We start from the raw sequence: 111,370 nt of genomic DNA on the forward strand, positions 1-111,370 counted from the left end.
AAAAGACCTTAAAGACTGGAATAGTTTCTGCCAGGCAAAATAAGTGAAAAAATTCATGATAAATTTAAAAATTTCTGGTAAAGTGGTTGCTCAATAATTTTAAAAATATTTAGAAGTCAATAATAAATATAAATTTTCCATTCTTCTTTTTAGTTGTTACAGATTAACTTTGTTTCACATATGTTTTTTAGACATGTAGCCATTTAACAGGCAGAATACATTTCATTCAGGTTCATAATAATAATAAACTTCAACATAAATAATAAAAGGTAAACAAGAGGGCCATGATGGCCCTGGTTCGCATCACTCTACAAACCGCATCCCAAGCAATGTTTAAAAAGCATCTGACAAAGTTTCGATGGCGACTGAGTCAAACATGTGACCTATAGTGTGTTGTAAGATTTTTCCATATTTGTGGGATTGGCAATGTGACCTAATTTTTGACTGGACACAACCCCCATATTCAAAACCACCTGAACCTAAAATCATCAAAAACAACCTTCCTGACCAATTTTCCAGGAAATCTTGGATCAAAACTGGGCAGCACTAGAGTGTTAAAATTTTTTTCATTTTTAGCTCTGTGACCTAGTTTTTGACCAGCACATGACCAGTCTTCTTAGGTAATTGACCCAGAAAATCAAAACAACATTCTTTGAAAATTTCAGAATATTTGAATCAAAAAAGCAGCCACTAAGAGGTGTAAAAAGCTTTTTCTATTTTTTTAACTCCTGTACCTATTTTTGACCTGAGATACCCATCTTCAAAACTTGACCTAGAAAATCATCAAAACTAACTTCCTGGAAAATTTAAGAATATTTTGAATCAATACTTGCAGCCACTAGAGTGTTAAGCTTTTCTATGTTTAGCTCCTGTACTAGTTTTTCACCCCGGAGATAACCATGATCTCGAACTTGAACCTAGAAATTCATCAAAACAAACCTTCCTTGACAAATTTCAAGAATATTTGGATGAAAACTGCAGCCAGGCTAAGGTGTTTTAACAAACTTTTTCTATTTTTAGGCTCTGTGACTAGTTTTTGCCTGAGATGACCATCTTCGAACTTGACCTAGATATATCTTTAAGCAACCTTCCTGAACAAATTTTCCAGATATTTTAGATGAAACTGCAGCCCTAGAGTGTTAACAAGCTATGTTTTCTATTTTTAGCTCCTGTGACCTAGTTTTTTTTGACTGGAGATGGACCCATCTTCGAAAAATTGAACTAGATATCATCAAACACACCTTCCTTAAAACAACCCTGACAAATTTCCAAAAACATTTGGATCAAAACTGCCACTAGAGTGTTAACAAGTTTTTCTATTTTTAGCTCCTGTGACTAGTTTTTGGCCCCGACATGATCTATTTAAAACTTGACTTGACTAGATATCATCTAAACAACCTTCCTGACAATTTTCAGAATATTTGGATGAAACTGCAGCCTATAAGAGTGTTAACAAGCTTTTTCTCAATTTTAGCTCCTGTGACCTATTTTTGACCGGAGTGACCCATCTTTGAACTTGACTTAGAAACCATCAAAAACAACTTTCCTGACAAATTTCAGAATATTTGGATGAAAACTGCAGTCCCTATAGAGTGTTAACAAGCTTTTTTCTATTTTTAGCTCCTGTGACCTTGTTTTTGACCGGAGATGGGACCCGTCTTCGAACTTGACCTAGATATCATCAAAACAACCTTCCTGAAAATTTCCGAATATTTTGGATGAAAACGCAGGCCTCTAGAGTGTTAACAATCTTTTTCTATTTTTAGCTCCTGTGACCTAGTTTTTGACCCAAGATACCCATCTTCGAACTGATCTGTTTTTATTAAAGACAAACTTTTGACAAAGTTTGATGATGATCCCAATCAAAACTGTGGACTGCTAGACTTGTTAACAACCCCAATTATTTAGATGTTAACAAGCTTTTTCTATTTTTAGCTCCTGTGACTAGTTTTTGACCCGGAGATGACCATCTTCGAACTTGACTTAGAAAAACCATCAAACAATTTCCTGACAAATTTCCAGAATATTTGGATGAAAACTGCAGACCTATAGAGTGTTAACAAAGCTTTTTTCTATTTTTAGCTCCTGTGACCTAGTTTTTGACCTGGAGATGACCCATCTTCAACTTGACTAGATATCATCAAACAACCTTCCTGACAAAATTTCCAAAATATTTGGATCAAAACTGCAGCCACTAGAGTGTTAACAAGCTTTTTTCTATTTTTAGCTCCTGTGACTATGTTTTTGAGAGAATGACCCATCTTCGAACCTTACCTAGATACATCAAAACAAACTTTCCTTGAAAAATTTTCCCAAAATTTTGGATTGAAAAAATGCAGCCTTAGATGTTTAAAAGGGTTTTTCTATTTTTTTGCTCCTGTTTACCCGTTTTTGACCCCAGATAACCCCTCTTCACCCGAAACCCGTATTTCATTGATTAAATTTCTGACAAAATTTGATGATTCCAAAAAAATGTGACTGTAGACTGTTAACACCCCAAATTTTTGCCGACGCCGAGCACGAAGAGGACGCCGGGGCATACCCCCCACATAAACCCCACCCTTGAACTTCCTGGTCAGGTTGGGTAAAAAATATTCTTTTATTAACATACACAAAGTAATTGTGAACAATAATCCTTTGAAACAAAACAAATGGATAGTGCAGATCAAATTAGAACATTTTTTATCATGTAATTTTTTACATAATTAAAGTAATTGTAACGGTCACAGCAAATTTTAATTTTATTTGCTTTATATAGGTTTAATTGCAGGCTCCATCATACTTGAAATGGCATGATTACCAGAACAACAAATCACCCTCCATTAATCTTATTTCTCGAAAAAATGTACAACAAGACCTGTCTGTAGGACAGCAACGCTCAACTTGTCTTAGTGCTTGATAGTAAAAGAGCCTTGATAATGTAAAATTTTCTAAGTTAACAAAAGGGCAATTTTTTTCTTTAAATCCATGTTACAGTTATAGGCCTTGGAGAGAATCCTATTATGCTCTCAAAGAAGAGTATAAAATTTCCACTTGTTTCAAAGCCAGATGTCAATAGAATATGAAAATATTTGAGGTGGTATGCAAAATTAAATGTAAATTCTAAGTTGAAAAAGGGGCATCATTCTGCCAAATGCTTCATAGAGTTACCTCCTCCTGTCTACAGGTTGGGGTCATGATGGTGAACAAGTGTGCAAAGTTTCAAAGCCATATGTCAATGGACTTTGAAAATATTTGAGGTATTACAAAAACTTTAACATAACTGGTGATGCTGACACCGACGGTTGGGTGACTACTCTACTTATTCTTATCAATAGTCGAGCTAAAAATGTATATTTCATGTGAGTGCAATAAGAAATTTACATGTGAGTGCAATAAGAAATTTACAATCAATTTACTTTTTCTACAGAAATTGTGGGCACATGAAGAATATCAATCTAATTTCTAAAAATTCCTTAAAGGTAACTAAAGCTAAAAAGTAAATTTACCTTTTGTAAAATAGCATTGCAGACAAGCTGTAGCTTATCAACTGTTATATCAACTGGTAAATCGAATGCGCTGCCAGTAATTTCACCAGTCTCACTCTTGAACTGAGCCAAGATTCGGCGCCCAACCGGGTCTGTAACACTCTCCTTTATGTCACTGCAGTATAAAATATGTTGTAAGTCTTTAGCAAATCACTATTAGTATAAAATATGTTGTAAGTCTTTAGCAAATCACTATTAGTATAAAATATGTTGTAAGTCTTTAGCAAATCACTATTAGTATAAAACATTAACTGCTAAATACATGTATAGCAGTATAAATTTAAAGCTGGATATGTGCATATTAATAAATGTAATAGTGATTAGACCAACATGAACAAGAGCTGTCGGTAGGACAGCAACGCTCAACTATTCTTAGTGCTTGATAGTAAAAGAGCCTTGATAATGTAGAATTTTCTGAGTTAACAAAAGGGCAAAATTTTTCTTTAAATCCATGTTACAGTTATAGGACTTGGAGAGAGTCCTATAATGCTCTCAAAGAAGAGTATAAAATTTCAACTTGTTTCAAAGCCAGATGTCAATAAAATATGAAAATATCTGATGTGGTATGCAAACTTTAATGTAAATTCTAAGTTAAAAAAGGGGCATTATTCTGCCAAATGCTTCATAGAGTTACCTCCTCCTGTCTACAATTTGGGGTCATGATGGTGAACAAATGTGCAAAGTTTCAAAGCCATATGTCAATGGACTTTGAAAATATTTGAGGTGTTACAAAAACTTTAACGTAAATTTTAAGTCGAAAAAGGGGCATAATTCTGTCAAAATGCTTGAGAGTTACCTCCACCTGTCTACAAGTTGTGGTTATGATGGTGAACAAGTGTGCAATGTTTCAAAGACAGATGTCAATGGACATTGAAAATATTTGAGGTATTACAAAAACTTTAACATAAGAGGTTACACCGAAGCTGACACTCGGGTGACTAAAATAGCTCTACTTATTCGTATCGAATAGTCAATCTAAAAAGTGGAGAAGTTTGTCAACAGAAGAGGAGCATAAACATGGCTTAGTGCCCAGGATCATCCTACAGGTAATATGTGGCAAAATATAATTGTCATTTACCATTAAATCATAATAATTCTAATCACGCATTAATTATTTCTAGGCCAGATTGATTATCTAACCCTGTGCAAAACTTTCCATGACATGATCTAAAACACTTTTTGCTAAACTTTAAAAGTATCTATCTATGTATACTGCACCACACCTTTTTGAATATTTGGTTTATGTGCAAAAAATTTCAAGAAGAAATTTACAGAAGAAATACACTTGCAATACAATATGTATTTATGAGAAAGACAATAGAAAGAAAGTTGATAATTGTTGAAAAAGAAAGATTAATATACAATTAAAAGATAAGCATACGATATTTAGTGCAATGCTGTGTGACAAAGTCAATAGTGATAAATGTTAATTTGTCTAAAAATCTATAATGTTTATTAGCTTTCAAGTCTTTTGTCTACTGAACACCCTGTGTCCGAAATAAATAATATCCGAATATGCATAACTTTTACGTAAACAACCCTGTAAGCAAGAGACATATAAAGTGGTCATTGCAAAAAATATGTTTATTTTACAAAATACTTCTCCAATTTGAGAAAATGACTGATAAATATCATTGTTATTGTCTATTTTGTTATAAAAATATGAAATTTTATTTTGACATTTCTATGTTTACCCCATTTTCACGTGTTTCCGGTTTTCTGATGGGAGCAAATATTAAAAATAAAACCTCTTTGTAAGGTCCTCTACGCGCAACCTATTTGTCTTTATTTAAATTTTAATCGTTTTGATATATATAAGTGTATTTATATGTCGTAACGCATATGTTATACATGTTTAACGGTTCTTAAAACTTGCAAATACTGTGCCGAAATTAACTTCTCCCCAGAATAAAAAGGAGATTTGGGAAAGTCACAAAATGAATAAAATCTTGTCATTACGTCTTATATCACCTGCACTTTTAGACACAACTGCATTTTCATGCAAAACTCTGTCGAATACAGGTATAGTGTAAAGAAAAGACGTAATCAGTATTCTATGATTTTTAAATTGGTCTAGAAATATTGCACATGTTGTTGTAAAAAAGTGGGTGGGGTTCACTATACTTGAATATCATGTGTGCATAATTTATAACATATCATCACTTTAGACAGTTTAGTGTAGTAAAAGGTTAACTCCTATCAAATCATATAAAGAGGTAATCTGTGAATACACTAAGGTGATGATAACATGTTTTAAATTATGTTCATAATTTCCAACTTTTTAAAAATGTCTTTAGTCTTTTCTAAAGTAAAATTTGCAAATGTGAATAATGAATAATTTGATGATTAATATGAAAGTAGGCAAAGCCTATGAATGTGCCAAAAAGTTGTGATTTTTCTTTTATCGGAATACCCCGCCGATTATCATTGAGTGACATAAAAAATGAATACCCGCCGATTATCATTGAGTGACATAAAAAATGCCGGGGGGGGGGGTCAACTAAATATTTTTCTGAAAATTAGGTTTAGACATCTATATTATGTAATTGTTTTTTATTTGATTTCTTTTTAAATATACACATTAAGTTTATACCAAGCCTTTGACTTCCCCATGTTATTTGCTTAATTTTCATTAGTTTTCTTTCTACAATAAATTTGTTTCTTTTTATACAGGCTGGTCAAAATGTCTGATCGGACTTTTTTTTTGAAAATTTCAAAAGATATTTCTTTCAAACTTGGTTAGTTCATTTGGCATTACATGTGATACAAATTGGAAGAAAAGATGCTTGGTTGCTTTATCTTTTGTAAGGATGTAATATTTCCCTTTTCAACCAGGGCCTTTTCAAGCTATTTTGGGAAAAAGCCTAGTTTAGATAGGAAAATTTTATTAATTAGGTTTTCCAAAGGAAAAAACTGGTTATTAGATTGAGGTATGTCGGCGGGCGGATGGGCGGACGGGCGGGCGTAAACAATTTCTTCTGTGCGCAACTCCTCCTACATTTCTCAACGGATTTTGACCAAACTTTCACAGAAGCTTTGTTATCAAGTGCCCTGGCGCATATTGTCGGGGTTTTGTGATTGGATAATATTTGACCTAATTAGGGATTAAACGATGATCCAGTATAATCGAAAATTGATCGGTTATAGAACCGATCGGCGATGATCGATTACAAAGTTTAATAATCGATCATCGGCAAATTTATTTTTTTGCTGTTACTTAAGTGACTAACTGTATTATAACAAACACTCTAAATTAAAGCCAGTTTTGTTTGAAAACAATAATTTTCATTCAATTGATATATGAAAGCATACTGGTGACCATTGAGTTAATAGTTGACAATCAGGCATGCTATTTTAAAGTTATACTATGCTCAAATTTGACATTAGAAAATATTTAAAATTGCTATACCTTCTATTTGTAAATATAAAATAAACATGTTTTGACTTCACACAAAAAGATATGTTATGTATAAAATTATTCTACTCACTATATATAGGTGGTTGCAATATCAATATATAGTGTCATTAAAAAAAACTGGCAGTTTTGTTAAGAACAGATCAACCAACTTAACTTATTCCCATACATAGTTTATTCATTCCTTTTTAGAAAGTGAGACATAATAATTTCATAGATTTTAATGAATTTATTTTATTAAAATATTTTATCAAGGATGAGCATAGTATATCTTAAAATTAATTTATTTCAGTTGATAAAGTGGTGGTCACATGGAAATGGAATTCTTATAAATATTAAAGCATGATATGTATATTATACTTTTTTACTTTGTTATCATAAATGTTTCGATTATATAATCGATGATTGATCGAAAAGGGTTGTTCGATTATTTTCGATGATCGATTATGATTTTTGTCCGATTAAGAAACCCTAGACCTAATTATGCCCCTTTGTTTTTTTTTCCTTATACAGAATTATCAATATATAGTGAACAAATTCTTCTGTGCTGAACTAGTCCTACATTTCTCAACAGATTTTGTTCAAACTTTCACAGAAGCTTTGTCATCAAGTGCCCTGACGCATATTGTAGAGGTTTTGTGATTGGATAATTTTTGACCTAATTATGGCCCTTTGTTTTTTTTCCTTATACAGAATATATAGTGAACACTTCTTCTGTGGCAATTCCTCTTACATTATTCATGTTTTACATTGCACATAGTTACATTGTTTATTGCTTGTATTTGTATTTCAAATACAACATATTTATCTACAATGGAGATAATTGAAAACCTGGTTTCTTGGCATTGCCATGTTTCTTGTATATATATTGCATTTTTGGAAATTTTAGAAATATTGGAAAATTTTATATATGTTAGTGATTTTTCTCAGTTAATTGGGAAGGGGCCTTAGCCTCTTGATTTTGGGAAAAGTATATCTAAAATTACTAATTTGAGAAGTATAAAAGCAGGTTTAAGTTCAGATTTTTGGGAAAACTGCATGATTTTAAAGAAACTTTCAATTGGGAGGAGGCCTTTAATCAGAGTCTGTTATATAAAACAGGAAAATCACTGTATGTCATTTAAGTTTTTTTCATATGTATATCATAGAATATATGAAGTCTTTTATGTGTCACAACTTTCAATTTTTTTTCAGAATTTGAATTTTTCTTTTGAACCTGTGGGGAAAACAATTATTTTGCATTGGGGAATAAGGCCTTACATTAGCACATGGTGATAGGCCAGGGAGAAAAATGCCCTGACAACGTCTTGATAAAATACTGTACCCAACACTATTCTTTATCTTTGATTACAGCCCATATGCTAAGTCTTATACTTGCAGGATGCAGATATTTCAGAAACTGATGAATACTTTTTAAATCAATCATGTAGGGAACAAAAATGAGTTTTGTTTCATAAGTCTATTTTTAGCTCACCCGTCACAAAGTGACATTGTGTGCTTTTGTGATAGCTTTTCCTCCTGCATTCATCCGTTGCCCATCCGTCCATAAAATTTTACTTTAAACGACATCTCCTCATAAACCACTAAGCCAATTTCATCCAAACTTTATAGGAATGTTCCTTTGGTAGTCAACTTTAAAAATTGTTCAAAGAATTTAATTCCATGCAGAACGAAATAAAAAACTTAAAATCTTCTTTTCAAAAACCTAAAGAGCTAGAGCTTAAATATTTGGCATGAAACATCGTCTAGTCAGTGTCTACCAAGTTTGTTCAAATAAAAGCCCTGGGGTCATTGATTTTCCTTATTTGTATATAGTAAAAACTTAAGAAATCTTCTTTTAAAAACCCAAATAGTTAGAGCTTAGATATTAAGCATGACACATCTTCTAGTGGGTGTCTACCAAGTTTGTTCAAATAAAAGCCCTGGGGGTCTAAATTGGCACCGCCCCAGGTTGGTACATGTAATTGTTTTTCCCCCTTATGTATATAGTGAAAAATTTAAAAGATCTTCTTTTAGAAAACCCAAAGAGCTGGAGCTAAGATACTTAGCATGAAACATCTTTTAATGGGTGTCTACCAAGTTTGTTCAAATAAAGGCCCTTGGGTTAAAATTGGCCCAGCCCCAGTGGTCATTGATTTTCCTCAAATGTGTATAGTAAAAACTTAAAAAATCTTCTATTAAAAAACCCAAATGGCTAGAGCTTAGATATTAAGCATGAAATATCATTTAATGAGTGTCTACCAAGTTTGTTCAAATAAAAGCCCTGGGGTTAAAATTGGCCCGCCGGGGGGAGGTGGCATTGTTTTTCCCTATATGTGATAGTAAAAACTTAAAAAAATTTCTTTTAAAAACCCCAAAGAGCTAGAGCTTCAGTATTTGTCATGAAACATCTCGGGGTGGCCTATAGACAGGTGAGAGATTCAGGGCCATCATGGCCCTCTGGTATTATCAATGACAACAAACTGCTTGTTGATAATTCCAAATACATGTACTTATTTTGTGTTCCATATTTTTCAGTTGCCAATGGTAGCAGGTGTCTAAGCACAAAAGATCCTAAAAAGAACAAGAACATTGAAGTAAATCCATTGTTTACAAATAGGAATCCCAGGTATGTATGTTTTTTTTCACAATTTGTAATTAATAATATTCAAAGTATAGGATAAGCTATTGTACTAACCCCGTCATCTGCATCAAACTTGGGTTAAGTTTTTACATGCAAGTTGATATCTTCAAAACTACTGAACGTAAGGGGTTGAAACTTTACACACTTGTTCTCTGAGATTATCTTACATACTGCATTACCTTTTTACAGAGTTATGCCCCTTTTCTTACTGTTGTCAAGCTTACAGACAGCTCTTGTTAAACACACATTAGATTCTGCTTTAGTTGGTGCGAGTTGGCTTGTATGTTAGATTGCATTTTAATACCACTTCCATCCATTCAAATGGTCAGTCAAATTCAGCTTATAAATTTTTTTTATTTGACTATGTTGTGTGACCTTCAAGGCATCTACATTTAACTTTTGTAATCCCCCGCCGACGGAATCGGGAGGGGGATATAGTTTTGGCGTTGTCCGTCCGTCCTTCCGTCCGTCCGTCCGTCCTTCCGTCCATCCGTCCGTCCGAATTTCGTTTCCGGAGTAGTTCTCTGCAACTAATGGCTGGAATTCAACGAAACTTTATGGGAATGTTGATCAGCATGTGAAGTTGTGCACCTGGGTATTTTCGTCAGGATATTTTTAGTATTTTTAGAGTTATTGCCCCTGACACAGTAAAATTTTGTCCGAATTTCGTTTCCGGAGTAGTTCTCTGCAACTAATGGCTGGAATTCAACGAAACTTTATGGGAATGTTGATTAGCATGTGGAGTTGTGCACCTGGGTATTTTCGTCTGGATATTTTTAGTATTTTTAGAGTTAATGCCCTTGACTTAGTAAAATTTTGTAATTTTCAACTTGTGTCGCATGTAACTCAAAAAGTATTTGACCTAGAGTCATGAAACTTTACAGAAATGTTGATCAGTATGTGTAGTTGTGCACCTGGGTATTTTCGTCTGGATATTTTTAATATTTTTAGAGTTATTGCCCTGGACTTAGTAAAATTTTGTAATTTTCAACTTGTGTCGCATGTAACTCAAAAAGTATTTGACCTAGAGTCATGAAACTTTACAGGAATGTTGATAAGTATGTGTAGTTGTGCACCTGGGTATTTTCGTCAGGATATTTTTAGTATTTTTAGAGTTATTGCCCTTGACTCAGTAAAATTTTGTCCGAATTTCGTTTCCGGAGTAGTTCTCTGCAACTAATGGCTGGAATTCAACGAAACTTTATGGGAATGTTGATCAGCATGTGCAGTTGTGCACCTGGGTATTTTCGTCTGGATATATTTTAGTATTTTTAGAGTTATTGCCCTTGACTTAGTAAAATTTTGTAATTTTCAATCACAATCATCAGTCACACGGTGCCAGAAAAGGAGTTTCAAAAATGCAAAATTAATAAATCTTGTCTGACAGTACAAGGACTAGAGCTTTGATATTTGGTATATGATATAACATATAGGTCCTCTGCCAAAATTGTTCAAATTTTAGCCCTGGGGTCAAAATTGGCCCCACTCCAGGAGGTCATAGATTTTCCTTATATGTATATAGTGAAAACTTAAAAACTCTTCTTGTTTGAAGGTACAAGGCTTCAAGTTCAAAGAATTTTACAGTTTATGCCATGATTAATATATAAATAAAGCCTTATGTCTTCAGTTGTTGTGTTAATAATAACCAGTACTCGGCGGGGGATATAAATTCAACGAATTTGCTTGTTCTGAAATTAGTTTTTTATTGCTTATGACCTTAATCATAAATTTTGAGGGTGCTATTCCTTGCAGACATACCTTGCAGGTCAGATCTATGCTAACATTCCAATATGTCAAAGTATCAATTTGCGAATACCTTTCCTATTGATTCATATATACAATGTACATGTAACTATGAAAATACCGGCATGCGCTGTAGGTTACAGATGAAGTATATGAAACAGAACAAAATGCAAAATAACTACCTTGCAATTTCTTATAAAATAAACTGCATATTATTGAAATGTTCTTATGCAGACAAAAATTGATTATGTACTAAAGTCTTAAATCCTTATCAAGTCTTAAATCCTTAATGAAGATATTTTTCTATTTATTTCAGGGCTTTGGAACAGATGGGATTAGAACCAAAGAGAAAAGGTTGGAAGTTTCAGGCACCAAGAAAAGATTTTTACCACAGGTACATATATGGGTGTTTTTGTTGTTCTTAATTAACCTATTTTGTTAGCTTGATTGTTAAGAATACCTAATACTTTTAAGCATATTATGATTGCCTTTAGGGAGCATAAAGTCACAGCTTTATACTTCTGTTCTGTCAGGTTTGTCCTACAGTCTCTCTTAGAACTTCATTTACTGACTGATATCTTAAGGTCATATCATATTTAGTAGGTGGTATCCTTCATATTTAGTAGGAGAACTGGTTGAGGTACCCGCTAGCTGATTTCAAAGCATTTTTCTCTCAACTCTATTGATTCAAATCCAGACATGTTATGTTGAAAGACCATATTAAATTTTGGCTTAAGAGCTCAGTGTTAGTTTCAGTGTATGACAGAGGTTTGACATGAAGAGGTCTTTGGAGATATTATTGATATCGAAATTTTTATTTTGTAGGCTAGTGTACGACTCCAAAAAAACCAAGGCATATATTGAACATTGGAAAGGGAAGATAGTACTAGAAGCATCATCCTCGGAACCAAATGTTTTAAAATACTTATATAAGTAAGTAAATAACTGTTCTAACCAAATGTGGCAAAATACTTTGACAGACCTTTGTCGAAAAGCTTCATGCCTCCAGATTAGCCAAAATATTTGAAGAAAATCAAACTTGAGAAAAATGTACAAGATTCAAGTAATAATTTTCATGTTATATGTGATCTTCACTGTTGAATTGATTCTAAAAAAGAACATTAATTCTTACTTGTGCAAAAGCTTTGCCTTCAGATTGAAGTAGGTCTATGTGAAGTAGATACGTTGTACTTGTCACTACTACCATAGTATGTAGTGTGGTCAGACTGATGTGATGGCGAACTTGCCGAAGGTTTTTGCGACGGTTACCCCTTTGTGTACAAATGTGCAAAACTTATTGACAACAAGGGTTTAAAAAATTGTTTCCCTGAATATTTAATTTAAGAACTATGGTATTTTGATACATTTCAGTGCCCAGGATGTAAGTGCTAATCGTAATATAGGACATCTTTTAGCACGAAGAATGTTAGAGGCGGGAATCACGAGGGTGTTTTACGAGGCTGAAGCTGATGATGCTACCTCTTTGAAGGTATGTGTTGATTTTTGTCGCTACTTTCGATTTGTTAACTCTTAACCAGCTGAATTTGTGTAATGGATTTGCCCTGCTTTGAATTTAAAGGGACTCCACTGGACAGGACTGGCAATAAATTTTCTAGACTAATGACTTGTGTGCAAAATTTCAGATCATTCACTCACTCTGTTTTTCCAGAATAATAATAAATCTTGTGAAAAATGACCCAAAATTGAAACACGTTGCTTTCCACCCAAATATGGATAAGAGTAGCATAAATAAAATTTTCAATTAATTTCTAGGAATATAATTATTTCTTAATTATCTTTATCATATCTTTATCATATCTTTTGTTTTAAGTGCCCAAGCACTTCTTAGTTAAAAAAATTCAAATTTTATGTTTCTATTTATTCCCTTAACTTACTTATATATGTCATATTCCCTAAGCTTACATGTGTAATATTCTCTAAGCTTACTTGTGTAATATTCTCTAAGCTTTCTTGTGTAATATTCTCTAAGCTTTCTTGTGTAATATTCTCTATGCTTACTTCTATTATATTTATAATTATATTATATTCCCTAAGCTTACTTGTGTAATATTCTCTAAGCTTACTTGTGTAATATTCTTAAAGCTAACTTGTGTAATATTCTGTGATAAGTCTCTAAGCTTACTCATGTAATATTCTCTAAGTTTACTTGTGTAATATTGGCTGTTTATTTATGCATTACAGAGGGCTGCTTTTCTTCAAGCTCTCAAAGAAAACGAGATTGAATTAAGTGAACCGGATGAGGTCGTGCATGAAGTAATTCCTGGCATAGATTATGAGGGTTATAACAGGCTGAATGAGCAGAAGGTTTACAAGACCAGTTACCAGTATTTACATAAGAAGTCGGGCAGGAAACTTCATCGTAGTCATCCTTTGAGTAAGATAAAAGTTAGACCACCAAAATTTGAGATGTAGAAAGTGAAAAACAGGACATGTGTAGAATCTTCCGAGTGATTGAAAGCAGTTTAGAATTTCTTGCATGGCGTACATATATATTTAATACACTTGGAAAAATTAAAAATCAATGATCATAACAATACATTCCTAAACAGAAAAAGTTAAAATTTATTATATTTAACTTAAGCATGCACTAGTTTATTGTGAAATATTTATATTTGATGTTGAGAGTGATTGTGCGATATAAAATACCCAATATCGTTTTTAAGAAGAAAAAAAATGATAGAATATACTTTCAAAGTCAAGATTCTGGAGTTAAAAAAATGTTTATATTTCGTTTTAAATTGCAATTTGAGAAATAAACATTGTGATATTTCAGGGCTGGCTTGTGTTGTTATACAGTCAACTATCGTTATCTCGACATCGCTTTTCTCGATACTTTGTGACATCGCTTTTCTCGATACTTTGTTATCTCGATGAAATTTTGAAAGTCCCGATTTTCTTCCTTCTTTATCTTTATTGGATATATTTATTTATCTCGATATTTTTATTTCGATATTTTCAGTATCTCGATGTAAAATTTCAGCCCCAACAGTTATTTTCACACTATTGTCCTTTGTTTATATCGACTAATAGTTTTCGTCTTGTGAAAAACACAAACTAGACAATAATTGCTAAAAAGCGCATGTCATAATGATGATTATGTTTGTAACAAGTTGAGCTGTTATTATAAAAATTAATCTAATTAGCGTGTTGATTGACTTATGTCCAAAATGACTGAATTTTATGTTCTTTATAAATATTCGAACACTGTATTAATTCATTATGACTTAAACTGTAAATGAAATAGTGAAAGTATAGCACAACATCAAAAAATCAAACAGCCGTCTAACAATCTCGAGAAGGGCCCAATAACTAACCTGGGAGGATATCCGGATCAACCACCCTGAAAACAATGTTTTCACTATTTTGGTGTATTACTGAGTAAACCTCACTATGTGTTTTTATCACAGACACCCATTTTCCACTGGTAAACATCGCTAATGTAACTTTGTTAAATATTGACTTTGCGATACTAGGCTTATAAAAAGAAGACATGGAGATATCATAGTTTATTTGACATAAGGTATCCACATGTCTTTTGTAAAAATCAGCTTCTGCCTTGTTCAAACCCAAATATGTTTATCTCGACATTTCGTTATCTCGATATTTTTTTGACGGTCACGATGATTTTCGAGATAAACAAGAGTCAAACTTTTTTTTAGTTTAATTTTTGGGGTTAAAAAATTTCCCAAGGGGTTAAAAGACCCAAAAAGTTTTAAGGTTTATTGACCATTTGGGGTTTTAAAACCCCCTTTTGGGTGCAAGCCATTTTTTCCCTTTGGGCCCCAAAAAAACTATTTTAATTGCTTACCCTTAGTACTTTTTTTGGCCCCGGGAAACAGTTTCCCGAAATGTTTTTAATAAGCTTATAGCTGCAATAGACAAAAAGCTTCTGTCATGTGCAAGATCTAGGTCTCAAGGTCAGTCACATTTGGACTTTACAGGAAATCTTTAATAAAAATATACCTTTAAGGTCACGTTATTGAAATTTTCTTAAATTGTCATTACTTTGTTATTTATGTACAGATTTGCTTAATACTTGGCCAAAAGAACACTTATGACAAAACTGCCAATGATGATTAATTCAAATGTGACCTTGACCTTTGAATGACCTTTACCATCAAGGTCATAATATGAAATATGAATTAAAATTTTTCAAGACCATTGCATTTTCTTTCTTCAATGCATTTGACTTTAGAAGTAAAAAAAAAATTGAGTGTGGTCCCCACCTGGGTGTGGCTCTTTTCAAACAAATATATCTATGATTAAGAAAAACAAGGCTATGATGGTTTTCGATCACTCGCCTAACATGCATGCTAGAAAAAGGGTAAATACAAGTAAATGTTTTTTCTAGGTTGCATAATTTTTTAAATATTTGTAGATGACTGCTATGAAATGCTTCTAGAATAGTAATTTCACACAAGAAGACTTAATCAGTTGTTTTATAATGTAAAATTATATAAACTAAGTGACCCCTGGATGGCCTTATTTTGATCCCTGGAGCATGATTTATGTACTTTAGTAAAGGACCACAAGATGATGCTTCATGCAAAATGCAAAAATTGGGCCTTGTAATTTCAAAGATTTTTTTAGATGTCTACTTGGTAATACTTTATGCCAAATACCTAAGCTCTAGGCATAGTATTTCATAAAGAGAAGACTTAAATGTATTGTCCTATAAGTCTTTATAAACTAAAAATACCTCTTCTGCTTGACCTTTTTATTACCCCAGGGGACTGATTTATATTCATTTTGAAGAGAACTACAAGCTAATACTACATGCCATATATCTTGGCTCTGGGCATTGTATTTTCTGAGAAGAAGATTTTTAAAGATCTCATTTTTAAAGCCTATATTTAGCTCCTGTGACCCACTTTTGCATCAGACTAGAACCATTTATATAACTGTTGTAAAGGACAACCTAAGTATCATGCCAAAATTCATCAAGAAGTTTAGGAGGAGATGATGATTAAAGAAATTGTGGACAACAACCTAAAAAGCTCACCCCTGAGCACTTTTAGCTCACATAAGCTTAAAACAATGAAAAACACACAAAAACAGGAAATAAACTTTATTGCTTTGATTAAGTAAATAAATACAATACTGTAAGCATGGTATTATTTCTGTATAAATATAACCTGAATATAAACAAAACTCACAGAAATACAACATTAAAGCAGCATCCCTACAGTGTATAATGTTGCCCAAGTAAAAATGTTGATATGGGTACAAATTAAGTGCTTTGATCTAGCATCTTTATTTACAATCCACATAAATTACCTATTTTTCTATTACTCTATTTACATGTATAACAGGGTAGACATTTGGTGATAAAAGTACAAAATTCTTTCATATTTTGTATAATTAATTCATAATTGTATATATTCAAAGTCATATAAACTGTATAATTATATAAAATATTTCATAAGTTTGATTTTTTAAAGATTGTTTTATACTAATCTATGGCATGCCACTTGAAAATCATATGTTAACATATTTGCATAATATTCATCAGAGCTACATAAATTATTCTACTCAATGGCACGAAATGCAAATTTTCCTTCATTTGCTTTATAAACATTAAGCTCTTCCAGTTAAACAATAAAACAATTTACTTTGCTTAAGCATATGGTAATTTTCACAATTTGCATACCTACAAATAAATGCTTAAAAAGTCACGTGATACTGTCCCCATGTTTTTCATTCTTCAAAATAAAACAAACTTTAAATTTTTTAGATAAGACAATTCGAACAATGTTGACCTGCACTTTCTATATAGATAGAAATAATGTCCACCACAATAAATAAACTAACCTGCTTCAATAACCAATACTCCCAAAAAACAGCAGATGTTCATTCAAAAAACAGCAGATGTTCATTCAAAAAACAGCAGATGTTCATTTCAAAAAACAGCAGATGTTCATTTCAAAAAACAGCAGATGTTCATTTCAAAAAACAGCAGATGTTCATTTAAAAAAACAGCAGATGTTCATTTCAAAAAACAGCAGATGTTCATTTCAAAAAACAGCAGATGTTCATTTCAAAAAACAGCAGATGCTCATTTCAAAAAACAGCAGATGTTCATTTAAAAAAACAGCAGATGTTCATTTCAAAAAACAGCAGATGTTCATTTCAAATGTTTTTTATTTTATTTTTTTTTAAATCTACAGTCGAGATACCCAAGACTTTGGATCTGTCCTGAAAAATAAACAAAATAAATAAATTAACTTCATTTTATCTTTAGAAAACATTAAACATTGAGATTGAGGATTATATATATATTTAGAAAACTCTAACAGCATATAAGTTACTATTTTATTGCCATCAGCTCCACACTACAGTGATGACTTACAACAGCAAGATTAGAAAAGATATGTGACAGTATCACCACTGCAGCGCCCTCTGTAAGGCAATTACCTCTTTACAACGAAAGTCTTTATTTCTTACGAAAGAAAACATTTACAATAAATTCAATCTCTCTAGAACAACACTTCACAGCAGAAAACAAAATCACTGTCTTCTTAATGGTGTTGCTTAATAGAAGTTGAACTGTAAAAGCTTTCCAGTAGATAACTGAAACTGTTTGTAATTGGTCAGAATCTCAAAGTGGGTGACAAACTGGCTTGTGACTTTTGAACAAAGTGCATGACATTCTGACATTTAGAAACAGTTTTAAAGAAACATATTTCTTAACAAGAGCTGTCCGTAAGACAGCGCGCTCGACTTTTTTAGTGCTTGCCTATAATACAAAACATTGACAGTTAAGGGCCATAATTCAAATAAAATCTTTGACAGAATTACCTTCTCCTGGACATGTTTGGGAATCATGATTGTAAACAAGTATTCCAACTTTCAAATTAATATCTCAAACAGTTCAGTCAAAAAGTGGACTGGTACTAAAAACTTAACCAAGATTCTAAGTCGATAAAAGGCCTTAATTTTTAAAACAAATCCTTGACAGAGTTACCTTCTCTTGCGTACAGATGGGGGTAATGATGTGAAATAGCATTAAAAGTTTCAAAGCAATATCTCAAAGGGTTAAGGCAATAAGTGGATTTTACCCATATTCAATGTATTTTCTAAGTCAAAAAGGGGGCATAATTCTGTCAAAAACCTTGACAGAGTTATGTCCTCTTGTCTGTTGATGAAGGTCGTGATGGTAAACAAGTATGGTCAGTTTCAAAGCAATACCTCCAATGGTTTTGAAATAAAGTGAGGTGGTACAAAAAAACTTAACCAAGATTCTAAGTCGATAAAAGGCCTTAATTTTTAAAACAAATCCTTGACAGAGTTACCTTCTCTTGCGTACAGATGGGGGTAATGATGTGTGAAATAGCATTAAAAGTTTCAAAGCAATATCTCAAAGGGTTAAGGCAATAAGTGGATTTTTACCCATATTCAATGTATTTTCTAAGTCAAAAAGGGGCATAATTCTGTCAAAAACCTTGACAGAGTTATGTCCTCTTGTCTGTTGATGAAGGTCGTGATGGTAAACAAGTTATGGTCAGTTTCAAAGCAATACCTCCAATGGTTTTTGAAATAAAGTGAGGTTGGTACAAAAAACTTAACCAAGCTCAATACACTTTCTAAGTCAAAAAAGGGCCATAATTCTGTCAAAAACCTTGACAGAGTTATGTACTCTTGTCTGTAGATGGAGGTTATGATGGTGAACAAGTATGGTAAGTTTCAAAGCCATACTTGTAATACTTCTGAAATAAAGTGGGGTGGTACGAAAAACTTAACCAAGGTGTGACGCCAACGCCGACGCCGACGCCGGGGCGAGTAGGATAGCTCCCCTTTTCATAGAAAAGTCGAGCTAAAAAATGAAAATAGCTAAGTAGATACATGTACAGTTAAGAAAAAAAGCATACTTGATTTCAGATTTGGATATTTTCTTTCCTGCCTGGAACATTTCAGCTGCCTGTGATACAATGGGGTCAAAGTTCAAGCTGGCAACTGCAACAACATCTTCTCCCCTGTAACATATAAAAACTTACACATTACTCCGAGACTCATGTATATAATGTATGTGTTATTTTATGAGTAGTGTATAGCACAAATAATGAAACCTTAAAAAATGACTGATTGTAGTTTAAAGGTATTTATGAGGATTTAAATGTGTTGGATATGTATGCCAAAGGTTTTAACAAGACATTTATAAAGCAATGTTTCAGCTTGATAAGTGCTGCCATTTTATACGATATTTCAATAAACCCTTCAATTTTCAATAAAACAACCTAGAGATAACTTGCCATCCTGATAGAATTTTTTGTGTGTGAAGATATCTTATCCAAAAGTAATGCACCACAGTTACAAGTGATTTCAATTAAGCAATAACAACCCTTTTCTTATCTGAATACAAGAATATTTTCACTCTATTTCCTATGAAAAATATTAACTATTTCAGTGAGATATAACTACTCAAAACAAACATTTTCTACAAAACAAACATTTTCTATCTTAAACATATTTTATACACTGTAAAATCAAACATTAATATTTCTACTATATATATATAATATGCAACATTACTCACTTTGTATAAAATGCTACAAATTTCATGTCATCAAGATCACCATGAACAACAACATCATCATAACCTGGACCATAACCTATGAAAATATGAGAGAAGTTCTAAATGGACCATAACCCGTAATATATGCAAGATGTTCTTTTTGGCCCATAACCTTAAGATGTAAGATAATTTCCACTAGTGAACCATAACATAACAAGAGGGCCTCTCATTTGCTAGAAAAAAAATCACAAAAGTTCTTCAATGTAGAAATAAGTCATTGGGCCACAATGTGGCAGGGTCACATTGCCATGATTCCCATAACATAGGCTATCAGTCCGTAAAACAATGCAAAATGTCAAGGCAGAAGGTCATTTAGTTCACACAAAACGGTTTTAATATGTTTTCTCATAAAATAATTTACTTAAAATAAGTGAACCCAATTTTTTATTTGAAAAAGATATTCACATGAACTAACCTGATTCAAAGAAAATTCATTTGAGTGAGTTATACAAAAGTCATGTGGGTGCCTCATCCAAATATCTAAGCACTAGGACATGTACATTTGTAGTTTCCAACAAAAACATTTGTCTTCTTATATAAGTTCATGCTAACAAAGAGCCTATTTTACCCATGGAATTTAATCTACTTAACTTTTGTAGAGGACCATACAGTATTGCGCTTTGTTCAACACCCAAGCTCTGCGCATTGCAGTTGGTAAGGAAATTTTTAATGTCTGTTTCATGTAAAAGTCATTGTCACAAAAATGACCTGTAGTACATGTTCATTATTGTTGTTTAAAAGAAGAGGATTTGAATGTGTTTTCATATACAAGTCTTTTAAATTAGTGAACTGAATGACCCACAAGAACCCTCAGGGGACAAGGATAGCTCTCCTTATTCTTCAAAGAGTCGAGCAAAAAATAAGTAAAAATTAAAATCACAAAAAAGTGAAAAGGTTACCTGTGTATCTCACACTCTTGCCATATTGGACAGTCCAGAAATAGGGAACACTTCTGATTGGTTGTTTTTTACCCATAATGCTGTAAGCTGCTGTCCTTCCTATAACAAAACACAAAATTACTGTAAAATTTTTCTCACTGATTTTAGACAATAAATTTGGTCTACTTTGATTTTTTTTTAACAACAGTGTACTCTATTGACAATATCAGGGATGTTAAAAATGGAGCACATCATTCAATCTATACATACATTCTAACACATCATGAAATCTATAAATACATTTTTACATATCAGACTAGACTTTCTAGCGTTTGCACTGGTGTAAGACTGAATGTCATCTTATAAAGTCACATGCTTTTAACTGAGGTTATTCTACTGTCTTTATGAACCAGTTGTTACTTGTATAATAATACGAATCCACTGTTAAGAATGAAGTTTTACATTTGTAATCTTCCATAAGAAAACAGTGAATAAATATACAACATGTATTTAGTAAACAGTGAAAAATTTACTACATTCTTGTATTTAGAAAACTGTGAATAAATACACTATTTTTTGTAATTTACAATTTTTATATATTGGTATACGTAATTTGCAAGAAACAAATCAAATCATAGATATTGCCAAATACAAGAACATCTGGAGCACAAAGAAATGATTTTATATTTTATGATACATTGCAGTTCTCACTAAAAAAATTATAAGCAGACAAATATACAAACCATGAGCATGGGCCATCTGCCAATGTTGAATGTTAACATTTGTTCCACCAACTGTAAAGAGCGGGAATTCAACAATGTCTCCTGCTGCATAAACATCGGCCTGATCTGTTGCCATGTTCTAGAATAAATTAGCAGTACTTCATTTTGAAAAAAATTGTGTTCAGTTTTGAACCGAACTAATATTTTCAAAATAATAGACTCTGAGGATTTTTACTGTAAATTTTGATAAAGGAAAACCGTAACTGCTCATTTTTCGTAAGCGTCTTTTACATCTTGGTGCTCATATCAGAGCTAGATGGCATCAACAGACTGTAATTGTTTGAATATAAAGATGTTATAAGTCATTGTTAAAGTACAATACTTAATTAGGTTTTGCATATGTTTATGAGTCATTATTGTAAAGAAAAGCATTGGTAGCGATCCCTAGTATATAAGATTAACACTGAGGTAACTGTCTGCTGGGATATGCCTGATATACTGCTTAAGGGCGGTGGTGGCATAATTGTTAAGGGTCTGCCACTCAGTGCATAGATGGTGGGTTTGAGACCTAGTCATATCACAACTGTTTCCTATTATGAAACCAGTACTGGATACTTTTAGGACTCAACCATGAAGCAGAGATGAAAGTGAAAGATAAGTTTCAGCAACTTATTTCAAGACTTGAAGCAAATACAACAAGACAAAATATCCATTATAGGCTGTAATGACTTAACCAAAATAATATTTCAATCCTGTTGCAATGCATTGTACAATTTCTTATTGTGTTATCTTTGTATGAAAGTAACAAAGGACATAAACTTTTCCTTGGAAAATATTTTTGCTGATTCCAACAAAATTTAAAGTAACTTAATCCTAACCAGGAATATTAACTTACTCAGCTTTCAAGCTTGATAAAACCGTTCATCCTGTTTTGGCAAAATTTCAAGATAAATATTGACTGAACAGTGCAGACAATGATCAGATGGCGAGGATGTGCCTGTTTGTTTTGGTCCACTGGTCATATGGTAATAATTGCTTGCAGACCGAACGCTAAATCAAGGTTTATCAAATTGTAACAAAATAGTTTTACCTCATTAACCGGCACAAATCCCCGATCCGTCATTTTAATACCAGAATCCTTGAGGAAAGCAGTAGCTGGTACAACACCTAGATATATATTAATTTAAATACATAAAATTTAGTGTTGTATTACCTTACAGAATTTTACAATCTCTTCAAATACACAACTGAATGACCGCATAAGTACTGTTTTATCATTTAAATACTAAAACCATGTTGTGTTGTCACATATCCAGTCAATCTATTTGTTTATTTATATGAAGTTTTAAGCAACATCAACACTATTAGAGTCATATGACAACTTTCATACTTTAATGGATGGAGGAAGAAATTCAGGGGCCCCTCTACCATTATTTAAGGTATGAGCAGGCACCCGAGTAGAGCCACTGCCCTTCACATAGCAGGAAAGTTTCTTCACATCCACATACCCTATGCATATGTATAAGATAATCCACTAGATAAAGATTTAAGATAGAAGAAAACCTGCCACTTAATGCAAAAGTCTGACAGCCAATATCATAAATATTTCAAACCAATGTATCTTACAAAAACAACAACAAAACAATCAACACACCAAAATGACCCTACCTACACCCAGTATGGCAACATCAGCTGGTATTTTGGTCCCATTTGACAGCACTGCTTCTGATAATTTGCCATTTTGTCCTATAAATTCCTTAATACCTGCTTCAAAGTGGAACTTAACTCCTTTCTCCTCATGCATCTAAAATTCAAAGTTAAACAATTCTTTTAAAACAATGACCTCAAAACGTTAATATTAAATATGAGAGGGATTATTCATCTTGATATTGAATATTTGAGATAAAGATTTACATGTAACTTGTTTGGATATTCTTGAACAAAGAAAGATCATTATTAAATATACTGGAAAGTAAAAAATAGTAAAAAGCATAAGTATTTCATGCATAGGACAAATTGGTTCGATATTTTGAAAAACATTAAAATAATGTCACACTGATTTAATTTACTACAGAGACAAAATGTGTTTATCTTTAACCTTGAAAAATGGTAGTGAATACCCATTAATCTAATAGATGATAAACAAAGTTTTAAATTTGTTCCAACATTTCCATGTTTTCCTCTAAAATTAGTTTATGTTAAGGATTAAATTCTTGTTTAAACATTGATTTTTTATGAATAATGTATGTAAAAAAAAATTTGCTTAAATATTCACAAACTTAAATGTTTAGTGAGATATTGCTTTTTGAAAAAAATATATTCATAAATATTTAATTAAAAATTGTTTCTGTGCTATCATTTACAAGAGTTTTTTATGCCCTGCTCATACCTTTCTTTAAAATAAAAAGTTAAAAACATGTTTCTTCTAGACCTGTTTACATTTGGGGGAGGTTGCAAGGTAAAAGGAGAGTAAGCTACACATTCAGGGAACATTGATCTAATCTTTTTTCCCAAATATAATTTGCATTGAGAAGGCTTATTTCATTGAAACGCTCACTTATGTAAAAGAACTCTACACTATAAAGTGTAAAATAACTTGTACAACAAAACCCGAGATAGAGACAACCCTTGTAAACGAAAACTTTTACAGCAGATTTTTTTTTCAATCAAATACATCTATATATACATGTAATTAAAATTACAGTATAAACAATAAAGAGTGAATTAACACTGAATTTATAAATACTTCTTGTAAAATATAATGCAAAATTTCTTGCTTTTTCTCCCTTACACAAGGGTTGTTTCTAAATTGAGGTTTGGGTACAGATATCTTACTATTACATCTATGCCTTCCAATTTAAACTAACATGCAATGTTACTTGGAATAAGAACACTTAAAATCTGGCTAGTCTAGCATGAGTGGTTTTATATAAATGCTATTTGTCAAACAATGTAAACACTTCAGAATCATGCAAAGCTCAACTGTAAAATTCTGGCCTCATGAAGGATTACGTTTGCAAGTAATTAACATGCAGCATGAACATGTAAATGAGTACACTTAATCCTTTAAACAGTTTTAAACCCAAAAATTGTTATCCAGAACTAAGCAAATGTGGCTTTTTCCAAGCCAATCCCCTGGAACAAACAAACTTTTATGGCTATAGTTTCACATTTACGGCTATGGCTCCACTATGCACTACACTGCTGCACTCATTTTTGAAGTTGTAACTATTAAAATTTGTTTGTCCCCGTTAACTAGCTGAAGCAACTGAAAATATGCTTAGTTCCTGAGTAAGTCTATTGCAAGGTTTGGATTTAAAAGTTTTTAAACCCTAAGTCTATATGCATAGTCACACAGGCTTCTTAAGAAGTGGGTTTTTTTTCGGCAGAAAGATATAATTATACACTGTACTGACTGTAAATAATAATCTCATATGCCAGAAAAACAAAGGGTGCAAAGAAAATATAACTGTACTAATAAATCTTCTATATGCTACCATAAATAAAACTCTAATATATCAATCCAAAACAATACCTTTTTAAATACTTGCCCAACTTTTTTTCCGAATATATTCTCTAACGGGCAATCAGTGCGACACAAAACATGAACATTGCTCGCTTTTGCAGACATATACGAAGCCACTTCTAGCCCTACAGATATATCAAATTAACATTTACTCCACATAGTTCTTGTCTAACTTTTTAAATGCTAGCCTTTTACAGTATAGAGCCTGGTCAGTACTGTACAGAAGCGCAGGCTTGCCTGGCTCTAAACTGGTGGCCAGAGCTCGATCCTCACTTAGAAGTCCAAGCAGGTTAAGAGTTAAATGCTAGCTCCAATCAGGACCACTGCCAAAGGCACTAGTAAAGATCCAGGCCTGAAGGGTGCACATCCATGTAGCATGGTGTAGCACGACAGAACTCTTTGCTGCTGGCTGCTTTTTTTTAGCATTTTGATATTCCCTACAATTAACAATGGACTGTCCCAGATTCAATGCAAGACAAGTCCATTAGATAGATATAGCAGGGTTAGGAATAGGATCATATGTGTGGTGTCCATGGATGAGTGAATATATAGACACACACTGGAACTGTTCCTGGAACCAACCAGTACGAGACACCAACCTAAAATCAACCAGAAACTCTATCCAGCGATAAAATTCCATGAAATGTAAAACAGCCCTTAAATAATTGTGCTTTAAGAAACTGTATGAAAGGTGAAGTCCTGATCAAATCAGAAACTATAATTATGCTCATATGAGAATTTTACGTGAACATAAAAAAGCAAACCTACAAACTCTGTAGAAACAGAATCAGACATGTTACATTATTATATAACTGTGTATTGTGTGTTAGCAACTAAAGCTGTGATGCTGAAAGCAAATAACTAATAAGCAGTCTAAAGCGATGGAGTACTGGCATCCATATACCAAAATCCAAGGTTATAAAATCCAACTTGAGATGTGACAACCAGTCTCCATATGTTACACAGTCTGTCATTGGTCAATTTCTAATATTGAAAATTTAAATCAATCACTAAAATCCTGCTCCAAATATAATAAGCACTGCCATTGGGCCATTTAAAACTTCAAATTTCAAAATCAACCAATGAAAGCCTTCACCAAATGTTATATACTCCGTCATTGGTTAATTTTGGATTGTTTATTAGAATTGACCAATGAAAACCAGTTTTTTTCCATTCAGTACACAGTCACCCTTTGAGCAGTCTATAAAAAGGAAAAATTATTAATGTAATTTTCTATTATATTTCATATGAAAATGAGCAGACTGCATGCTCTAATTAGTTTCAGACTGGTCGTCAGATCTTTTTTTTGAAAACCTTGGACTCAGAAATAAGGGGACATAACTGTAGATTGGTACCTTTTGTAACACTCCGCCCACTTTTTCTCCAAGAGCAAGTTGGAATGGGACTTTAATTATATCAACAACAGACAGGGTTTTAGCCTTGTCGGCCAGATAAGCTGCCACTTCCATACCTAGAATAGTGCCGATAATATTGTGACTGAAGCTGATAAAATCTAAGTGTACATTATGAATCATTTACATATATTGTGAAATTCATTACCCAGAAGTCACTCCTGAAATGCTTATATTAAGTGTATTATATAGCTTGGTTATAAAGCTTCTATTAAGCTTAAGTAAGCTTATGTTAAGCTAAACAAAAACAATACAAAAGAATATACAATAAAGCTGATGGCAATTATTTGTTTTGGTTAGGATGATAAGGTGCGTGGAATTTCTTTCAAGTCAATTTCTATCTGCAGTGAAATCATTAACCTTGAATAAATGCAGAAGCCCCTTCAATAATTGAGGTAGACAGCAGAGGTCCCTTCATTATTGATTAAGACTGCAGATGCCTCTTCAATAATTGAGGTAGACAGCCGATGTCCCTTCAATAATTGAGGAAGACTGCAATAATTGAGGAAAACTGCAGATGCCTCTTCAATAATTGAGATAGACAGCACATGTCCCTTCAATAATTGAGGAAGACTGCAGATGCCTCTTCAATAATTGACTGCAGAGGTCCCTTTATTAATTGAGAAAGTCTGCAGATGCCTCTTCAATAATTGAGGTAGACAACAGATGTCCCTTCAATAATTGAGGAAGACTGCAGATGCCTCTTCAATAATTGAGGTAGACAGCAGATGTCCCTTCAATAATTGAGGTAGATTGCAGATGCCTCTTCAATAATTGAGGTAGACAGCAGATGTCCTTCAATAATTGAGAAAGATTGCAGAAGCCCCTTCAATAATTGAGGTAGACAGCAGATGTCCCTTCAATAATTGAGGAAGACTGCAGAAGCCCCTTCAATAATTGAGGTAGACAGCAGATGTCCCTTCAATAATTGAGAAAGGACTGCAGATGTCTCTTCAATAATTGAGGAAGACTGCAGAGGTCCTTCAAAAAATTGAGGAAGGCTGCAGATGCCTCTTCAATAATTGACTGCAGAGGTCCCTTCATAATTGAGGAAGATTGCAAAGGTCCGGAAGACTGTAGATGCCCCTTCATTAATTGAGGTAGACAGCAGATGTCCCTTCAATAATTGAGGTAGATTGCAGATGTCCAAGACTGCAGATGCCTCCTTAATAATTGAGGAAGACTGCAGAGGTCCCTTCATTATTGAGGAAGACTGCAGATGCCTCTTCAATAATTGACTGCAGAGGTCCCTTTATTAATTGAGAAAGTCTGCAGATGCCTCTTCAATAATTGAAGTAGACAACAGATGTCCCTTCAATAATTGAGGAAGACTGCAGATGCCTCTTCAATAATTGAGATAGACAGCAGATGTCCCTTCAATAATTGAGGTAGATTGCAGATGCCTCTTCAATAATTGAGGTAGACAGCAGATGTCCCTTCAATAATTGAGAAAGATTGCAGAAGCCCCTTCAATAATTGAGGTAGACAGCAGATGTCCCTTCAATAATTGAGGAAGACTGCAGAAGCCCCTTCAATAATTGAGGTAGACAGCAGATGTCCCTTCAATAATTAAGAAAGACTGCAGATGCCTCTTCAATAATTGAGGAAAACTGCAGAGGTCCCTTCAATAATTGAGGAAGGCTGCAGATGCCTCTTCAATAATTGACTGCAGAGGTCCCTTTATTAATTGAGGAAGATTGCAAAGGTCCGGAAGACTGTAGATGCCCCTTCAATAATTGAAGTAGACAACAGATGTCCCATCAATAATTGAGGTAGACAGCAGATGTCCCTTCAATAATTAAGAAAGACTGCAGATGTCTCTTCAATAATTGAGGAAGACTGCAGAGGTCCCTTCAAAAATTGAGGAAGGCTGCAGATGCCTCTTCAATAATTGACTGCAGAGGTCCCTTCATTAATTGAGGAAGATTGCAAAGGTCCGGAAGACTGTAGATGCCCCTTCATTAATTGAGGTAGACAGCAGATGTCCCTTCAATAATTGAGGTAGATTGCAGATGTCCAAGACTGCAGATGCCTCCTTAATAATTGAGGAAGACTGCAGAGGTCCCTTCATTAATTGAGGAAGACTGCAAAGGTCCAGAAGACTTTAGATGCCCCTTCATTAATTGAGGTAGACAGCAGATGTCCCTTCAATAATTGAGGAAGACTGCAGATGTCCCTTCAATAATTGAGGAAGACTGTAGATGCCCCTTCATTAATTTAGGTAGACAGCAGATGTCCCTTTAATAAATGAGGAAGACTGTAGATGCCCCTTCATTGAGGAAGACTGCAGAGGTCTTTTCAATAATTGGGGAAGACTGCACATGCCTCTTCAATAATTGAGGAAGACTGCAAAGGTCCCTTCAATAATTGAAGAAGACTGCAGATGCCTCTTCAATAATTCAGAAAGACTGCAGAGGTCCCTTCATTAATTGAGGAAGACTGCAGAGGTCTGGAAGACTGTAGAGGCCCCTTCAATAATTAAAGAAGACTGCACATGCCTCTTCAATAATTAAGGAAGACTGTAGAGGTCCCTTCAATAATTAAGGAAGACTGCAGATGCCTCTTCAATAATTGAGGAAGACTGCAGAGGTCCCTTCAATAATTGAGAAAACTGCAGAGGTCCCTTCATTAATTGAGGAACACTGCTGAGGTCCCTTCAATAATTGAGAAAACTGCAGAGGTCCCTTCATTAATTGAGGAAGACTGCAGATGCCAGAAGACTGTAGATGCCCCTTCATTAATTGAGGAAGACAGCACATGCCTCTTCAATAATTGAGGAAGAGGGTGGAAGACTGTAGATGCCCCTTCAATAAATGAGGTAGACTGCAGAAGTCCCTTCAATAATTGAGGAAGATTGCAGAGGTCCGTTCAATAATTGAGAAAGATTGTAGATGCCCCTTCAATAATTGACTGCAGAGGTCCCTTCATTAATTGATGAAGACTGCAGAGGTCCCTTCAATAACTGAGAAAGATTGTAGATGTCCCTTCAATAATTGACTGCAGAGGTCCCTTCATTAATTGAGAAAGACTGTAGATGCCCCTTCAATAAATGAGGTAGACTGCAGAGGTCCCTTCAATAATTGAGGAAGATTGCAGAGGTCCGTTCAATAATTGAGAAAGATTGTAGATGCCCCTTCAATAATTGACTGCAGAGGTCCCTTCATTAATTGATGAAGATTGTAGATGCCCCTTCAATAATTGACTGCAGAGGTCCGTTCAATAATTGAGAAAGATTGTAGATGCCCCTTCAATAATTGACTGCAGAGGTCCCTTCATTAATTGAGAAAGATTGTAGATGCCCCTTCAATTATTGACTGCAGAGGTCCCTTCAATAATTGAGAAAGATTGTAGATGCCCCTTCAATAATTGACAGCAGAGGTCCCTTCATTAATTGAGAAAGATTGTAGATGCCCCTTCAATAATTGACTGCAGAGGTCCCTTCATTGATTGAGAAAGACTGCAGATGCCCCTTCATTAATTGAGGAAGACTGCAGAGGACCCTTCAATAATTGAGGAAGACTGCAGATGCCCCTTCAATAATTGAGGAAGATTGCAGATGCCCTTTCAATAATCGAGGTAGACTGCAGATGACCCTTCAATTATTGAGGAAGACTGTAGATGCCACTTCAATAATTGAGGAAGATTGCAGATGCCCCTTCAATAACTGAGGAAGACTGCAGATGCCCCTTCAATAATTGAGGAAGACAACAGATGACCCTTCAATAATTGAGAAAGACTGCAGATGACCCTTCAATAATTGAGGTAGATTGCAGATGACCCTTCAGTTATTGAGGAAGACTGCAGATTTCCCTTCAATAACTGAGGAAGACGCAGATGCTCCTTCAATAATTGAGTAAGACTGCAGATGACCCTTCAATAATTGAGGTAGACTGCAGATGACCCTTCAATAATTGAGGAAGACTGCAGATGACCCTTCAATAATTGAGGTAGACTGCAGATGTCCCTTCAATAATTGAGGTTAGACTGCAGATGCCCCTTCAATAATTGCCTGAAGGTTGCAGATGCCCCTTCAATAATTGCTGAAGGTTGCAGATGCCCCTTCAATAATTGAGGAAGACTGCAGAATACCCTTCAATAATTGAGGTAGATTGCAGATGCCCCTTCAATAATTGAGGAAGACTGCAGGTGCCTTATAAATAATTGAGGAAGACTGCAGATGCCCCTTCAATAATTAAGGAAGACTGCAGATGCCCCTTCTATATTTGAGGAAGACTGCAGATGCCTCTTCAATAATTGGGGAAGACTGCAGGTGCCTCTTCAATAACTGAGGAAGACTGCAGGTGCCTTATAAATAATTGAGGAAGACTGCAGATGCCCCTTCAATAATTAAGGAAGACTGCAGATGCCCCTTCTATATTGAGGAAGACTGCAGATGCCCCTTCTATATTTGAGGAAGACTGCAGATGCCCCTTCTATATTTGAGGAAGACTGCAGATGCCCCTTCAATAATTGAGGAAGACTGCACATACCTCTTCATACCATTCTTCTAAAAGCTGGCTGGACTGCTTCCTCAACTGTATGAAGTCCATGACTTAAATTCACAGCAATCATCCCCCAATGTTAGACAAGTGATATGAAGTCATTAATATTATCAATTTAGCCAAAGAAGCCCCAAATATAATGAGGTTTAAATTTTAAATATAAAGTGCAAACTCTTGGGGTGATACAAAAATAAGCTATGAGTTTGAGCAAAAACAAAAATTAATAGCCTATGATTGTGTTAGTGAGAAATGATAGATAACATTTGTTCCCTAATCTGTAGGAAGAACAATAACTTCCATCCTCCTCCTTCAGCCCCCCCCCCCCCCCCCACACTCTCAATACCCATACAAATATTAACCCATTTCAGAAAACATGTGTAAATCTGCTAGCTAGACACCTAAAGTTGTGCCTTTGTAAGACTAAGTAATCTAAGCAGAGGAGCAGAACCCACACGTTTACTTTATGCTGGATAGCTTACTCAAATAAAAGAATCCAAACCCCCTTGAAAAATTCAAACCCACATTGGTAAGGGGCAAGTGATTCAAAGTCATGAAACTTAGTTACTTTATTTATGTGTTAAAAAATGAGCTCTTGCCCTAAAACAAAGTTTTTTTCATACAGCAAATATGAATAGTAATGATTATTATTTAACAGTAAAATATAAAATTAGACATGCTAACAGCAAAATGTCAAGTTATTTTTATTTTCATCTGTTCACTGACCATTTATGCTTTAAGGCAATAAAAGCACATCCCTGCCCATCTTTACATCCTATAATAACAATTTTCTATAACCCTACAGACAATGTAACTCAAAAATAAAATACTGACCAATAAAAGAGGACCCAATTATCACTACATTTTTTCCGTTGGCAGCCTCCGCAATTTTGTTAGCATCATCTGGTGTTCGTAAACTGAACACATTTTGTAAATCCACACCTGGGATAGGTAAAACACGAGGTCTGAAATAAAGTAAAGTGAGTGTATATGATTTAATTACAACACATCACTAAGAATAAAATTATATTGTGTTAGCCTTTGGCAAGCATGATGTGGTTTTATTCAAAAATTTTAAACCATCACAAACACAACATTCTATTTATAGTGTATACATGAAATAAGAACTTATTATAGTAAAATAAAATCATTTTTCAATGGCACGCTTATAGTGTGAAGCAAGCTTTTAGTGTGTCCTTAAACTATGTTTGTTTAACTTAAATGATGTTACCTTAAAATATATAAATGGCCAAGCAATACATTCCATTTTTACACAGTCGCAACAACAGCATGTGTAACAGTGTATGTTATAAATCTTGTAGCTTTCTTTTCAATAAATTACATCGTTTTGACTCAAAAGTTTGCAACATTTTATATCTCTAAACAGAATATCTAATCTGCATGCAAGGGACACAACTTTGAATTCCAGCCAGTAGTTGCAGAAAATAGCATTTAAACGATTATTGCTCTATATCCATACTGCATAACTAATCAAGGGCTAATACTCTTATGAAGGGTCTGACCAGAACAAGGCGAAGATATATGCACTTCTCTTCGAATTGTTGGTTCCCATAAAGTTTGGTTGAATTACAATCAGTAGTTGCAGAGAAATAGTGCGAAAACAAAATTCGGACGGATGGATGGACGGACTGGAGGAAGGACAGACAATACCAAAACAATATCCCCCTGCCGATGGAATAAAAAACTGAGCTACCAACAGTACAGAGCCGTTCCAGACCTCACAAAAGAGCAGGCAAGCTGGCTCTATACTGGTCGTATTGCCTTATCACATTTAGTTCAAGCAGGTTAAAGGTTAAAGTCTAAAGAGTAAAATATTTTATCATTACATATATTTCAGAAAAAAAACAAGAGCCGGTTGAACCGGGTGATGCTCCCCGAATAGGTTTTGGACACAGAAAGGTATACCTCTTGTTGTGTCAGAGTTATGCCACAGACAAAGTTCAAAGTGTTAAAACAACCCAAATATTGTGCACAACACATTGTCTCAATATGGTGATCATTTTTGTGAAATAGTTGTAAAATCCGACTTCAAATATCGAAGTAATGCGCCGGACATGGTTTTGCTGCAAGGTCATGCTGTGACCTTGACCTTCAAGGTAGGGACCCAAATGTTGCATGCGGCACGTCAATTCAATATGGTGATCATCTCTGTGAAATAGTTGTTATATCCGACTTCCAGTAACAAAGTTATGGGCCGGACACGATTTTGCTGCAAGGTCATGCCTTGACCTTGACCTTCAAGGTAGCGACCCAAATGTTGTGCGGGACACAATGTCTCATTGTGGTGATCATTTCTGTGAAATAGTTGTAAAATCCGACTTCAAATAATGAAGTTATGTGCCGGACACGATTTTGCTGCAAGGTCATGCTGTGTCCTTGGCCTTCAAGGTAGCGAACCAAATGTTGCGCTCGACATGCCATTTTAATATGGCTATCATTTCTGTGAAATAGTTTAAAAATCTGACTTCAAATAAGGAAGTTATGGGCCGTACACGATTTTGCTGCAAGGTCATGCTGTGACCTTGACCTTCAAGGAAGTGACCCAGATGTTGCGTGCGACACATCGTCTCAATATGGTGATCATTTCTGTGAAATATTTTTAAAATCCGACTTCAAATAACAAAGTTATGGACCGGACACGATTTTGCTGCAAGGTCATGCTGTGACCTTGACCTTCAAGGTAGCGACCCAAATCTTGTGCGCGACACGTCGTCTCAATATGGTGATCATTTCTGTGATCCGACTTCAAATAATGATGTTATGGACCGGACACGATTTTGCTGCAAGGTCATGCTGTGACCTTGACCTTCATGGAAGCCACCCAGATGTTGCGCGCGACAAGTCGTCTCAATATGGTGATCATTTCTGTGAAAAAGTTTTAAAATCCGACTTCAAATAACTAGGTAATGGGCTGGACACGATTTTGCTGCAAGGTCATGCTGTGACCTTGACCTTCAAGGTAGTGACCAAAATGTTGCACGCGACACGTCGTCTCAATATGGTGATCATTTCTGTGAAATAGTTTTAAAATCCGACTTCAAATAACAAAGTTATGGGCCGGACACGAATTTGGGATGTACATACGTACGGACGGACGGACAACCCGACGACTATATGCTCCCCCGAAATTTTTCGGGGAGCATAAAAACATATACTTACTGTCCCCCAGTTGCAATCATTAATGTGTCGTATTTAGAAGAACTGCCATCAACAAAACTAACACTTTTATTGGACGTATCAACTGACTTCACCTTAAATACAAGAAATTATGTACATTGTATGTTTATTTATTATGTTGGGGTCAACAGATTTTTTACAGTATTTAAATCGCATACATTGAATTTTTCTATTTGAGTTACCGTATGTTTCAAACAGACAAACATTTTTTATGTCAATTAGTTTCTGTTAGACATTCCTGAATAAGAACTTTTGTCTAAAGTGTCCTTCCATACATTCAATTAGGCAAAAGCAGGCATCTGCCAAAAATCACTATCTTTCTTTATGCCTATTAGACAGAATTTTTCTAAAATAAGATTCACACCCCTGATGGAATTCAAACCCAGATATTTTTTTTTTTTGATTGGGTTTTACTTCACACCGACACAGTATAGGTCATTTGGCGCCGTTCCAGCTTTACTGGTGGAGGAGGACCTCAGGTGCCCCAAACCCAGATATAATGGGCAACAGATTAAAAATAAGCAACCATTACCACCGAGGTCACCAAGGTGCTCCTTAATTTCCTTGATACAGAAAACCAAATGCCTTGAATCAATATTGGTAACTTACTGAACATCAATTCTGCATTGTAATATGTTCACTTATTTTAATATAATGTATTCAAACAATAGACAGTAGAAATACACAACTACCAAATGTTATTACCTCACAATCAGTTTTTACTGTGATGTCATTTGATTTGTAGAAGTCAGCATTTCTTAATGCGATTGCATCTGGTTTAATGTCCATTGCCTGTAATAAATTAAAAACATGACAATAAGAAGTGGTTTACACGTCTGCATCCAAATCCATAAATCATAGGTCTGATGCGTTTGTTTCATTTTTTTCCTATATATATAGCCAGCAATTAAAGCAGCACACCTCCAGATTCATGTTGATTTTCATGAAAAATTTGAACATTAATTATAAAGTATAAAAATGTGAAGTAACCAAAAGTAAGCAATTTGCACATTATCAATGTCACTTGTATTCCATGTTTATTACCAAAAAGAAGTCTAAATATGTAAAAATAGCCCTTACTGCATTAGTAACACAGTAGAAATATTTATGTAATTACTGAAAAATCAGCCATTATTTGGACATAACATGGCAATTATTACTTAAAGCTTGAATTTTTTTACTTTTTCTAAAATCTTAGTACATTTTTCTCATGCTTGATTTTATTGAAATATTTTGGGTCATCTGGAGGCGTGCAGCTTTAATGTCTATATATTGGTTTTAAAATATGTTAGAGTAAGTAGCTGCCTTCTTCAAGACAAATAAATTTCTAAATAAATACCTTTCAAAATTAATAAGAACTTACTGTTTAAAAAAAAAGTTAAATTGACTGTTTTAAAACAGAGCATAGATGTATTTTTGTTGTTTACTTTTAAAAACATATCCAAAATATAAACTCATGAGTGTCACTTGGCACTCACATAGTGCTTATTATACATGTATGATAAATTTCTGAGAGAAAACAATGAAAACAATATTTTTTTGCACAGAACTTTATAAAAACAAGAAATTTAAATGTAAAAGACAAAAGAATTACAAAACAAATGATACCCACCTTACTCAATTTGATTCTATCATATGGAATGTATTTATCCTTGGTACAGATTGTGATATCTCCCTGGAATCCCTCTTGTCGGAGGGTCTCGACACATGCCACGGAGGCTGGTCCCCCTCCGATTATCACAACATTCTTGTTTCCCGGCGCTGCTTTACACATCGACTTCTGATATTTCGTGTTGGCGAGCGCTGCTTTGTCTGCATGGATCTTAACTTTACCATCGGAAACTTCAACCTACGAGAACACAGAAATCAAAGGAATTAACCCTTGACCTGCTATATTTCTAAAAATAGACTTACCTAGTTTCAAATTTTAAAGCTGTCCATGATCAACTTTGGGGACATCAAGATGAAAATGTGAAGTGTATCAACCCGCAATATAAAGCCTAAGTAGACTACACAGATATGCAGGCTGGCCTGGCTCTATATTGATGACAAAGGCAAATCACTTTCTGTTCCAACATGTTAAAGTCCCATTAAGCCCAAGTATGTTTTTATTTTTGTTTTTAAAATGTTTTTATTTTGTGCATCCTGTTATTGTTTCCAAACAGTTACTCACTGTCCAATAATCTGAACCATCTATTGCTTCTGTATTTCTGACATTTAATACAGATATAGGATCTAGTATTTTGTATGGAAGTCAAAATACTACAATGTCTACATTTTGCCACCTCAATCACAAATAATGTCACATTTAGCACTAAAATCTTCAGGTTATAAACATTTAACATGCTCTTAACATAATATTTTAATGTTTCAAAACTTATGTTGTCATTTATAAAGAAGGAAAAATTCATAAGTATTTTTTAAGGCATAATGTGCCTTTAAGGGTGAGAAAAATTCTTAAAAAGTTTCACCTTAAATGAAGGGACACTATCCAGTCCTGGAAATTCCTCTATATCCCCTGTCTTAACATTAAAACAAGCTCCATGCCAGGGGCAGCGAACTCTTCCATTACATAATACACCTGAAATCACACAAAAAATGTTATTTACTATCATAACACATTGTTAAATAAAGTTAAATTTATATATTTCATTAACCAATAGAATAAAATTATCAAAAATAAAGTGTTGGTAATCCAATCATCAAAAATAAAGTGTTGTTAATTTAATCATAAAATGTGTTGTTGTTTTTTTATACAAAATAAATATATATTGTATCCTCAAATTTGTTTATTTTACTGAAACAAGTGATTAATACAACTAGAACAAAATTTAGTGCACCTGCTCTTCTGCATTTGATATTCAAAGGAAACTGAATCAAAAATAATTTTTCATATTTTCTAAAAAGGCCCAGAATTCTGTCAAAATGCCAGTCAGAGTTAACAAACTTTGTTAGAAATTATTTCTCTCAGAAGTTAAGCTAAATTCTGATACCATAATATTCTATCACTGTGAGCAGTTTAATTTAACATAGTTAAAACTAACTGTGAAATTCAAATATAAACAGAACATTACCTTTCGACAGTGGAGCACCATAATGTGAACATTTGGGACCAATGGCGTAGTAATCTGCCCCGTCTCTAACTAGTAACGCAGTTCCAGCCCCGCCCACATCTACCTCCTTCATCCTACATAAAAAGTAGTCCATCAATAAATAGCACATAAAGACATGAAAATTGTACTCCGCTGATTTGGTTCAGTGTAGGCATGTACAGTTTTTCAGTGATATGATTATACAGGCAGTTTTAAGTCCTCAGGCAAGTAAGGGTTGTGAACATATTACCCCCTTCTGTGAAGCAAACCTCCAACAAATAGAATGTCATGCAGATATTTGTTAAAAAAACTATCTATTTGGTAAATATTGGAGTTACAGTGGAACCACTGCAGAGTGGCCCTCTGTAGTGAAATTACAATTCATACAGTCTGAACCTATACTGTTGGTTAACAAACTTTAAAGTTTTGATCTTGATATCCCCAAAATTGAAAATGATTCAGTTCTAAATAGAAGCAGGACAAGTCCATTATAAAATTTAAGCAGGATAAGGGTTTAACAGAACAGTTAAAAAATCAAAGCAAGGCAAGATTCTCATTTAAATATAGGGGCGCTTCAAAACCTAATAATGCAAATTTATACGTACTCTCCTGACTTGAGCTCGTCAGCATCACAGACAACTGCCTCAATCTTGTCTGTTGCCATGGTAACAGGTGTTGTAGAGACTGGTTTACTCTGTTGTTGACTTCCTGACATCTGACCGTCTGCTGAAAACAACAATAATAATACCGTAATAATCAGTATTTATACCATAGTCTTAAATCTTAGCAATGTGAGTTACAAAACCATTCATTCATTATCAACTGCTTGTCTTAATATTAATTTTAAAAGAATACGACGTTTTTCATACAGGCGTATAAAATTGTTTGAAGAAAAAATAAAATAAAATGAAATAACTTAACTTGAAGGAAAAAGTAAAGTTTAAAACCTATTTCACACTCAGTCAAATCTGCACTGAAATATACCCGTGAATAAAAAACCAACACTAGATTTATCCAACTGCTAAATCTCCATGTATAAAAAAAGAACCTCTGGACTTAACAGATAAAACTGAAACATGTAAATCATGAATTGTTTGACAAAAAAAATCAAGACAGATCATGGCACAGTCTACAACATGCATAACAATGCAGATAACATATTTCTAAAACAAAAAACGTACCCTTATCAGTTTGTCTGTACATTCGTCGATACATGATGAAAATATATTAGAAAAAGTAAAGTTTAAAACCTATTTCACACTCAGTCAAATCTGCACTGAAATATACCCGTGAATAAAAAACCAACACTAGATTTATCCAACTGCTAAATCTCCCTGTATAAAAAAAGAACCTCTGGACTTAACAGATAAAACTGAAACATGTAAATCATGAATTGTTTGACAAAAAAAATCAAGACAAATCAATGGCACAGTCTACAACATGCATAACAATGCAGATAACATATTTCTAAAACAAAAAAAAACGTACCCTTATCAGTTTGTCTGTACATTCGTCGATACATGATGAAAATATATTAGCAGCCTTAAATTTTGTTCTCAATAAATTAACATGTCTAATAAACAATCCACTATAAATTTAAGAATAAAATTTACGAAGGCTAAAATCTCTTTAGATATTGGACCATCGCTATTATAAATAACTATTCCACACTGTAAAACACTCTCTTAAACAAATATGACAAAAAAAGTAGAGCAAATTTCTGATCCTATTTCATTTCAATAAATTTTCGTGACTTATTGATTTATTAGAAAATTAGCTCGAGCTATAAATAGTGTGGGTATTTTTGGACTTCTATCGTCTATACACACTTGAGTGAATAGTAATGTCAATACTAACTAAAGTGTACCAAGATGATCCTTGGACAGTTTTATATGGCGTGATAGATTACTAATAAATCTAAATTTAAATTAATCAATTTTGAATATTTCAGATCTCTTCTAAAAGTTCTAAAGAACTTGTTGGAGCAGCAAGAAAAATCAGTACACTAAATGACCTTTATGAAAAAATAAAATCTAAATTTAGACACTCATTGTTAAGCAGCATGCCTAAGACTAAGTATAATAAACAATTATATAAATTTCAAAATATACACACAAAAAACCAGATCAAATGATCAAGTGAATAATAACATATCATATACAGTATGATTTTCAGCTTTTAAGTCATTCATGTGTAAATTAAATAACTAAATTTAATTTGATAAATCAAATATTTTACATCAAATTTCAATTGCATGACTGCAGGTGTTATTTCATTTTGATTGTATATTTTGTAGTTATGATTCAAATAATGTTTCAAAAAATTTCAAATTTCAAAATTTTGATTTAAGCATCCACGGAGGTGCCTCACGGCACATCTGGTGCTGTCAGATCCTGATCTGCACAGTTTTCTCTCAGTTCTTATTCTAAAAGAAATAAATAGTTTCAACCAGATTGAAAGATGGACTAGTCAATTAAAGATATTTGAAATATCTTAAGAAATTGAGTGCAGCAAAGATTTTAACAATCATTGTGTCGATCTGACTGGATTGTAAAATGTTAAACATAAACAGTTACACTATGCTAAATATCCTTGAGTTAGATATTTTAATCACAGAAATTCAATAAAATCTATGAAATTCTTAATGAATTTGTCTTATTTGAATTAAAGAATGAATAAACTATGTATGGTAAGCTACATTCCCTATTACAGGTCAAGTAAAGTTGGTCTTTTCTTAAAAAACTGCCAGTTTTTTTAATGATACTATATATTGTATTGTCACCACCTGAAGTGTGAAGAATTTGAAATAATATAACATACATGTTATTGTATACACTCTGTGTGAAGTTAAAAACATGATTATTTAATATTACAAAGAAAACTGTAATGCAATTTAATAATAAATATTAATTTTTCTCATATAAAATTTGCACATAATGTATCTTTAAGATTACCCGGGTGTAAAAAGTCCATGCTTTTCCAGGGATTTCCATGGAAAATAAGAGGCTGGAGTATTGGAACAAAATTTTCCAGCCTTTTCCAGCCTGAAGCTGAGAAAAAATGTGCTGGAAAAACAGGGAAAAAACATGGAACATTTTCCATGCTGCATGGAACATTTTCCATGTTTTCCATGGAAAAGCATGGACTTTATTCCATGCTTTTCCATGTACATGGAGTATTGGAACAAAAGTATGGATTTTTTTCCAGGGTATTCCATGTGTCTGCCAACCATAGAGGCTGGACTTTTTACCATGGTAAATAGTCCAGCCTTGATGGAATAACATGGAAAAAAATCCAGCCTAATTCCAGCATCCCTGAATGTTCTTAAAATTTAAAATTCTCTGAAGAAATTCAGCACAGGAATGTTTGGGGTGGAATTTTTATTAGTTTAACATGATCACATATTTCTTTCACAAAATTTAATACATATCCTTTAGTCCAAATACAGAATAGAACATCCTACATTCATTATAGCACAAACAGTTATTTTTCTAGCTGCAGGTTTGATAGCTAGGTTCTGGTTGTCTTATAAATTTTAGCAATTATTTTGCTCTTAATCTGTCAATGATAAACTGTTTTAATCTTAGATTTGTTTCAAGTGTTTCTGATTATTTAAATTACTATTTCTTATATTGATGTCCATTTTCAGTCCTCTACCTATGTTTCCTAGAACTTCTTGTGGTTGTGCTCACCTTTAAAGATAAAATTCATAATAAATTTAACACAGATGTGGTAATGACTTATGTTTTATTGCATATAAATATTTTGCAGTTATATTTGGTATCTTTTAATAACATCAAATCTAATGTTTCAAATGTATTAACTATTAAATATTAACTATGCTTATGCATATTCAAAAATACTAAAGCATGCAGTATATCTTATTTCAAAGTGCACAAGTGTTTAAGAATTTCTCTGTACATGTATAAGAATTAAGTAAATTTGTGACAATATTTATCACCCAGTATTTATTTTTTCAAGAAAAGACATGGAATAAAAAAGTACAGTCGTATTGAGATTTAAAAATATACCTTTTCAGGATTAATACTGCACATCATTATTAAACACTGTTGGTAATTCTCACAGTCAGCACTTATGTCCCAGCCTGCAAGTTATGTAATTGTATAATGTAAAATGTAATTTTAGATTGTTCCATTGAAAACACAACACATACATGGAAATAACAAATGATTATGATGACCCTGTTCAGCTGTTCAAAACTACTGATTGTACCATTTAGTCCTATTTAATCAAATTGATTTAATTTGTTTTATTTGTAGGAAATGAAAAAGATCTACTAACAATTGCCATTTTAACAATTATACATTATAAAGAAATCATTGAATAATTTATATTTTAAAGATTATACATGTATAGATTAAAAACAATTATCAGAAAAAACAAATGCATGAAGTTGAAAATATAAAAACAACCTTGATCTCTTGTTACAAATGTTGATAGTTTGATATATAACCTGTTTCTGCATTGATGTAACTTAAGGTTTATAAATACCTGATTCTGTTGTATATCTCCTTTTCCCAGGTGATTCTTATTGTTATCATACCAATACTTAAACACTTTAAAGTCTTAAACAAAACAATATCTCCAAAACTGCTAAAATATCAAGTACATCCTCTGTAATTTCAATGCACTCTTTGCTGACCCAGATATCTTAGAATTCAAAATTTACAACAGTTACTCAGGACAGGTCTATCATTATGTAAAGCAGGGTTAATCTGCTCATCATTTTAATTTATATTCTTTGAGCGTGAAAGAAAATATGAAATAGCTAATTGATATATAGAATTTAAAGATCATTACAAATTTTTGTACAAAAAAGATTGCAATGTCCTTCTAGACACATTCTTCATATGAAATTTATAATGTTATCTCTCCCCAAAATAATCACATGGAACAGCCTGATCTGAAATGACCAGTGGAGTAAATTAGTCATGCACAGATGGTTAGCAAATGCTGGTCAATGAGTTTTATCAGAGCTCTGATCTGTGTAGCGTTAAATCTCAGTGGATGTAGTATTTATTTTCCTAAATATTGGTCAATTTAATATAGAATATATATGAGATTCTTTCATGCACTGTTTTTTGTTTATTTATTTATTGTTATCCAAAAACATGAATTCTTACAATTTAAAAATGGCAAGCAATGCAATCCCTATCATCTTGATTATTATAGTGTCTGAATGATTTAATCACAGACTTTAATTAATTTATAGTTAAACTTAAAGCCTGTAATTAAATGGATATTATTTCATTGTACATAACTTCATGTAGATTTATTTAAATAATAATATGTATTTTGAACAATCAATTCATTTATGTCTTTAGCTTAGACATTTTTTATGAGATACCCTTTTTCAACTACATAAAAAGTATAAAGTGTCAAATTTCAAATCATTTACAGTAACTTGCATTAAAATAAATGATGATTGTATATTTTCTTCGTAAGTTTACAATATTGTGCTGAATATATAAAGTAAGATTTCTGTAAATTTTTTACAAGTTTTTTCCAGCATACTTAGAGAAAGTTTAACACATTTCCAGCATCAAAAAAATCTAAGTTCCACTTTCCATGCTACATGGAAGTAAAGTCCATGGTTTTCCAGGCTTTTACCACAAATGTCCAGCCAATTTCCAGCCTATTCCAGCAATGCTGGAAATGGCTGGACAAAAAAAGTCCACATAGCATGGAAAAAATACCAATTTTCCATGAATTTCCATGAAATTCCATGCTTTTCCATAGTTTTCCAGGGTTTACCAGCCTCTCTTCCAGGCTTACCCTGGAAAATCTACACCCGGGTAAGGAACATAGCTTAAATCTATTTTGCACATACTGGAAAAACAAAGTGCATGAATAATCTGAAATTTTAAGTTTTGCATACAAGTTTTTGGTTTAGACCTTAATATCAAATGGTATATAAATCTCTAAAAAATATTTCCAGTCCAAAAACCTCAGTAGAGTGACTGGTCTCCCTTTAGTTTAAAGAAATAAAATCCAATTTAAGTGAAAACTTTGTTTGAAAACTTTGTTTAAAATAGTGCTAAAAATCTATCTTCATGATACTTATCTTCTTACATTATTAAATCAGTAATAAAAAACATACTTTATACCTTTATTTGAAATAATCAAGGACAGAATAGATAAATACTAATTAGGTTTAAATATGAAGAAAAATATACCAAATAAATATCCCAAATGTAATGTAAATCTTCAAACTAACTATATGACTTACAATAGCAAAGTGAAATATTATCATTGCAGGTATTATCAACATATGATAATATTTGAGGCCAAAACCACTGACCTCAAGTGCTCACCAATTTTAACTGGAGTAAAAATATTTATACATTTTTCTTAACGTATTTATTATTTACTGTTTGTTTGTTTGTTTGTTTATATGTTTATTTATTTATTTATTTATTTATTTATTTATTTATTTATTTATTTATTTATTTATTCATATATCTATTTATTTATTTTATTTTATTCATATATTTATCTATTTTATTTTATTCATATATTTATTTATTTATTTTATTCATATATTTATTTATTTTATTTTATTCATATATTTATTTTATTCATATATTTATTTATTTTATTTTATTCATATATTTATTTATTTTATTTTATTCATATATTTATTTATTTATTTATTTCATTTTATTCATATATTTATTTATTTATTTATTTCTGTAAATGTATTCATTTCAATTTATCTAATTTTTTTTCATTTAAATTAGCTCAATATCTCAACAAATAACTTACATTCATAAAACAATAACTAACAACAATCAATGAAATAACTAAACACTTTGTTACACAAATCACTTTTACACAAAATAAATCACATTTTTTATCATAATCCCCACTAAAATGAAAACAACACAACAACAAACTAAGAACTTACATTGCAACTTGCTTTAAACTGACAAGAAAGAAAGAAAGTCATATTTTATATACATGTAGCATACAAATGTTGCACATATCTCATATGATATTAAAAACCTTGTTCATATGCAAAACAAATGAGCTTTTTATGTCCTTAATCAAGGAACTTTTCGGAATTTTCATTCATACATGTCATAAAGACAGCTGACCTTGGTATGCACTGATTTTGCATGAGTGCTAAAAATTGACAACTAGAACAGTGACCCCAATTTTCCCCCTTAAAATGTTTCTGTTATCATATTCTAACAACACGCCAAGTTTAAAGAAATTCTATAGAACAGTTTTAATTTTGCCTATATGTCTATATTATGAAAACTCCCGAAAACGTCTTAAACAAGACCCTAACTGAAACATAGTTTACAATTAAAATCAAATTGTGTATTTATAAAGCATGAATATAAGACCTTCTGATGGGCCTCTATGGTGTTTTTCACTCCTTAATTCAAGCTACAGTCATGTACTTGTTTCTTCTTTCAGATGATTTTTCTTTTTAATTTCTTAAAGGCCTTTAAGATAGGGACATGAAAATGACAGAGAACCCATAACTTTAACATAGTAATCATCAGACTACCATTTTAGTGTTAAAAACTATAAAACTCTTTGTTACTAGGTGATAATAATAAACCTTTCCCAAACAATATTTTAGTCCAGCCAGTCCACAAAAGATTTATAATACAGACAGATAACCATTTATTTGATTTTCTTGGCCTAAGAAGTTGTTAAGATGTACTAAATAAATCGCACTGATAAATCACATGTACCATGATATGTGGTCTGAAAAACATGTCCTCAATGATTTGTTAATTAATTTACCCTGCAGCAATGAAATATAAAAACTTAACTTGAATAAAGTACATCAAAGAGTGTATCATATGACTGCAACAGCAATATAATAAATGTTTAAATAAATCTCTGATTCAGATGGCTATGTTTTATTACAACTATCATCATCACTACCATCATCACTACCATCATCATCATCATCCATTCATCATCATCTATTCATTATCATCATCATCATCATCATAAAAGAAGCATCATCATCATAATATCATCATTATCATCATCTTTATCATCATCACTATCACCATCATCTTCATCATCATCACCATCATCATTATCAATTTTTATCATCATTATCATAATATAGTCATCATCACCATCATCATTATCAATTTTTATCATCATTATCATAATATAGTCATCATCACCATCATCATTATCAATTTTTATCATCATTATCATAATATAGTCATCATCACCATCATCAGCATTATCATCTTAATAATCATCATAATAGTTGTAATTATCATCATCCATCATCATCATCAGTTAGTTAAAAGAGAACAAATCTTTTATCAAGTTGTAAAAGATAAACTTTTTAATTAACCAAGTTATAAAAATTAACATGAAATCTAGTTGTTAAAAGAAAAGCTAATTACAGTCAAACTTGTGTTAAAGACAGCTTCCAAATAAAGACCACCCTGTCAATAAAGGCCACTATTCGACAAACCTTAATTGATCAAATATAAACAGAATAACCTCTAAATTAAGACCTTATTTATTCATAAAACATATTTCAGTCTCTCATTTGGAAATGACCTTTGTTCTCATCTTTGACTGTATAAAAATAAAGTAACATTAAAAACAAAGATTTCTCCATCAACCTGTACAAAATTTTGGCACGGATTCTGGGCGTAAATGGCACGGAATTGGGATGGAATCATTGCTTTCTGGGCGGACTAAGCACGGAAAAGCAAATTCCGTGTCAGTCCGCCCCACACGGAAAACATTTCTGGGCGTAAAACAAGAACCGTTCCGGGCGGAATTTTATTACGGGCGGAATTTTGTACTTGTACATTTTATCTTGGATGGAATTTCAAACTTAACTTTTTCTTGAGATAGAATGGGGCGGAATTCAGAACTTTGATTTTTCTGTCGGGCCAAATTTCAATCTTAGTCATTTGAGGTGGAATTTTTTTACACTTAGAATTTTTTGTTTGGAAATTTTCACTGAATACTTCATTAAATCAGTACACAAGAATGGAAATTCAACAATTAAAAGAAAATTGGTGAAATAATCGAAGTGTTATTTATATCTGTTATTTAAACAGATTTTGTCAAACATTATTAATTTTCAAAAGAGCTAAAATCTAATGCAAAATTTTATTTAATTTTCTATATCACATAGCTTATTACATTACTAAAGATACTGAAGTAAAATGTAAATTGTATGCTATTTAATTAAATTACTACATATCTAAATACATGAGTAATTCTTCCTTGCAGTGTGTATCTATAGATTTTTAATTTCTTGGTAGCATTAAAGCAATTAATTGTTAAATAATTTAAGAATGATATTTTAAACTTTAATTTATGTTTTAAATGCCATATAAAATAGTACATAATCTACTAGCAAGTTTGTTTGGAAATTTGTAGACATACATCTAGATTATTTACACTTTACTCTGCCACTTATTTTATTATGTTACAATAAACTCATATACTAGTATATCAATTATTGCCATTTAGTTTATGATTGTGTACAATAAACACATATACTAGTATATCAATTATTGCCATTTAGTTTATGATTGTGTACAATAAACACATATACTAGTATATCAATTATTGCCATTTAGTTTATGATTGTGTACAATAAACACATATACTCGTATATCAATTATTGCCATTTAGTTTATGATTGTGTACAATAAACACATATACTAGTATATCAATTATTGCCATTTAGTTTATGATTGTGTACAATAAACACATATACTAGCAATCAATTATTGCCATTTAGTTTATGATTGTGTACAATAAACACATATATGATCATTATTGCCCATTATATACATGCACAATTAATGTGTTAAATATAATAACCACTGTGTGCTTGATAATTTCTTACAAGTCAGGATAAATAAATACTACAGACACTAAGGTTAAGATCAGATAAGACTAATGATAAACACTTGTGTTTCCCTCTATCTGATGCATGACTAATCTCCTGATGGGGCATTCTAGCTGCTATACTGACCAGACTGTTCCATGTGATTATTAAGGTAGTCTGAGCAGTATACATTTCAAAACAATCAGTTAAGAAGGTAATTGACACTTTGATTCTCTTTCAAAAACTTATTATGATTTTCAAATTCTACATTTACTTATCATTTGATATGTTTTTACACTCAATAAATGTAAAAATAAGATGGTGGGACTGTTTTGATATTTTTGGATAATCCCTGTTTCACATAATGATGGACCTGTCCGTCCAGTTAAACTGTTGAACAATTTGAAATCTCAGATATATGGGTCAGCTGCTAAATATTGAATGCCACCACAAAGGATCTTGCAAAATTTTGGAGATTACATCTTGTTTTTGAATGTTGTGTACATATTTTGGAATTTTCAAAGAAAACATTTATCTAAATGTGACAAGATTGTGGAAATGTTTGGTTGTTGTAAATGAACTAAGAGTGAACTGAGGGAGGAAGATTATATTAAAGAATCATAGTAAAAAGATTCAGGTAAACAACTTTTAGATACATTTATGCAAAAAAAAGGTTATTATAAACAATCAAAATATATTGTGGCAGTAAGCAAAAATTGTTTCTATAAAATAAGGTTGATAATTATAAAGTAATGTTGATAAAACTATTATTCAAACTACATTTACATGCTGTGAATAATTATCTGATTATTAAATTTAGATGTATTACCAAAATTATTTGTTTAAAGGTCATGGTGCATAGACTGGCCTCTGTCAGCTTATGTTTTACAGTGCTAAATTTCTATAAGATCTCACATGTTATAATATACATACAATTTTAATTATGAGAATATATAATTGCAGACTGGGCCATTGCAGACTGTGAAAATTTGCCAACTTAGTGTTTGTAGTATCAGCAATATTTCACTACCTTGGAGTCTGAAAAGGTAATTACAATATTTTTAAATATCTGAACAAACCATTTTTAGAGTACAATTGTTTCCCAGATAATGTAAAGATTATCAATTTTGACATCAAAAGTGTAATTTAACTAAAGTACTCATAATGGGCAATTTTTTTACATCATTTGCTTACTGTGAAATGATGTTGCTAGAGTATTTTTGAAACTGCATTTGCTTGAGTACAGTGTTTTAACACCCCAGATGAAATATTATAATGGAACACAATTGTATTTTACCATAGAACAGAATTTGTTTCCATTCTTTTTAAATCAATTGTAATTTTTGTCCTTAAAGGTGAACGCAACTACAAGATGTGCCACTAGGAAACATTTGCACAGGACGTTAGCTGACATAATGAGGAAAATTGTGGTTTTGATAATCAGTTTGAAAGAAAGTTTTGGTTTGTGACAGACAACATAATAGTTGAAATCAAGGTGATCAAAGAGAGGCAGTACCTACAAAAGTCATGTACAGATACTTGCACTTAAAAAAAGCTGTGTGTGACACTTGAAGTGAATGTAGGATGTATTCTGTATGTAGACAAAAAGGATATCTTTTATTTGTGAAGAAAAACAAACTGTGATAATTTTCATATCTTAACTTGGATTATTGAAATACAATTAGATGTGATTTTAAGAGAATAATCATATAAACATACATGTATGTTTACTCATAAGCTTATAGAGAAGTTTACTACATGAATATTGAATTAATTATTACATATAAACTATAATTTTAGATGCATATCTTTAATTAAGATAGTCTAAATACAATTGTTTAGCCAGTTATTTAATTATCAATGGTCCAAAGTACATGACAAAATGGTCATCATTAATTAAATTAAATATAATAAAAAAACAACTGTTAATTGAATTTTGCTCTCATTATTCCATGCCAAAATTCCGTGCCATAATCCCGTGCTAAGATTCCGTGCCCAGATTCCGTGCCAGTTTTTGGCACGGACATTTTTCCTGCTCATTTACATATTTCGTGCCAAATTCCGTGCCATTTCCACCCAGAATCCGTGCCAAGAGTTCCGTGCCTGAAATTCCGTTCAAAATTCCGCACGGAATTTTTTCCTGCTCATTTACATATTTCGTGCCAAATTCCGTGCCATTTCCGCCCAGAATCCGCCCGTAAAATGAACCCTTATCATATACTAAAAATTTTAAAGGAATTTTAACTTTCTGGGCGTAATCCGTGCCGAAATTCCGCCCCAATTCCGGGTGTAACATTTCGTACAGGAAGTTATAAAACAAATGCCACAAAAAGAAACATATCATCATGTTCAATATTTAAAATTCGTCAATTTTTAAAAAGTATATTTTACATATTAGCTCCTAGTCATTGTGACATAGTTAATGTCATTATGATTTCACTTGAAACAACGAGGTACTCTATGTGTACAAGTTGGAAATAAACTTTTCTTCTTTTTATAAACTGGTAGTTTTAGTTTGGAAAAAAAGAAACACAAAAAATGCTATAATGATAATAAGTCTATTTTTATCGTGTAAAAAACCTGTACAAAGGAAAAGGGGACCCCCACACAACCCAGCAACAAGAACCAGCGGCAAGGAGCCCAGGAGGACCCCAAAGAAAAGCAGGACAGTTTGCAAGAGAGAGCACAGACAGACTTATCACTAAAATGTTACATAAGAAAAGTTCATACCTTTTCTACAACTCTTAGTTAATCCACTTCCCATATTTAAAAATCAAACTTTCACAGCTTATAATTTAATAAGCTACCACATCAGATGTGAAACACTCATGCAAACAGATCCTGTTACGTTTTTTAGGTTTTTTTGCATAAAGCAAAAATGACCATTTATAAGGAAAATACTATTTGCTGAACTTCTAATTAAATCATCTTTCAAAAGAAGTTTAAAAATAAAAGCAATTATAACTTAGACATGTGGTTAAGAAATTAAAAGTTAACTTTTTTTTAAGATATTAAAATTCCTGATAGATGCTGATTGACAACCTGTGTGTATGTAAATTATGTTTAAATAACTCTTAGTTTTTAGTGAAAAATTTTGCATCTATATTTGTATAACTCGTAGTTAACGAGAAAATTTTGCATCAATATTTGTATCGTCAAGGTACAATAAATATTACAAGGATATATGGTGACATCGTAAAAGTGTGGAAAATCATTTAACTAATCAGTAGTAATTATGGGCAGTCTGCAATAAAATTCATGGTTAGGTACTGTATACTAAAACCTAGTATACTCGAACATACAGGTAGATTTTTGACCCCATGTTTAGCAATGCCCACTAGACTAGCCTGGAGTAGTGTTACAGTTACGATGACATTAATGGTAAACTTTTACGGTTTTATTCCTGTATTAATCATCTAATCAGGTGTAAAATTGTCTTGCAAAATTGCAGTTATATGACCTGGTGTAACAGAACTACATGTACTTGTGCATCTTTGTGACATGATGACAATATTTACTTACCGTATATTCTCTAATTAACACCCCTCCCCTAATAAACCCCTCCAATCACCCTAAAACTTCCCAAACCCCACTCCCTCTTATTTAATAGAGAAAAAGGAAAGTGAGTGATCAAGACAATATAAGTTTAATATCAATCAAAGGAAATTAGCACAAAATTAATTTCAACACAACTTAGGATACTTCCCTTTTAGAATCAAAGCACAGAAGGCGCTGAATTTGTTTGGGTCTCAGAATGTCAGAAAGGTGAAGGTTGTGAGATTATAAAACAATTTGTTTTTATATAGTGCCACCAATGCTTTCCAGTGTTTTAATTGTAGTAGATTGGCTATAAGACTAATTGCAACACTGATATTCAATCCAATGTTTATTTAACTTAAACAATTTGAAAAAAAAATGAGTTGCCGTAATTGGGATTTGAACTCCAGACCTCTCGCTTCCTAAGCGAGCGCGCAAACCCCTCGGCCACGGTGAATGTATATCTGGATGGCCTGAAGAAAACAATATTATTCTATTTAGGGTTTGTAACGACGCTAACTGTTGTTTAACACTTGTGTAAATAATCATGGCGTTTACTATAAGCATGTATATTTATAAAGAATAAAACAATATTAGAAATCTTTGACCATTCGGGAATTATTTTGCTTGAAAATTAATCCGCCTGTCATGTGACCATATTTACGCAGTGATCTGCCCTAAATTTTTCGGCCTAAGTGTTACATATAAAGGGAAGTAACCGCTTCAAAAAAGCGGACTACTTTCGGCACTTGCAATTAACAGCATTAGTGTCTGAAATTTCGCTACCATTATTTGTTTGGTCTGACGACCCAAACAAATAAAAACTACAAAACTTAGTAGAAAAAAACAAAAACATTAAAAAAGGATATATATTTTTTTAATTTTGATGATATTAAACTCTTATTATTATTTTTTATTTTTTGGACTTAAATTCACACCTGACACTCCAGGACACCCCCTTTTGATAAATGTAATGCCACCCAAAGGGGCATTTATTACAGAATATACAGTACCTATTTTTATAGGTAAAGTTCAAAGTGACACCCAACACTGTCCTGAGCTATATGTAGACAACATTGTTTTGTTGTTACCCATATTTAGAAGAATTCTGTGTTGTTAAGAACGGAAACTCATCAGAACATAATATGCAACACATATTTGCCATACTTATATTAACAATGCTGACCAAAAAAAAATCAAAAACAGCTTCTTGAAAGAAAACTTAAAGGCCCATTATGTCTGAGAAATGCCTTTATTTTTTATTCCTAAAAAGATTTTTGATTGGTGAACTTTTATAGTTTCTACAAGGAACCAATTGGGCAATTACCTAAACCATCTTTTTCTTCTGTTGCTTTTTGGCAATTAATACACTTATTGTGGTATAGTATTTTGTATGGAAGTCAAATACTACTTTGTTTACATTTTGCTACTTTTATGACAAATTAATTTACATTTAGCACTACTTTATTCAGGTAAAAAAAAACATTGTAACAACTCTAAAACTATTATTAAAACATTTTGAAATTCATGTCTGCTTGTTTTAAAGAAGTAAAAAAAATTATTTACTTCCGAGGCATAATGTGTTCCTTAGCAACTAAGAAAGATAACTCTTAAAAACTTGCAAAATAAAATGTAAGTAAGTTGTCTTTCTTATTCATGCTAGCATCTATAGGTATAAGAAATGTATTCATAAGACTACAAACTTAGTCTAACTTATTGTAATACTTCTCAAGTGTTTTGAAACTGTTAAGCCTAATTACTAAGTTATTGGTGACACATGAATTTTGACTGAAGTATTAATGTGACCTTGAATTTTGACCCCATCAGTAGGGAGTATCTACTGACAAATAAAAGTATCCCTCCTTAGTTACATAAACAATGTCTTAATGTAAATGCTACAAAGGTCAATACTACCTGGACCATAATTTTTCAGTGAAGATTATTTATCAGTGAAGATTATTTATCAGTGAAGATTATCAGTCAGAACTAACTCCTCAGTACATCTGATGACTCCGAACAAAAGCATTCTCGCCATTTATTAATGACCTTGAACTTTGACCTAAAAATCAATGGATGGACTAACAGTTAATTGACATGATCTTGACCTTTGACCTCAAAATCAATGGATGGATTAACTGACCAATCAACAAGACTGTGCAATGAAATATTTCACAGTTCTTCAGAGTGGCATAATCCTAAAGAACAATATTATAAAATTTATGTATACATAAATGTAAAAATTTACCTCTTAAAATACAAGATGACCTAGATGATCTTCCACTTAAAGTACTGGCTGATACAGTTTGTTTGAAGTTGATGAGACTTGGAGGAAGCTGTTTAGAGGAACTTGAAGAGGTAAACACTATGGATTTCAAGCAAAGCCTAAGGGAGTGTCTAGGAATAGCCATCAATCATACTTTTGTGTCAAAATATATCAGATCTGAAACAGGGAAAATTTTGAAAAGCATAATATAAACACAATGTACCAATATGAAGAATATGCTGAAAAATAGACTTTTCCTATGCTGAATTGGAGTAATGTTCTTGCCAAGCTTTTCATTTGGAACATTCTATTAGTACATGTAGGTAAATCAGTTAGTGGCCTGGCTTACAATATCATTCTGACAGTTTGATGCAGATCAAGTCACTGTGACCTTAAGAGTTACCTGTTGACATGGATGCTAGATGCCATATGGACTGATGTAAGGTAAGGTAAGCTGAACAACTTTACGACAGCCAACAGCATGGAGACTGGTCAAATAAGGATGAATGTACAGCCACAGTAACAGGCTGGCCTCACACTATATAACAAGAGCACCGCTAGGCAGAGCATTATATGCCCGAAAGTGATTTTTTTTTTTTAGTAAAGATTAAGCATTTGTAAGACATGGGAATTAAATAAAGTATTAACTTCTTCAAATAACAATCCTCCTTTAAAGTTTCAATATTGCGGTTCAAATGGAACTTAAGTTATGCCCCAGAAACTGTTTTAAATTCTAAGTTAATAGTGACCTTGACCTTGTGACCCCAAATTCAATAGGGGTCTTCTACCCAAAATGGACAATCATCCTATGAAGTTTGAATATTGTGGGCTACATTGAACTTAAGTTATGCTCCAGAAACTGTTTTCAATTTCTAAGTGATAGTGACCTTGACCTTTGACCTTGTGACCCCAAAATCAGTAGGGGTCTTCTACCCAATATGGACAAGTATCCTATGAAGTTTGAATACTGTGGGCCAAATAGAACTTAAGTTATGCTCCGGAAACTGTTTTTAGTTTTAAGTTAATAGTGGCCTTGACCTTTGACCTTGTGACACCAAAATATTCTACCCAATATGGACAATCATCCTATGAAGTTTGAATATTGTGGGCCAAATGGAACTTAAGATATGCTCCGGAAACCAAATTGCTAACGGACGGACAGACGGACGGACAGACGCCAGGGGGTATAACATAATATGTCCGAAATTCTTTCAGGCATAATATAACTAGTGGCAAGGTAACATCTATAATTATCTCTACTCGTACATAAATGGTTAACCCCTAACCTGATGGGTTTACTCTACTTTGAAGTCCACCCGTTCAATTAGACAGAGCATCAAATAAATAATCCAGGGGTTGATGCTTTGATACTCCTTTCTCTGTGACATTTTTTTTCTTAGGACAATGAGTCTAATGATCATTTGCCTTTCACCACTGATTCAAAAATAATGTTGGATAAGTAATCCAGGGGTCACCTGTTCGATCGTGGTGTAATTTCTCCATGACAACAGATCTTGGACAATGAGTCTAGTAGTCATTTGTCACTAAGAAATCATCAGGGATAAGTCACTTGCAGAGAAGTTGGTGATTACTGGTTAGTTAACTTAACCAAAGAAGTCGGTTTGATGGATCTACTGCCGAGATATGACCAAAAATGTGTTATAATCGGCCTAAAAACTTTGAGGTGTGGGGTTTTGACATGTTGGGTTTTGTCCTATATTTCAGAAACAGATGTTAGAGATTAAAGGCCCATTATACCTCAGAAATGCTATCAATTCTATTTCACAATTTTTTTTAAATTTGCTATCTTATTACAGTTTCTGAGAAGTAAAAAACTGGTTTGCCATATCTTTTTTTTTTTGTTCTCTTGGCAAATGGTATAATAATAGTGAATAAGTATTTTGTATGGAAGTCAAAATTCTACTTTGTTTACATTTTGCTATATTTTGTGACACATTACTGCATATCCATACCTAGTTTCATCTTAAATGCTCTAAATCCATTATTTAAGCATTATTAAACAAATGTTTGACATTTCTAAAGAATTATAAAAATATAAAAAAAAAATCCTGAGTTTAACTTAACATCCTGTTGGTTTATGCCATATCATTTAATTTCTATAGATATTTTTCAAGGGTATCAAAATCTAAATTTTATTCTTAAATCAAATGATACAAGGCAGTCTGAAGGACAGCTAAATCCCCTTCCGCAGTGAACATGAATGTGTACTTCTTGAACTTTTGCCAACCATGGCCTTGATGTTGTGCCATGCATATCATAAGCTGATAGTCTCACTAAGGTGATTCTTTGTGCCAAGTTATTTAAAATCTTCCACAAAGTCAAAAAGTAACCTATAACTTTGACCTTGGGGGTAGCAATCTGGATGTTGAGCTCTGCCGGTTGTGTCATGGTTGGGATCATATGGGCCTAGTAATTTTTAAACTTTTGAATTGTGAAGAAGTTATAGAGCGGACATGAAAAATAGATGTTTTTACATAGGACCTTTGTGTGTGACCCTGACCTTCAAGGTTGTGACTTGATTATTGTGCTCTGCCAATCATGTCCTAATGGTGATCATTTCTGCCAAGTTATCTTAAAAACATTGCAGCAGTTTAAATGTTATGGACAGATGCAAAATATAGATTTTAACATTTGACCTGCAAGTGTGACCTTGACCTTGGGGGGGGGGGGGTAGCAATTCAATTATTGTGCTCTGCATATCGTCTCATAATGGTGATCACTTGTGCCAAGTTATTTAAAAAACTTTTCAGTGGTTAAAAGTTATGGAGCGGACATGAAATGTAGACTTTTAACACTTGACATTTAAGTGTGACCTTAACCTTGGGGGTAGCAACCAAATTATTTCCCTCTGCACATAGTCACATAACGGTGAACACTTTTGTCAAGTTAATCAAAAAATTTTTAGCGGTTTTAAAAGTTATTTAGTGGACATGTAGACCTTTTAACACTCGACTTTAAGTGTGACCTTGACATTAGGGGTAGCAACCCAATTAGTGCGCTCTACACAATGTCTCATAATGGTGATCACTAAGTCTTGTGCCAAGAATTCAAAAAAATTTCAAAGGTTTAAAAGTTATGGAGGGGATACAAAATGTAGACTTTTATACATTTGACCTTTAAGTGTGACCTTGACCTTGGGGGTAGCAACCGAATTATTGCGCTCTGGTTCTCGTAATGGTGATCAATTGTTCCAAGTTATTTAAAAAAAAATTCAGCAGTTAAAAAGTTATGGAGCGGACACAAAATATAGCCTTTTTTTTTTAGATTTTTAACATTTGACTTTTAAGTGTGACCTTGACCTTGGGGGGAAGCAACCCAATTTTTGCGCTCTGCACATTGGCTCATTCTGGTGATTACTTGTGCATAGTTATTTTAAAACAATTTCAGTGGTTTAAAAGTTATTGAGCGGACATGAAATATAGACTTTTTATTACGAAATGAAGACTTTTTAACATTTGACCTTTAAGTGTGACCTTGACCTTGGGGGGTAACAACCCAATTATTGCGCTCTGCACATGTTCTTATAATGGTGATCAATTGCTCAAAGTTATTTCAAAAAATTTTCAGCAGTTTAAAAAGTTACGGAGCAGACACGAAAAGTGTTACGGACGTTCTTACAAAATGGTACTTTTCCTTTGATCTTTTCAGCCATTTTAGTCACACAAGGCCTAAAAAAAGACACACAAGTAAAAAGGGAATGAATAGGATCAAAGGAAATGTACCGTTACGCATTGTTCTCCAAGTCACACTAGTACCTCTAGGTTTGTACGGACGGACAGACGGACAGACAGACGTTCCAATTAAATTGACTAAGGGGCCATTTCTTTTGTTAATTTCTTTTGTTTAATAGAGGGCCATGGCCCTTATTCTCTTGTTACAGAATGAACTCTATTGTTCTCTTTTGTTCCGTTTAAAGTTACATGGCCCCCTACTTCTCTTCAATAGCACAGACAGACAGCAGACCGACAGAGGCCATTCCTATAATCCCTTTTCCACTATGCGGAAGGGGATTTAAAATTAAAACAAGTTGTTATTGCTATAACAATTTAATGTAAAAAATCAGTGTCAGCATATTAAGTTTTGAAATTGTACAAAATTAGTGTATACAAAATCAAATTGTACATGGCAGCATCTAAAGCATACCAGTATTTTAAATATTTTATCAATTAAAATACATGTATGTTATAACTTTCACATAAACTGTTGCATGTAACCTACCAAAACCAATACTTTATATTAAATTTATCAATAATTGCATAAAAATATCCTCTTACTATATAAACCTTATACATGTATAACTTAATGTATTTAATATAATTAGAGGGCCTCTTAGTTTCGTCAAAACACATGCATCTACATTTTCCAAGTATGGTTAATAATATAATTGTAAAAAAAAAAAAAAAGATGAATTTTATACAAATACGAGTAGGTGAGCTTTCTCATTTCTGGTTTTACAAAAGCCAAGGTTATTTTTACAATACATCTTTTTTAAAGTATAACAAATTACAGCTCAAGTTTTCACTGTATTATCACCATATTCTAGATCATATACCATCCTGTTTAACAGGTTTCTCTGGTCTTCTACATTGCCACTATCTAATAAGTCAGCATACTTCTCCAAACTATTCCTGACCTCTAACAGATCATGTCCGAGCACATATGGGTTATTTATTATTTCACTCTTGTCTATTCCTCTATCCAACAAATAAATAAGCACCTCTATTGAATCTGTTTGATTTATGTTGTTTATAAAATCCATCTTGAGATTATTACTGTCACCTTTATACGGATAATCCAAAAGTTTGAGAACTTTGTTAACATGAGCCCTATCTCTATGTCTTGTTTTGGGATAGATCTTCGTCTTTAACAGTTTTATCGTCACTTCATTGACTGTGGCTTTCATTTCGTCAACTGTTCTGCCCATGATAGGCAGGGATGCCAGTAAAATTTCCAAATTGAAAGCGATGTCGTTCGAAGAAATACCTTCAGAAAGCAAAAAGTCTACTTTCTCTTTCAGCATAATTGTTCTATTTCCCCTGCTTAACAGTTTCAATGCTTGTTGACCTGTAAGTTTTAACAGAAGCTCATGTTCAACATCAAGAAGTTTTGCCAAAAACTGTACATCATCTATTTTTTTATAACCTTTAAGACTGTCCACCAAATACAGTCTCAACAGGGCGTACCAGTCTTTCTTCATTCTCTTTTCTGGAAACAGGCCATTCAAAATCTCTGGTGAAACTTGCAAAAACACGCCTTTTGATGACTTTAGTAACGAAAATACCTTCGACCTCTTAATGCCTTTAACAAGCAGAATACTGGAATTAAGCTTTGCCGTCCTTAGAGGTTCTAAACTTCGTAACCTCGGACATTTAGCAACTAAGTCCATCATACTTTCTTGTGAACATTTCAACATAGTTTTGAGTTCTGCCATTTCTTCCATCCAGTCTGATTCATGTTGTGTAAAATCTTCAAGTTTAACATTTCCTCCAACGGATTTATCGTTACAAATGTCCTGGACAAGATCACCATCAAAGCTAGTAGACGTAAATGATAACTGTATAGCATGGTAAGGCAATGAAAATCTTTGAAGATAACCTTTTAACATCAGCCCATTTCGATTTTGTGACAGCTGTAATAATGGACATGTATTTCTTCTAGACATGCCGTGTAATGTGTAATTATTACCATGTTTATATGTTCTTGCAACACACTTCTTATAAATTTTCGTGCTAAAAAAGTTTACACAAAACCAAACAGGTTCACAGTGCACTGGTTTATACCAGATATGTTTATTTGAAAGTAGATGCTTCCAATATCCGTGCATTGTAGGCAACAACAAAGTCTTCCGTCTGCTCAATCCTGAAAATACAAGTACAGCTGACTTTAGGTTGATCATCTGTCTAACAGCTTTAGTGTTTCTGACACTTTCCTTCAATTCACTAAATCTTATAATAGAGTAACAGGTTTTTTAAATATTTCAAGGCTTCACAATGTTATAATAATGTTAAATCATTAATAAATCACTTCTGACTAGAAAAAACTATGTAATGTATTACAATCCTCCAGTAATCTTATTTGATGTTACAAAGGAAAGTTATAAATCAAATTCTTTTTTTTTCTGTTCACATTTAAAGCACACTTTAAAATTCAGAAAGCAAACATACAATTTGTTATGGCACCATGCAGTTAATTCAAATGTCATGAATTTAATAATAACTATATTTTTTTTAGTTTTTGTTATTGTTTTTTCCTTGTATTGAGAATTATCTCCTTGGCATTGGGGAAAAATTTTTTGGATTGGAAACATGGCCCGCATTGGTTTATAATATCAAAATGGATGAAAAAAGTCACAACTGACATAGCCAGACTATACAATAAGATTATGATGGAATTTCATGGCACTGTCAAGGTGACCAAGGCATTTCTTTCATGCATCTAATTCAACTGCATTCCTAAAGAGTACTGTTTAAGTTGGTAATTGTCAGCACAAAGCATTCACATACACTTCATTCTCAGCATTCACTCAGCAGTAATACTGGAATTTGACAGCACTTTTATGGCACCATATGGGTGGTAAAAATGCAATGACAATAGCCATTTCAGAAAAAGCCTTTTGATTGTGTATAAGAGCAAAATATATCAAGAGCATTCGCATTAAGACTTATGTGCAGTTGAGGCCCCCTTACAGCCATCAAATTGCACTCTTATCCTGATTTGAGTATTGATTGGCATTCCACATATTCACATGGCAATGCTGCAGCAATGTTTGCAATCAAACTGCACTATTCTAAAACTATTCTGAAAAATTCTTAGATCCCGTAAAAATGCCCTGTTTAATATGAAGATTGGTCACTCAAATTGTAAACATCATGATAATTTTATATCATCATCATTATTATTACTATTATTTACTTGTATAGAAATAATGTAAATAAATGAGTTCAGTGATAATTAACATGGATGTCAATTTAAAACTGTTGAGAATTAGTTAGTTGTGTGTTGCCCTAGGGTACAGCAGTCCTTAATATTTCTATAACTTTAATCATAATAACGAAAAGGACTTACTTTAACTGCTTTTGCTACTGGTACTCAAATGTTGTATCTTTAATACACATGTCCATAAAAGTACATTGAAGTCAATTATAACATTTATGTCGTTATGTCGAGCTGCTATGTTTACAGGTAATATTAAAATACAAATTAACACATGGTTGGAATACTGATACCAGCAAGGATATGGCACCAGTTAGGATATACTATGTCAGCACATTTTAACTAGCCAAAGCTAGATTCTGAGATAATTTTTAGTTCTAGATCAGAATCTCACTTCTAGAGACAGAAGTAGAGGGGATCAATATTGCTCATACACAAAATAGCCCAATATCTGATTTGCAATGCATTGGACTACAGAGTACAGTTAGGTGAACTAAAATCAATACTAAAAGTTAAAGGACTCATAAGATGCTTCATGAAAACAAAACATGCATGAACAAAACCAAGCAAGAACACAGCTTGCAGCATACTCTAGATATTTTCTAACTTCATATACATGTTTATCACATAAACCATGGCGCAGGAGTGTAATAAAGCCATTTAGTAAAAACGATATTACACTAGTGTAATAACATTTTGAAGGACGTCATTTGCGCTATATAGAAACTTAGCGTTAAAGCGCACTAATGTTAGCGTTACACTATGGGCGCGTTATTATAAACATACTTATTTTAACAGTTTACTGTTCTTATTTTATATATGAGATAAATAGAATATTATATTCATGTAGATTCAATACTAAATTTATTGAACTCGTTGAATGCAACAATATTATGCTCGCCAGAGGCTCGCATAATATGATTTAATTCAACTTGAACTTGTTTAATAAATTTAGTATTAAACTACACTCATTCAATATCCTCTACATACCTAGTTTATGCTTGAATTTTGAAAACAAAAAGAGGAACATTTCAGAAAAAATTTTCTCATATTTTTGTAAGTTATTAGGACACATTTTGTTGCAATATCCTTTGACAAATTAGGATGAAAATATTAAATATTGCACAAACCTATATTTTCAGCCAGACACAAAATCATGTTCTTAAATTGACAGTTAATCTGCTGGTAACCCGACAGAAAATTGGGTCGCGAAAACTTATGACATTCACACTTCTTGTCAATATTTCACTATATCTCGACTGACATTATTAAATTATAAAACAGATGAGTATAAAATGGTTGCTCTACTCACTTTGGCTAGTCTACCACTACCAGTATCACTTTAACAGTCTCAAAGATTTGTTTTGTTGACAAACGAATTTCGTTCTTAGGCCATAGACCACTAAATTAATGTATGGTGAGTTTCACAGGTTTCACACTGCGACAAGTTTGCTTTTCATTTCAAAGAGCATAATGGGTTATACATGGGTTATAATTTGCATAACTGGGATACAGATGGATAAATAAAATTTAAATTAAAATATAAATGCAGCCGTGATGTGATACACAATAATCTGATAGTTCAGATATTAAATTAATCTTTTCATTCAAAGGAATTATACAAATGTATGGAACTTCATTATGCCAACTTCAATCAACTTTACCAAAACCAGGTTGTTTTCAATTAGTTTCATCATACGAGGCTATAAAATCGAAAAGGTTTATAGCAAACAAACCATAAAAAAGTAAATTGAAGAAATAAATCACAAAAGCCATTAGCTAAAGCATAGATATAAATGTAAATACATACAGACATTTCTTACAGTGTTCATCATGTTAAAAATACTTAATAATCTGAGATAACATTAAATTGTTTTCCATCTGTTTTGATTTAATAAATATTCAAATGTTTTATCAATGACATAGCATTGTTAAAAGGGTAAATTCTGTTCAAAGTAAGAGCAATTTACCTTACTATATGCCAAGTGATATGCCTTCAGTAAAAATAAATTTTTTGCACAAGTGAAGATCAGCCAGTTTTTAAGATATAAATTCTTTTATACTTAGGTGTGCAAGGTTAAGGTGGAACCTGCACGGCTGTATATGTCATAAACATCTGAGCTCTACAGTAAAATAGAGAAAATAAGAATCCCTAAAGAACGCCCTATGCGGCAAAATTGAAAATGTTGCAGGCTCGGTTTGACTAAACCTGTTCATGGACGGTACTGTCAAGTGCAAACTACCGTCCACACCCCTTAGCACCAGCTTAAGCAGAATTCAACATTTACATGCAAACTTTTGAATTTAGAAACATCTGCAGATGTGTTCATACGGAGGTCATCATGGAACCTTCAATGTGAGTTAGTAGTGTCATTCCATGAAAAGCAGCATGTGGTCCCAAGTAATAAAAAGTGTGTGCCCTAAATGAAAAATAACAAGTTTCCTTCCCATTCAAATCAATGGAGCAAATGTGAACCCAGGACAGGGCAGGGACTATTTTGGAAGATGCAAATATTTACCTTGATTGAAAATGATCAAAGATTTGGTTAAAGCGGTGATCCCTCAAAAGCAATGAAAGCATTATATGAAAATTGCAGACTTGGATACATGTATATTTCTTACACTTTAAATATATTTTCATTGAGTTTTAATTCTTCTAAACTTTGTTTATTTACACTGAAGAGAACATTTGGCCAGAACTAAGCAAATTGAATTAAACAAAACATGTAGATTTGAGATTTGTGATGCAACATAACACTTAACACATAAATAATTTTAATCTCTTTAATCACACAATAAATACAAAGCATCATTTTGATCCTCATTACACAATCAAAAGCACAATTAAACCAATTTAAACATGTATGTATACCATGTTCAATTTTAATGGTCATTTTTTTTTTCAAGGTAAAATACATAAACTTTGTTTAAAAGTTTCCACTGCATACTTATCTATGATTTTTATTTGCTTTCACAAAATCTGAATCAATGTGGTACAAATGACATGCAATAAAATCCTGTCAACATGATAAATTAATATTCTTTACAAGTCCATCTAAAAAATTTACATATTTGTGTAAAAACTATTGTTGGTGAGCCGCTGTTTTAGAAATACTGGAGGAACTAGCCTATCCTTTATGTTCTCCTCTCACCATTCAGGTAAGGCTTATCACTTACTATTCAGGTCAAGGATTAAAGCCTTAAAAAAAGTCGCAAAATGGTTCTTTATAATATGATGGCATTTAGGTTGTTTTTTCCTAATACAAACAAAACCTGCAGATATTTGATAATATTGAATAAATAAATATGTAATGCCATCAAAACTTAAAGGCACATTATGCACCAGAAAAGCTTTAAAATATTTTTTTCTTTGGTGTACTTTTATAGATTTCAAAAGTTATTCATTTTTCAAAAACCTAAACCGTCTCTTTCATCTGTTGCTATTTTGGCAATTACTACAGTTATAGTGATTCAGTATTTAGTATGGATGTCAAAATACTACTTTGTTTAAATTTCGCGATTTTCATGACAAATATTTAGGGCTACTCCTTTCAGGTAACAGCATCTAAAATGCTCTCAATTTTTAATTAAAAGGTTATAAAACTCATTCTTACAATTTCTAAGGAAGTAGAATTTTTTTCATATCTGAGGTATAATGTGCCTTTAATAGAGTCCATTTACAATTTGAATAAACCCATATACAAATGTATTATTATTTTGCTGAAGGAGACAACTGTTATTCATTTTTGGTCTTAACTGGTGACAACACTTTTGATCTTAATTTTTATTTTCGATGTTACGATTTCTTCCCAGCTGAAGGCACTACCAAACTATCCAGTTCTCTTTTATGACCCGATTCTGACAACCATGCGTGAAATCTACTTTCTACAAGTCCTTGGAACTCTTTGCGCTGCTCGCGCGCAAGTCCCGCCTCTTTCATTTTTTTCTGCCAAAGGTTTATCTGATGGTGACGATGACTGACAGCGCGTTGATACTTGCTTGGCAATCCGCCAGGAATTTCCTTCGTAGGACCTTCTAATTCGAATGGTACAACAAATGTAGAGAAATCATTGACAGGTATAAGTTCCCAGACTGGTGTTTCTTCTCGATGATCGGGTCCTATACATAATGGCTGGTCCCACATATTTTTATCGGCCCCTAACAAAGAAAAACTATGAAATTGTACATGATATACATATAACTCTTAATAATAAATTACAATGAATTTCAGTGTCCTGATCCTGGTACTGAAAAAAAACCAATAAAAATATGTAATTTGTAATTTTAAAAATATAAAGAAAGCAAATACATAGTTTTTTTTACATGAAGTGTAATTTAATAAAGATTGTAAGGATAAGTTTTTGCTTGACCTCTTGTAAGCTGGATATTTTGGTTTAAAGTCTATAAATTCATTCTCTTACATATTTTTCATAAATGTTTAAAGTTTTATTTTATATTTATTACTTCTTTTACAATTTAAAATGTATAAATAAACATTTCAAAATTCTAAGAGATAAGCAAAAGGGGCCTCCAGCTTCCTTATGAATTGAATAACCCTCACTTCTATAGGCTTAAAACCTGCAAGGGAATCTGAGTCATTCATGCAAAGGAGCTAGCAAGCTGGCTAAAAAAAGACTGTTGCCACAACTTAGATGCCCACTTGAAATTGAAATAATGCCCCTTAAATAGACTTCTTATATCAGGAATGTGTCACCATATGATGTTTTGTAGTGAAGGTCAAACTTAAAAAGTTTGGGCTATATTAATCTTAAGGGTTATTCCTTACCCAAGCCAACATCTGACATATGTTCTTCTAGTTTTGGGTAGAATGTATGATATGGTGCAACCTGGATGGAGTCGTTGCCACTGAGAATAACTGGGGGATTTGGGGTCAAAAGGTGCAGCGTGCATAGAGTACATGAACTGAAATATAAACAAGTGAAAAGGGATTAAAAAAATTCTTATATTCTTAAATTTCTTTAAGGGTTAAAATATATTAAATTTCTTTAAGGGTTGAAATAATATAAATATGCCACACAACAACACCATTATGTTTGAGTTTTGTTAACCAGTTTCACAAAAGCTCCTTCAGAATAATAACAACAAAATAGACGTTATGTCACATGAAAATGTCACATCCTCTGGAAGCACACTAAAAGGTAACATTCATAAAATACTATAGTAAACAAATTCAATGTTCATAAGACATGTCAATTTAATGGCTATTAATTTCCTGTAGTTATAATTATGGTTTAATTGGTGCAGTAAGACCTAAGATGCTCCTTTGTGCATTAGGGCATCTGAGTAGAACCACTGGCCTTCTTTAAGTTAGCTAGATAACAGAAGTTTGTTAACCTGCAAATTTGCTTGAACAGAAATGACTGTAAATTGTCTAAAAAGACTAAAGATCTGATGAAATATATCATTACAAGCACATTTCATAACACATTAAGCTAGTAATTGTCCAACATCATCTCTTACCCTGCAGAAACCGAATGCATTTAGCCTTTGAAATTGGTTTTAGAGCCAGGCCATCCTGCACTAAGATGCAATCTGACCAGGCTCTATATTGTAGGCTGACTGAAGGACTTCTATAGGACTCTATGCTGTTAGTAGCAGATGTATTTTCTAATTTGATAATGAAATCACTTGTACTCTGAATGGACTATTCCTAAAATCTATTATAACAATTCAGCAAGTTTATGGGTTTGGAAATTCTTCATTTTTGACACAAGAATAAAGCAAAATGTTTACTTAAGTCAATTTACAATGAATATTGATCGTATCAGTACTATGTAAGACAGAAACTACAGCTATATACCATACCTGATTGAGACAACTCTGGCACATGCAATGAGAGTAACACCTTCACAATGACTCATATATACATGTGTTTCTACAGGACCAAGTATAATAATGGTGTTCCTACATTTCTCTATTGTAACTGACCTGTAAAACATTAAAACAAAATATAATTTTAACCCCTTTATCAAAAATTTGGACCAATTCATCTATTCTAGTCAATTTTGCAATTCTAAGATTTTATTCTGAACAAAAAGCACAAATATACAAAAAACAATAATATTAATCCCACTGCAACAACTTCTGATTTCTATAATTTATGGGTTTTTAGGGTCAAAAGAGAACTTGGCAGCTTTACTGATACAGAAATACATGACCTAAAGAAAGCAGAGTTGTACTATTCCTAAATGTGTAATTTTGTTTGATTTGTTCGGTTTTGCAGCACGCCAACACAATTTAGGTCATATGACACCGAAACAGGAAAGATTACTTTGGCTAACCTCGGGTGAGACAATCTTACAGCAACAATAGGGATCAAAACCACCTCAACTGCTGGAGCTAAAAGATTCATTGACTCCAGTAATTCGAACCCTTTTTCACCTCTTACAATCACACAGGGATAAACAGTAACTGCAATTCTCAACCCTTAAAGGCAACCTATCAGCAACAAGGGGGACCCCCCCCTTAATGTAAGATACAAAGAAAAAGAAATACCTTAGAGGAGATAGCAGATAGAGATATGCAGAATGACATCTATGTATCTTTACACTGCTGTGCTCTAGGGTGCTTGAACTCTGAAAATATATATATTTATCAATTTTAATTACCTGGAAAAAATATGAGCAAATACTGCAGATTTTATTATTTTTTTCATTCTAGCAAATGTAAAAATATCATCTAATTTCAAACAGTGCATTTTTCTATAAAAATGTTGTAAAAATTTATATCTATTTCTTAATTTATACATATAATTCAGAATGGATTTTTTCCTTCCCATCAACAAACAGTGTCAGTCTTAAAATTTGGGCCAACTAGAAAATTTAAACAACCAAAGGAAAAAAAAAGAATATTGTTTTTTTAAGTTTTCTCTTGCAAATTCATTATTATTTTTTTGTCTAACTTACCCTGGCAATTGTTTGTTTTCCGACTTGGCTCATTATAATGATCTTGTTTCTGTAAATAAACATAGTAAAATGTAATACATTGTATTTAAATGTTTCCTGAACAAATAATTCAAGTTTACAGGTCCATGGCATGTGTTTAAAAAACAAATTCATAAATTAGTATTCCATGCCTTAACTATAACTAAAATAAAATTACTATACATAGCTATTAAGTATTTTGTAAGGGAACATTTTCATTCCTTTTTTTCTACCATAATTTATTTCTGCTCTATAACAGACACATTTCTTTTTACTACCTACATGTATATACATCTTCTAACTATCTACATGTATAAACATGAAAGTTTAAATGACCATAAGAAAAAAACAATCTGATTGTACTACTGGTATATCACTCTTATAGTAAAATACTTACTATTTTAGCTTCTTTACACATGTCCTTTTTTGACAGTAAAATATTTGATTATTATAGGTTCAAGCCTTCATCTTACTACAACAAACAAACAAACAAAACATATATTGACAAATTGTTCTCACCCTTTCATATGTTCTTTAGGTACAGCGTGAGCATTGGTTGCAATTCTTCCTCTCTTAGCTTGTGCTTCTTTGGCCTCTTTGTTATCTTCCCCTGTCAAAATGTCAAATTTTATATCATATTGTCATTTTTAAATTTAGGATTAATAACCCTTGGCCTTATGGGTTTAAACATAATTTATTTTAGTTGTAAGTTTATCAAACACACACTCAAATCTGTTCCTGGAACCAACAAATAAGTGTTAGTTGCCTAGCTCAAGGAAACAACGAGTTGCTCTTGACAGGGCTTGAATCCACGCAGCTAGCACTCTGAAATGAGTCTATATTAACTGATTCATAAGAGTTTACTAAAGCATTGACAACAATTATGCCAATATCACCAATCTAAAACTTGGTGAGTAATGGACTTGTCATGTTTTAAATTTGAAATTTTTCTTACTCAATTTCAGGAATTTCAAGACTGAAGTACACATTTCTTATTTTCACTGCAATAAAGATAAATTATTGCCAAATTGAGTGCATTCTGGTCCTGATTTGTACTGGTGAGACACTGTGACAAAGGGTTGAGATTGCCAACTTTAAATCACCTGCTGTACTTCAAAAATCCGCAAGGACTTTCAATGATCAAATTTAATAAGAAAATCTAAGGGAAAATCAAAAATATTTCTGGTTTTCATCTATGGACAGGTTAAAAAAAAATTTTCATACATGGCCTAACCTGACTTCTTCCACCTTTGCTGAATAAATTATAAAATATGATACTTACAAAGGCACTAAGTTTCCAGAATTTTTTACAAACATAAAATGAAATAAAAATTTAGTGTTGAACGACCTACCTCCCATAGGCCATGAGAGTCTCCGCCCACTTGCTATACAGGCTGATATACCAAATGGATTTTGAACGAGAGAATCTTTGATCCAATTTTGCAGTAATCTCAGAGAAAAACTCTTCATTAACTGTAATAAAGTCATCAGTTTACAATTTTTTTACAATATTGACATTATCTTAATTAACAACTTGGATCAAAAATTGAATATAAGTTTCATTTTATAGACTTCAATATGTTAAGGGTCAGCGCCTGCTTTTAACACTATTTCTACTTTGGAGATATACATACAATTAGGAGGCAGTTCCTGAATAGCACATGCTCAAAAACCATTTTTATCTCTTAAAGATCCTGTAACACAATTTTCTTATGGTTTTAAATCATAAATATGATGCTCAAATTAAGATTTATCAATATTGTAGGTTTCAAAAAGCATTATTTATAAAGATGTTACCGAATTTAACATTTCATGTTAATAAAGGAAGGTAATAAAAATTCATTTTCCATAAAGTTTAAGTAAAATTTTACAATAAGAAAAGAATGCATATATTTTAATGATTACATAATTATTATATGCACAAATATTTGCAGTATATATTTTACATATTCTTTGATGTTTGAAAATTGTTTTATTTGCATAATTATGTACATGTATATATTATAATTTCACTTAGTGTGGTATACCACCTTGATCACAACATACAGGATCTTTAAATAAACTAGACATGCTGGCAAGATTTGGGTAACAGAGAATAAGTAAAACTGTTTGTTAATGCATGCAGAAGAAGACATTTGGGTAGACCTAGTACACATACATTTTATGTATTGTTAAACATATCCTTATATATATCATATATCAATAATCAAATAATGAAACCTTAGAATATCCACTTCTGTGCTGTAATGTTTGAAGCATGGCAATATCTTGTATAGGCAGAAGTGTCCTGAAATAAATAAAATACTTGTACTAAACATCAATCTATTTATGCATAATACCATTCTACTCTTAGTTCTTACTGTTTGAAAACTGTTGGAAAAGTGCCCCAAATTCTGGTCTAACATTTTTTTTTAGAAACAAGCAAGCACCTAGAGTAAACAGCCTTGTTTAGCCAGCTCAACACTATTTCTTTACCATCCATAATTAAGGATCTGAGGTTCATTTTTAAGTTCTGATTTACTGCCAATCATTTCTAAATGCTATTTTACTTTAAGGAGAAAAAGCAGGTAGGAAAATTCACTGATTACTAGTCTGACGTATAACCCCTCGGCCACACTGCCAATCAGCAATCCTGGGCAGTTGATTGGCAGAACATGTGTTTCAATTATACTTATACAAATTATCTTGCTCTAAATTTCGCTTCTAAACATTAATTAAACCTACAATTTAGACTAACTTCTGGAAGAAAATAAACTTACTTGCATCTATCTACAGAGCCCGCTATAATAAATCCTAGAGCTTCCACGGCTGATACTGTAAGACTTAAATCCCCTTGATTAGAACCATAGCTATCTGAAATAACATTAACAATAGAGGTTAATTTTTACCGAATGTCATCATTATTTGCCAGAGATATTGTATTACAATCCTTTTTGCTTTTAAAACATTGAAGAATTCCTTCATGAATTCAATACTGACAGTGAATTCGTAGACTTCCAAAAAGTAAAAAATGTAAATAATGTGATGCAAAGTAATCTTATAGCAGATGAAATTTTGTTCTTAAATTCATGGATTTATCTTTGCAAGAAAACCACAACAAATAGTGCCCTACGAATAATAACAATTTTGCAATAATAAATATTGAAAAAACTATTCTATTTTATTTTTTTTTGGTTTCTGGGTTTAAAGTCACATTGATGCTGTTACTGACATATGGCAATTTTCTGGCTTTTATGGTAGAGGAAAATCTCAGGTGCCCCTCCATGGAAAACCAACACCTGTGTAGAACCTCTGGCCCTCCATAAGATAAATGGACAACTTCCTCACATGAAATAATCAAAAGTCATTGATGGACAAGTGTTTCAGTAACCTTAACAAAAACGCCACATAGGACCCTACTCTGTTTTTAACCTTTGAAAAATATCAACAATAAAACTTGACAAGTACCTATGCCACTAGTTTAGACCCTAAGCATTTGACATTTCAGTGACTTTTTTTCCTTTATTTTACAACTGGATAAAGGTTGTTTCCACTAGCCAAAAATAAGTATATTTTCCCCTGTACACATTTTTCACCAGAACCATAACTTAAGAGCAGTCGACTTATTTCAGCTAGTTGATAAATTTAACCGGCTGAAAGACAAAGCAATGCCCCTATACATAGCCTCTGCCATGTACTTTTCATTGTACATGTTAAATTCATATGAAATTTTATAAAATGTTTGGGTAAATTACATTCTCAGTTGTTGGATTTTGTTTGATTATAGGTTTTACTCTCTGATTTACCATGCTATATGTTTCCCTTCAGAAAGTCACATGTTGTTTTGAAAATTGAACAGGAAATCACTGCATTCTGAGTTGAGTACTTACCATGTTCTATTAATAACTCTAGAATCTCATGTATATTATTTTGTAGAAATACCATGTGACTGTGATCATCTAATACCTACAATAAACAAAACAATATACATTTACAATCTTATTACAATTTCTTTGCAAACTGAAACAGTGACCTTGACCTTTGACCTTTAAAACAATGACCTTTGACTTTCATCATCAAAGGCTAGAAACTGATAACAGGTAATTAACTTACAATGTTTGGTACATGTAAGATTCTGGTCATTAAGCAGAAATCATTTTCAGTTCTAAATTGCAGTGATCTTATTATTTGACCTAATTACGTATCCCAAAATATAATAAAAAAGTTTAAATACGAAATCTATAGTAGTCTTTTTCATCAATCAAAATTTGTAATTGTAGTTCAAACTATACAGATATCATATGAAAATGAACATGTCTGTAAACAAATCAATAGTTTGACAGTTGGATTTTTAAAATATAACTTACTTTGTTATTATTTCTTGGTGTTGAGCGACCGCTGGAATCCAGGTCTGGGGATGAAGCCCTAGTTGGCCATCTTTACTGCAGTTAAGGTACAATAACATAGATCTTTTTCATATTACTTAATTTAAGCTATTCAAGACATCTCTAACACATCTATTTTCATCAGCTATTTACAAAATGAATACATTTGTATAATTTACACATTTATATTTATATGTTTTTTGTGCATAATTTAAAAAAACCACATTTTGAGGGGTTGAGTCCATTTTTGTTCAGGAAGCAAACTATTTACAAACTTGCAAATAAACATGCCCCACCTGATCCACTTGACAGCCAAATATCAACTTACCTAACCTTAACCACCCAAGAATTGAGGCCTCCCCATATCAACTTGCGTAATTATAACAATTGAGGCCTCCCCATATCAACTTGCGTAATTATAACAATAGAGGCCTCCCCATATCAACTTGCGTAATTATAACAATTGAGGCCTCCCCATATCAAGTTACCTGACTTTAACCACTTGACTACCAAGACCTTGTTGTATCAACTTGTCAGCAGATCATGCCAAAATGATATTAATATATAAGGATACTCATCACCAGCCACTAACGAGGCTTTTAGTGAAACTTTGTTCAACTGTTGAATGTAAAGAAACAGGACAAACTTCAACGTCGTCACGGTTATCCGATTCTTCATCGCATCTGAATTTAGAAAAATTAACAGTAATCAATAAGAAACATATTGATATTCTAATCCTCTTTAGATATTATTATAATAAATATTATATGGACAGGCAAGAAATAATGGCTCATTTTAGAAGTTAGCAACAATTTCACAATTAAAACGCACAAAGGAAAATTTACAGTATTGTCAGTACTGTCATGAATTAGTTTAGATTTTAGTTTGATTCCAATGTGTTGAAAGCTATAGGCTTATTGAAAACACTCAAATCTGAAAGATGAAATAAATTCCGTACAATAACTTTTTGTTGTCTTTTCCTTATTAAACATTAACTCTTTATCAACAAAATTGTGAATCTGTAATCTTAAAACTGTCTCTTACAGGATCTTGAAAAAATTACTTCACACAGATGCATATAACGGTGGTTGCTTTAGAAATAATTGAATTGATTGTTTTGTAAAAAAAAAATTCTCTAAAATTCGACAATGACAAAGTAATGAAGCCGGAAAACTGAAGCTGATCACTGGATTACCTTTTCCAAGTGTTGATGACTGGGCGTATTTGTGATCCCATTCCAATCTTTCAACTGGGGATGAATTCTCACTCAGTAGATGACAAGTTGTAAAATACCTAGAAAAACATTGTAGTGCTATGTCTAGAGTTCAATGTTTTACAACTCATAACTCAATGAAGATTTGTAAAAGTTCACAGCAATGATGGCATGAATCAATTATTGTAAATTAAATATGTCATATTGTTATTAAAATCATCTCCTTGTCCATATCAAAATATTATATCTTTTTAAAAACAAGATATGTTTGTAAAACATGTATGCCCCCTATCAGCAGCCAATTAGTCATGTGATAAGGTTATTATGCATGACTTCTGACCCAGTGATCAAACAATTAATAAGGGTTATCAAGTATCTACTGGTCATGACCTTAACCTTTGACCCCTTGACCCAAAACTCAATCTATATAGGGGTTATCTGCTGGTCACGACCAATCATCATACAAAGTTTGAAGTTCCTAGGCCTAAGCGTTTTTAGTTAATTGATCAGAAACTGTTTTTAACATTCAAGGTCAATGTGACCTTGACCTTTGACCCCAAAATCAATAGGGGTCATCTGCTGCTCATGACCAATCACCATGCCAAGTTTGAAGTTCCTAGGCCGAAGGGTTCTTTAGTTATTGATCAGAAACCGTTTTTACTTACAATGTCAATGTGACCTTGACCTTTGACCCCTTGATCCCAAAATCAATAGGGGTAATCTGCTGGTCATGACAAATCACCATACCTAGTTTGAAGTTTCTAGGCCTAAGCGTTCTTAAGTTATTGATCAGAAACCGTTTTTACTTACAAGGTCAATGTGACCTTGACCTTTGACCCCTTGACCCAAAACTCAATAGGGGTCATCTGCTGGTCACGACCAATCATCATACAAAGTTTGAAGTTCCTAGGCCTAAGCGTTCTTAGTTTATTGATCGGAAAATGTTTTTACCTACAAGGTCAATGTGACCTTGACCTTTGACCCCAAAATCAATAGGTCATCTGCTGGTCATGACCAATCACCATACCAAGTTTGAAGTTCCTAAGCCTAAGGGTTCTTAAGTTATTGATTGGAAAGCATTTTTACCTACAAGGTCAATGTGACCTTGCCCTTTGACCCCTTAACCCCAATATCAATAGGGGTCATCTGCTGGTCATGACCAATCACCATACCAAGTTTGAAGTTCCTAGGCCTAAGGGTTCTTTAGTTATTGATCGGAAACCGTTTTTACCTAAGAGGTCAATGTGACCTTTGACCCCTTGACCCCAAAATTAATAGGGGTCATCTACTGATCATGACCAATCACCATATCAAGTTTGAAGTCCCTAGGCCTAAGGGTTCTTTCGTTATTGATCGGAAACTGTTTTTACCTACATGGGCAATGTGACCTTGACCTTTGACCCCTTAACCCCAAAATCAATAGGGGTCATCTGCTGGTCATAACCAATCACCATACCAAGTTTGAAGTTCCTAGGCCTAAGGGTTCTTTTGTTATTGATCAGAAACCGTTTTTACCCAAGAGGTCAATGTGACCTTGAACTTTGACCCCTTGACCCCAAAATCAATAGGGGTCATCTACTGATCATGACCAATCACCATATTAAGTTTGAAGTTCCTAGGCCTTAAAGTTCTTTAGTTATTGATCGGAAACCGTTTTTGCCTACATGGTCAATGTGACCTTGACCTTTGACCCCTTAACCCCAAAATCAATAGGGGTCATCTGCTGGTCATAACCAATCACCATACCAAGTTTGAAGTTCCTAGGCCTAAGGGTTCTTTTGTTATTGATCAGAAACCGTTTTTACCCAAGAGGTCAATGTGACCTTGAACTTTGACACCTTGACCCCAAAATCAATAGGGGTCATCTACTGATCATGACCAATCACCATATTAAGTTTGAAGTTCCTAGGCCTTAAAGTATTTTAGTTATTGATCTGAAACCGTTTTTGCTTACAAGGTCAATGTGACCTTGACCTTTGACCCCTTGACCCCAAAATCAATAGGGGTCATCTACTGATCATGACCAATCACCAAACCAAGTTTGAAGTTCCTAGGCCTTCAGGTTCTTTCGTTATTGATCGGAAACCGTTTTTGCTTACAAGGTCAATGTGACCTTGACCTTTGACCCCTTGACCCCAAAATCAATAGGGGTCATCTACTGGTCATGACCAATCACCATACCAAGTTTGAAGTTCCTAGGCCTAAGGGTTCTTTAGTTATCACTCGGAAACCATTTGGTCTACAGACCGACGGACCGACAGACCGACGGACCGACAAGTGCAAAGCAATATACCCCCTTTTCTTAGAAATGGGGGCATAAATATAAAGGCAGAGCTTATGTATTTCTGTGACAGTTCTGTGACAGTATTGTATTCTTTGTGTGAAAATGTTAAAAAGCGATCAAAAGTAACTTACAGCCATGCCAGTTCTTCTGATAAATGTAGTTTATTACAAGCAATGTGTCTCCATACTGAATAACTGAAATGAAAATTATCTATTTTTTTAAAGATGAATAACTGAAATGAAAATTATCATTTTTTTGAAAGATGAATAACTGAAATGAAAATTATCATTTTTTGAAAGATGAATAACTGAAATGAAAATACACTTATTTTAAAGAATCATTTAAGGTGTAGCTTGTAGAAATGCCAGACATACCTTGCCAAATTTTAATCTGGGGAATGAATTCTAGCAGACATGCATTAAAGGAACTCCACTGAGGTTCAAAAGCCCAAAAACATAAATTTGAATTTCTTACATAGATCAGCTGGGGCACTTTAAACAGAAAGATATGTGTAACATAAGTGAGAAATATACTCAGAAATGAATTTAAAATTATGTATTAATATTTGTGCTATTCTTAACCAGACTTGAGTGAATAGCATTGCAACATTTTTAAAGTTTGGGTCATTTTTCACAGTTAGTCTAGAATAATTATTCTGGAAATTACACAGGTACATGTATCTGAAATTTTGCAAACAATTACTGGTTTGGACCTACCGATACATCAAAATTAATGTAACATTAATCTCGGAAAATCATGTCCAATCTCATCATGTCAAAAATTCTCAGTGGAGTCCCTTACCAATTTATATATATAATTTTCTATGTAATTTTTCTCAGTTCTTGGAATTTGTTTAAAGTTTCAAAGTGAGGATTATGTGAACAACTCGGAAGAATTGTGTACATTTGTACCACCAATTCAAGCCAGGGGATAATATAATTGTTTCAGGACAAGCAACTAGAAATAAGTGCTTTCTTGTCTTCCTTGTCCAATAACTTCTCCACCATTTTGTCAAATTGATCATTCATTGTGAAAGCATATAATAAACTGTACTATTTTTGTTATTGGTAAGTGCTGTCAAGAAAAAGACCTGTCAGTCAACTGACTTAAGATTTAAACAGTTCTTTTGTATTTTAAATACTAAAATAGTCTTAACATGGTGTTATGAAAATTTATCTATTTAATTTTTTATAATTGACATTATATTATATATATCTGATCACATAAGACTCCTTTTCCAGTTGGTAATTGCTTATCCCATTATATCATGTCCTAGCCCTAAAGTTAATAGGATAGCTTTACTATTCTTCAATAAACTTTGCCTAAAAATACTTGTCACACTTTAAAAGCATTAATAAATGTCAATTTAGAATAGGAAATTATAATAACAATGCTAACCTTAATCTTGGAAATCCTGTATCACCTTTGTTTTTGGCATATATCACAATTTTCTTTATATTCTGAAATAAATTTATTAAAACATTTATTGGCCATAGACCATGATATTATGATAAACTTTATGTAATGTCCTATAGTTTACAGAACAAAAAATATATATAAAGTCACATTAACATTGCAATAAAGTAAACAGGGACTGGATCCAAGATTACAGCTCTTGTATTTGATTGGTCAGAAGCACAAAATAGCTCAAACTCAGATCTCAGGTATTTGATTGGTCAGAAACTGACACAAAATATACACTGACCAATATAAATCAAGAAATTTATAACCTTGAGACCTGTTGCACTAAAGAAATACTTATAACTCTTGTTTGCATTAAAATATTAAGAACAGTGAAGAGTTATTCAGATTCAGCAATGTAAAAATTTATATTTTCTAGCAATAACTAAATAACAATAATAATTACATTAAAATTAAGTCTTGGATGAGGTGCAATATGAAAAGCTCCATAGCTGAAAGGTTCTGCCTTCACCCAGAGACTAACTGTTGTGTCTGAAGCCATAATCTGAAATTTGAAAATATGATCATCTCAGTAATGTATAGTAATTCATCTGTGTACGGACAAGTTCTTTATATTCTTTGAATTTCAGACAGCCAGTATAAAAAAAGTTTAGTTGACCTAATATATATTCAACATTATGGCGTACATACCATAATTTGTAGACTAATTTCAAATGACATGTTTCAATAGAGTTTTGGGTGGGGGGGGGGGTCATTTTGATCAGCAACCAAATTGCTTCTCAAATTTAGATAGTTCCATACAACTGAGAATACCTATATATAAAAGTAATAAGGGTCTGATGATTCAATCAGAGAATAACATGAGGCTATTTTTAGTATTTCATTTGGTTAAAAGAGCTAGGATGGTCCCCTATGGTACCACTGTTCTTATTATTTCCAGCAAATTGTACAAATAAAAAGAACTTATATTTACTATTTTATTGAATTGTGTTTAGCTGTCGCATCTTGACTTTAAAATACACATGTCATTCATGGAACAACTCAATGATTTTAATTAGAAACATCTATGGTCCGGCAGCCATGTTTAGAATGGGAGCTAATACGGAGAGCACTATGGTACCATGGTATATTAATTGATGGCCCTTTTTGGCTTCATTAGAATTTTTTTTCAATAGAATATGACGTCACTACAGTTTCAGCAGACGACCTTCACTTGTCGGAACATGAAATTATAAGTTTAACCGTTAAATATGGGGTAAAATAAAGAAGTTTTTTCAGCACACACAGGCAGCTTCGGATTTTCCTATCAATGACATAATTTATTTGAAATGAAAAATTTCTATCCAAATTCACAAAAAGCAGCACTTCCACTTTAATGGTGGAAACAGTATTTGGTGGCATTCAATGTGTAAAAAAAAACAAATTTTCTGATTACATCGGAATGGGCAAGGACGCGTACCCGCGGGGAGTACTATACATGTAAAACTCAAGTCTGAAAAAGTATTGATGATTCATCAATGTTGTTTCTACCCACCACAGCACTAACTATACTACAGATTTTGAAAAAAAATGGAACAACCTCATTGGACAAATTATTACTTTATCCACTAACTTGCATTAAAAGGAACTGGCAAAGTAAAAGATTTAATACAAGTGACATTTACTGAAGTTATCTTTGATAATAGTTAATACTGAATAGGAGGAGCTTACAAGCCATCTTGGCTTAAATGTTCAGAAGAAGGAGAAGGTAAAGATGTAGATTATTGGCCAAAAAAAATCATGTAAACTAAAAACACAGAAAAAAGCAAATTTGCTACTGTCATCAATTTTTAATTGACAAGCAAGGTGTCAGCTGATTTCTCTAGGTACAGAGACTGAAACATTGCAGCTTTTCAAAAATCATTACCATACATGACATAAAGGATGTTAAAAGAACTATGAAGATCAAAAAATCCCATAATCTGTGAATAGCAGAACAGATTACAATTTACAGAAAAATTATGACACTATGATCAATATAACGTTTGGGTTATTTCTGAACCGATTCATTTCCAGCGCATATTTACTTACACTAAAGACAATATGAATGGAGTCGGTAAAATGAGTATTTTCTCACAATTAAATAATTATTTGCATTTTTTTGGCGCTGGATGTGAACATTCTTGTTTACGGAAGTTACTTACGAATAATATTGTATCCTTGTTTCATGACAATAATAGTTTTAAAATGCGTTTTGTAAAAGTGGTACCAGGTAGATAAACCAATGAAAATTCGCCACAGATATAATATTTTGTAGCAGAATAAGATTTCCGCTTTGATACAACAAGCGTTTTCATTGGTCCACATCATTTCCGGTGAAGAAGCCGCATAGACAGAAAGATGAAAATATTCTTGTTTGTGATATTTTGTCTCTTATTTGCTTTGACAGTTGGTGAAAATGTCAAAGGTACAGTGCAACTTAATTCCGGAGTATTTGACAAGGTAATAAAGTATTTTAAACAAATGCAAACATATACGTAACGCCTTAATAATGACATTTTGTTATGTCTCCACTGCATCATGATCATGTGCATCAGCATGCACAGACAATATCTGAGTATTGCGTCCAGTGCTAGTTATAATTTGCAGAGACATAGATAACAGAGATAGGCAACTTCCTAGCCAGTTAAAATATCACGCGTGCCTGCTAAACTTAAAACTTATAGCAAGTAAAACTTATTAACCAGATATCAAAATCAGTAAAATAATACATTTTCTGAAAGCTGCAGGTAAAAATATTTACAGTTCCCATTTAGATAAATGATACATCATTTTTAAAGAGAACTACTTAATAATTTTTGTCACAAAACTATTCTTATGACAGAAAAACTGGCTCAGTGGGTATGTTCTGCTATGTTTTTCTAAGTGAAAGGTATGGAAAGTTATTAATATTTTAACATGCAGCATTAGATAAAAGATTTAACTTTCAAATGGTATAATATATTAAAGGATCAGATGTACATCCATTAAGTTTTATTTGCTACAAAATGCCTATTTTTCACTTTTTTGATAGGCATGAGTGATATTTCAATGGAGTATATAGGAGCTGCTTATCTCTGTTATCTATGTCTCTGTAATTTGCAAGTATATAAAGAATAATTGAGGCTCATGAACAGTGAGTACATTGGGGTCACAATAACACCAGATACATGGCGCTGAACTGATAACATGCAATGTTTATTCTATGGTCCTAGTGGTTATTAACCACTAAGTTTATTGTGCTAACAGCAGCTTTGATTGGCACATTTATATCTAAAAGTAATCATTCATCCAATTTAAAGACAAAATAAGTTTTATATAATTGAAACGCGACTTGCAATGTGCTAATTTGATACTTAGTAATTATGAAAGTAGGTGATTTAATGTGATTTATCTGACATCTACATGTAGTTATCTAAGACCGCTTGTGACAGCCCTCGCAATGCATGTGACAAATGCACTTTACCTAGCATACTGGTGAAGTGCATTCCACTCATATTTTCATATGAACAAAGCTACTGCTTACCAAATTATAAGCCAATATATACTTTTAATAGCAAGTTCTGATTTTAGTGTGGAACAGTTAAATATATCAATCAGCATATTCATGTGCATTGAACCAGTTTCCTATTGAACAGTGCAGATTAAGCTTGGCAGTGAAATGAGAGCCAAATTCAATTTTCCTGATAAATTATTTAAAACCTTACTTACATAAAATTTAGCTCAGTTCTATTTCTTTTCAGATTATTTCCAAGCACAAGTTTGTTCTTGTGAAATTTGATGAGACATATCCATATGGTGATAAACAAGATACATTTAAATCAGTTGCAGAGGCCTGTATAGCACAGAAAGATTTATTGATTGCAGAAGTGCAAATAGCAGGTTTGTTTATTATACTTACAAACGCTGAACACAGCTTAATGTTTATTTCATTCTATTGTTATTAGCTTGACTATTAGATAAGAATAAGTAGAGCTATTGCAGTCACCCGAGCGTCGGCGTCCGCGTCGGCTTCCGCGTAACCACTTATGTAAAAGTTTTTGTAATAGTTCAAATATTTTCAAAGTCCATAGACATATGGCTTTGAAACTTTGCACACTTGTTCACCATCATGACCCCAACCTGTAGACAGGAGGAGGTAACTCTATCAAGCATTTTGACAGAATTATGCCCCTTTTTCGACTAAGAATTTACGTTAAAGTTTTTGTAATAGTTCAAATATTTTCAAAGTCCATTGACATATGGCTTTGAAACTTTGCACACTTTTTCAACATCATGACCCCAACCTGTAAACAGGAGGAGGTAACTCTATCAAGCATTTTGACAGAATTATGCCCCTTTTTCGACTTAGAATTTACATTAAAGTTTTTGTAATAGTTCAAATATTTTCAAAGTCCATTGACATATGGCTTTGAAACTTTGCACACTTGTTCACCATCATGACCCCAACCTGTAAACAGGAGGAGGTAACTGTATCAAGCATTTTTATTACTATCAAGCACTAAGAATAGTCGAGCGTTGCTGTCCTACCGACAGCTCTTCTTTTGTTAACCCTTACTGCTCAATTTATGAAATGAATTTGCCATGCTTTGAATTTTGAACAGTCCATTATGATTTAGAATTTTAAGGATTTCTGGAAAGAAAAGAATACTAACAGAATAGACTTGCTCTTTCCTTGTGGCAAGGGGTTTTCACTCGGTTTCAGCCTAATTGCTGTATCATACTTGATAAATATTAAGTAAATGTATCACAATGCTAAAATGGAATATATTTTTCCCAAAAGATATCTGACATGTCACAGTTAATGCAAGCTAATGTTTAGTTTATTTATATTTCAGATTATGGTGATAAGGATAATGTGGACTTGGCTGAAAGATACGGTGTGCCTACAAATAAAGATAATCTCCCTGTGTACATGTTATTCCGGCTAGGAAGTGACCAGCCTGTTAAATATACTGGTGATAATCTGGATGCGGATGATATCAAGAAGTTTATCATGACAGAATCAGGTTAGCTAGATGTTTAGTTAGACTTTGACTTTTAATGATACTATAACTGGTATAATTTTATACTTGCTTGAGATTCCAGTTCAAACCCAGTGCCATTTATTTTGAAATATTGTACATGTTATTTAGCTTTAAAATGGCATCTATGTAGAGGTTCTGTCTAAGATCTTAACATACATACTTGACTTAAAATTTACATCAGTTGCCTTGTATATTCATATTATAATCTGTATAAAAAGATTATAATCTTGTTAAATTTGCCGATTTGACGATATGTGAAGCATAATCCTTCATTAACCATTTAAATTTTTACTGTCCAATTTTATTATTTTAGGTCTTTGGCTAGGTTTACCAGCATGTCTTGAACAGTTTGACAGACTAGTGAAACAATTCTTCAAAGCTTCTGCTGACGGGAAGAGTAAATTAATTGCAGAGGCAGAGAAAGAGGCGGAGTCTTTGACAGCTGAAAAGGACAAGGCGTCTGCAAATATGTATATCAAAACAATGCAGAAAGTTGTTGAAAAAGGTGCTGATTTTGTGGGCACAGAAATCGAACGATTAGAAAAGTTGAAATCTGGTAAATTAAGTGATAAAAAGAAGGAGCAGATTGGCGATCGTTTGAATATTTTAGCAACATTTAGTGTTAGCAAAGATATTAAAGACGAGTTGTGATGACCGGCATTTCTTACATTCTCATTTCATGCATTTATTATTTTATTTTTTATTCATCTCTCCAATCCATGTACATGCTACTTATTGTTTTAGGTTATCTGATACCGAAATAAGCAATTAAACAGTTGTAATAATTATCAGTAATAAGGTGACAGTAATTGTTCTATGATTTTTAATATCAGAAGCTTTTATATTATTAAATTTAGATAGGATGTTAACAAGATTGTGTAATGTCTGAACAAGTGTTCATTCTATAATAGTTTCTGCACAATCATGATATTGATTAATGGTGTATTAAATACATTACGATTATTAAAAAAATCATTAAAAAAATCGTATAATTTGGTTCATCAATTTTATTTTTAAATAACCTGCTTTGTTTGTCACAAATCTTTAAATATTCTTTTGCATATAACTTCTTTACTTTTTTTCATGTAATACTAAGATTTTGTAAGAAAGAAATTGGATGGTAGAGTTTTGAAATATCATTTTTAACATGTTGACATGATATAGCATTTTACATGCATTAAGATTAAATTTTGAATTTACATGTATTTGACTTCTTTAAATGACAGCTTTAAGCTATTCAAGAATTGGTTAATGTATGCAAGTGTGTAATATGGTCCTTTTTTTTATGGATAGATTTTTGTATGTAAATATATATTTTTTTCTTCCATAACCTGAAGTGCAGGCTGTTTTTCTACTATAATACACGTTTTGGGAAAAATTACTGCTTTGCCTAAATTCATCAATGTTTTGAGATTGAATTTAAGACTGAATTGAAGCATTTAGAATTCTAATTATAAAAGTTTTTTGTTCACAAAAAGGTCATATAGGCAGTAAAAGATAATTTCGGCAAAATTTAAAAGCATTCATTTGCAGTCAAACACAAAATGTGACTTAACAGGTTGTCAAACATGACTGTTCAGTGTTTTTTTTCTTCTTTATATAACTACCCTAAAACGGTACTGTTCCCGATAGAAAATAGACATTAAAATTCCCAATTTCCAATGTTTAAATTCCCAAAATTGCTGTTCAAAATTTCTACAAGGCAAAGTGATTTCTCTGAAATCATTTAAATCAAACATGTTTATATAAATCACCACTCAATAGTTCTACCTGGACAGTGGAAGCTGTTAGCTATCTTTATTCATGATGACTAATCTTATTTTTAGCTGAAAAAATGCATTAAAAAATTCCCAATTTAAGTCAAAATAACGCATTTTTTCCCAATCAGTCTGGTACCGGCACCATTCCCAAAGTAGAGAAAAAAACACTGCTGTTGTAATAACAGACTTAAAATATTGTTGTTAGGCAAATTTAGATCTAGAACACTTGAGTTTAAATTACAGACTGTCTGATATAAAACATTTGATGAATTTAGGCATGGAAGACTTAAATATCTTTATTTATATAATATATTTGTTGTATAAAATGAATGTTTTGATGATCTTTTACTTTAAGAAAGTAATATTTCAAACTATATGATAGTTTAGAGATAAATCAAAATTAGTTATATATAAGAATACTCAAGGGAAAAATAGAAAACCCCCAAAAAATTACTTTTACTTTACTTTCTAAAAATTCTTGTTCTTTTGATATTGTTAAGGTTATTATTCTGTTTATAGCTCAGACAAGATGAAAAAATCTGACATGAGTTTTGGTTTTGTAAAACTTAAAAGTGTTGAAAAAGTTGTTTAATGAAAATGTTGATATGTGACATAGGCAAAACTTTTTTCTATGAGTTTTATATTTTTTACGGTGGTATCAACTCTATGAAACAAGTTCAGTAAAATTGGTGCTATAAAGCATTGTTCAGGTCAGCCTAATAAGATTTTTTTTCTGTAAAAGGTCTGTATTGTATTGAACTCCTGACCTGCTGGAACCAAAAGTGGTCAGTCTTTGCGATCTTTATTGCTCCAGACCAAGCCTGCGCATCCATATTGTCTGACCAGACTCTTTATAATTGGTAGCTAAATCTTTGTATTTTACTTTGATATTGAAATTCCATAAATATTTAATTAGTTTGTTCCAAATTCAAAGCTTGCAGAGAATCATTATTTTATATTGTCATATGACTAACTGTGCTAGTGTGATGTTTAACCCAATAAAATTGTTTTAAACAGAGGCCAATGGGGAAAAAAGGTTTTAAAAAAATGATTTGCTACATAATTTTTTACGTACATAGACATACATATATGCATAAGCAGGTACTAAACTTTTGTTTACTTTTATTTTTCAACTATCATATTATTATAGACTGTATCTAAAGAATATAAGCAGTTAGCTTGCTTTTTACACATGCTTTTATGCTTTTTGTCAGCACTTACATAAAGTGGGTTATTTTTCTTTGCTTTTGTTATCTTTGTTAATTAATTAATTCTTATCCCTTTCGTTGCCTTAAAGATGGCTACACTTATCCCTGTCACAGTACCATCCATTTTCCTAAAGGAACAGTATACTGTTTTTGGGAAAGTAAATATTATTTATTTGATTAATTGATTTTTGTATGTTGTTTTAATTATATTTTTAGTTTGTGGATGACATAAAAATCATATTCTTCCATGAACATATAGGTTTTTTTAAAGTGTATATATCTTTTTTATGCATAAAAGAAAAAAAATAAGAATTCATCTGTTAAATATAATTTCTGAAATTCATTGAAAGTTCAGACCAAATGCACCTAAATTATACAAGGAAAGTTCGGGCAGTGAAAGGGTTTTTTGTTGGGCATAATTGATTATGTAGAATTTCAATCAATGTTTTAATGAATGTTTGAGAATTTCGGTAATGATCTTTGTTGTGATCTTTATTCAGATTTTCTTTAATTAAGAGGTGTAGGGTTGGATACTGACATAAAGAAAATAATACAAAAAACTTTTCCATTTAAAGCTGCATGCATGCAGATGAGCTAAAATATTTCAAGGAAATCAGATTTGAGAAAATGTACTAAGTTTTAAGAAGTGTATAAAGATTCACAGTTCAAGAAATATTAATTTACATGTCATGTGAGATTCATGACTGTTTTTGTAACATTTATCAACATATTTCTACTTTGTGACTTACACAATAATGGCTTTTTTTTGTCACACTATAGTTTTAAAACTTATAATAATGTGCACATTTTCTTCTATATACATTTATTTCTTTAACTAATTTACATGTGTCTTTGTCACAGTAAAATTTGTTTAAACGCTATCTGTAAAAATTTGTACCTAAAACAGCAGATTATTTCACAAGAATAAGTCTTGTTAATACATAAAATGGTCGATGGATCTACCAAAAATAATTTACCATTCTGCCGTGTGCCATAGTGCCAGTGACACAGAAAGTAGTTCCCTATTCAGACGTCTTCCTACACCAGTAGTATCAGATAGCAACATTTAAATGCAGTTTGCATCTACTAATGTTATGAATTTTGAATGTGTAATTGTTATGAAATTTTATGTTTTGTTTGATTATTATGCCAATTAGAAGTTTTAATTATACCTGGATGGTCAGTCCACCTGACTTGTGTCACGTGATCAGCAGTGAGAGAAATGACCATTAAACGAAATGTCCGAAGAGTAATTCAGAGAAATTTCTTCTCATAGCCACCCCCCTACCCCCACCCTCTCGGATCAAACCAATGGTTCTTTAAATTATGCATACCAAATAATGTTGATTTTTGTACTCTAACTTTTAAGTAAAAATGTAGATAAATTATGGTGTAAATGGGAAATTATGGCAAATATGGGATTATTATTGAGAAAATTGTAATTTTTATGTTGTGATGTTTTGTTACTTTACTTAGATATAATTTTTTTATTTAGTGGACCAGTTATTGATAGATACTGAGCACTTTTTTAATCGGGGAATAAAAATAATGTGGTATGAATGGTGTTCATTTTTATTTCAACTGAAGATGAAAAGGTGATGTTTGTGATTGATTATTTAATCTTTTCTACGGTCATTCACACTGTACCTCTGCTCTGGCATATACAGAAGTTATCAGTTCCTTGCGAAAATGCAGGCAACTAGTACTGGTAAACTGCTTGACAGCATGCCCAGGAACTATGTGGTGGCTGAACTGTGCTCTGGTAAATTCAACGTGGCTTACAGCTATGATCCACATTGAAAATTTCCAACACCAACTGGCAACAGCGCCAATGGTAACCTTGATAAGCAGACCGACCCTCTTATACGCGGGTATCCTTTTTACAGTAACAGTATTAATTTTTCTCTTGATTTTGGACACGAAAACCTTTGTAGAGCAACCTCTCTCAACAACGGCCAGATAAGACTCTTGGTCTCTAAAAAGAACCTGTAAGCTGTTACACTAAATTCGGACAAATGGATAAGCGACGTTCGGATCCGAAACCTGATATATTTTTAGACGTAGAGATTATCTTCATGAACTCTTACAGAAAGAATCGTGCGTATAAGAAGACAATTGTCGTACAGTACAATCGGATGTGCCCTACATGAGCTGCGTTTCATAGAAAATCTTAAGTGTATCTGAAGTCCGAGGACATAAAACCCACTTGGATTTAAATGTTTTACCTTCAGTCAGAATGTAGACTATAATCAAATGCATTTTCCTGAGAAAGTTAAGAAATACAATGACAGACTCTATTATTTGCAATGTCACTGTATAATGTGGTTTTGCTCATCAGTGTTGCTATTCAGAAATTAAGAGTCTTTAAGTTAGGACATTTTCTTTGAAACTGTCTCAGTTTTGGTCTAAATACTTATTTTAGTCTGAAACGCAGTCATGAACTAATAAGCTATTTCATTGGCAAATGAACTGGGTAGGTGATGGTGGACGAAGGAAATTGATGTATTTTAAGAAAAATACTCGGAATACAGACTGCTTAACCGTGTGTAATACGTGCATTTTAAGACCTTGTTTTTGCATGAACGCGCCTTCTTTTCAGCAAATTTGCATTTAATTTAGACAAATGAGTAGGTGATTGACTCCGGAAATGTGTATGATTACGAAAACAAGTAAAATTGATTTTTTAGCAGAAAAGAGTAGCTGCATGCTCTAGGCACTTGCAAGCCTTTCATGGCCTCGTTACTGAAGCCACGACATTGCCGAAAAGGCGAGTTTTGCAGCTGTTAGTCAACGAAATCGGTCGAGAACCACTGAATATGGTTTTTGCAACAAATTATCTTTTGCAACATACACAAAGAACTTGCAAAATTTTAATTCCAAATAAAACAGTTTCGCATGTCCTTCAAAGCACATGACTTCCATTACTGTGTGTAAGAAGTAGTGCAAGGAGGCATTTATAGAATTATGGACTACCATAATTATGAAAACAGCAGTCAAATTTTAAAATACAACATTTATATTTTGTTTCAGTGAAGTGAGTCTGTTTGCCATGTATCCAATAAATAGATTAAAAATTGTTTTATTATTTCTCTGGGACTATTTTCTTGCAAACAAAATGGAGGTCATGTTCTTTTCAAGGATAGGGGCTGCTTTACTTAGTTTTTAGTTTTACAAGACATTTTTGTTTATTGCTAAAATAGCACTGGACTGCACTACAGCAGACTTTAAACTGGATTTACCATTTACATGAAAACTGTATAAAACTTTTAATCCATATTGTGAAAAAATGGTTGTTTTCATGGAAAAGTCTCCCGTTACAAGTTCAAATTACTATAAAACTATAAACTTATCAAACTTGGCACAAATGTTGTATACATATTTTGATCGACAGTATTAGAGAATATAATACTTCTGGCGGCTATCTTGGAGCCAATGGCGGCACATTGGTTTACTCGTTATTTACCACCTTCAATATTCGTACAATTCCGATAAACTTCTTGCATTTTCTACAAAAACTAGTAGAGGACACAGCTAGAAATACTTGATATACTTAACTTTATATATAATAATATATGTTTAAATCACAAGAAATAAAACAACACTGATCGTCAAAATATTTGTATTGCTTTATGCAGAATTTTCTATATAATAAAATTTGCATATATACATGTATATATCAATGATTAAACATCAAAACAACCAAAACAGTCCAATACAATAAACACAACATCACTAATCCGATTACATTGAATTGGTTTTTAAATCAAAAGTGATACGATTTATATTTCACCGAAGAGCGAAAATTTTTCGATACGAAATATACTTTTGATGGGAAGAGAAATAAAAAACAAACAATATAATAACTACTGGTTATCAAGGCATGCGTAACAAAACAAAATCTATACTGATACATAAGTGTTCCAAATTGAAAGATATTTTTTAGTTTCATTTTTGTTGTTGATATGGAAAGTCTTCAAAATTTTTTTTGTTTAATAAAATGGTATTTCACAATACATGTACCATCAACATCTCTCTCTGGGCTTAACTTAAGCACAATATACAGTCTTAAAAGAAAAAAATAGAAGAACTATAGTTTACGTATTTGTTTTGTTTGGTTTTACGGCGAATAAACACAATTTTGTCATATGGCGCCGAAACAGGTAAGATGATTTTGGCTTACATCGGTGTTACAACAACAGTGGTCAAAACCACCCCACCTGCTTGAGCTAAGAAATGCATAGACTCCTGCAACGGTGGCAGCAATACTGATGCCTCAACTCTTTTGCAGCAACCTCTCAGTTTCAAGGGGATGCAATTTACGTCATAAGTACATGCATTTCTAATTGAAGTTTCTTTTGTGTTGTGTTGTGTTGTGTTGTCAAAAATGTCTTATAATTCGTCACAATGTTTGTTAATAACTCATTTCACACTTTTATGAACACTACTCTGAGCTTACAGTACAGGACTTGACTAAAACATAATATTACCACAGGCAAGACAAGAAAAAATAGAATAAATAATTTTACTAAAAAACTATTTTTAATTTGAATCATTTCTTGTGATGTGTTTTTAAAAATGGCAAAAATTTCTTCAAGAACGCCACAGGGCATAGCTAAAACATAATCATAATATGCAGTCTTTAATTAAATCAACCAACAGGCAAAAACAAGAAAGAAAAACTACAAAAAATACACAATTTGTTTAAGTAACATTTTTTCCTTCAGATTTGAACACAACGATTAAATGAAAGACTGTTTTCTAATAACAATATACAATTAACTGCAATTACACAAGGCACTACACTGTAACCTATAGCAACGCTAAACACCAACCAGCAAAACCATAGACGGTCATGTGATGCAAAATGAAAATATAAAACAGAATCATCTACAAGGACACTTGCGATAATGTCAAGAATGTTGCAATATTGCATTTTTGTCTTCAAAATTTAATTTGCATAGTAGATCTAGACCTGAATGATTTTTAAAAAATCCGAAATATCTTTACAACTGTCATTAAATCTTGATAAAAGCCAAAAATATTAACGCCTTGTTAAGAACAGAAATAATTTTTTAAAATAACATCGATTTAATTAGATATTGCCAAAAATTAGTTAATTTGAGTGCTACTTGTCGGAATCATCAAACGTGCCGCCTCTTGAATTCTCAAAATATGTTCATACTATTTAGCTAACAGTGGAAGAATCGTTATTTGATACGTTGTAAGTAATGTCAAGGCCATAAACGGCTTGCGAAACACCAACTGTTGTTTTCACTTATCCTTCTTTTGCTCATCGGTTAACGGTCCAATATTTTCAAGTTGCGGTTTACCGTTTGCAGCATTCTCTTTGTCGTCTGCAACGACATCTTCTTCCGTTTCCTCCGTCGGCCCGCTAAGTCCACATAACTGCAGCGACACATTCCATAATCGCTTGCCAAGTTCCTTATCTTTTGCAGAGTTCTTTACCTTGTAGATGGTACAGTTTTCAAGGACTTTTCCTGACATGTCGCGTAATTTGTCGGCTACAGCGCAGAACACAACTGTTTGACAACCTTCTTCCGGTGATTTGAAGAAAACTCTTGCGCATGCACGAAGTACATTTCCGGCCACCCCAGGCCAGTTCCTCAACAGATCTGTACAAACCATTCCTGCAAGAGATATGAAATATTTCATGGAGCTAGGTCTCTACTATAATGTATAATTCCGATTGATATAATATTCAATTACACCTATTTTGGGGGCGTCCGTGGCCGACTGGTTAAGGTCGTTGACTTGAAACCACTTGCCCCTCACCGCTGTGGGTTCGAATCCCGAAAGGAAGTCCGGATTCCTTCTTGTGAGGAAGCTATCCAACTAGCTTACGGAACGGCGGTGGTTCTACTCAGGTGCCCGTTAGTGCCTAAAATAATGCACGACAGGGCACTTGAGGTCTTCCTCCACCAGTAAAGCTGGAACGTCGCCAAAATGACCAATACTGTGTCGTTGTGACGTAAACCCTAACAACCTATTTGTCAGTGAGTCACATGTTTGACACAGGGATAAGACTCTTTGATTTGATATTATCCTATACCACCAACCCTCCCTCTAGTGCCTGTTACAACCACCGAAAATATAATTTAAAGTCAATTTACTATTCATTACTACAATAAAATACTAATACTATAGAAGTATAATGAAAATTTCTTAATTGTGTCATATTATTGTTGTTATGAATACTTAATGTGGAAATTTACTTTAAATTATAATTTTGGGGTTTCAATTAACTGGGACTGGAGGAAGGGCATGGAGAGTAGGGGTAGGGGATAATATTAGCTTTAAGTGTCATATCCCTGTGATGTTTGAAAAAGGAAGACTCCATCTCAATCATATAATATATATGAAAAGACGGACATCTCTTATTCTTTTCACAAATGAGGGGAAAAAAACATGTACATTTCATTTTTAAGAACTAATATTATGATATAATGCACTGACATACCTGGATGAACTCCGTAGGATTGCACAATAAAGGGCGACAATCGACGATGTAGTTCCATTGTGAATATAACCATTGCCAACTTGGATCGCCCATACGCCTTATAAATATCATAGTTCGTCAAAGCAAGGTCCTCAAAATCCATCTTTGCCTTCCTGAAAAAATATGCATAAAAGGAATCAAAAATGGCTTTTAATTCCGGTGCATTTGTAAAAACGTGACTTTGTTAGCAAAAAATGATGAAAAACCTTGGAATTACCCAAAATCTAGATTTTCCATGTTAACACGTGGCCTTACACCTAATTTTGGTGAAAAATTGTTGTTTTGTGACAATTTTTATTTTTTTAGTTAACTTAGTTCCAACTGCTATAAAACTATGAAAAATGCTTCAATACTAATGAAACTTGGCACATATGTTGACTGAACCATAACCACTGTAAAAACATGCTCAATCTTAAATTTCCTGTTACCATGGCAACGGGGGACGTCTCAAAATTGCGAAAAATCACTATTTTGTATCGTGTTTCCATCAAAACTGATTTCAAAGTGCTCAAACTTCTCAATGCAATGAGATAGAGTAAAAGGCTTTTCAGCGTTGGTTACACGTCACCTTAAGATCGACCTGAGGCCAGTTTTCGCCTGTCACATGCCCAAAATTTTCTTGGCAATGAGGGGGACTACCGCTCCCCTTCAAACCACCCAAACAGAAGGGGGTACATTCCCTTTCTGTCAACCCTAGTGTATCATTTTTATGGGGAGGGGGGGGGGGTCGCGCCGATAAATTGGTCACTTTTTTAACAACATTTCTCAAACGAAAAACAGGGCCTAAATAGGGCATTTTGTCACTGTTTGAGGCCTCAAAAAACGGGGGGGGGGGGGGTGCAAAAAGCCGTCAAAAGACGTCTATATGAGGAAAAGGTTAAACAACAGTGGCCTCTTGATCTCTTGATATTAATTCTTATTATTTTCTAGTGTATAAAACATTGTTTTGTGTCGCATTTTGTGTCCAAAACCAAGAAAAACCCAGTCTACTTATTAACAAAACAATAATTTTTAATAAAATTACCGGAATGCTTGGAAAAATATTGATCTTTATTTCAGCTACTTAAACAACAGTAAATGTTCGTTTGTTTTAAGTTAAAAAGGAACAATTTAAGGAAATGCTGCAGTTTTCATAAAATATGAAAACTGTTTCAAGGAAAACTTTAGGCGGATAAATGTGGGTCACCGATCATTTTTTTATAGTTATCTGCCCTTTAATATGTTATTTCTTTCTTCAAGGGAAGACAATTTCATCATGAAGGTAAGTAAAGCGTTTTCTGCTTTTTATGCAGCTGACTCCTTTGCAAGTCATTGTGAAAAAAAAAATTCGTAAAGATCGGCGTGTCTTTATTTACCCAAAGCTACTGTATGCAAATTTTCTTTAAAAATGGCCATTTTTAAAAAGATTTTTCAATGTCTTTACCTATATGAAAACAAATATCAAAATGTTTTATGGAATTGAATGAAATTTTGTTTTGTGATCATAAATGACATGAAAACATTAACCGAATTTTAACACTTTTGCATAAGTTATACTACATGTATTATGCCCTTAAATTACCTAAAATAAGCCAAACAAAACAGTAATAAAATAAAATACAAATAAAAAATACATAAAAAATCAATTTTAAGGGCAGACAATTCAAAGACTCATTCTTTAAAAATATTTTTTGATTTATCTAAATTTCTTCTTTTCAAATACATGTAAATAAAAAGGTTCAATGTAGAATCTCTTCAAATTCTGAAAACATGAATATGTTAAGTGCAACGATTAAGTTGAAACTACATGTAATTTTGTAAGAAGTAACCCCTTATACACATTTTCCTACGTTTAATAGACGGTTAATTCTATTGCTGAGTTTATCACATTTCCTCATCCAGAGGGAAAATGAGTTTCTTTCTTTATTTTTTTTATTTTTTTTCTTTCTTTCTTTATTTTCTTTCGTTCTTCTTTCTTTCTATCTTTCTATTTTTCTTTCTTTCTTTCTTTTTTCTTTCTTTCTTTCTTTCTTTCTTTCTTTCTTTCTTTCTTTCTTTCTTTCTATCTTTCTATTTTTCTTTCTTTCTTTTTTTCTTTCTTTCTTTCTCTCTTTCTTTCTTTCTTTCTTTCTTTCTTTCTTTCTTTCTTTCTTTTCTTTTCTAATAAATGATACGTATTTAATTGCACTGTTCATAGTGTTATTGCATTGTTTATAGTGATATTGCACTGTTTATAGTGATATTGCGTTGTTTATAGTGATATTGCATTGTTTATAGTGATATTGCACTGTTTATAGTGATATTGCGTTGTTTATAGTGATATTGCATTGTTTATAGTGATATTGCATTGTTTATAATGATATTGCACTGTTTATAGTGATTCTGCATTGTTAATAGAGATATTGAGTTGTTTATGATGATTTATGTACATGATGCAAGGAACAGTGTTGTTTCTGTCTATGTTTTGCTAATCAGACACAACAACAACAACAACTTCCAGGAACCATACATAGATCGGAATTTTGATATTGATGAAAGTACTCCAGGTAGATATAAGAAATAGATTGGATACAAAATTTGTTTCCTTTTTTCCGACTCTCTGCTGAGAGTATTTGTAATATTTTTGCCAATTCATGAGAAGGTTTTACCTTTTTATCAGCATGCTTCCATAATTTTGTCAAAATTACTTTAGTACAAACGGTGTGTAGAAAAGCTTCAGGATCTATACATGTGTATTTCAGCTTCTAGAGCTGTCATAATAAAATCATATAAGTTTGTAATACAGCCGTAACATTTCTAAGTTAATGCTCAGCAACTTGAACTACCGTCCGTAAGTTCGAATCCCTCTCAGGCTGTTGATTTTTTTCCCCAGTGATTTGGCCATCAAATAATTAATGTACTTTCCGTTATGAAATTTACAATGAACACTGCAGTTCTAAATGTCAATGAACGGACATTATTATCATGCAAACAATATCAAAATGTTTTCTTACGTGTAACTGTCGGATACGAGATTTATTACTCTGCTCGGCGCACTGCGTTTTAGCTTCTCCGTCAGAAGGTTTGTAAGATAAAAATGACCAAGGTAGTTAACTCCAAAACACCTCTCATATCCATCTGAAGTGGTCTCCCTTGGGCCCATATATGCTACAGGGAGAAATAAAGAGCCGTTATGAGTTTTCAATAGTTTTTTTTTACTATATTAGTATTAATGTTCGATAATTACTGCCTGGAAGATCAAGTTCAAATATAACTATGAATTTAAAGGGACTCCACTGAGGTCCAAAAGAAATAAAACTTATAATGATAATACAAAAATTCCTTACATAGATTAGCTTGGTCACTTAAATCAGTGATAGGCAAAAATAATTAAGAAATATATTCAGTATCAATGGAAAATCGTATTTTTTGTGCTATTCTTAGTTTATTTTGAGAGAAAAGCATTGCAACGCTTCAATTTTTGATCAGTTTTTACAATCGGAATGATTATTCTGGAAAAATGTAGTGAGGAAATGATCTGAAATTTTGCACAAAAGTTATTGTTCTAGACTTATCCCATATGGAACATTAATCATTAAAAAAAAAACCTAAGTGGAGTTCCGTTAATAGGTGTTTATATCTAAGTAAATCGTAAATACAGACATGACACATTGTGATAATTTGAGAATTTTTTTCTACAGTTGCTTCTGTAATACTTTTTAATATAACTGATTTTAAAATAAATTTATTTCTACTTACCTGCATTGTTTTTCGGTTTCCCTATTTACCTGCATTGCTAACCTTTTTACTTCTTAATTACCTGTATCGTTTACCTTTTCAATTATTGTTACTGATAAACTGTTGAATGCATTGTTGATCAGTATGCCTCCATTAAATTGCATTGTTTATCGGATATTTTCAATTAACCAGGTTTTTTTTTTAAAATATGCTTACATCTTATTTAAATGCTTTGTATATCATTTTATTTACTTTGTTCATGTTAATCATAATGTTTTTTAACCTGCATCGTTAATCAGAATGTTGTTTTTTACCTGCATTGTTAATCAGAATGTTTATTTTTTTACCTGCATTGTTAATCAGAATGTTTATTTTTTACCCGCATTGTTAATCAGAATGTTTATTTTTTTACCTGCATTGTTAATCAGAATGTTTATTTTTTACCCGCATTGGTAATCAGAATGTTTATTTTTTACCTGCATTGTTAATCAGAATGTTTATTCTTTTACCTGCATTGTTAATCAGAATGATTATTTTTTTACCTGCATTGTTAATCAGAACGTGAAGAAGTGGCTCTCGGTGGTTAAGGTTATCCACAAATTCCTTGACCGAAGCCAATCGTCCGAGATCTAGTTCATATGAATACACGTCAGGATTTCTGGTTTTACTTCGTATCTTGTTGGCCACTGCCTCGCCTTTCAGTTTATCCCTGCAGCCTAGAATGACCCGACCCCCACGTTTTGCCAATTCAGTCGCAGTGGCCCGCCCTATACCTGTATTTGCACCTGAAAATATAAAAAAAACAAGGACATTTTTAATTTAATCTTGTAAACCCCGAATTAAAATGTTTGTAAATGAATAACATAAAGAAAAGCACTAATAGCACGGTGCCTGTACCATGTGTGACCATTTTGTAGTCTGCGTGGGGCAGAAAACCAATACAAAAGTCGGTCCAGGTAACATTTTCTTTCATTTCTTTAATATTTCTTTACACTTACGGGATAACGTGTAGAGTCTGCTCGTACTATACCCCCACCCCTCTAAAAAGGTCATTCTGTTTCACTTAAAGACAAACATATTGATAATAAAATCCATGGGTTACTCAATTAAATTAGCGGGCTTTACCCATGCAGATCACGAAAGTCACGTGGTATAGGCACGTGGAAAGGAAGTACTACATATAATTCTGAGAAATGTTCAAATGATCCTAACGATTATATTTTTCTTTGACAGCAACGTTGAATAATAATTATGTTTACATGTAGTTTGTTGAATAATAATTATGTTTACATGTAGTTCATTTTTCGCAAACCTTTTTTGTAAATAGATTATAACCGGATGTTTATGTTATATACTTGAGTTGCGTAAACACACATAATTATAATTGTGTTAGAGGAATTATTCGGTGAAAGCATGTTTGATAAAGCTAAACAATTCAAAGTAAATCTAAGAGAGGCCATTGTATATTTGCAATCACGAATCGTTCTTGTGAACATTTAGCAATGTTATGTTTTATATAAAATGTTTACGTTAATAAATTCACCATAATAAAAAAGTTTATTCAAGTTTGTTGATGCATCACTTTGATTATATTTATATTTTATAAATGCTTTTAAGTTTGCATGTTGAAATAAAATGCCGTCTGCTAAAATTGTCGTCTGGTCATTTCCCTCAAATATCTCTAAATGAGCCTTGTCATGACAAAACCAACATGGTGCATTTGCGACCAGCATAGATCCAGACCAGCCTGCACATCCGCGCAGTCTGATCAGGATCTATGCTGTTCGCTTACCAGCTCTATAACAAGTAGAGAAACGGATGCGCAGGCTGGTCTGGATCCATGCTGGTCGCAAACCCATTATGTTGGTTTTGTCGTGACGCGGCTCAAATAAAGAGTTACTGAGCTTGGCTGAGGAGCTTGTCGTCTGCCCTGGTACCAGGCTGCAAAAGTTATTGTGAATGCTTTCAGCAGGTAAGCTGGAAATACTTAATTCAAATGGAAATTAGTTCTGCTCTGTCAGATATTTGTTAAAACAACGCAGAAAATAATAAGGAAGCGTTTTTTTTCTTTTCTAATTGTCTTTCACGTATTTCCGCTATCATTTATTCCAGTTTGTTTTTATCAACTTGCATTGTTTATTTGTTCTAAAAATTGCTCTATCTGTGTAATAGAGATATGAAATTACATAAAAATCTGGCAGTTTTGGCATATTTTCAGATCTTGTTTTCTAAACAAACAGATCGCTGTCTCTGTAGGGAAACAAGTATACTGATAAGCATCTGGCGGCTTGCTTCTGTGAAAACTCCATCTGACTATAGCATAATTTCACAATATATCGGTAACCTTGTACATATTTATAAATCTTGCATCATTATTGTTAAAAGCACTTCAAGTATGTAAGTGAATGAAGTTAAAATCATTACTCAAGGGTGTTGTAAGATATTAATAAATTCATTGCCCATTTATAATTCAAAATGTAAAAAAATCCAAATAATGAAGAAAAAAACTCAGTGACATTCAATTTAATTTCAAACAAACAAGGCAGGCTATATGCTTGAATCGGAGTTTTCTTGAAGGCTTTTCGGTAAAATGAAATTCGCTTCAGTTTCAATTCTACAAATTTCCCCCTTTCCCTTTTTAAAATACTTTTAATACGCCACCGTATACTGATAAAACCAAACCAAAAATAATTATAGCTGGCCTAAAGTGTTTTCCTTCAAATTTTTACCCCAAGGCGGTGAAGGGGGATGGGTTTAATTTTTAAAAACCCAGTTTATTAATGAAAATGGCTTAAACGTATCCTTTAAAACATTTTTCTTGGTTGGGGTCAAAATTACCCAAACGAAATTTGTCATATGAACTTTCCCCCTTTACTGTTGGGGGAAAACCTAGATTTCCCTCCCTGCTTATTTCAGGCACCCGAAAAGAAGCACCAAGGTATAATATATTTCATTGACCCACTTATAGAATTCAAATCCCCAGCGAATTGAACCCACAGCGGTGAGGGGAAAATGATTTAGAGTCAAGACCTAGGAGGAAAGGATGGGTGGTGAGGACGGGCGGAGGACGGAGTGATGAAAGGATGTCTGTCTTTTGTCTTCGGTGTAAGAGTATCCTCCTATACAAAAATCTACAAGTTAAAATGGCACGCTTTATTTTTCAAAAGAATTTTTTATTATAAACAAGTCGATCCTAAAAAAAAACTTTTTCATAATTTTATTCGATCTGGGAAGTAAAAGTCTGTAAACATTTTAAATTTATCTTAAAAAAAATAAAAGTTTTATGTATTCTGATAGGTGCCTTAAATATGCGTGTTTTTTTGTACAAAATTCAAAATAGGAATTACGAATATATGAAAAAAGGCGTGAAAATGTTTAATTTAATGTATGATTTCCCCGTACCATGTGTTTCCAAGAATTAAATTAAATAAGAAAAGTTAGATAAAATTAAAAAAATATAAATATCAACATTTCTGAATGGTAAAATAAGCCTTATAACCTAATAGACCATGTTGTTTTTAATATGTTCTTAAAAATGTTATCAGTTTCTATTCATAAAAGGGTCTCCCTGAAGTTTTTGTTTTGTGTTTTTTTTTTGCATGGCGGGACTAGAAATATTTTACACGAGATTTTGCACAGTTTAATGTAGGTTTTGACCAATTGCTTGAGTGCAAATTTTCAGATTATTTCTTCAAATTATTTTCCCAGAATCATCATTTATATAGCGCAAAAAATGACCCCAAAATGAAAAGCGTTGCAATGCTTTTCATTCAAACCGAGCTAAGAATAGCACAGAAAATCGATTTTCCATTTAATGTTGATCTAAGCAAGAATTCAAATTTTATGTTTTAAGGCTTTTTGATCTCAGCCAAGTTCCTTTAAAGGCACATTATGCCTCAGAAATCCATATTTTCTAAATTTCTTTGGAAATATCAAACATGTGTTTAAAAATGTTAAATTAATGGACTAATTAAGAGCATGTTAGATGTTTTACAACAGAAAAAGTATCGCTGAACATGCAGATATGTGTTGTAAAGGTAGCAAAATGTAAACAAAGTAGTATTTCGACTTCCATACAAAATTCAAATTTACTATAATTACACCAATTGCCAACATAACTAAAATGCGAAGGATAGTTCAATTATACAGCAATTCGGTTTATTTTAGGAAAGTGTAACAAGATACCAAAAAGTAGTTTTTGAGAAATAAAAATGATGCATAAAGGGCCTTTTAATATAATGATACAAAAGTGAAAATACTAAAACAAAGACGTGTAGAGGAATATTTATACATCCTATTATTCTTCCCAGGAAATATGTTCTAAAAGTTATGTTATAATATTATATAGAGGCTTTTCTTCTACTTAGCTTTATTTCAATAAATTTGCATGGTGTTTACCTGTTATTGAGTTAGCTACAAGATAAAATAATAATGAATGTTTATCCACAAGTAAGCCATTCATTATTTTCCGACTTTCAGAAAGATTATCTGATTTAGTATTTCCACAAGCATTTGATGAACTTGTTTCCTTCATTTTTTCCTTTTTTAAAAAAAATGAAAATAAAAATTGCTCAAACGTGAACACAGATTGTTTATGTTCTTTTCTGTCAGGATAATGTAAGAGTGTAGGCTCATTGCGGAATTTATTGAACGAGTTGAAAAAATTTATATTATGCAAGCCTCTGGAGATTATAATATTATTTTATTCAACGAGTTCAATAAATTCAGCATTGCACCTACACGAATATAATATTCTTTTTATCACATACCCAAAATGAAGTCTGTTTGAAGTTAAAAGAAATTACGTTTTTCATTGAAGCGCCTATAGTATAAAATTAATAGTGTCTTAACGCTATTTTTGTATAACGCAAATGATGTCACGTCAAAATATGCACGGACGTGCAATACCATTTTACGTAGTCGCTAAAGTTGTGCGGGTATGTGATAAACACGTTTTTTCTCTATAATATTTTTATTCAAACATTTTTCTACTGCCTCAAAAAAAATATGATGCTACATGTATATTAGAATTCATTTATTTAGACCGAGAACAATTTCAAGTGTTCAAAAAAAAGTATTCACTGAGAAGAAGAACGGTAAGGTTGATCAATTGTCCTGTTGCAGAACATTCATTTAATTTCATACTTCACTCGTTCATGTTTTATTCACTTTAAAGTACATAGTATATAGTGCAGAACAATACGCAGAGAATCTGTTGAATTATATGTGTTAGGTAATCTCAAGATTTGCTTTCTAAACACACAGTTTTCTTTAAATAGAAACAATGCATGATAAGCATTAGGCGGTATGTATCTGGGTATTATCAATGTAACAAATGTTAAAACAAAGACCGGTAAATAGTTAATGTTTCTTTTTTCGACCATGGGCTGTCTACTTTCACCTTGACATCCTGTAAAAATCCGCAGGTAAGAACTGAATGAAAGTTTAATTCTGATTGGTTATTTTTTGAAATTTCGAAATCTCATTGGCCATTCTAAAAATGAGCAAAATGATGTAAAGGAATGAGTGAAACGAACTCCTTGGAACTTGTAAAAATCTAAACGAGCTTTCTTGTTCAATTGAAGCAATCGCAACTTCTCGGCCATTTCCGTCGAACTTCGGATCATTCGGAACTGCCTCGGCTATTATCTACAATATTAACCTCGGAAACAATACGGATTGAAAGTAGTTCTACCACGTGGTTTACTGATGTAAATAGAAACAGAGATAATGTAAAACGAATGTATATATTTGACATCTAAATGTCTGTTCCGGTATCTTATGCTTGAAAAATATGCCCCGACAACAAATTTGGTTATTTAAATATGCCCTCTGATTTTCAATTTAAAATAAATCCGACCAAATTGTCAACAGGTTGGTTTTTTGTACTTTCGGTTTCACAGCCACATTAGTAAATATATAAATAATGTATTGTTTTGCTTTGTACCTATGAATTCACCCTATTTCAGGTGGACTTTTACTTCATATATCGGAAATAAACGTGTCAACAACTTTCAGGCAATTAAATTCTATTTGTTTTACATGTTTAGTTCTTTTAGCGTTAGGTTTCTTAGGACCGGAATACTGCATCCGTTCTGTGTATTCATACTATTGTGTTCGAGGTCCTTATCCGAAGACTGACGGAAAGGGCCGAGTAGTTGCGATTGACTTCGGATAAGAAGTTTGATTTTACGCATGGTACGCAGGCTCTGTTTTGCGTTAAAAGCGTCCAGTAGTTAAAAAAGACAAAAAGGTACACTAAGTCTGTTTTTAGCAATTATCGTTTATACAAATTATTCGTCCGTCTCACGAGAAAAGCTTAAAATGTCGGAAGCATCCGAATCGGCATTAAATATGAGAGCTTCAAGTGATAGTTAACTTTTTACTTATAATGAAATTCATACCTAATTCCTCACAGTGAATCACGTTTTTTTTTAAATTCAAAGATCCATTATGCCCCAGAAATGCATTAATTTTATTTCTCAAAAGCTCTGTTTTTGTGTCCTATTGTAGTTTCTAAAAAAGTAACTCACTGGCCAATTACTACACTTAGCTATTGATTCTGTTTTGTTGTTTGGGCCAAATAGTACGGATATAGTGTGATTAAAGCATTTTATATGGTCAAAACACAACTTTGTTTACATTTTGCTAGTTTTATAACATATAATTTCACATTTAGTGCTGATTTATAATAAGTATTTAACATGCTCCTAAACAGTTATAAAAACGTTATAAAACTCATTTTTGCCATTTCTTAAGGAAAAAAAAACCAATCATCTCTGAGACAAAATCTGCCTTTAAACGTATATATTTTTTTTCGTTTATTGTGTGAAGAAAGCTTGAAACTTATATAAACCATTCTCGATTCTGCTTCCTGGGACAAATGAATACATAGTTGTGACCAACATAGGGCTCTGTAAGGCCACATGTGTCACAAATCACATTCGTCACAATTGTGAAGAATGAGATCACATTCGTCACAAATTTTGTGATCCATGTGATCCAATGTTTTAGACAAATACACAATTCGTCAACGAGTTTAAACATCACATAATGTCCACAAAATTGAGATAAATATTGTTTATCTCAAATGCTTTTCAACTAGAGTCACAAACGTCACAAAATTTTTAGGAACTGAATCAATTATTGAACTAAAACTACAGACATTTTTATCCCCCCCGCTGGATGAAATCGGGATGAGGGAGCTTGTTTTTAGGCTGTTCGTATCACGCCTGTCAGTCAGATTAGTTTCCGCACTATCCGCATTGGGATTAGTTTTATACACTGTATATGAGAATCATTCGTTCACGCTATTTTTCAGCCAACTTCTGGATGGATATCGATGCTGCAACATTTGTAGTGAACCTTCATATAAAACCAGTTGCACATATAACAGCAATATCTCCATTTCTTTTAAAACTAGGACTTATGCCCCTTGTTGGTTTTGGGTTGTTATTATAAAACACTGTATATAGAACTACTTTGCTTTTTCTGCGCTCTAAGGAATTTCAACGAAATTTAGTTTTAATATAAAGAGGAGATGCGCATCTCGAAAAATCTCGACGGGACCACTAAAGGTTTGCGTCCCGACTTGAGGGGTACGGTCGCTTATATGGGTTTTTCCCGGCGGCGCAGCTTTAGATAAACACATAAACAAACAAACAAGATGTGCATATCATCATCATCATCATTCATCATCATACATCAGTATTTCCCGTTTGGCCGTTTAATTACAGAGGTTATGAATCCATAATGTTATTATCATTTATTGTTTTAGAAAAGCATTAATTCAACCCTATTCCTTCAACAAATTTGCTGGCTGAATAAATTTAAACAAAACTAGTGGGTACATCTAATACCAAGCGGAAGATGTGTATATTGACGGCACTTACCCCGAAGTTAAGACCCGCTGGTTGCTTAATTATTCAGTCAGAATAACTTAAGTATTTCATGTCTTCAAATTGTTAAATAATCTAATGTTTAATTGTGTGGGAACCTTCAATACAAAAAGGGCAATGTGCTTATCGGCCGTGACCTTGAGTATATGGGCCCTGATAATTTATGCTTTAACCGACTATTTCCCCGGAGTCTTTATTCGAAATGTATCCTGCAATTGTTTAATTTTCAATCAGTATATGATGCTGTCGGCGGTAAACATTAATTCAGCGAATTTGCTTTGCAAGATATTTGAATGACCTCGTGTAATTATAGCTTCGCAAGACCAAATCATATTCTACAAGAAAATGTTAAGTTTCTTTAAGTTTATTTATTCAACTTTCCTTCCATGATTCTCATTTAACGCCTTTCCTTTATAGATTATTACTGGGTAAAATAATACTTATGAAACCGCGCCATATTGAACCCTAGATGAGCCGTCAGTACCTGAAAGAACTCTGATATAATATAGGACATAACGCATGTTTCTTTTTCGGGATGTTAAATATCTTGTAGAAACCAAGGATTAGTGGTACCGACACAACGTATCCCGAGGGTTTCAGCAGTGTTTGTTATGCACGGAACAATCATTCGTTAACGCTATTCTAGCCATAAGCATGCATAAATCTAACACCAATCCATCAACAATCAAGCAACAATCACTGAATTTTCCTCGGATTGCACGGGAACGTCAAGCGTTGATATGCTGAACGGGGTGACGTCATTTCCGTTTTAGTAAGCAGCGTCGGGCCCAATGTATTGACGCTGCTGCCCAACAGAAAAAACGTAGTATCAACAAGTGTTTTAACAGCGCATGAAGCGCTAGAATCTCCTGGTTAAAAGGACCTTTTGCTGTTAAACAACACCCCGGAATCATGTTCTATAACGGCAGTTTTATGCTAAAGAATATAAAGTAACTGAATAACAACATGGGATTCCAAGAAGACTAAAAGCAAACTCACATTGCACAATACTTTAGCCGCAATTATAATACTGCTAATAGAAGTTTACGAATTTTCATTGGTTTAGAGGCGGGATATTATTTATAGGTTATATACAGAGGTCTGATGTGCCTTTATTTCGATTTTGGCCCCACTAAAAGAGCCCGAAGGCTAATACCGATCTTGTAGACCCATATCGCATTAAGGGCACACCAGACCTGTTCTATAACCTTTTTATTGCATGTGCTCATTTATTGTTTTGGTTTTCATTATAGAATTAAAAAAAATCGTTTGGAAAACATTGTTCAGCGACGAATGTATAATTTATTTAAAAGCGAGGACTTTTGACGTCGTCTAATGCGTTGACGTCATTTCCTCACAAACATTTGTTTTTAATATATTTTGGCGGTTATTTAACTGTTTGGGAGATTGTTTTTCAAGTGTTTTCTTCAATTTTGCTTTTTTATCAAGAATATATTTCAAAGGTAAAAAACGTAAAATTTTTTTTTTCCCCCCCCTCCTTATAAAATGTTTGGGTCCCCAATCTTTTTTACGGCGTTTTTTAGCACCCGAAGTTTATCGGCCCAACCGGAAGTCGGACCGTGTTCGGGAAGAGGGGAGAAAGGGTCGCGCGAGGAGAAAACGGGAAAAAAAAAAAAGCAAAAAAAATAAAAAAAATGAAGCCAGAAATATGCCTGGTTAGTAAAAAAAGATAAAAGGTTGGAGGGAAAAGGATGAACCAAAAAGAGCAAAGAAGAGAGCTATGAGAGACAGGAAAAAAGAAAATGGACTAAAATATTGAACAATACATCATAAGACAAAACTACCACTAGTGATGGGATGGATATAAGTGAAAGAGGAGGAAGGAGGGATATATCAGATTACATCTGTAAATTTAAACTTTTTTAAAATTTTATTTTGAACTGATTGCATGTCTTAATGTCAAGGTTCTGCCTGTGTCTAGAGGGCAGCGGTGAACAGATGGCAAATGTGACTTATAAATTAAGCTGATGTGTAAGAGGAGTATAATGTTTAAAAATTTAATTAACCTTTAAACATTCTACCATAGTTAGATTTAAATTAAAAATTTTGCTTTCGAACATGTCAATCTTCACAGAAACTGATTGCCCACTCATTCAACACTCAGTTATAAAACAATCATGACCGCCTGTTTGTTTTTGTTAAAGCCCCGATTGTTCATTTAAAAACCAGTCAACGAATAGTTCTTGAGGTCTTTTCGGACACACAATAGAAATTTGCCCAAGGACCAATATGCCTGAAAGAAATAAAATTCACTTTACTTATTATATATTTATAAATTGAATAGTTTCTATTTTGTAATCAAGTTTAAGGAAAATGTACTATAATATCTATATCATGCAAAAGTATTGAACATTTATGTCAATCAGTACAAGTAATAACAATACTTGAAGTAGGGCTGCCATTGATTCAGTGCAAAGCATATTGACAATACATCAATATCGGATGCAAAATACATGTATTGATATTTTCTTGTATATAATTCACTTTTATACCAGTTTAAATGATTTTAGTAAAATACATGTTTTGTTCATACAAATTGAAATATGTTGTCTCCTTTGCATGATTTTTTTTCTATTTTTTTTTGTCATCACTGCTATAAAATGGCCATTATGTATGGATTTGAAACCACAGTGATGTCAGAGGGTCTATGTAATTAGACACATCACGACTGTATGCTAATGGAAATTTTATAACCATGTATTTTATATCTAACGTTGGGCAATAGTTGTTTATTGATATTTTTTCAAGATCAAATTATGTTTTTTGTTTCCTTTTCTTGTCATAATTTAAGCAGTTATAAATGAAATATTTTCGTAAGTGTTTGAATAGGGATACCTATGTGGAATCTATACATCAATACAGTTGGCTTCAAACATCAAATTAGAACAAAGAAAATTTTATTTAAGGGTCTTATTATCAAGAGATAAATGTACATTTGGGAAAAAAGATGTTCTACATGTATATGGCATTCTTATTGAAATATATATGTGCATTTAGTAGCCATTACACTTTAGCTCTTTGTTTTTAAGCTTATATTGGCTTTGATCTGTGAAACAAACTCTTTTCTATACAGAACATTAAAGAATGTAAATAGAGGGAGTAAAGATTTCATCAATATAGTTAAGGTTAATGGGTTTGCGATAATTGGCATCTATGGCCCTCCCTGCCCTCCCAGGATGCATCTGAATAAAAAAAAATAAAATGCGCAAATAGACATTAATAACATAATCTACTATATTTTCATGTTTGACTGTTCAAAAACAAAACAAAAATACAATATTGAGTAAAATTACATTGACCGAACTTATGATTCAAAAAATGGGTGGAAGGGTGTTTTCTTTGATTCAACGTAGAGCCGTGAAAAAAGATAACTTTCCAAAGGATGATCACAGACTGAAAGATTCAGATCTATCTAATCTTGCAGGTATTGATTTAAAAATAAACATTTCATTGGCTTATTCCAGTAGTCCAAACAATGAAGCAGGATGTTTAGGAAAACTGGCCGCCAAAACAAAAGAGGCTTGATCACTTCCGATTAACAAGAGCTGTCAGAGAGGACAGCGCGCTCGACTTTTTTAGTGCTTGCCTATATAAAACAAAACTTTGACAGTTAAGGGCACACAAGACTTTAACTAGGAATTTTCTAAGTACAAATCAAGAAACATTTTCACAGAGTTATCTTCTCTTGCTTACAGATAGGTCTCATGATGGCACATAAGAACTCCAACTTCCAAAGTAATAATATCTCAAATGGTTAAGTCAACAAGTGGACAAAGAATGAAAATTTTAACTGAGTTTCTAAGTCAAAAAGGGCCATAATTCAAATAAAATCCTTAACAGAATTACCTTCTCCTGCCCATGTTTTGGGACGATGATGGTAAACAAGTATTCCAACTTTCAATTTAATATCTCAACCAGTTCAGTCAAAAAGTTGACTGGTACAGAAAAACTTAACCAAGATTCTAAGTCGATAAAAGGCCTTAATTTTTAAAACAAATCCTGACAGAGTTACCTTCTCTTGCGTACAGATGGGGGTAATGATGTGAAATAGCATTAAAAGTTTCAAAGCAATATCTCAAAGGGTTAAGGCAATAAGTGGATTTTACCCATATTCAATGTATTTTCTAAGTCAAAAAGGGGCATAATTCTGTCAAAAACCTTGACAGAGTTATGTCCTCTTGTCTGTTGATGAAGGTCGTGATGGTAAACAAGTATGGTCAGTTTCAAAGCAATACCTCCAATGGTTTTGAAATAAAGTGAGGTGGTACAAAAAACTTAACCAAGCTCAATACACTTTCTAAGTCAAAAAAGGGCCATAATTCTGTCAAAAACCTTGACAGAGTTATGTATCTTGTCTGTAGATGGAGGTTATGATGGTGAACAAGTATGGTAAGTTTCAAAGCCATACTTGTAATACTTCTGAAATAAAGTGGGGTGGTACGAAAAACTTAACCAAGGTGTGACGCCACGCCGACGCCGACGCGAGACGCCGACGCCGGGGCGAGTAGGATAGCTCCCCTTTTCATAGAAAAGTCGAGCTAAAAAAATTCTGTTACAAACAAAATAATAAATCCAATAATAAAAAAATCATGTTTGTGAATTGTCCAATATACTAGTCATTACGGGCTTGTTACTGATTAGCTGATATCAAAATTAACAGTACTGGTGGCGAGATAACTCCGACACCAAACCTCATATTTCTGAAATATCTTCCGTATCTTTGTGAATATTTCAAACATTTACCACTTAAACAAAGTTTGGTGTAAAGATGCACTACAAAAATTATTAATGGAAACAGAAACTGAATGCGGTATCATGGTCTTTTTACCATACAACAGTAGATAGTCAACACATTAAGTTCAAAGTAAAAATTTGCTCGAAAATTAGCATTGCTCATTAACTTTTACAATTTATATGTTTTATCTACTTCTTGTTGATATATTAACCAGGTCTTTTCCTCCTATTTTTGGGAAATGCCACACTGGCAAATTTGGGAAAATTTGAGCCGTAAAATTGTCCCCAATTTGGGAAATAAGGTTTATTGTAAAATTTGCCAAATTTGGGAAAATATGCTAGCATTCAAGGTGGTTACAATTGCTTAAACAACGGCCATCCTTAAAAATGTATGTTTGCATAACGCGACAACTCACCATATTTGCCCTAGCTCTTTTTTGCCGCTGGTCTGGATAAAAAGAATTTTTTTTGGTCTCCGAAAACTATGCTTGCTTTGTTTCGTTCTTTTAAGCCTTTTTACCCCATGAGCAATATTGCGAAAAATGGCCGTTTTCATTAAAAGCCTCCTGTAACGAAGTTCAAACCTGCTATGAAATGTGAAAAATGCTTCAATACTAATGATACTTGGCACAAAGTTGACTACAACCAAAGCCCCTGTAACATCATCGGCTTCATGGTAAATTTCCTGTTACCAAAATGGCAACGGGGGGACGTCTCAAGATTGCCAAACAATTCACTATTTTTGCATTGTTTTTTCCATCAAACTGGGAATTTCAAAAGTGCTGCAACTTCGTCAATGAATTGGGAGATAGAGTAAAAGGCTTTTTTCGCCAGAAAATTGGTGAACAGTTGACAGGCTAAAAATGCCCTCAGGTCGATCTTAGGGTACTAGTAACGACGACGCTGAGGCCCTTTTACTCTATCTCAATTCATTGAGAAGTTGCAGAACCTTTGAAAATCAGTTTTGATGGAAAAAACAATGCCAAAATAGCTGGATTTTTGGCAAATTTTGAGACGTCCCCCGTTGCCATGGTAACAGGAAATTTACCAATTGAGCATGATGTTACATAGGCTAGTGGGTGTAGTCACATTTGTGCCCAGTTTTCATTGTAAATTGAAGCATTTTTCAAAGTCTGTTCATAGCAGTTTGAACTTGTTACTGGAAGGCTTTTCAATGAAAAACGGCCATTTTTAGCAATATGCTACATGGGCTAAAAGGTTTAATTCACACAAACATGAATAATATTTCGTCAACGCTATTTCGTGACATACCAAAATAGAAAATAGCTGAGTACTTTTTCCTTTCAAATGGCCGACTTCTAGAATTTGGAATATTTCTTTTGGGATTGGGAAAAAGAAAAAACCTAAGTTAATTTTGGTTGGGGAATGGGGGCCCATACTTGGCGACCCGTGGGCATAAGGGGAAAACAGGCCTTATTAATAATTGTTTCAAAAATCTTTCCCAAGTCAGTGGCCTGTCTTCAAGATATTTCTAACTATCTTAAAGTAGTTTTAGTAAAAAGAACATTTTAAGGCAGTTTTAGTGAACAAAAAGTTGAGGTTATTTGAAACACTTTAAATTTTTACCAAGTTTATTAAGTAATTTTTATTACGTGTTCGGATTATTTATGCGTCAAGGTCAGTTATCTCTTCAACCAGTTTAGTTTGTGCCAAGAAGTACAACTTTCTCAAAGCAACGTCATATTAATAGGACTAGGTTGTGAAATTCAGTAAAGTATACGTGTTCACAAACAAATACTTGCCCATAATTTTAACTCTGAAGGAAAAGGTTCAAGAGATATGCTATCATTATTAAACAAATGAATATCATGGAAAGTTTTTTTCTTTTGAAAGTGATATGAAAATTATATCTATTCTATGCATCAAACTTACTGTAACGTTATTCTGTACTCAATCTATGCATCAAACTTACTGTAACGTTATTCTGTACTCAAGATATTATATCAATATTATAAGAGGGGTTGGCAGTACTCAAGAGTCAGAGATTGATAGATAGATAGAAGTATGAAAACAAAAATCAGGGATATTTTTGCCTTTTTTATAGCCAAATATTCGGTCATATTTCCCAATTGAAAAATAGTATAACATCATTTTCCTAAATCCACAGGAAAATATTTCCACTTAAAAGTTACAGAATTAAAGATATTGAAAACAATTCTATAATCTTTGGGGCTTCTTCACTGTATGGTGTTTTAAATGTTGCAGATGCCCATCCAGACTGTTATGTCTTTGCATTCATTTAATCACTGAGAAATTTAAGTCATGCAATTGTTTTCTCAAATTTTAACAAACAGAATCGTTGAAAATTCCTATTCCATGTATATCCATCAGGAAATTGACATTTCTTATCAAGCAAATAATTAAATATAGACGCAAGTACCCCTCTATATCCGTAGTTAATAGATGCTAAATGGACTCCATTTCGCGAAATGACTTTTTCCGAACTAACGAATGGACATTTGTCTCTTTAATTTTGGTGTTAAGTGTACTATTTAATATCATTTTTTTAATAATGAACCAGTGATAATATGACATATAATACATTTAAACAATTTTGGTTAATATGTTTCTATTTCATTATTTAATGCTTTTAAATTTGAAAATAATACGGTATAATAATCCACAGTAGTTTCAGTGTTTTTATCTGGTTTTCAAATAGAAAGATTCTTTTTATATTATAGTCATATGTTTACATCTGACAAAAATATTTTTGTCCCAGAAATAAAGCGTAAGTGCAATAGAAAAGATACCTTTGTGAACATGTCAGTTTACACCTAATTTGTAAAGCAAATGCCCAATTCCGTAAGCAAATACTTCCATTTCGGTGGCCGAAAACTAACATTTCGGTAGAGGCCAGATTATTTTTCAGAAATATGACTATAAAATAGGAAAATGTAATTTTAACTGGTTATCTGTTAGTTTTATGTCATATGTTAAACATAAATTAATAAAATAATATTATCTCATCAATGGTTAAACAAACAAAATAAATATTTCGTAGGCGGGTAAGTTCATTTCGCGAAATGGAAGTCCATTTCGCATTTCTATTAACAACCCTCTCTATACTATAAATAAACGCAGGAAAGCAAACGCCTTTGCACACTCTATAACATTTTGATCTAATCTTTACACACGTGGAAAATCATTGTTTTATCCCCCCCCCAACAAACTAGTTTTAGCAATTTGATAACAGAAATACAAAATATTCCTTTTACAACGCATGATATTTTAAATAAAGCATGTTTAATAGCGAGCTCGACGGAGCTGGCCCCAAAGGGCATGAACCTCGCAAAAGCGAGCTTTTACGGTAACGCAAAGTACCTGCTAAGTGATTGGTTTTGAAAACTGTTCGTCCAAAACCAATTGGACACATCGAAAACCTTTCAAATTTTAAAAGATAACGATAAAAAACTGAGGAATTCTGACTGAAAAGGGATGTATAGACTGGTCACCCTGCACGTCTAGGGGAACCCAAATTGGACAGAGAACCAGAATAAGGAAGCTGTGTATAAAAAAATGAAAACCAAGGCCCATTTTGTTTGAAATTATAAATAAAAAACAATTTTTTTGTCGAATTTTGTTGTGAAAACTATCTGAAATGAAAGAAATTGGTCTAACTAAAAAATGAACCGAACACCCAAATTTTTATTCAGTCGTTACGCGTACAGATTTAAAGATTGTTTACATGACGTCACAATGTAGCGCCAAACAGCACGTGCAAAAATAAAAATCAAGTACGCTATTTTTATGTCGCAAACGCTTTAAGTTTTTCATTAATTTCCTTTAAAAAAATCTTTTTTTTCGCTTTTATAATTATAGAGTGAAAAAAAAATAAACAAAATTTTATCAACTTTTCAAAACTCGTTATTCATTTCACAAAAGGGGCGGAGCCATATTTAACACGTACGTGTGACGGTACACGCATCGTTACTGCTTTGAAAAAAAATGAGCGATTATTTCATACTAAAATTTCCCTAAAAAGTACATCGAGCTCGCTTTGAGGCTTTTCCTTTTCTATTAATAAAATTTGGGAATATTTACCCCGGTCTAGGGTTTCATTATATTTACGGACATTGTAATTTTTGGACAATCATAATTTTACAGATTTTTTTTTATTGTAAATTTACAGACATTAATAAAAAATAGTAGAAGTTCACTGATTTTAAAAAAAGCAGGGTTTAAAATGAATAAGGGAAGGTATTAATGATTAAATGTAAAGTTTTTCTAAGATTCAGAAATTTGATGACTTTCAATTTTTCCGTTTAACAAAAATTTCAAAATCATCATACAAAGTGAAACTCACCCCATTACCTTTGTAATATAAAAAAATCAAAAAAACAACTGTTTTTTCGCGGATTTTTTGTAAAAATAAAAAAACAAATTTTACATTGTTTAA

At 32.8% G+C, this 111,370-nt stretch overlaps 5 protein-coding genes and 1 long non-coding RNA gene across 16 annotated transcripts; 2 read left to right on the forward strand and 4 right to left on the reverse strand.

The window, feature by feature from the left end:
* Positions 1 to 3,487: 3,487 nt before the first annotated feature.
* LOC132715582 (uncharacterized) lies at positions 3,488 to 5,373 on the reverse strand. Its single transcript, XR_009623703.1, has 2 exons — positions 5,222 to 5,373; positions 3,488 to 3,642 (listed from the first exon to the last, which is right to left on the reverse strand). It is a non-coding gene; the product is annotated as an uncharacterized LOC132715582 (long non-coding RNA).
* Positions 5,374 to 5,389: 16 nt separating this feature from the next.
* On the forward strand, positions 5,390 to 14,027 carry LOC132715581 (large ribosomal subunit protein uL18m-like). The gene is made up of 6 exons (XM_060698592.1): positions 5,390 to 5,549; positions 9,460 to 9,550; positions 11,625 to 11,702; positions 12,134 to 12,241; positions 12,680 to 12,797; positions 13,511 to 14,027. The coding sequence occupies exons 1-6, from the start codon at positions 5,465 to 5,467 to the stop codon at positions 13,739 to 13,741; spliced, it is 711 nt and encodes a 236-aa protein (XP_060554575.1). The 5' UTR covers positions 5,390 to 5,464; the 3' UTR covers positions 13,742 to 14,027.
* Positions 14,028 to 16,382: 2,355 nt separating this feature from the next.
* LOC132715583 (apoptosis-inducing factor 3-like) lies at positions 16,383 to 61,228 on the reverse strand. Of its 9 annotated transcripts, XM_060698594.1 has the most exons (17): positions 61,160 to 61,228; positions 52,876 to 53,070; positions 37,834 to 37,954; positions 37,211 to 37,323; positions 36,608 to 36,717; positions 35,749 to 35,985; positions 34,842 to 34,928; positions 34,119 to 34,210; positions 31,773 to 31,903; positions 25,037 to 25,152; positions 23,170 to 23,305; positions 22,592 to 22,668; positions 21,523 to 21,640; positions 20,801 to 20,899; positions 19,863 to 19,938; positions 19,198 to 19,302; positions 16,383 to 17,524 (listed from the first exon to the last, which is right to left on the reverse strand). In XM_060698594.1, exons 2-17 carry the CDS (start codon positions 53,036 to 53,038, stop codon positions 17,491 to 17,493), a joined length of 1,815 nt encoding a protein of 604 aa, XP_060554577.1. In that variant the 5' UTR covers positions 53,039 to 53,070; positions 61,160 to 61,228; the 3' UTR covers positions 16,383 to 17,490. The 9 variants fall into 9 exon arrangements, with proteins under 9 accessions (XP_060554577.1, XP_060554578.1, XP_060554576.1 ...); XM_060698595.1 differs by lacking the exons at positions 25,037 to 25,152; positions 61,160 to 61,228 and adding an exon at positions 26,383 to 26,498 and having other exon boundaries at positions 37,834 to 37,951; XM_060698593.1 differs by lacking the exons at positions 25,037 to 25,152; positions 61,160 to 61,228 and adding an exon at positions 26,383 to 26,498.
* Positions 61,229 to 62,617: 1,389 nt separating this feature from the next.
* LOC132715585 (TBCC domain-containing protein 1-like) lies at positions 62,618 to 78,280 on the reverse strand. 3 transcript variants are annotated; one of them, XM_060698603.1, is made up of 17 exons: positions 78,145 to 78,280; positions 76,520 to 76,618; positions 76,051 to 76,112; positions 74,784 to 74,846; positions 72,351 to 72,448; positions 71,730 to 71,838; positions 71,138 to 71,207; positions 70,661 to 70,736; positions 69,551 to 69,644; positions 69,012 to 69,078; positions 68,144 to 68,264; positions 67,311 to 67,401; positions 66,774 to 66,822; positions 66,364 to 66,443; positions 65,674 to 65,796; positions 64,634 to 64,770; positions 62,618 to 64,005 (listed from the first exon to the last, which is right to left on the reverse strand). In XM_060698603.1, exons 2-17 carry the CDS (start codon positions 76,613 to 76,615, stop codon positions 63,644 to 63,646), a joined length of 1,698 nt encoding a protein of 565 aa, XP_060554586.1. In that variant the 5' UTR covers positions 76,616 to 76,618; positions 78,145 to 78,280; the 3' UTR covers positions 62,618 to 63,643. The 3 variants fall into 3 exon arrangements, with proteins under 3 accessions (XP_060554586.1, XP_060554588.1, XP_060554587.1); XM_060698605.1 differs by having other exon boundaries at positions 78,258 to 78,276; XM_060698604.1 differs by having other exon boundaries at positions 78,191 to 78,276.
* A 117-nt stretch (positions 78,281 to 78,397) lies between these two features.
* LOC132715586 (endoplasmic reticulum resident protein 29-like) lies at positions 78,398 to 85,643 on the forward strand. Its single transcript, XM_060698606.1, has 4 exons — positions 78,398 to 78,555; positions 79,836 to 79,974; positions 80,931 to 81,101; positions 81,433 to 85,643. Exons 1-4 carry the CDS (start codon positions 78,454 to 78,456, stop codon positions 81,768 to 81,770), a joined length of 750 nt encoding a protein of 249 aa, XP_060554589.1. The 5' UTR covers positions 78,398 to 78,453; the 3' UTR covers positions 81,771 to 85,643.
* Positions 85,644 to 87,694: 2,051 nt separating this feature from the next.
* Positions 87,695 to 95,098, reverse strand: LOC132715587 (retinol dehydrogenase 12-like; the record flags this gene model as incomplete). The annotated part of the gene is made up of 4 exons (XM_060698607.1): positions 87,695 to 89,735; positions 90,566 to 90,717; positions 93,577 to 93,730; positions 94,843 to 95,098. Coding segments are annotated over 4 exons (939 nt in total), but the record flags the coding sequence as incomplete, so codon positions are not given.
* Positions 95,099 to 111,370: the final 16,272 nt, after the last annotated feature.

Source organism: Ruditapes philippinarum, unplaced genomic scaffold, assembly GCF_026571515.1.
Source record: "Ruditapes philippinarum isolate M1 unplaced genomic scaffold, ASM2657151v2 ctg1958_1_1_1_1, whole genome shotgun sequence".
NCBI lineage: Eukaryota > Metazoa > Mollusca > Bivalvia > Venerida > Veneridae > Ruditapes > Ruditapes philippinarum.

Excerpts from the sequence above, each read along its gene's own strand:
- LOC132715586 (XM_060698606.1), top strand. The coding sequence starts at position 78,454 with ATGAAAATATTCTTGTTTGTGATATTTTGTCTCTTATTTGCTTTGACA. Across the intron at positions 79,975-80,930 it reads TGCAGAAGTGCAAATAGCAG|ATTATGGTGATAAGGATAAT; the intron begins GTTTGTTTATTA and ends TTTATATTTCAG. Across the intron at positions 81,102-81,432 it reads GTTTATCATGACAGAATCAG|GTCTTTGGCTAGGTTTACCA; the intron begins GTTAGCTAGATG and ends TTATTATTTTAG.
- LOC132715585 (XM_060698603.1), bottom strand. The coding sequence starts at position 76,615 with ATGGCTTCAGACACAACAGTTAGTCTCTGGGTGAAGGCAGAACCTTTC. Across the intron at positions 66,823-67,310 it reads CCTAAAGAACATATGAAAGG|AAACAAGATCATTATAATGA; the intron begins GTGAGAACAATT and ends GTTTATTTACAG. Across the intron at positions 64,771-65,673 it reads GCCAGAGTTGTCTCAATCAG|TTCATGTACTCTATGCACGC; the intron begins GTATGGTATATA and ends TTTATATTTCAG.
- LOC132715583 (XM_060698594.1), bottom strand. The coding sequence starts at position 53,038 with ATGGCTATTCCTAGACACTCCCTTAGGCTTTGCTTGAAATCCATAGTG. Across the intron at positions 35,986-36,607 it reads ATAGTGTCCCTTCATTTAAG|GTTGAAGTTTCCGATGGTAA; the intron begins GTGAAACTTTTT and ends GTGTTCTCGTAG. Across the intron at positions 19,939-20,800 it reads CAAGAGTGTGAGATACACAG|GTTATGGTCCAGGTTATGAT; the intron begins GTAACCTTTTCA and ends ATATTTTCATAG.
- LOC132715581 (XM_060698592.1), top strand. The coding sequence starts at position 5,465 with ATGAATAAAATCTTGTCATTACGTCTTATATCACCTGCACTTTTAGAC. Across the intron at positions 9,551-11,624 it reads TTTACAAATAGGAATCCCAG|GGCTTTGGAACAGATGGGAT; the intron begins GTATGTATGTTT and ends TATTTATTTCAG. Across the intron at positions 12,242-12,679 it reads GTTTTAAAATACTTATATAA|TGCCCAGGATGTAAGTGCTA; the intron begins GTAAGTAAATAA and ends GATACATTTCAG.